Source organism: Microcebus murinus, chromosome X, assembly GCF_040939455.1.
Source record: "Microcebus murinus isolate Inina chromosome X, M.murinus_Inina_mat1.0, whole genome shotgun sequence".
Classification (NCBI taxonomy): Eukaryota; Metazoa; Chordata; class Mammalia; order Primates; family Cheirogaleidae; genus Microcebus; species Microcebus murinus.
The window spans coordinates 46,261,438-46,363,112 of record NC_134136.1 but is presented as its reverse complement, the minus strand read 5'-3'; the positions used below and the strand labels follow the sequence as shown (position 1 = coordinate 46,363,112).

The window sequence follows — 101,675 nt, the reverse complement described above, 5'->3', positions numbered from 1 at the left end:
CCTGCTTGCTTGCTTTCACAATTTGAGGTGGAATTCTTTATTTATTTAGAGACAGGGTCTCACTCTGTCACCCAGGCTGAAGTGCAGTGGTGAGATCATAGGTCACTGCAGCCTTGAACTCCTCGGCTCAAGCGATCCTCCTTCCTCAGCCTCCCAAATAGCTAGGATTATAGGCATGTGCCACCGTGCCTGGCTAATTTTTTTATTTTTTGTAAAGACAGAGTCTCACTATGTTGCCCTGGCTAGTCTAGAACTTCTGGGTTCAAGTGATCCTCCCACCTCAGCCTCCCGAGTAGCTGGTATTACAAACTCGAGCCACCTGCCTGGCTGTTTTTTTTATATTTTTAAATGGTTGGAAAAAATAAAAAGAAGTTTATTTGATAATATTTCATAACACATAAAAATTACATGACATTCAAATTTCAATGTGCATCAGTAAGGTTTCACTGGGACACAGCCATGCACTTTCATTTATGTACAGTCATCCATTGGTATCCAACGGGGATTGGTTCCAGGACCCCCCTTGGATACCAAAATGCATGGATGCTCAAGTCTTGCAGTCAGCCCTCTGTATCTGTGGGTGCTGCATCCGCAGATGTCGAGGGCCTACTATATGGTCTGTGTTGAGTAGTGTGACAGAGACTGTGTGTGGTGCTGTCATCATACTGCTGCTCTGTGCCTTACAAATTGCAGCAATGTAGCATAACTCACTGTGTTTTGAGTGCCACATGTATCTACTGTGGCATTTTTAAAAAATTACATACAAGTGAATATCTATCATGTCAAAACGAGAGGATAAAAGTGGAACTTTGAATATCGTGCTTTTAAGGCATGGTGGCGTGTGGATTACTTGGTGTCGAATCAGGTGTCAAAGCATTACACAATGACACTCTAGCATTGTTAAAAGATTACAATGTACAACATTACCAGACTAAGCACTCATTACAATACTCTCAACTCCTAGGAGAGCAATGGTTAGCAAAATTAGAAAATTTAAAATAGAATATCTTATCATAGCAGGAGTCTTCACAAAAATAAAAAATGAAAATGAGCCTGTAGCCAAAATAAGTTTCTAAGTGCCTCATTTGTTAGCCTATCAAGGAAAGCCATTCCTTGATGGTGTGTTAATTAATCGTGTTTGGTTGCAGAAGTTAAAAAAAAAAAAAACTCAAGAAAAATCAACTTGTTTAAGACCATTAGCCTTTCAGCAAGAACGGTGGCTCAGAGTTGAGGACATTGGAAGCAACATCACTAGCCAATTAAAAAACAAAGCAGGCCAGGTGCGGTGGCTCACGCCTGTAATTCTAGCACTCTGGGAGGCCGAGGCAGCGGATTGCTCGAGGTCAGGAGTTTAAAACCAGCTTGAGCAAGAGAGAGACCCCATCTCTACTATAAATAGAAAGAAATTAATTGGCCAACTAATAAATATGGAAAAAATTAGCTGGGCATGGTGGCGCATGCCTATAGTCCCAGCTAGTTGGGAGGCTGAAGCAGGAGGATCGCTTGAGCCCAGGAGTTTGAGGTTGCTGTGAGCTAGGCTGATGCCATGGCACTCACTCTAGCCTGGGCAACAAAGTGAGACTCTGTCTCAAAAAAAAAAAAAAAAAAAAAAAAAAAACCAACAACAAAGCAAATGATTTCACTGGTCTTCCTGGCTCGTCGTTGACTGATATTAACCAATACTGCTTAATTGTTGTTGTTTACTCAAGGAGTCTGTGCTGAATTTAAAGTGATTGAAGAATTAGCCTGTATGCATAGTCTGTGTGGAATAACTGCAGATGAGAATATTTTCAAAGAAATCAAGAAAACACTAATTAAATACATCCTTAAGTAGAGTCTGCTATGATGCACTATAAATACTTATGGAGTCGAAGGCTTAGTTATACAAATGTACAAAGTTTGTGAAAATGTAATTTGTTTAAATCCTATGGTTATTCATTGTGTTATATTAAACAGAAGGTACTTTGCAGGAAAATATTTGAATCTATCTTGTGTTATTGAACCAGTAGTGTCAACAGTGAACTTCATTCACTCTTGTGGACTAAAATATCATAAATTCCATGGATTTTTTTTCAGAAATAGAAATTGAATATTTATGACTTGTCCTACCAACAGCAATTTAATGGCTTAGCAGTGGTCGAATTTTATTGAGACTTTATTGAGTTCAGGGCTGAGATTGAAAATTTTCTAAATGAGAAGAACCACCCTCAACTACTATTATCGAACACTGAATGGTTTTTGAAATTAGCTTTTCCTATAGACTTGATAATGTCTCTTAATGAATTTAACCCAAAATTACAAGGCAAAACAGTGCCTGTATGTGAAACTTATACTACAGTGCAGTCACTAAATGACAACTAACATTGTTCAAATCACAAGCAATGTCAAGTTCTGTTAATCACTTCTTGTGGAGTCAAAAGTTAAAACAAAAATCAAGATTTGCATCCCCACACAAATTTGCAGTGGATATATTTCCTGAGCTCAAATTACCATTCTAGCAGCATTTTATGGACCTTGATGCAAGTGCAAAGGAAATGTCTATATTTCAAAATCACTACAAAAAATTAAAAATAAAAGGGGGCCAAGGCATGGTGGCTCATTCCTATAATCCTGGTATTTTGGGAGGCCAAGGTGGGAGGATTGCTTGAGGTCAGGAGTTTGAGACCAGCCTGAGCAAGAATGAGACCCTATCTCTACAAAAATATAAATAAATAAAAATAAGTAAATAAAATAAAATAAAATCAATTAACTGTGCAATTGAGGAACTTCCACCTAAACGTCAATTGGAAATGATTAATCTGCATTGTAATGACATGCTAAAAGGCAAATAGCAAGAGAAGAATATAATAGAATTCTATAAATGCCTTCTAAGAGATGAATATTCTCAATTAGAATCATAGGCTTGTTGATTGATATCAGTAAATGGTAGTACTTATCTGTGTGGAAAAAAATTTTTCAAAGATGGCCAGGCGCGGTGGCTCACGCCTGTAATCCTAGCACTCTGGGAGGCTGAGGCGGGTGGATTGCTTGAGGTTAGGAGTTCGAAACCAGCCTGAGCAAGAAAGACCCCGTCTCTACTAAAAATAGAAAGGAATTAATTGACCAACTAAAAATATATATACAAAAAATTAGCCGGGCATGGTGGTACATGCCTGTAGTCCCAGCTACTTGGGAGGCTGAGGCAGGAGGATCGCTTGAGCCCAGGAGTTTGAGGTTGCTGTGAGCTAGGCTGATGCCACGGCACTCAAGCCTGGGCAACAGAGTGAGACTCTGTCTCAAAAAAAAGAAAAAGATCAAATACATAAAATCTCATTAAAGATAAGCTTTAACAGATGAAATTTGCATCTCATTTTTTTTTTTTTTGAGACAGAGTCTCGCTTTGTTGCCCAGGCTAGAGTGAGTGCCGTGGCATCAGCCTAGCTCACAGCAACCTCAAACTCCTGGGCTCAAGCGATCCTGCTGCCTCAGTCTCCCGAGTAGCTAGGACTACAGGCATGTGCCACCATGCCCGGCTAATTTTTTCTATATATATATATTAGTTGGCCAATTAATTTCTTTCTATTTATGGTAGAGACAGGGTCTCGCTCTTCCTCAGGCTGGTTTTGAACTCCTGACCTTGAGCAATCCGCCCGCCTCGGCCTCGCAGAGTGTTAGGATTACAGGCGTGAGCCACCGCACCCGGCCTGCATCTCATTTTGACGATAGGGAACATTCCCTTTGAGCCCCAATTACATGAAATATTATCCCCCTCCATAAAAGAATGCCATTCTTCTCACTAGTAGACCTGTATTACAAAAAAAGTATAGTCAATTATTAATATTATGTTTTGAATTTTGTCAATAAAACATTTGTGGAAATATTTTTCTCTGTTATTATATAAGTACCTAAACAATATTCTTGATTTTGCGTGTTGGCTCTCATAACCTAAAATATTTATTCTCTAGCAATTTACAGAAAAAGTTTGCCCACCCTCATGCTAAACTAAGCCACATGAGGAGTAAGACTATGTATAATTGATCACTATATGACCAGTGTATAGCAAAATGCCTGACACATAATAGATCCATAAATATTGAATAACATATAATCATAGGGATGACATTGGACTAAGACCTAAGGAACAAACATTGTGATTCTCTAAGACTTAAATTTATATTTCTTTTATACTTTACTTAATTCATGTTTGTTCAAGAACTGGTAGACTGCTTTAAATGCTGATTGGTTTATGTCTTGTGTATCTTGAACACTACACTTCTTTCAGTGAAACTGTCAATTTTCTAGTCACAAGCTCCTGCTGGCTTCAGTAAGGTCTCTGGCAAAAATCTACTATTTTGGTCCCATCACTTGAATTATTGAAGTTGGCCAATGTAAACTGTCTCAAGGTCCTTATTCTGAATTATCCAGGCTCTTGTCCTCCACAAAGAGAATTCTGGCAGAATTTCTGAGTTGGGGAAGGAATGGCAAAAGATGTTCCCTTATACCTAGGGCGGACAGGATTATTAAGATTTCCATACTTGTAAGTCACTCACATGATTAGGGTCTAGTGTTCAGAATATATAAAAAACTTTTACAACTCAACAATAAAATGACAAATAACATAATTAAAAATGGGCAAAGGATTTGAATAACCATTCCTCCAAAGAAGATATATACATGGCGAATACACACATGAAAGGATGCTCAACATCTTTAGCCATCAGGGAAATGTAAATCAAAACTACAATGATACCTTCTTTTCTGTGATTTCAATAAAAAAGTTTTAAAAACCCACAATGAGATACCACTTCATACCCACTAAGTTGGCTATAATAAAAAAAGACAGACAAAAACAATTATTGGCAAGAATGTGGAGAAATCAGAACCCTCATACATTGCTGGTGGGAATGTAAAATTGTGCAGCCACTTTAAAAAACACTCTTGTAGTTCCTCAAAAGGTTAAACATAGACTTACCATATTACTCAGCAATTCCACTTCTAGGTATACATACAAGAGAATTGAAAATATATGTCCTCCCAAAAACTTGTACATGAACGTTCATAGCAGTATAATCTATAATAGCCAAAAAGTGGAAACAGGCTAAATGTCCATCAACTGATAAATGGCTAAACAAAATGTGGTATATCCATATTATTCAGCCATAAAAAGGAATAAAATATTACAACATGGATGAACCTTGAAGTCATTATGCTAAGTGAAAGAAGTCAGACAAGTGGCCACATAATTGTATGATTCCGTTTATATGAAATGTCCAGAATAGATAAATCCATAGAGACAAGAGGTAGATTAGTGGTTGCCAAGGGCTGGGAAGGAGGGTAAGTGTGACTACTAATGGATATAGGATTTCTTTTTGAGATGATGAAAATGTTCTGAAATTAGATAATGGTGATGGTTGCACAACTTTGTGAATATACTAAAAACCACCCAATTATACACTTTAAAAGGGTGAAGTTTACCTTATGTAAATTATATCAACTAAATAAAAAAAGGTTCCTCTACTTCATTAGGTACTCATTCTGAATACTGCCATTAAAATCAAGATCATATTTAGAGACACACCTGAAATCTGCATTATGTATATATAATATGCACAGTCTTTTGTTATATCTGCTTTTACATATTCATATATGTATATATATGCATGCATGTATAGAAATATAAATAAATAATTTAAATAATATTAAGGGTGTCACAACTAAATCAGTCCCAGCGAACTTGGCCTAGGCAAAGTTAAGTTTTGGGCGGCTCCAGACCGGCCCCCGCGCATCTTAGCCTGATGGGACCGCCCGGAAGTTTATATGACTGCTACCAACATGTGACCAGCGTTGCCGAAGAGAAAAGGCGCAAGACGCGGGTGTGACGTCATTTCGGCGCCATCTTCTTTCTTGGGTGGGGTTTTCAGGCTGTTGTTGTGAAAGATGCCGAAGGTAGTGTCGCGGTCGGTAGTCTGCTCCGATACCCGAGACCGGGAGGAATATGACGATGGCGAGAAGCCTCTCCACGTGTACTACTGTTTGTGCGGCCAGATGGTCCTGGTGCTGGGTGAGTAGTCGGGGTCTGGGGGACGTCTACAAAGAACGAGGCCTCGGCTTCCTAATGGCGACTTTCCTCTGGCTGTGACGTTGGAATCATTTCTCATTGAAGATTGATGGGCTTTCCCTTTTTGTCGAAATCCTCCCTACACATCTCCGCCTCTCTGCAGGGCTTTTTTTCCTTTACCCCCTGTTTTGTGTTTAACCGTTTTTTTTTTTTGTTGTTTTTTTTGTTTTTTGTTTTTTTTTTGATACTGCGTCTCACTGTGTTACCCGGGCTAAAGGGCCGTGGCATCAGCCTAGCTCACAACAGCCTCAAGCTCCTGGGCTCAAGCGATCCTTCTGCCTTAGCCTCCCGAAGAGCTGGGACCACAGGCATGCGCCACCATGCCCAGCTAATTTTTTATATATATTTTTAGTTAGCCAATTAATTTTTTTCTATTTTTAGTAGAGACGGGGTCTCGATCTTGCTCAGGCTGGTCTGGAACTCCTGACCTTGAGCCATCCGCCCCCCCCTCGGCCTCCCAGAATGCTAGGATTACAGGTGTGAGCCACGGGGCCCCGGCCCTGTTTAACCTTTTAATTATGCATGCAGACCTCCCTTCTGAAAAAATAAACTGTATCTCCCTCTCAACCCATTGTCTTCAGAAACTACCGTCTCTAGAAACTGTATAATTTTTCTGCTGGCTACGTGCTGTAATGGCTCTCATCTTAGAACAAGCGAAAATAAAACCCTCCCTTATTCTGTATTCCCCTCCAGCTGTAACCCCATTTCGTTGCTGCTTTTATAGCAAAACTTCTCAGTAGAAATGCCTGTATTGGCTGTCTCTGAATCCTCATTTCTCATTCCCTCTTTTTTTTTTTTCTTCATTTTTATTTCAGCATATTACCTCATTCCCTCTTCACCTCACTTCAGGCAGGCTTTACTTCTCACCTCATCATCTAAACAACATATTTGTTAAGGTTACTAACTGAACTCCATGTTACTAGTTCCAGTGACCAAGTATCAATGTTTATTTGAATCCTCCTCTCAGTGGTATATGAGATGATCACTCTATTCTTCTTGAAACACATTCTTCATTTGCCTCTGAGACTCCACACTCTTCTGATATTTCTCCTACCTCAGATTTTGCCCCTTCTTGCCTAGCTCCCTCTTCTCTTGGGCTTTTAGACATGCCAAGGCCCTGGAGCTCAGTACTCCTGCCTATTCTTATGCTATACTCACACTCCAGGTGATCTCGATCATTCTCAAGCTTTAAATACCACCTATATGCCGATTAATCTCACATGTTCATCTTTAACCTGCACCTCTCCTCAAACTCCAATTGCCTACTTACCGTGTTTCCCTGAAAATAAGACCTACCCATAAAATAATCCCTAGCAGGATTTCTAAGCATTTACACAATATAAGCCCTAGCCTGAAAATAAGACCTAGTGATGGGCGTGGCTGCGCAGCGTGTCTGCACAACCCATGCATTTCGTGGCAGAGCAGTAAAGAAGACCAGCAGCCCTTCTCATCTGCCCCATGAGAGCTCTGTTGCTCGACATGAGAGTTTGGGGCCAATGGTTCTAAAGGAAATAGAGTCGCAAGAAATTCAGGATGGAATTCGGGGTTTGGAAAGTTATGATGATGTTCCAGATGAAGATGACTTAACTATATTAGAATAAATGTAGATTGTTGTACTGTACTTAAAAAAAATAACACATCCCCTGGATTCAGTTAGCTAGGATTTTGTTGAAAATGTTTGAATCTATATTCATTAGGGAAATTGGTCTGTAGTTTTCTTTTTTTGTTGCATCCTTTCCTGGTTTTGGTATCAGAGTAATATTCGCTTCATAAAAGGTGTTGGGGAGGTTTCCATTCTTCTCGATATTGTGGAATACGCTGGAAACTCAGACTTGTGGGGGGAGGGGGAGAAAGGGCATTCTTTGAAACCTTAAAATTTGTACCCCCATAATATGCCGAAATAAAAAAAATAAATAACACATCCCCTGAAAATAAGCCCTAGGGTGTCATCTTGAGGAAAACTAAATATAAGACACTGTCTATACCTGCTGATTTTCTTCAGGAAAAAAAAAAAAAAAAAAAAGACACTCTTATTTTCAGGGAAACACAATAACATTCTCCACTTGACTGTCTAATGGGCCTCTCAAATGTTTCTTCTTCAAAATTGAGTTCATGATCTCCTACACCCTGCTTCCAACTGTTCCTCTTATAGTCTTCTGTTATAGTCAGTGGTACTGCTATTCATCCAATATTCAACCAAAACTCCAGAATCATTCTTGATTCTCTCTCACATACCTTACATCTATCTATCCAGTCCATCAACAAATCCTGCAGGTGCTTCCTTGAAAATCTGTCCAGGATCTAACTACTTTTTGCCACCTCCATTTCTGCTACTCTAATCCAAGCCACCACCATCTCATCTGGATTGGCACCATAATCTCTTGCTCTCCCTGCCTTCATTCTTTGTCCCTGCTGGTCTATTTTGCAGACAGCAGCCAGGGTCCTGTTCAAAACTGGTGGTTTTGTGTAACATTGAGAATAAAATAAAAATCCATACTAAGACCCTACATAATCCGGCCTCTAGCTACCTCTTAGACTTCATCTCCTAACAGTCTTCTCCTTGCTCACTGCACTCCAGCCACAGTGACCTTATTGCTTTTTGTCTCCATTATGTCAAAAATGTTCCTGCCCCCCAGGGCCTTTGGGATTGGTATTTCTTTTTTTTTTTAAGACTAGTCAAGTGCAGTAGTGAAAAGGGGGTGGAATTGGTATTTCTTCTGCCCCCAAAACTTTTCTCTCATTGTTTCATTACTTCATTCAGGTCTGCCATATTGTCACTTCTTAGAGAACTCTTCCCTGACTACCTTATCTAAAATAGCATCCCTGTTGCTCTTTGTCCTCTTACTCTGCCTAATTTTTCTTGGTAGCACTTATCACTACCTGAGATGACTGTTATCCTCTTATCCTGCCTAATTGTTTTTATTAGCATACATCATTTCCCAAGATCGTATTATATAAGTATTATTTTTTTTTTTTTTTTTTTTTTTTTTTGAGACAGAGTCTCGATTTGTTGCCCAGGCTAGAGTGAGTGCCGTGGCGTCAGCCTAGCTCACAGCAACCTCAAACTCCTGGGCTCGAGCGATCCTTCTGTCTCAGCCTCCCGAGTAGCTGGGACTACAGGCATGCGCCACTATGCCCGGCTAATTTTTTATATATATATCAGTTGGCCAATTAGTTTCTTTCTATTTATAGTAGAGACGGGGTCTCGCTCTTGCTCAGGCTGGTTTTGAACTCCTGACCTTGAGCAATCCGCCCGCCTCGGCCTCCCAGAGAGCTAGGATTACAGGCGTGAGCCACCGCGCCCGGCCGTATTATATAAGTATTATTTTAAAATATTCAGCCTCTTCTGCTAGAATGTAAGTTTCATCAGTGCAGGGACTTTGTCTGCTTTGTTCTTTGCTGAATTCCCAGCATAATGTTAGGACAGTGCCTTGTACATAGAGGGCCCTCACATATTTATTGAATAAATGACTTCTTAGTAAGAAGATGTGGTGGAAAGAGCGTGAGCTTTTGAATCACTTAGAGTTGGGTCTGAATTCTTGTTCTTCTGCTTATTAGGGGCATGGTAGATCTCTTGCCCTGTCTAAGCCTCAATTTTCCCATCTTTAAAATAGGAATAATAAATGTCTACTTTAGCCATTCATTATGAAGAGTAAATGAGCTAACTATCTAGTGTTCTCTAGTGTCTCTCTCCACCTCCTCTGTTAATCTCTAATCACTATGGCCACTTGACTTTTCTGTGATCCTTTAGGTACTTAATTTGCATCTTATGAATATTCAGTCTGCTTTATAGCTATACCTAATTTGTTTCCTGTATTATGTTTTCATTGTTTTCAGATTAAAACTCCTCCAACTAGGATGGGTCATTTGCATACTATATATCATATCGCCTACCTTCTCTCTCGTTTTCTTAGCACATATCCAGTTTCCCCAATGCCCTCCTCTTTCCAGGATGTTTGATTGTCTCTTCTGATTCTAATGCATTATAACACAAACCAAGTGTACTATAATCTCAGAAATACTTGTAGAAACTGAATTGCTGTGCTGGGAAGGACTTTTTTTTTTTTTTGACACAGAGTCTCGCATTGTTGCCCAGGCTAGAGTGAGTGCCATGGTGTCAGCCTAGCTCACAGCAACCTCAAACTCCTGGGCTCAAGCGATCCTTCTGCCTCAGCCTCCCGGGTAGCTGGGACCACAGCCATGCGCCACCAGGCCGGCTAATTTTTTTTCTCTATATATTAGTTGGCCAATTAATTTCTTTCTATTTATAGTAGAGACGGGGTCTCGCTCTTGCTCAGGCTGATTTCGAACTCCTGACCTCGAGCAATCCACCCGCCTTGGCTTCCCAGAGTGCTAGGATTACAGGCGTGAGCCACTGCACCCGGCCTGGGAAGGACTTTTGAAATAATATAATCCACACATCTTTCAAATACGGAAAAATTCCCTGAAAGAGGAAGTGATTTGCCAAATCACTAGGATATTGACAGTCTCTTGACACTGTGTCATTTTTAGTTGGAAAATTCAGTAATAGGTTTCAATAAGTATAGTAGTTGTAGTAGAAAATTATAGCACAAAGGGCCCCACGGAAAACTTCTGATTGGCTCAAGATATTTTGCAGTGACTCTAGTGACAATCTTTCTGCATTCCTTCAGACTGTCAGTTAGAGAAATTGCCCATGAGGCCCCGGGACCGGTCCCGTGTGATTGATGCTGCCAAACATGCCCACAAGTTTTGTAACACTGAAGATGAGGAGACCATTTATCTTCGGAGGTAAGAGGTTGATACTCACTGTCTAGGATTTCCCTATTGTGTTGGGGTCTATTTCTGAATAATATAAATATCCCATCTAGTGTTGAACACATCGTCTAGTTGGGCCCAGTACTTTGACATTTGTGGTGGTTTTCCACAATTAATGCAGCAGTATCTTTATTGTGCTTTGTTGAAATGGTGCTGAGATATGATTCCATTGCTCTTCGATAGCTGTAATTTGGTTACAAATTACAGATTTGAATGAGTTTATTCAACCTGTAATCTTCTGGAGCATACCAGGTGCCAGGCACTGAGCTAGGTACTGGATCTGTGAGGATGAATAAGCTATGATCTACCATTAAAGAGCTTGTGGCTCAGTGAGGAAATAGTCTACCATTGTGATAGGAAGAAATACTGGTGTTGTGAAGAAAAGGCTATGAGAAGACAGATGTGAGTGGGCCATTCTGCTTGAATAGTGGTCAGGAAAGGCACCACAAGATGATGGTTTTTGTGTTTGGCCTGAACTAGGATTTCACCAGTTAGATGAAGGGGATGAGGAGCATTCCAGGTGGAGGGAATATGGAAACATTAAAAGTATCAAATATGGTGTGCTTGAGAAATTTGAATAGTCCTTTTGTGGTTGGAGCACGGGCAACTTTACAAGAAGGCATTCATGCCTACTGGGGTGAGGACAGTAAAATGCTAAAGCAGACAAGTTTGGACTTTATCTGTAGGTAATGAAGAGCCATCTCCATTTTATAAGCAGGGGAGTGATATGGTTAGATCTGTTTTAGATTTGGGAGTCCTTGGTATATATTGGGAATTGAAACCTGAGAAGGGATAAAATTACATAGAGTGTGGAGCAAGAAGAGAGGACAGAAGATTTAAAAGGCAAACGAAAGAATTGGAATAGAACCAGAAGAACCAGTGATGTGGAAAACAAGAGGAGAGTTTCAAGAAGTATGTGTGGTGGTGAGGGGGGCACCAGTGGGTATCAGATGCCACAGAGAGGTCAATCCTGGGGAATCAAAAAGCCCAACCATTCATTCAGCAAATGTTTCATTTACTGAGCTCCTACTATGTGCCAAGTACTGTGCTAGAAACCTGGACTATACCAGTATATTAGTTTGCTAGAGCTGCCATAGTGAAAGAACAAACTGGGTGGCTTAAAACAGCAGAAATTAATTGCCTCATAGTTCTAGAGGCTAGAAGTTTGAAATCAGGGTGTTGGTAGGGCTATGCTCTCTCTGAAGGTTCTAGGGGAGGACCCTTCCTTGACCTTCACTTGCTTCTGGTGTTTGCCAGCAATTCCTGGTATTCCTTGGCTTGTAAATGTATCACTCCAATTGCTGCCTGTATCATCACATGGCATTCTCCCTGTGTCGCTACTCCTCCTCTTATAAAGACACCAGTCACATAGGATTAAGGGCCCATCCTACTCCAGTATGACCTCATCTTAACCAGTTATATATGCAACAACCCTGTTTCCAAATAAGGTCACATTCTGAAGTTCCTGGAAGGACATGAATTTTTAAGGGACGGTATACAACTCAGTATAACCAGTAAATAAGCAAAGATCCCTGCCCTTATGGAACTTATGTTCTAGCGTTGACCAGAAAAAGCTTACAGGCTGACATCTAGCTATGTTTAATTTAAGAAACCAAACTGTTGTTAGCCCACACTAATGGAAAAGAATTAGAAGCCACTGCTAGGTGACTTTCAGTAGCAGATCAGGCATCAAGCACCATTATGACAACTGGGCTTTTAAAATTGAGCAACTGAAGAGAAAATTGGTTATATATAAGGTACCACTGGGAGCACTTTATGAAATTTGCAAAGGAAAGCCCTCCAGGAAACATCCAGGGGAAAAATTCCATTATGATATATAGGAAGGTTTATAAATAACATGCCCTATCTAAGGCTAATTCATTCTTTTGTGTTTTGTCTCACCTCATTATTTAGGTTTCTGATTTTGAAAATTATCAACTGACAATCTTTAGGATCACTAAAATATTTATATATTGTATACATTTATGTATAAGTATATATATAATAGTATCTTATATATTAAGTTAATGTGTATTAATATTATTCAGTTAATATAGGAAATAATTTAACAACACAACTAGGCCAGGGGCTCCTATGGCACTGTAAGGCAGATGCTCTTACCTCTCGGCCAGAAAACTGCTGGGTGGCTCTAGACTGGAGTAGAAACCCCAAAATCCAACCAGCCTGATCCTGGAGGTGAGCCAGCTTTAGGCCTAGCCTTAGGGCTAGGTAGTTCCAGGCTGGTGGCCTCTGGCCAAGTGACTCTGTTGGGCCATAGCTCTTAGAGTTTACCAATAAGCCATGGTAAACTTCTCTCTTGGTTGTCATAGCCACTGCTGTAATCATGAACAGTCTTTCCAAGGGTCCACAGTGTGCTCCCTTGTTGGCCAGGGTTCATGTGTGGGAAACTTAATCCCTCTGCCCTCATGAATGGATTAATGGATTAATGAGGTCTCTGCTCTGGTGAATGGATTAATATCACTATCACAGGAGTGGGTTTGTTATTGTGGGAGTGGCTTTGTTATTATATAAAAGCACCCCCACAGGAACATTATTCAGCCTTAAAAAAGAATGAAATCCTGCCATATGTGATAACATGGGTGAACGTGGAGGACATTATGTTAAGTGAAATAAGCCAGACACAGAAAGACAAATATTTCATGATCTCACTTATTTGTGGAATCTAAAATAGTCAAATTCATAGAAGCAGAGAGTACAATGATGGTTGCCAAGGGCTGGGGGGGATGGGAAGTTGTTCAATGGATATAAAGTTTCTGTTCTGTAACATGAAAAAGTTTTAGAGATTTAACGTACAGCATGGTGAATATAGTTAACAATACTATATTGTACTCTTTAAATTTGTTAAAAGGGTAGATCTTAAGTGTTCTCACCGCATGGATGCATGTGGGCACACACCCACAAAGAAAATGGTAACTGTGAGGTGATGGATTTGTTATTTAGCTTAAATTGTGGTGATCATTTCACAATGTATATGTATATCAGAACATCAAGTTGTACACTTTTATCCATTTATCCACTGAGGGACATTTAGATTGTTTACATATCTTGGCTATTGTGAATAATGCTGCAATGAACATAGGAGTGCAGGTACTTCTTTGAGATACTGGTTTCATTTCCTTTGGATATATACTAAGAAGTGGGATTGCTGGATCGCACAGTAGTTTTATTTTTAATTTTTTGAGGAAACTCCATACTCTTTTCCATAATGGCTGTACTAATTTACATTCCCATGAGGAGTGCATAAAAGTTCCCTTTTCTTCACATCCTTGCCAATACTTTTGTCTTTTTAATAGCCATTTTAGCTGGAGTGAGGTTTTTTTTTTTTTTTTTTTTTTTTTTTTGAGACAGAGTCTCGCTTTGTTGCCCAGGCTAGAGTGAGTGCCATGGCGTCAGCCTAGCTCACAGCAACCTCAAACTCCTGGGCTCGAGCGATCCTTCTGCCTCAGCCTCCCGAGTAGCTGGGACTACAGGCATGCGCCACCATGCCCGGCTAATTTTTTATATATATATATCAGTTGGCCAATTAATTTCTTTCTATTTATATAGAGACGGGGTCTCGCTCTTGCTCAGGCTGGTTTTGAACTCCTGAACTTGAGCAATCCGCCCGCCTCGGCCTCCCAAGAGCTAGGATTACAGGCGTGAGCCACCGCGCCCGGCCTGGAGTGAGGTTTTGTTGTGGTTTTGATTTGCTTTTCCCTGAGGATTAGTGATGTTGAATACCTTTTCATATATACTTCTTGGTCATTTGTATGTCTTTTTTGGAGAAACGTCTATTCAGGTCCATTGCCCTTTATAAAATCAGGTTATTTATTTGTTAAGGAGTTTATACGTTATTACATACAAAAAAAAAAAAAAGATATCTTTGACCACAGAAAAATCTCAAATTTCCATGTGGTGGAAAAAGTCAAACTGGAAAAGAAATATTTCCAAGGCCCTTTAATATTTGTGGGTCATCTTAATATAAAATAAAAAGGTAACTTAGTAACCAAAGGATATGAACTAACAGTTAAAAAAAAGAAAATGCAAATGACTATTAAATTTATGAAAAGATTTATAACTGCACTGTTAAAAAAAGAAATACAAATTGTGAGATCCCATTTTTCACATGTGAAAATGATAGTGATGCAGTTGAATAACATTCGGTGTTGGTGAGACTGTAGGGAAACAGGAACTCTTAATATGTTGGTGGTAGGAGTACAAATTGGTTCAACTTCTATAGACAGAAATTTGACTGTATCTATAATACCAGGATTTAAATTGTACGCACTTCTAGGAATTTATCCAATAGGTAAAAGACATTTTGGTTCATCCATACAAAATACAATGCAGCCCTCGTAAAGAATGAAATCACTCTTTATCTATAGATACAGAAGGATCATATATATGTATATATATATACATGCATATATATATATATATATTCCAAGAAATATTTTTAAGTGAACAGAAAAATAGAGAACAATGTAAACAGTACATTTGTCTAAAAAAGGAAAAAAGTATCTTCTTTGTGTACCAATCAGAGTTCTTTGTATATGCGTCAGCTATCTCTAGGATGAACAATAGAAATCAGAAACAGTATTTACCTCTGGGGAAGGGAACTGGGTGGGTGGAAGACAAATGGTGAAGATATTTACTTTTCATTTTATACTCTTTTTTTTTTTTGAGACAGAGTCTCACTTTGTTGCCTAGGCTAGAGTGAGTGCCCTGACATCAGCCTAGCTCACAGCAACCTCAAACTCCTGGCTCAAGCAATCCTCCTGCCTCAGCCTCCCAAGTAGCTGGGACTACAGGCATGCGCCACCATGCCCAGCTAATTTTTTTCTATATATATTAGTTGGCCAATTAATTTCTTTCTATTTATAGTAGAGACGAGGTCTCGCTCTTGCTCAGGCTGGTTTCGAACTCCTGACCTCGAGCAATCTGCCCCCCTCAGCCTCCCAGAGAGCTAGGATTACAGGCGTGAGCCACCGCGCCCGGCCCATTTTATACTCTTACATATACTGTGTACATATGTTACCTACTAAAAAACTGAAATGCACAGAGGGAGGGGAAGTGAGACCAGTTAGGAAGCTGTTATTGTAATTCAGGGAGTTGATATTGATGGTTAGGCCAAGATGGTGACAGGAAAGTGGAGAAAAGAAGATGGGTTCAAGATCTTTTTTTGGAGATAAAATTCACAGGATTTGCTGAAGAAATAGATGTGAGAAAAAGAAGAATCGAAGATGAGTCCCAGGTTTTTGTTAGGCAAGTGGTAGAATTGAGTCATTGTCCCTATGAGTTGGTTATCTAAGGCAGTGTCATGTGGGCTCTTGAGCTTGGATTCGGCCTCCTCTGTTCCTAGCTCTGTGACCTTGGACACATGATGTAATTCTTTTTTTTTTTTTCTTTTTTTTTTTGTAACAACTTGGATGGAACACATGATGTAATTCTTTGTTCTTAGGTTCCCTTATCTGTAAAGTGGGAATAAGTAATATGACCTACCTCACAGGGTTGTTGTGAGAATTAAATGAGTTGATACATCTATACTTTAGAATAGCTCCTGGCACATAGTAAAAACTGTATAAGTGGTTGCTGCTGTTATTACTGCAACTACTATTGCTACTGTGTCTATAACTACTATACTGCTTCTCCTCTCCTTCTGTCAGGGAAATACCTGACCCATCTTAGGTAAGTGTTTGCTGAAGGAAGAAAAGAATGTTTAACCAGTTGATCTATGAAATGACAACTTTTGAAAGGCCCTTTCAGCATTTGAAGAAATGAGGTTGATAGGTTATGAGATTTGTTCGTATCTATTTTTTAACTTCCATTTTCTGTGCAGACCTGAAGGCATTGAACGACAGTACAGGAAGAAGTGTGCGAAGTAAGTATTAACAGTATGGGTTTCTCCAAGCATAGGCAAGTACAGGCACAATGTTAGAAAAATAATTATTTGGATACAACTCTCTGTTATGTCTTTATTCTTATAATGTCAGTTGCCTTCACACTTCAGCTATACAGAAATCCCAGTATGCTCCCTGAAGAGGTTAGTCAAAATTATATCCCTCACCAGTTGGCCACAAAAATGAGTTTTTAATATAGTATAATTTTTTAAAAATTGAGATGTAATTTATATATAATAAAATTTGCTCATTTTAAGTGTACAATTTGATGAGTTTTAGCAAAAGTATATAGTCATGTAACACCACCACCATCCTGATATAAAACATTTCCAGCACCCCGTGTACCCTTTGTAGTCAATCCCCTTCCTCCACTCCTTTCCCCTGGCAGGCACTGATCTGCTTTCTGCTTTCTGCGACTCTGGTTTTGCCTTTCTTAAAAATTTTTATAAATTCTACAATATGTGTTCTAAGTATTATATAAGATTTACTTTTTGCACCTCATTTCTTTCACTTAGTATAATATTTTGGGGATTCATCCAAATTATGTGTATCAACCAGTTGTTCCTCTTTATTGCTGAGTTGTAATTCCTTGTACAATTTGTTTACCCATTCACCTGCTGAGGGGCATTTGAGTTGTTTCTGGTTTGTGCTATTACCAAAAAAGCTGTTATGAACATTATAGTATAAATCTTGATGGAAACATGTGTTTTCTCTTGGAGAGGAATTGCTGGCTCATATGATAAATGTAACATAGTGTGATTTAATCCAGACCTATTTCTAAAGCCTTTTATAGTACCTTAGATCTATTGGACCTTAGTTTAGGGAGTGTTATTTAAAGCCAAAAAATTTTCCAACTTTAGGCTGTTAATAATGAGAATATGAACTATAGTAAGTTCAATCTCGATGAAACTACAGTTAAATCTTGGCTCGCAGAGGACTTATACTAGGAGAATCGAAGAGGGGAAAATGGGCAAGAAGGCATTTTAGCTCCTGGGCACACCTGATTGATAAAATTGGTTTTATCATATCTTATAGGTCTGCTTTGCTTAGCTCAAGAAGTATAATATGGCCAGCCAGAGAAAAATGGTGATTACTGCAGGGATTAGTTTACCAATCACTGCAGTGGAGCCTTTATGTTTCCTCTTGATACTGCAAAGGCAAAACAAAACAGAAAAGACTAGACAAAATGCCCAAACCCAGATGCCTGGGAAGAATGGCAGCAATTTTGACTAAACAGCAATCAGCATGAGCCAGCCTTTCCTAGGCTTGTCTAATGATAAGAATCGCTTGGGATGCTGATTAAAATGACAGATTCCCAGTTCTCACAACCCCTCTCCCCACCAATTGCCAAATCAGGGTTTTCTGGGGAGGGACCTAGGAATCTGATCAACAATTTTAACAAGCACCTACAGGATTCTTATTGAGTAGTTTTGGGAAACACTGGGAAGAGCTGATCATTAGTTTATGCCACAAACAAAAATATTCCCAGAGTCTAACCATACTTTTTGAGTTGTTATTTTGGGGATATGCATTCTGAAGCCTCCCAGAGATTCACTATGCTGTTTGCAGGTGTGGACTGCCACTTTTCTACCAGTCCCAGCCGAAGAATGCTCCCGTGACCTTCATTGTGGATGGAGCAGTAGTCAAGTTTGGCCAGGGTTTTGGGAAAACGAATATATATACTCAGAAACAAGAGCCCCCTAAGAAGGTAATTATCATTGAAGGAGACTGCTTAAGATAGCCACAGATTTAGACTAGATTTTTAAATAAGATTACACTGCATGAAAAACTGCCCTTTATGCATGCATGCTTGCTTGCTTTCTTTTTTTCTTTCTTTCTTTTCTCCCTAAGAGATAGATTCTTTATTAAGAAAATACCATTTTTGTGTATGAGCAGATGTTACAGAATTGTAACACCTATTTTTTTTTTTTCTTTCCTATAGTTGCCTTGTAAGGCTAGAAATTGTATGGTCTTTAGTCACATTTATTTCCTTCAAAATTTCTCGTTTTTCTAGTGTGAACAATTACATACTGAATGAACTAGGCTGATTTTTCAATATTTTTAAAAAATCCCTGGTGGCAAATGTTAGAAAACTGTAATGTAAATGAAAACATTGGCACTTTTAGATAGGTCAGCCTATCCCAAAGAGGTAAGTGTCCACCTTACAGCCCTGCACACAGGCACGTGTACATGCGTGTGCATGCACACACACACACACACACACACACACACACACACACACAGACACAATCTCCCCACTCATGGATCTTCTGGTGGTGAATTAGGCTAACTCCTGTTCCTGCCACTCCAGGTGATGATGACCAAACGGACTAAAGACATGGGCAAGTTCAGCTCTGTCACTGTGTCTACCATTGATGAAGAGGAAGAGGAGATTGAGGCTGTAAGTGCTTCTGTTCTCAGGAGATGGAATTTGGGGTGGAGGAGGAAAAGGGACTGTAGAGCTACAGCCTATGATTAGCAGACAAATTAGAGACTCTGCATTTAGACCCTGCTCTGCTGGTAAGAAACTCTATGACTGGGCTAGTTCCTATTTCCCTGGATCTCAGAGAGATCTGTAAAATGACATCAGTGGCTTATTTTTTTCATACGATTTTTTGAGATGCCTTAGAGGGCAAAGCCCTCATCCCTTTTCGTTTGAAAAACTGTTGGACTAAATTGCTGTAGGTCCCTTTTAGTTCAGTTCTGATGGCTTGTGAGTCTGCCCTTAGCAATAGCAGCAATTACCTTTATGGTACTTCAGTATAATGATGTTTACCGAGAGATGTTATGTGTTATTTTACAAATGGCTTTGGTTGAAACCTGAGCTCTCCTGGATTATTGAAAAGGTACAGATATGAAAGGGAACAGAGTCCTGCCATTTCAGTAATGATTTCATGATTTGAGTAGTATAATTTACTACTTATGGTCTTTGTTGTTATTCCTCGATGAGGCTGCTAGTGTAAGGACACTTTTTTCCTTCAGAGAGAAGTTGCCGACTCATATGCGCAGAATGCCAAAGTGATCGAAAAACAGCTGGAGCGCAAAGGCATGAGCAAGAGGCGACTGCAAGAGCTGGTGAGTAGCATGAGGGAGCAAGGTGATTGTTTTGATTTCTTGGTCTGAAAGACCTTCCAGCAGGCAGGCAAACCCTTAGAAAGTCTACTGGGAGTTATTAGGGCAGTTGGCTGCCAGCTTTCTAACCCCAATCTGTAGTAGTGACCACAGGATCAAGGCCCCAAGTCATGATACATGTTAGATAGCCCTAATTAGCATATTTTAATCTGCTATTTGTCTCAGGTCAGGGTTTTTGGCTGCTCTTCCAGGAAATGATGGCCTACAATAGTGCTACCTTGGTGATACCAAAATTGGGGTTAGTTGGTGCTTCTTAAAGCACTGGTGGTTTTCTGCATTAGTCATTGGATCATCTTAGAGCGTGTACATCTATACATGATGGTGCCTAGATTGTTGCTTTTTTGATAATAATTTACTCAAAATATTTCATTAAAATCAGACATCACTTCATTGGTGCCTAGTCAAAAGGTATACCAGTCTCTTATAATGAGTGGAGTTTTGGTGACAGTGGTGGTAGGTCCTGGGAATTGCTTTACCTTATTGCCATAGTGGTTTAGAGCAGTGCTTCTCAAACTTTCTAAGGTGAAAGATCGGTGCATTCTTTTTTTTAATTTCCAATTTGTCATGAACGGATTTGTAATTTATAAAATAAATTGGCCTCAATATTTATTAGATTATTATTACTCTGTCAAATTACTAAAAATGTTTCTGAATGCTTACTTTCAATTTTTATACATATCTTGCCTGGACTGATAACAAACAGTTCGCAGACTGCAGGACTTTAGCACTGTTCTAGAATGATGTTCTTCTTCCTGTTCTGCCAAGAATAGGATACTGGTATGCCATGATATTGATTCCCTCAGGCCTTGGGGGATGGGGTGCTGGGGCTGCTGGAATCCCTGTACTGACTTCCTTTGGCTGCAGCCTTGTCTATTTACCAGTTTTGCCTACAGATAGCATTTTCTGTGTGTACTGTGACATCAGAAAGGTTGGAAAGCAGTTGTTAGAGATGGATAATGATTTTAGAGCCACTATTCTAGTTTGTACAGTAAATGAACATTAAGGGAGAGTGTTTGGGAGTGGTTAGAATAAGAAAGGAAAATAAGAATTTTATGTTATGTATCAAGACATACACTTTTTTCCTTTCCAGGCTGAACTTGAAGCCAAGAAAGCAAAAATGAAGGGGACCTTGATTGACAACCAGTTCAAATGAACCATGACCTTTCTCTGAGTACAGACTGGAGGCAAGCATTTAGATTAGGAAGAAAAGTAACTTCTTTGCATGTACTAATTCCTATTTGTGTCCCAGCAGAAGGCTTTATGTTGTTTCTCATAGTTCTCCTACATTCAGTGAGATCTTTAACTGAGTCCATTTGACCTGCTTCCCAGGAGATAGATTTTTCTAAATCTCTTCTGTATGTAGGTTTTCTGTACTATTTTTTGTTCATTTGATGTAAACTTGAGCTGTGTAGAAACTTTGAATAGATCAGTGCTTGGGTGTCTCTAGTTACTAAAATAGCTGTTTTTATTCCTTCTTCAAAGTTAATGTTTAAAGATTTTTTGAAAAAATATTGTGGCATGTCATAGAGAAAAGCAGCATGAATTATAGTTTCAGCAAGTCAGATCCTTTTAAGTAACCCTGTCTTGGTTCTTAGAATTGGCTATGGGTTTGAATCTTTCTAGTGTCAGAGAAGAATCATTAAAAGCCAAAATCTGCATAAAGCTTCCTTTATTTCAAACATTGAAGCTGTAGGTGAGCCATTCCATATCAGACTTCATACTTAAGGAAAAGCTAGATTGCAGTGAGGGGGTAGGATAGCTCAGATCTGCATGAAAATAGGCTCTCAGTAAGTAAACCAAGGGAGATACCATCTAGTTAGATGTTGAGAAATATGATTGAGGAATTAATGTGATGTGGCTCATAAGATCATTATTTTATTGCATTACCCAATATTGCTATATTAAAGACAGAAATAGGAGTTTGCAGGTAAGGATGTTTTCCAAGAGGCTTCCTGGTTATCTCGTCTGTGAGGCTGTCCTGTTTCTTGAAAGGTAAGACAAGGTAAATATCTGGCTCAACTTAGAAGTTAGTCCTTAAAAGACTTTGTACCTGTTCACCTAGATAGATTAGAAATTGTTAGAAGCCCTTAAAAAAGACTTTTGACCCTAACTCACTACCTGTTACTATATAATCCTGTTCCCATAGCAGCTGCACTGATGTGTAAATGTGTTACCCTGGCAACTGGTAATTGATATCTGTGATTATAAAAACCTATGTGAATCTAACTTCAGTGCTGGACCATTCATGTAGATATGGTATAGACTCCTGAGTACCCCCACTGTTATTCTAATCTGCTTAAATAAAACTATAAACTACACCTCAGTCTCTGTGTATTCTTTTATTCTCTCTATTTCCTATCAATTTTCTTATTCTCTGTGGCGACCCTTATCTAAGCGACCTGGCTTCTCCAGGAGAAGTAGGTAATCTCCTCCCAGCCCTGCCTCCCCGCAGTTAGACAGCTAGCTAAGAGTACTGGTTCCCTGTGTGGGTACATGGGAGGGGGAGACATTAGAGATCAAGAAATGATACTGAGATAAACAAAATTATCTGTCAGGTATCTTTTATTTTACATTTGCTATTTGCAAAGGAGTGTTGTATGTATAGATATTATTTTATGTCACACTGCTTCAGTGATATCAATAGCCATGTATTTGTATCCATGTTTTTATCGGTTTGCTTGTATTACAAGGTATTGGGACAGGAGGTGTGTTAACCTACTTGTATTATCTACAATAAGTTGCACTTAGTAGGTGCAACTTCCAGGGCATGTTTGAGAAGTGCTGCTGTGAAATAGTGGGGTGGTCTTCTTTGCTGTTTTTCTGATTTCCTTATTTGCAAGGAAAAGTAGGTTGGATGTGAGCTAGCAAGAATTAGAAAAGAAAAGGGTGGGGTCTTGGGAAGGCCCAGGATGGAGCTATGTTACCATCTTCCCAGTTACTCTCCTGTATCCGATGAGGTCTTCCTCTCTACCTCATTTCCTGTCCTCATTCTGAGAAAGAATTAACCATCATGTTGATAACTAACCCTAACTTCCTCACAATTCTTTAACCTCAATTCCAGACAATGAATGACCTTTACCTTTACTTCATTTTAGCCACAAACTCCCATGACTGTGGCCTGGATATCATCTAAACCTGCAGTCCCAAGTCCCTGGGCTGCAGATCACTACTGGCCTGTGGCCTGTTAGGAACTGGGCCGCACAGCAGGAGATGAGCGAGAGGCTTCATCTGTATTTGCAGCCACTCCCCTCACATTGCTGCCCAAGCTCCGCCTCCTGTCAGATGGGGGGGGCATTAGATTCTCATAGGAGCATGAACCATGCTGTAAACTGCGCTTGCGCTTGCGAGGGATCTAGATTACACCCTCCTTATGAGAATCTAATGCCTGATGATCCGAGGTGGAGCTGAGGTGGTGATGTTAGCACTGGGGAGTGGCTGCAAATACAGATTATCATTAGCAGAGAGGTTTTACTGCACAGAGACCATAATATATCAGTTGCTTGCAGACTTATATCAAAACTCTATCAGTGAGTGACAAGTAACAATTAAGCTCCATCTGGTGGCAAGCTTTAAGCCAGAATCTAACACTTAATTCCACACATGGCCCACCCATTGTTTTATTTGCCACTCCCATCCACGCCTCTTTCCCACACTGAGCACTTGTCTCAGTCACAGTTTTGGTAAGTCCATGAACTAATCCTAGCAAATATGAGTAAAAAACAAACATTACTAGAGAGTGTCTTTGAAGAGGGAGAAAGACCCAGTGATGAGACAGCAGTAGACTCTAAAACTGCCAACAAGATGAAAGCTGCATTTAAAAGAAAATGCCAAGGCCAGGCACGGTGGCTCACACCTGTAATCCTAGCACTCTGGGAGGCCGAGGCGGGTGGATTGCTTAAGGTCAGGAGTTCCAAACCAGCCTGAGCAAGAGCGAGACCCTGTCTCTACTATAAATAGAAAGAAATTAATTGGCCAACTAATATATATAGAAAAAATTAGCCAGGCATTGTGGTGCATGCCTGTAGTCTCAGCTACTTGGGAGGCTGAGGCAGTAGGATTGCTTGAGTCCAGGAGTTTGAGGTTGCTGTGAGCTAGTCTGACACCATGGCACTCACTCTAGCCAGGGCAACAAAGCAGGACTCTGTCTCAAAAAAAAAAAATGCAAAGAGTCCTGCTTAAATTATGGGCTCATTGCAGCAGGTAATTCACATTCTCTAAGCCCACTTTGAATTAAATATAATATGTGGTGACAAGCTATCCAACAAAGCCATGAAACCTTCAAAATTTTCACCACATGGATACCAAGCACCCTGCATTAAAAGACAAGCCTTTGGAGTTTTTCAAAAGAAAAAAATCGTGAACATGAATAACAGAAGCGATTATCGAAGGCCACCACTTCATCTAATGTGCCTCCACTGAGAGCATCATTCTTAGTGGCTAACCACATTGCTAAAGCTAAGAAGCCCTTTACTGTTGGTGAGGAGTAGATCTTGCTTGCTGATAAGGACATTTGCTGTGAAATTTTAGGAGAGCCCGCAGTTCAAAAGGTGGCACGTGTTCCTCTTTAAGCTAGCACCATAACTAGGTGAATTGATGAAATAGCAGAGCATATTGATGCACAACTATTAGGATTAATAAGTCATTGTGGTATGTGATCCAGGTTGACAAGTCTACCGATGTTGACAACAAAGCAACAATGCTTGCTTTTGTGCAATATATTTTTCAAGAGGATGTGCATGAGGATATGTTATGTGCATGTTTGTTGCCAACCGACACCACAGCTGCAGGACTATTCAAGTCTTTGAATGATTACATATCAGCAAAACTGAATTGGTCATTTTGCGTCAGTATGTGCATGGATGGAGTGGCTGCCATGATTGGACAGCTTTCTGGTTTCATTGCTCAGGAATGAAAGGAGGTCACTTCTGAATGTGAGTCTATGTACTGTGTCATCCATAGAGAAATGCTGGCTAGCTGAAAAATGTCACCTGACTAAATGTTTCGCAGATGTGATTAAAATTATCAACCACATTAATGTACATGCCCTTAACTCATGTCTGTTCTCTCAGCTCTGTGAGGAGATGGATGCAGAGCACACACATCTTCTCTCTCTCTCTTTTTTTTTTTTTTTTTGAGATAGAGTCTCACTCTGTTGCCTGGGCTAAAATGCCATGACATCAGCCTAGCTCACAGCAACCTCAAACTCCTGGGCTCAAGTGATCCTCCTACCTCAGCCTCCCGAGAACCTGGGACTACAGGCATGTGCCACCATGCCCGGCTAATTTTTTTCTATATATTTTTAGTTGGCCAATTAATTTCTTTCTATTTTTAGTAGAGACGGGGGTCTTGCTCTTGCTCAGGCTGGTTTCGAACTCCTGACCTTGAGCGATCCTCCCACCTCAGCCTCCCAGAGTGCTAGGATTATAGGTGTGAGCCACCACGCCTGGCCCACATCTTCTCTTAAACACAGAAGATGGCTTTCTAAAGGTAAATCACTGGCCAGAGTTTTTGAATTATGAGAGGCACTTCAGAGATTTCTTTTAGAAAAACAGTCACTACTGACAGCACATTTCAGTGACACAGAATGGGTCACAAAACTTGCTTGTGTGACATATTCAACCTGCTCAACGAGCTCAAATCTGTCACTCAGGGGAGAATGACAACTGTGTTCGAGGCAACAGATAAAATGACTGCATTCAAAGCCAAACTAGAATTATGGGGGTGATGAGTGAACATTGGGATTTTTGACATGTTTCAAACATTAGCAGAGATTTTGAAAGAGACTGAGCCAGGGCCTTCTTTCTCCCAGCTGGTACATGATCACCTATCTCAGCTTTCAAAAGAGTTTGAGCATTACTTCCCAACTACAAAAGACTCCTGAACCAGGAAGGAATGGATCTGCAATCCATTTGTGAATAAGCCAGGTGAATCAACTTTGTCCATGTTAGAAGAGGATCAACTGCTTGAGATCACAAATGATGGTGGCCTTAAAAGTATGTTTGAGACAACTTCAGACCTCCATATGTACTGGATTAAAGCCAAGGTGGAATATCCTGAGGTTGCCACAAAAGCACTGAAAACCAATGAAAAGGCTGCTTCCATTGCCAACATCCTATCGTTTTTTTTTTTTTGTTTTTTTTTTTTTGGAGACAGAGTCTCACTTTGTTGCCCAGGCTAGAGTGAGTGCCATGGTGTCAGCCTAGCTCACAGCAACCTCAAACTCCTGGGCTCAAGCAATCCTCCTGCCTCAGCTTCCCGAGTAGCTGGGACTACAGGCATGCGCCACCATGCCCGGCTAATTTTTTATATATATATTAGTTGGCCAATTAATTTCTTTCTATTTATAGTAGAGACAGGGTCTCACTCTTGCTCAGGCTGGTTTCAAATTCCTGACCTTGAGCAATCCTCCTGCCTGGGCCTCCCAGAGTGCTAGGATTACAGGCGTGAGCCACTGCGCCCAGCCTAAAGTGTTTTAATGTTAGCATAAAGAGCCTTATTGAAATTTTGGAGAGTCTTATTCTATTTTTTGTTTTGTTTTTGTAAATTATCAGCTGTGACAAAAAATTTCTTTTTTGAGACAGTCTCACTCTGTTCCCCGGGCTAGAGTGCCATGGTGTCAGCCTAGCTCACAGCAACCTCAAACTCCTGGGCTCAAGTGATCCTTCTGCCTCAGCCTCCCAAGAAGCTGGGACTACAGGCATGTACCACCATGCTCGGCTAATTCTTTTTCTATATATTTTTAGTTGGCCAATTAATTTCTTTCTATTTTTAGTAGAGACGGGGTCTCACTCTTGCTCAGGCTGGTTTCGAACTCCTGACCTTCAGTGATCCTCCCGCCTGGGCCTCCCAGAGTGCTAGGATTACAGGCATGAGCCACCGCGCCCAGCCCAGTGACAAAATATTAAAATGTGAAATGTTCTCACTGTAATAACTGGTGACATTTGGAAGTGTAACTTTATTGTTTAAGAGAAACTGAAAAGCTTTTTAAAGCCTAGCTTGTCTCGACCATTTTAGGTTTCTTATCACTGTGGATCATTTCCCCTTTTCTCTGATTTGTCACAGTTTCTTAGTAGTATCTTGTGAGTTTAATTTGCATTTCCCTAATGACAGATGATGTTGAACATATTGTTTTTCTTTTTTTAACTGGTAAAAACCACTTAGCATAAAATTTACCATCTTAGTCATTTTTAATTGTGCAGTTCAATGGTGTTATATATATTCACATTGTTGCGATACAGATTTCCAGAACTTTTTTTTTTTTTTTTTGAGAGAGTCTTGCTTTGTTGCCCAGGCTAGAGTGAGTGCCGTGGCGTCAGCCTGGCTCACAGCAACCTCAAACTCCTGGGCTCAAGTGATCCTTCTGCCTCAGCCTCCGGAGTAGCTGGGACTGCAGGCATGCACCACCACGCCTGGATAATTTTTTTATATATATATTAGTTGGCCAACTAATTTCTTTCTATTTATAGTAGAGACGGGGTCTCGCTCTTGCTCAGGTTGGTTTCGAACTCCTGAGCTCAAACGATCCGCCCGCCTCGGCCTCCCAGAGAGCTAGGATTACAGGCGTGAGCCACCGCGCCCGGCCCTCCAGAACTTTTTCATCACATAAATCTGAAACTCTATATCCATTAGATAACAACAACTCCTTTTTCCCTCCCTGCAACCCTGCTAACTACCATTCTACTTTCTTTTTCTGTGTATTTGATTACTTCAGATATTTCACATGAGTGGAATTATACAGAATTTATCTTTTTGTGACTCACTTATTTCACTTAGCATAATGTCCTCGATGTTCATCCATGTTGTAGCATGTGACAAGATATCGTTCCTTTTTAAGGTCGAGTAATATTCCGTTGTATGTATATACCACATTTTATTTTATTTTATTTTATTTTTTATTTATTTATTTTTTTTGAGACAGAGTCTCGCTTTGTTGCCCAGGCTAGAGTGAGTGCCGTGGCGTCAGCCTAGCTCACAGCAACCTCAAACTCCTGGGCTCGAGCGATCCTTCTGCCTCAGCCTCCCAAGTAGCTGGGACTACAGGCATGCGCCACCATGCCCGGCTAATTTTTATATATATATATATCAGTTGGCCAATTAATTTCTTTGTATTTATAGTAGAGACGGGGTCTCACTCTTGCTCAGGCTGGTTTTGAACTCCTGACCTTGAGCAATCCGCCCGCCTCAGCCTCCCAAGAGCTAGGATTACAGGCGTGAGCCACCGCGCCCGGCTACCACATTTTATTTATCCATTCATCTGTCAATGGCCATTTGGGTTGCTTCTACCTCTTAATATTATGGAATAGGGGGGCTATGAACATGGAGTGCAGATACCTCTTTGAGAGCCTGTTTTCAATTCTGATATATACCCAGAAGTGGGATTGCTGGTAGTTCTATTTAAATTTCTTTAGGAGCCCTATATTGTTTTCCACAGTAGTCATACCATTTTGTAATCTTACGAGCAGTGCACAAGGGTTCCAATTTCTCCACATCCTCATCAACACTTACTATTTTCTGGTTTTATTAGTAACCATCCTAAGAGGTGTGGGATGATATCTCATTGTAGTTTTGATTTGCATTTATCTAATGATTAGTTATGTTGAGCATCTTTTCATATGCTTGATGGCCATTTGTATATTATCTGTAGAGAAATGTTATTCAAGTCCTTTGCCCATTTTTTTATTGGGTTATGTGATTTTTTTGTTGTGAACATACTTTTATATGCTAATTTAAAATGTATATCTTTGGTAAAGTATCTGTTAAGATCTTCTACCCATTTTTTAAACTGGGTTTTTTTTTTTTTTTTTTTTTTTTTTTTGAGACAGAGTCTCGCTTTGTTGCCCAGGCTAGAGTGAGTGCCGTGGCGTCAGCCTAGCTCACAGCAACCTCAAACTCCTGGGCTCGAGTGATCCTTCTGCCTCAGCCTCCCGGGTAGCTGGGACTACAGGCATGCGCCACCATGCCCGGCTAATTTTTTTTATATATATATATCAGTTGGCCAATTAATTTCTTTCTATTTATAGTAGAGACGGGGTCTCGCTCTTGCTCAGGCTGGTTTTGAACTCCTGACCTTGAGCAATCCGCCCGCCTCGGCCTCCCAAGAGCTAGGATTACAGGCGTGAGCCACAGCGCCCGGCTAAACTGGGTTTTTTTAATTTCGAGTTTTAAAAGTTCTTTATATAATCTGGATATAAGTCCTTTATCAGATAATATGTGATTTGCAGCATCTCCCAGTCTGTGGCTATCTTTTCATTCTCTTAATGGTGTAGTGCCTTTCATGACCCAAGGTCATGTAGATTTTCTTCTGTGTTTTCTCCTAGAAGTTTTATATTTTACATTTTAGTTTTATGACCTATTTTGAGTTAATTTTTGTATAAGGTATAAGTCATGTGTTGGTTCATTTTTTTTAACATACAGATGTCCAGTTCCAGCACCATTTGTTGAAAAGACTTTCCTTATTCCATTCATTTGCATTTGTACCTTTGTCAAAAATCAGTTCACCATATTTTTAGACTTTCTATTCAGTACATTGTCCATCTGTTTACCAATACCACACTATCTTGATTTGAGTATTGTAGCTTTTATAGTAAGAAAGTTTTGAAATTAGGTAGTGTGATTCTTCCAACTTTGTACTTTTGTAGAGTATTTTTTGGCCGTTTTAGTTCTTTTGCCTTTCCATTATAAATTTTCGAATCAGCTTGTTGGTATCTGTAATATTCTTTCTGGGATTTTGATTGGAATTGTGTAAAATCTAAAGATCATATTGGGGAGAAATGACATCTTAATAATGTTGTATCTTCCAACCCATGAGCATGATGTATCTCTCAATTTATTTAGGGCCTTGATTTCTTTCATTAGTGATTTATAGTTTTGTGTACAGATCCTACAGATATTTTGTTTAAATTCATACCTAAGTACTTCATTTCTCTGGTGCTGTTGTAAATCTTACCTTCTTTTAATACTATAACATCTGTCTTGCAAAGTCTCAATTTAGAATCAGTCCTGCAATCTGATCTTTTATCCAAGTAGTTAAATGTTCATGTCTTGTAAATGAGTGGATATTTGGCACGGTTAATTTATGGTTCCAATGTCAGATGCGTTCTCACCACAGCCAGTCAATCCTTTTATATGTATTGGGTCAGCAACTCTCTTGTTTCCCTCAGGAACAATTTAGAACCACTTTCCTCAAACCTCTTCCTACATGCTCTCCCTCTCAGCAGATAATTTCCTTCTCCAAAGCACCGGAGAACATACGGACACAATTATTAATAGTTCCATCTACCTCCATCCTTTTCTCTCTCCAATCTCAGAGGAAGAGATACCCCTATTCCTGCTCAAGGATAATTCACTAGTCTTTAGTCTTTCAACTATGATACATTGAGTATCTATTATGTACCAGATATTGCACTAGAAGCTGGGTTCACAGTGGAAAATAAAGCAGCTCATATTCTGAGGGCAGGGGTGACAAACAAGTGAACAAGGAACAAATCAACTAAAATAGTGGGATGTGATAGTAAATGACAAGTAGTTAGGGATGGGCTCTGAAGGCGAGGCCATTTGGGCCATATAAGAACTAAAGGATCTGAATGAGCCAGTCATGTATAGATCAGGGAGAATGCATTCCAGGTTATGGCATTAGAAAGTACAAAATCTCTACAGAGAGAATAAGCTTAGCATGTTGGAGGAACAGAAGGAAGGCTGATGTGACTAGATTGTGGTGAGTGAGAGAGAGCAAGTGGGTGGCAAGAGGTGAAGTTGGAGAAGTGACCAGAAACCATGCCATGTAGGGCCCTGCAGGCCCAAATAAGGATTTTGGATCTTAAAAAGTACAGTGGGATGTTATTGAAGGCTTTTACGCAGAGGAGTAACATGATATGATTTATGTTTTAAAGTCATTCTAGCTGCTACATGGAGAATGGCTTATTGGGAAGCAAGAATGGAAGCAGGGAGACCAATTGGGAGATGATTGTAGTAGTACAAGTAAGAAGTGAGAGTGGTTGGACCAGGGTAGTAAAGGAAGAGTCAGAGAAAGTGAATGGATTTGAGATGTGTTTTAGAGGGTGGGTTTTTTTTGTTTTCTTTTTTGGTAGAGATGGGGTCTTGCTATTGCCCAGGCTGGTTTGAATCTCCTACGCTCAAGCTATCCTCCCACCTTGGCCTCCCAAATAGCTGAAATTACAGGTGTGAGCCACCACACCCTGCCTTGGAGATTTTGTTATCAGGACTAGCTGATAGATAGAAGGTAGGAAGTGACGGGACTAGGGGAATCAATGGTAAATCCTTGATTTGAGGCTAGAATAACGTGAGTTTTTTGAAACAGAGTCTCATTCTTTTGCCCAAGTTAGAGTGCCGTGGTATCTACCTAGCTCACAGCAACCTCAAACTCTTGGGCTCAAGCGATCCTCCTGCCTCAGCCTCCAGAGTGGCTGGGAATACAGGTGCTCACCACCACAGCCAGTTAATTTTTTCTTCTTTTTTTCTCTTTCTTTTCTTTCCTTCCTTCCTTTCCTTTCTTTCCTCCCTTCCCTTCCCTGCCCTGCCCTGCCCTGCCCTTCCCTTCCCTTTCCCTTTCCTTCCTTTTTTTTTTTTTTTTTTGAGACAGAGTCTCGCTTTGTTGCCTAGGCTAGAGTGAGTGCCATGGCGTCAGCCTAGCTCACAGCAACCTCAAACTCCTGGCTCAAGCAATCCTTCTGCCTCAGCCTCCTGAGTAGCTGGGATTATAGGCATGCACCACCATGCCTGGCTAATTTTTTCTATATATATTAGTTGGCCAATTAATTTCTTTCTATTTATAGTAGAGACAGGGTCTCGCTCTTGCTCAGGCTGGTTTCGAACTCCTGACCTTGAGCAACCCGCCCGCCTCGGCCTCCCAGAGTGCTAGGATTATAGGCATGAGCCACCGCACCCCCGGCTTCTCTTCTTTTCTCTCCCTCTCCCTCTCCCTCTCCCTCTCCCCTCCCCTCCCCTCCCCTCCCCTCCCCTCCCCTCCTTTTCTTTTCTTTTCTTTTCTTTTCTTTTCTTTTCTTTTCTTTTCTTTTCTTTTCTTTTCTTTTCTTTTCTTTTCTTTTCTTTTCTTTTCTTTTCTTTTCTTTTCTTTTCTTTTCTTTTTTTTCTTTCTTGACAGAGTCTCACTCTGTTGCCCTGGGTAGAGTGCGGTGGCGTCATCATAGCTCACTGCAACCTCAAACTCCTGGCCTCAAGCAATCCTCCTGCCTCAGCCTCCTGAGTAGCTGGGACTATAAGCATGCACCACCATGCCTGGCTAATTTTTCTATTTTTAGTAGAGACAGGGTCTTGCTCTTGCTCAGGCTGGTCTTGAACTCCTGAGCTCAAGTGATCCTCCCATCTTGGCCTCCCAGAGTGCTAGGATTATAGGTGTGAGCCACCACACTCAGCCAGGAGAAACAGCTTTTGAGGGAAAACTAAGAGCTCTGTTTTGGTCAATTAATTTATTTCTGTTTTTGGTAGAGATGGGGTCTCGCTCAGGCTGGTTTCGAACTCCTGACCTTGAGCAATCCGCCCGCCTCGGCCTCCCAAAGTGCTAGGATTACAGGCGTGAGCCACCACGCCCGGCCAAGAGCTCTGTTTTGAACATGTTTTGCTTGAAATTCCTATTGGCTATCTAAGTGGAGATGTCAGGTAGGCAGTTGGATATGTAATAAGGAGCTCAATTGGAGAGATCTAGCTAGAAATCGAAATTTAGGAGTTACCAGTATATAGATGTTATTTAAAGCCATGAGACAGGATTGCCAAAGATAAAAATACAGACAGCAAATAGGTCCAAAGTTTGAGTCCTGAGGCACACCATCATTTAATGGTCAAGAGATGAGGAGAAATCAGGAAAGAAGATTGAAGCAATGGCTGTTAAGGTTGGAGGAAAATAGGGTGCAACTGAAACCTAAGAGAAGGAAGTATTTTGTATCAGTCAAAGTCCAGTTGAGGAAACAAAAACCACATTCAGAATTTTAAACAGAAAGAATTGAACATGAGGAACTGGTTACTCAGGTGATAGAAGAGCTGAGAATCCAAGGAAGGGATGGTGAATTCATCCAGAGATTTAGCAACATCAGGAAGCTGCTTCACCTCTAGGGCTGGAGGGACAAACATAGAAGGTGGTGTTATCCAAGTCCAGGATCAGGATCATCCCTGAGATGAATCTCACTTGATCATAATGAATTATCTCAGTGTATTGTTGAATTCAGTTTGATAGTGAAGAATTTTTGCATCTATGTTCATCAGGGATAATGGCTTGTAGGTTTTTTGTTGTGTCCTTGTCTGGTTTTGGTATAAAGGTAAAGATGGCCAAGTAGAATGAGTTTGGAAGTATTCCCTCCTCTTTAACTACCTGGAATAGTTTGAGAAGAACTGGTATTAGTTCTTCTTTAAATGTTCGGTGGAGGCCGGGCGCGGTGGCTCACGCCTGTAATCCTAGCTCTTGGGAGGCCGAGGCGGGCGGATTGCTCAAGGTCAGGAGTTCAAAACCAGCCTGAGCAAGAGCGAGACCCCGTCTCTACTATAAATAGAAAGAAATTAATTGGCCAACTGATATATATATAAAAAATTAGCCGGGCATGGTGGCTCATGCCTGTACTCCCAGCTACTCGGGAGGCTGAGGCAGAAGGATCGCTCGAACCCAGGAGTTTGAGGTTGCTGTGAGCTAGGCTGACGCCACGGCACTCACTCTAGCCTGGACAACAAAGCGAGACTCTGTCTCAAAAAAAAAAACAAAACAAAAAAAAAAAAATAAATGTTCGGTGGAATTCAACTGTGAGGCCATCAGGTACTGAGCTTTATTTGATGGGAGACTTTTTATGACTCATTCAATTTCTTCACTCACTATTGGTCTTTGCTGATTTTCTGTTTCTTTTTTTTTTTGAGACAGAGTCTTGCTTTGTTGTCCAGGCTAGAGTGAGTGCCGTGGCGTCAGCCTAGCTCACAGCAACCTCAAACTCCTGGGCTCGAGCGATCCTTCTGCCTCAGCCTCCCGAGTAGCTGGGACTACAGGCATGCGCCACCATGCCTGGCTAATTTTATATATATATATCAGTTGGCCAATTAATTTCTTTCTATTTATAGTAGAGACGGGGTCTCGCTCTTGCTCAGGCTGGTTTTGAACCTTGAGCAATCCGCCCGCCTCGGCCTCCCAGAGAGCTAGGATTACAGGCGTGAGCCACCGCGCCCGGCCTGATTTTCTGTTTCTTCATGAATTAGTCTTGGTAGGTTGTATTAAGGAATTTATTCATTTCTTCTATGTTATCCAGTTTGTTGTTATATAATTATTCACAATACTTGCCTATGATTCTTTGTATTTCCATGGTAACAGTTGTAATGTCTCCTTCTTCATCTCTGGTTTTATTTGAGTCTTCTCTCTTATTTCTTAGTTTAACTGATGGTTTGTTGATTTTATCTTTTCAAAAAACCAACTCTGTTTCATTGAGGTTTTAAAATTGTTCCTCTTATTTTTCTTATTTAATAAAGTAGAACTTTCAGAATAATGTTGAATAATAACAATGATGGCAAACATTATAGTCTTGTTCATTACATTGATGAAGGTACCTGTAGAATATCATCTGGATTGTATTTAAAACTTATGCATCTATATTTAGGATTTTAATATCTATATTTATTTGGTCCATATATTTCCTTTTCCTGCTATCACCATAAGGTTTTGGTATCAGTTATCCTATTTCATATAAAGAATTGGGGAAACTTACATTTTTCTATTCTCTGAAACAGTTTAAGAACTATCTGTCCATTAAAGTTCTGCTAAAACTCAATGCCACATTCTCACTACCCAGAGATCACTGTTTTTAACATCTTAATGCATATCTGTCTGATGTCTCTCCCTCTCCTCCCCACCCTCCATATTTGTCTGTATATTCACACACAAATAGATATATATCAAATAAGGTCACTCTACATACTGTCGTATAAACTTTTTTCCAGTCAACAATCTCTACCATTTTAATAAATTTTAATCTCTTCTAATACCCCATATCAATATTTTCCCAATTGACCCTAAAATGACCCTTACACTTGGTTTGTTTAAACCATAATCCCAGGCCGGGCACTGTGGCTCACGCCTGTAATCCTAGCTCTTGGGAGGCCGAGGCGGGCGGATTGCTCAAGGTCAGGAGTTCAAAACCAGCCTGAGCAAGAGCGAGACCCCGTCTCTACTATAAATAGAAAGAAATTAATTGGCCAACTGATATATATAAAAAACATTAGCCGGGCATGGTGGCGCATGCCTGTAGTCCCAGCTACCCAGGAGGCTGAGGCAGAAGGATCACTCGAGCCCAGGAGTTTGAGGTTGCTGTGAGCTAGGCTGATGCCACGGCACTCACTCTAGCCTGGGCAACAAAGCGAGACTCTGTCTCAAAAAAAAAAAAAAAAACATAATCCAATCCAAAACAAGGTACTGATTGCATCTGGTTGATTTTAAAATGAAAAATTAATTGTATCTGTCTTAAAATGGAAATGGCTGCTTTGGGAAATTCTAAGTTTATCATCACTGGAGACTTTCAGTCAAAGGCTGGACCAACATGTGTATAGGAGACTGCATAGGAAATTCATACACACAAGAGAAGGTTAGAGTGCATGACTTTAAGGTCTTTTTCAAACTTGAGTGAAGATTCTGTGACTCTGAGTTTCTGTAAATCCTGTTATTGTACCACTTCTGCACCAGATCCCATTCTCTCCTGCCTACTCAAGTACATTACTCCAGTAATTCTCTCTCTCCTGCATTATCAATTTTACTTTTCTCTTGGCTTTTTTCCTCATCAGCATTCTAATATGCTGTTATTTCTTCCATCTTGAAAATATCCACTGTCAATCTTACTTCATATGCAAGAACATATGCAAATCAATAAATGTGATACATTAACAGAAAGGACAAAAACCATATGCTCATTTCAATAAATACAGAAAAAGCATTTGACAAAATTCAACATCTCTTAATGATAAACTCTTCATAAATTAGGTATAGAAGGTATGTACCTCAACACAATAAAGGCCATATATGACAAATCCACAGCAAACATCATACTCAATGGTGACAAATTGAAAGCTTTTTTCCTAAGATCAGGAACAAGACAAGGATGCCCATTTTGCCACTTCTACTCAACATAATACTGGAAGTCCTATCCAGGGCAATTAGGCAAGAGAAAGAAATAAATGACATCCAAATTGGAGAGGAGGAAGTCAAATTGTCCCTGTTTGCATATAACATGATCTTATGTGTAGAAAACCCTAAAGACTCCACCCCAAAACTGTTAGAACTAATAAATGAATTCAGTAATGTTGCAGAACACAAAACAAAAATCCATAGTGTTTCCACATGCTAATAGTGAACTATCTGAAAAAGAAATCAAGAAAGCAATCCCAGGCTGGGCGCGATGGCTCACGCCTGTAATCCTAGCACTCTGGGAGGCCTATGCAGGTGGATCAGGTCAGGAGTTCCAAACCAGCCTGAGCAAGAGCAAGACCCCATCTCTACTATAAATAGAAACAAATTAATTGGCCAGCTAAAAATATATAGAAAAAATTAGCCTGGCATGGTGTCACATGCCTGTAGTCCCAGCTACTCAGGAGGCTGAGGCAGAAGGCTTGCTTGAGCCCAGGAGTGTGAGGTTGCTGTGAGCTAAGCTGATGCCATGGCACTCTAGTTTGGGCAACACAGTGGGACTCGGTCTCAAAAAATAAATAAATAAAAAGCAATCCCAGTTATAATAGCTACCGAAAAAAACCTAGGAATAAATTTAATGAGGTAAATGAGCTCTACACTGAAAACTATAAAACATTGATGAAAGAAATTGAAGAGGACACACAAAGAAAGGAAAGACATCTCATGTTCAGGAATTGGAAGAATCAATATTGTGGTTTTCTTAAAAAAATTTTTTTGAGACAGTTCTTGCTCTGTGGCCTGGACTAGCATGCAGTGGCATCATATCTCACTGCAGCCTCCAACTCCTGGGCTCAAAAAAATGTTTCTGATTTTTTTTAGAGACAGGGTCTTGCTCTGTCACCCAGGCTGGGGTGCAGTGGTGTGATCACACCTCACTGTAGCCTCAAACTTCTGGGCTCAAGCAATCCTCCTGCCTTAGCCTCCTGAATAGTCAGGACTGCAGACACATGCTACCATGCCCAGCTAATTTTTTTTTATTTTTTGTAGAGACAGGGTCTCACCATGTTACCCAGGCTGGTCTCCAACTCCGGGCTTCAAGTAATCCTCTTGCCTCAGCCTCCCAAGAGCAGGAATTACAGGCATGAGCCACTGTGCACAGCCCAATATTGTTAAAATGTCCATACTACCAAAAGCAATTTACAGATTCAATGCAATCCGTATCAAAATAACAATGACATTCTTTACAGAAATATAAAAAAGTCCTAAAATTTGTATGGAACCACAAAAGACCTTAAATAGCCCAAGTAATCCTGTGCAAAAAGGAAACAGCTGGAGGCATCACACTACCTGATTTCAAAGTAGACTAAAAAGCTCTAATAACCAAAACAGCATGATACTTGCATCAAAACTCATACACAGATCAATAGAACAGTGTAGAGAGCCCAAAAATAAACACATGCATCTATAGCCAACTGATTTTTGACAAATGTGCCAAAAACATATATTGGGGAAAGTATACCCTCTTCAATAAATGGTGCTGAAAAAATGGATATCTATATGCAGAAGAACGGAACTAGACCCCCACTATATACTAAAATAAATTCAAAGTAGATTAAATACTGAAATCCAAGACCCAAAACTATGAAACTACTTGAAAAAAACTTAGGGGGAAACACTTCATCATATAAGACTGGGCAAGGAATTTTTGGATATGACCTCAAAAGCACAGGGAAAAAAATCAAAAATAAATGGGATTACATCAAACTAGAAAGCTTCTGCATAGCAGAGGAGACAATTATCATATTGAAGAAACAACCTACAGAATGGGAGAAAATATTTGCAAACTATTCATCTGACAAAGGGTTAATATCCAGACTACATAAGGAATTCAAACAACTCTACAGCAAAAAACAAATAATCTGATTGTAAAATGGGCAAAAGACCTCAAGAGACATTTTTCAAAAGAAGACATACAATGACAAACAGGTATATGAAAAAATGTTCAACACTGCTAATTATCAGGGAAATGCAAATCAAAACCACAGTGAAATATCACCTCACTTCAGTTAGAATGGCTATTATCAAAAAGACAAAAGATAAGTGTTGGCAAGAATGTGGAGAAAGGGGAACACTTACATACTGCTGGTGGGAATGTAAATTAGTACACCCATTATGGATCATAGTATGGGCGTTCCTCAAAAAATTAAAAATAGAACTACCATATGATCAAGCAATCAATCCCACTTCTTAGTATATATCCAAAGGAAATGAAACTATTATGTTGAAGAGATAGCTGCACTCCCATGTTTAATGTAGCACTATTCACAATAATAAGATATGAAATCAACCTAAGTGTCCATCAAAGGATGAATGGATAAAGAAAATGTGGTATATATGCACAGTGGAATACTATTCAGCCACAAAAAGAATAAAATCTTGTCATTTGCGACAATATGGATGAATTTGGAAGATACTATGTTAAGTGAAATAAGGCCAGACTCAGAAGGATGAATACCACATGATCTCACTTGTATGCTGAATCTAAAAAACTTGATTTCATAGAAGTAGATAATAGAACAGTGGTTACAAGACACTAAGAAGGGGAGTTGGAAGGGGGGGATGGAGAGAGGTTGGTCAACAGGTTACAATCAGGTAGGAGGAATAAGTTCTGGTGTTCTATTGCACAGTAGGGTGATTATAGCAATAATATAAATTTCAAAACAGCTAGAAGAGAGGATTTTAAATGTTCTTACCACAAAGAAATGGTAAATGTTCAAGGTGATGGACATGCCAATTACCCTGATTTGATCATTACACAATGTATACATATAGCAAAACATCACATTGTATCCCATAATATGTATAATTATGCTTCAATTAAAAATTTACAAAAAAGAAAAATGGGAGGCATAAATATTTAAAAGAAAGTGACAAAATTATCATTGTTATAATTAGGCTATTTTGGGTGTTAGTAACAATACTGAAGTTATCTTAAATGATAGGGATTAATTATAATAAACACGGGAATAAGGAACTAGGAATAGAAGAAAAATTTTAAATTATGATAAAAGGTATCTATTTAAAAAATCCTACAGCAGGCCGGGCGCTGTGGCTCACGCCTGTAATCCTAGCTCTTGGGAGGCCGAGGCGGGCGGATTGCTCAAGGTCAGGAGTTCAAAACCAGCCTGAGCAAGAGCGAGACCCCGTCTCTACTATAAATAGAAAGAAATTAATTGGCCAACTGATATATATATAAAAAATTAGCCGGGCATGTTGGCGCATGCCTGTAGTCCCAGCTACCCGGGAGGCTGAGGCAGAAGGATCACTCGAGCCCAGGAGTTTGAGGTTGCTGTGAGCTAGGCTGATGCCACGGCACTCACTCTAGCCTGGGCAACAAAGCGAGACTCTGTCTCAAAAAAAAAAAAAAAAAAAAAAAAAAATCCTACAGCAAGCATACTTAAAAACTTGCCTCCTGAAATTGGAAATGAGACAAAGATTCCCTTTATTACCATTGTATTAGAAATCCTAGCCAGTGCAATAAGAGAAAAAAGGAAAACAAAAAGTTTAAAGATTTAAAGGAAAAAGGAAAAAAAAACTGACCATCTTTATTTTTAGAAAACATGATTGTGTATATAGTATATTTAAAATAATTGAAGAATAGATATTTGAATTGATAAATGAACTTAGAAAGGTTGCCGGACATGGGGTCAATATAGAAAACCAATTGTATTTCTGTACATAAGCAACAAGCAGTTGGAAACTTAAAATTTAAAAATAGAAATAGGCCGGGCGTGGTGGCTCACGCCTGTAATCCTAGCTCTCTGGGAGGCCGAGGCGGGCGGATTGCTCGAGGTCAGGAGTTCGAAACCAGCCTGAGCAAGAGCGAGACCCCGTCTCTACTATAAATAGAAAGAAATTAATTGGCCAACTAATATATATACAAAAAATTAGCCGGGCATGGTGGCGAATGCCTGTAGTCCCAGCTACTTGGGAGGGTGAGGCCGAAGGATTGCTTGAGCCCAGGAGTTTGAGGTTGCTGTGAGCTAGGCTGACGCCATGGCACTCACTCTAGCCTGGGCAACAAAGCGAGACTCTGTCTCAAAAAAATAAATAAATAAATAAAAATAAAAATAGAAATATTAAGTAATTACGATAGCATAAAAATACATAGGGATAAATCTAGGGAAACATATGCAAGGCCTTTACATAGAAAACTATAAAACATTATTGAAAAAAACTAAAACCTATATAAATGAAGTGATGTACTGTGTTCATGGATTGCAAGACTCAATAGTTTTAAAGTGTCAGTTCTCCACAAACTGATTTATAGATTGAACGAGACTCCAATCAAAATCCCAACAGGGGTGTGTGTGTGTGTGTGTGTGAGGCAGGGGGAGGGGGGATGCCAGGTGGGGGGCAGGGTAGACTTGAAAAGCTAATTTAAATTTTCGTGGAAATGAAAAGGTCCAAGTATAGCTAAGACACTCTTGAAGAACAAGAAAATAGGATTTGTTCTACTAGATATTGTCTTATATATTTAAAGTAATTAAAACAGTATAGTTGGACCATTGATAGACTAATAGACCAAGGAAACAAAATAGAGTTCAGAAACAGGCCCACGCATATGCAGTCACCAGATATACAGCAAAGGTGCCAGTGCTATTCAGTGAGGAAAGAATTTTTAAAAAATAAATTTTGCTAAGACAATTATCTATCCATATGGCCAAAAGAAAACTTGATCCCTACCTCACATCATCCGTAAAAGTCTATTCCAGTTAAACATAGGTCTAAATGTGAAAGGTAAAATGGTAAAACTTCTAGAAAATAATATAATAAAATATTTTCATTATCTTTGGGAAATGAAAGACCTTTTAATCAAAACACAAAGGCACTAACCAAAGAAGAAAAGATATATTTGACTACATGACAATTAAGAGCTTCTGTTCATCAAAAGATGCTATTAATAGGGTAAAAAGCAAACCACAGAGTGGTGAAGATATTTGTAATACAGAAAAGTAGTGAAGAGCTTGTATTATATCCAAAACATCTAAAGAACTCCTACAAATCATCTTCTAGACAATGAAGAGTTTAACTTTGGACTCTTTGGGGACAGTACAGGCCCTTGGACACAGGGATCCTGAAAAAAGGGCAATGCCAGTTATTCTTTTTGCCTCTGGTGGTAGGGCCAGAGTAAGAGAGAGAAGTGGAAAAGCGGGACTTTGAAAGAAATATACTGTCTGAAGACTCTAATTGAAAGTGAAATGTTTGTTTTTTTTTGTTTTGTTTTGTTTTTTCAGAAGGACCAGGGGGAATAGATGGCCGAAGCCCATCTTGCCAGCCATCATAGTATCACCAAGGACAAATGGAATACTCTTGAAGCAAGATAGAGTGTGTGAACTCTTACAGATCAATTCTCGATCTCAGCTTGTTCCTGCCATCTCCCAGTCCTAATTCCCAACTGAGGAGGAAGAAGAGATACAAAGAATACCTAGCCTTTCCTCCCAGGGGGCATGGGGTTGGGTATGAGGGGAGAGTGAAGTCAAGCCTTTGGAATAGAGCTAGAAAGCGTGTGAGTTACTAATAGGCACGTCTGGGGGGCCTCCCCTCTCCCTTCCCCTGTGGATCCTCATCAGGATTTAGAGGGCTTCTGGGCTTTGGCGCCAGTTTTGTTCCCCTGCTCCTAGGCACCAGACCCAATCTCCACTCGTTCATTCATTCTGACCTGCACTCTTGCTCCCATCCCCCTCAGCTCACTCCTCTCCCGCCACAGCTGTGTCCTCCCTGGCGCTCACACATGCCAGGCATGTTCCCATCTTGACACTCTTCCCTCAGGTGTCTGCCTGGCCCAATTTCTCACCCCTTTCAGGTCTTGACTTTTTCTGAGAAAGTGTCATTTTCTCACAGGATTTTGCTGACCATTGTATCTAAAATTTCATCATCTCCCCATACTTCCTTTCCCCCTTCCCTTCTTTCCTTTGCTCCTAAAACCCTATATATTTTTCTTGCTCATTTTGTTTATTGTCTGGCGCTCCCACTATAATGTAAGCTCAAAGTTTAAGAGAGCCGGGTCCAATGGCTCATGCCTGTAATCCTAGCACTCTGGGAGGCCGAGGTGGGTGGATCATTTGAGCTCAGGAGTTCGAGACCAGCCTGAGCAAGAGCGAGACCCCGTCTCTACTAAAAAATAGAAAGGAATTAGCTGGACAACTAAAAAAAAAAAAAAAAATATATATATATATATACACACACACACACACACACACACACACACACACATGTAAAATGAGCCGGGCATGGTGGCAGATGCCTGTAGTCCCAGCTGCTCAGGAGGCTGAGGTAGGAGGATCGCTTGAGCCCAGGAGTTGGAGGTTGCTGTGAGCTAGGCTGACGCCATGGCACTCTAGCCTGGGCAACAGAGTGAGACTCTGTCTCAAAAAAAAAAAAAAAAAAAAAGTAGGCCGGGTGTGGTGGCTCATGCCTGTAATCCTAGCACTCTGGGAGGCCGAGGCAGGCGGATTGCTCGAGGTCAGGAGTTCAAAACCAGCCTGAGCAAGAGCGAGACCCCCGTCTCTACTATAAATAGAAAGAAATGGCCAACTAATATATATAGAAAAAATTAGCCAGGCATGGTGGTGCATGCCTGTAGTCCCAGCTACTTGGGAGGCTGAGGCAGAAGGATTGCTTGAGCCCAGGAGTTTGAGGTTGCTGTGAGATAGGCTGACGCCACGGCACTCACTCTAGCCTGGGCAACAAAGTGAGACTCTGTCTCAAAAAAAAAAAAAAAAGTTTAATAAGGACAGGGATTTTTTTGTGTGTGTCACTGTTGTATCCCAGAGTCTAGTAGCGTTCTTGGTAACATAGTAGGCGCTCAACAAATATTAGTTTAATGAATGAATTAAATAAACATTTATTGAGCGTTGACTAGGTGCCAGCCTTGTGCTGGGCACTGAGGGTGTGATGGAGAAAGGTGCAGGCCTAGGTCTTACCTTCAGGGAGCTTGCAGTTTCTGCAAGAAGAGATGGATGAGGAAACAGTTTTGTGGAATCTGCTGTTCTGATGCCCCAGGTGGGAGTGACCACACTTGCTTGGTTCCTGTGCTCCTGCCATTCCTAATATGAGACTCACTCACAGCTGTCCGATTTCCAGGCTTCAGAGTGGGAGCTGAATGGTTCCAACCAGAAATGGTTCCCCTACTTCTGTTTTGCCTCTGATCCTGGCCCCAAGAAAAGAGTCCCTGCAACCTGTTGGCTTCTGCCCTGGAGCCCGGTCACAGCCTCCCAGACCCTAATAATGGAATTCATCATAACATGGTAGAATTGCCTGTTGACTACTCTGGGGTCACCGTAGAATGTAAGCACCTTGAAGGCAGGGACCAGGTCTGTCCTGGTCACTGCTCTATTGCCAGTAACTAGCTGAGTCCCTGGATCACACTAGCTGCGGAGCATGGTGGTTCACAGCATGTGTGCTGCAGGCCAGACCATCTGAGTTTGAATCCCAGCTCTGCCACTTACTAGCAGCGTAATGCTGGCCGAGTCACTGAATCTCTCTTGTGCTTTGGGTTCTTTGTGTGTAAAATGGAGATAAGAGTGGTACCTATCTCATTGTGGTTCCATGAGAAGTGAGTGAGTTAATATTTGTAAAGTGCTTAGAACAGTGCCTGGCATATAACTGCTTCATAAGGAAGCAAATGCTAAATACTATCTGTTGACTGAATGAATGAACCACAAATGTGGTTGCCCCCCGCCTGCTCTGAGCTCAAATGTGAATCTCACATCTCTTTGCTGCTGAGCACTCTGGAACTGCTCAAATTCTATTGAATTTCCGGTGGGGGAGGCCAAACCGCAGCACCCACCCTAGATGCCTAGAGTAAGTTTCCATTGTGTCCACTTAGATCCTTTCCTGACTGCATTTCCAGTTCTGGTTTGTGGCGGTGCTTGGAGAGCCTTTGGCATCACCAATTTTCATTTGCTCTGCTAGGGGACTTGATTTCCCTCCCTCTCTGTGTTTGGAGTTGACACACTTTGCCCTGCTCTCTTTGTGAACATTCTTCGAGCTTATCTTTTCTGGGCCAGGGCTGGGCTAGCCCAGTAGGAACCTCATCCTGGTGCAGGAGATGGCATGGGCATGGTATGCTGGGGCAAATATGAGGTCACAAATGTCAGGTTACAAAGCCCTAGAGCATTAGGTGTGAGAGTAGACCCAAAACAGAGGAGATGAGCTCTCCCAGAGGAAGCAAGGGTATGATGAGCTAGGTGGAGTTTTAGGCCAAACTCCTGCCTGGGAGTAGACTAGCCTACAATAGACCCTAGTCCATAGGCTTCCGGGATAAGCTTCCAGGAGTCCCTCAAGCCCTTGAAATTAAATGTGTTTTGTGCATATGTGGACAGATGGGCATTTTTCTGGGAGAAGATTCATTGATTTCACCCAATTTTCAGAGGAGCTCATGAAGAAAGAATGGTTAGGAATCACTGGTCTAGTTCTCAAAATGTAGATGGTATCAGAGCACATGGTAAATGCACAAGCTTATCATCAGATTGCCTGGGGTTATGTCCTGGCTTTGTCACGTACTGGCTGTGATCTCAGGCAAGTCACTTTAACTGTTTGTGCCTCCATGTCCTCATTTATAAAATGAGGATAATAAAAGTACCTGTTATAGGTTTCTTCAAAGGAAAAAATGAGGTAATGGGCACAAAGCCTTTAGTATGGAACATGGTAAGATAGATATTATCATCAGAGATTCTGGAACATGGTAAGATAGATATTATCATCAGAGATTCTGGAACATGGTAGAGTAGGTATTAATATTATCATTGGAGATTCAGAAGATCACCAAGATCACTGGTACTTTTTGCGTGCATGTGTACCGTGAAAGTTGTCAGAAACACAATGGAGTTACTTGTGTTTACAAAAAAAAAAACAACCCTGACAAATAAGAGCCAGGGAAGGCTATGAAGAGAGGGTTCTCATGCTTGTATGCCTGATAACAAAGCTATCACAAAAGACTTTGCAAAAACCACAACCTTGCACAACAGCCATTGCAACTTTACACAAAAAAGCACTTATGCAAGGACATCTGCCCAGCAACTGCTTGTATGACCTCAGACTGATGTCACCTTTGTTATTGATCTTTGTAGCCAAGGATAATTATTTCAAAATAATTATGTAATCCTCATCATTTTTTCTTTAAAAACATTTGTCTTTTATCTCTCTGACTGTGCACATAGTTTACTATGGCACGTGTATTCCCATTGCAATGCCCTACTCCCACATAAACATCATTTTCTCTTAGAGAACCTCTCTCTGTTATTTAGGTTAACTCTGTGTGTGTGTGTGTGTGTGTGTGTGTGTGTGCACATGCGCTCATGCGCTTGTGTGTGTGTCTTTATTTCTGAGATTAGAAGGTATGAGATGGGAAACAGTAGTTGGATCTCCTGGAATTAGTGCCTGGTGCTCTGGCAGGCTGGTGGGAACCCACTGTAAGATTATACTTGTTGGAAACAATCCACCCCTGGAAGCTGTGAGTATCCCCATTTCTCCTGTAAAGTTGGGCTGGAAACAGCACTGACTCCACTGTATCTTGTGCGATTTTAGGGTACAGTGAGGTAATGCCTTCTAAAGGGCTTCCCTGTAGGTCTTCCATCCTCTGTGTCCCAACATTTCTACAATTAGAGTTGCTAGTAGCTCGGGCAACAAAGCCTCTATTGAAATGTATGTTCATTGGCAAATCTGAGCAGGGAAGCAGTGTAAGGCTCCATCACAAATGTTGACTTTATTCTTGAATTGGACATTTCATTTTTTTTCCCTAAGAGCCATATTGCCACTGCCAGTTATGAAAATTGTTGCTACTTGCCCTTAGTTACTTATGAATGACAAGCTGGTTTTGTGAGCAAGGCATAGTTGGTCGCCTAGCCCACACTGTAAGTCCATTGAATCCTTTATAATTGCTCCCCTCGTGTGGGGACCCTTTCTTCTCAGAACAGCAGGGCATTGTTTTTGAATGATCATCCATATAATTCCTGTATGGATTTTAAAAGCCTATGTACTTGGGCAGTGCACTTGTCTATTGTCACTCTAGTACCTGGTGTGCTACCTGTTCTATGTTTCATCATTATAGCAGCGTTTTTTTCCTTTGTAGCTTCCTAAATTAGTTTCCTTTTGTCATTTTCTACATTTTGTATTTGCCTACTAATTAGATTTAACCCTGACTTCTGTAATTTGTTATTTATCTGCTTGTAGACAAGTGTTTACCTTCTTCATTGTCAAGCCTGAAATAGGTTTAATCGGTTGATAATATTTTAATATCCAGAGAGTTTTGATGGCCATTAGCAAGATTGTTGTCATTAGCATCAGCAACTAGTTTCGTAGCAAAAATAATTGTATGCTGAAGTCCTTCAACTTAGGTCTTGTTCAGGAAATAGTTTAGGTAAAGAGTTTGGGAATTTAGGAACACGGTCTCATAAAATGTTCTCTGAATAATATAGACGTTTCCTGGTACAAACTAACTAAATCAGAGGGAGGGAGGACAGATCCAAGTGACCAAGGATGAGGGAGCCTTGAAATATGAACACTGAGTCTGCTAAAATGGTTTGCTCTTGGAGACTGGTGCCTGCATCGCTGCCCAGCGACGACCACCGCCGCCCCCTGCCCTGCAGCTGCCACCACCGCCGCCGCCTGTGTCGCCGCCGCCTCGGGACTGGCTGTACGATTAGGCCACAATCTTCAATGAGTAAACATATTCCTCAGTTCTGTGGTGTTCTTGGTCACACATTTATGGAGTTTCTGAAGGGCAGTGGAGATTACTGCCAGGCACAGCACGACCTCTATGCAGACAAGTGAACTGTAGAAATTCATTACTACTCCACCAAGAAGCCTCCGTAAGAGTGGTTAACCTGGACACAGAAGTGTTGAATTGAAATCCGCAGAGCATTTTTACAAGAGTTCTGACCTGGATGGGGTAAACCTCAGTGCACTTTTCTGTTGCCTCAGTATTACTGGATTGAAGAATTGCTGCTTCTTGTTAGGAGGTTCATTTCATTTACCATTACTTCCAACTTCATACTCAAAGCACTGAGAATTTCAAGTGGAGTATATTGAAGTAGACTTCAGTTTCTTTGCATCATTTCTGTATTCAATTTTTTAAATTCTTTCATAACCCTATTGAGTGTTTTTTAACTAAATTAACATGGCTCGAATGAACTGCCCAACTCCTGTAGAAGTCACATACAAGAACATGAGATTTCTTATTACACACAATCCAACCAATGCGACCTTAAATAAATTTATAGAGGAACTTAAGAAATACGGAGTTACCACAATAGTAAGAGTATGTGAAGCAACTTATGACACTACTCTTGTGGAGAAAGAAGGCATCCATGTTCTTGACTGGCCTTTTGATGATGGTACACCACCGTCTAACCAGATTGTTGATGACTGGTTAAGTCTTGTAAAAATCAAGTTTCGTGAAGAACCTGGTTGTTGTATTGCTGTTCATTGTGTTGCAGGCCTTGGGAGAGCTCCAGTGCTTGTTGCTCTCGCATTAATCGAAGGTGGAATGAAATACGAAGATGCAGGACAATTCATAAGACAAAAGTGGCATGGAGCTTTTAGCAGCAAGCAACTTTTGTATTTGGAGCAGTATCGTCCTAAGATGCGGCTGCGCTTCAAAGACTCCAGTGGTCGTAGAAACAACTGTTGCATTCAATAAAACTGGGGTGCCTAATGTTACTGCCTTGGAAGGAAAATTTGACACAGGACCTAATATGTCATATATATTAGCCAACATGTTGGCTTGGTGAATAAGTCTAATGAAGCTTCCATAAGAGTATTGTAAAGCGGTTTTACCAGGCCACAACTTTAACAGAATTGCAACTTATGTGTCTGGGTTACGGTTAGCCTTTTTGGACACTTAGCAAAAGATTCTTGCTGTTCAGCATTTAAGATGTGCTTATCATTTGCACCAATTGACCTTTCCTGAAATCATGCGGTATTGAATTATGTCTTGTTTAAATCTATTCCCATGCCAGAATCTTATCAATATATAAGAAATTTAGAAAGATTAGGTGCCAAAATACCCAGCACAATACTTGTATGTTTTTAGTATCATACAGAACTAAAATCCCAGGAACTATGAACACTCTAGACCTTATATGGTTTATCCATTTCAGACATTGAAAGTAGGGCCTACATGGTTATTTGTCTGCTCACTTTGTTTACATCTCCCACATTTATACCAGTATACCATCAGGTTTGCTTAACCATTGATTTTTTTTTATTCTTTTTACCAAGTCTTTCAGTGATTATTTAATGTCTTTCTGTAAATCTCATTTTGTGCTGTTATGAAAAACCTCCATTTTAAAAATCAACATTGTACAGAAGCACATGTCTTTAATGTCTTCAGACGAAAACGCCTTACAGTTAATTTAATGTTTGCACTCTGAGGTGCAACTTAACAGGGAGGGCCTGAAAAAAGAATGGGAGGGAGCTATTCAATATTTTTAGCAAAATGTTGCCTTTGTCTTGTGCAGAACATGTAGAAATATGCTCTTTAATTTAGTAAATATTTTTTAAAAGGTAGAGATGCTTTGTTAATTGTAGCTAAAACAATTCTTAATCATAAAATTTCTGAAATTCTTGTAATTTTTTTCCATACTTATCAGAAGTTGTTTATCAACTTATTTTTGTTTGAAGTGTGATTTTTTTTTTCTGTTCCCAACCTCTCTTGCAAAAAAAAAAAGAAGTGGGTTTCTGCTAATGAATTGAGCAGACATCTAATATTTTATATGCCTTTTGAGCTATGTAACTTAATATTTGGATACTTGATAATTTGTTTTATTATGTAATTGATAAAATGGTGATGTGTATTAATGTTAGTTCAACCATATATTTATACTGTCTGGGAATGTGTGGTTATAGTTCTGTGGAGAAATAATTTGTCAGTGTTCACCAGCTTGTAAAAACTTAGAGTGAGAGCTTAAACATCTAAATAAATAATGAAATGCAAAAAAAAAAAATGGTTTGCTCTTTAGTTTCAACTAAGACCTCAACACTGCTTGGCAGTCCTATTTTGTGTGTCCCTGGTCAGCACCTCTTCAGTGTCCTGAAGCAGCCATTCCGCAGCCCTTTTACTCTCCTCCAACTCCAAACCCCACCTAGCCCTCTTTTCAACAGAAAGACTTTTTTCCGTTTTCACAGCAAAATCAGGCCAACAATGTGAACTCCTTTAGCCTCGCAAGTACTGGCCCACAGGTTCAACTCAAATGCAATAGCGCCCTCTTGCTTTCTGTAGTGAACACTGTAATGTGCTTCCCCCATATCCCTTCAGAGCTGAAGGGCTCAGTGCTTACAGCACAGTCTGACTGTCAGACCCCTTTGGGGACTCTCTCAGCTAAAAGAGCCACTTTGCCCTGCCTGTTTCCCAGGGCAGCCTGCATCCAATGAATGACTGATGCGGGGATATAAAGTCCCGGCCCCCGTGTTCCAACTTTTAACTTCCTTCAGAGCTTCTCACGGGGCAGGCTGAGGCCTTCGTTGAACCTGCATTGCAGCCCAACATCTCCTTCCTCCAATCCTGCTTTCATTCCTTCCTTTCCACACGGGGTGATCCCAAGAGCGCTCCCTAATAAGCCTCCTGCATGCTGATCTCCATCTTAGAGTCTGCTTCTCGGAGAACCCAACCTATGACACCCTCTCCCCTTCCCCCAACTCCCTCCTCCTGCCCCAAGCTGGCACCCACCTCCCTGTGCTCAGGTCCAGACTCTCTCACCTCCCCTTGGGCTTTTCTCTATCACTTATCTCCTCTCTTTCCTGCAGCTTGAATTTCTCCCTCTCCCTCCGTCTCTTCTCAGCATGTAAATTTGAATAAATACCTTCAACAAAAATCCCTTTTGACACAGAGCCCCCTTCTAGCTTATGCTGTTTCCTCCCCTTCACAGTGTAAGCTTCTGGAACCAGCCCATTGGTCTGGCTTCTGTATCTGTCACTGCTGAAGTGACTCACCTCTTTTCTCAGCCCTGTCTTGTTTGACCTCTCTGGTGCATCTGGCTCTGGTGGCTGTCCCTTCCTCCCTTCTGCTCTAGGCCACTTAGTTCTTTCCCACTTTCATTATATTTTTAAATGCCTGTGGTCTCCAGGGCTCCATTCTCAGCCCTCTTTTCTTCTTATTCATCATCTCACTCATGACCGTGGCTTCAACCACCCCCTGTACACCGAAGATGCTCAAATTCATACCTCCAGCTCAGACCTCTGCTGCTGAGCGAAGTGCTTTTACATCCGAGCGACTACTAGACATCCCCACCTCTGTACCCCACAGCTATCTCGAAGCCAACAATGGCTCTCATCTTCATGCCCCGCCCCTCCTGGATCTTCCATTTGTTCCCAGTGTTAGGGAATGCCACCACCATGTACCCACTTACTCAAGCCAGAAAACACACGCCCTCTCTCTCTCTCATCACCTACTTCCCAACAACCACAACATTCTGTCGACTCAACTTATTTAGGGGTTCTCAGATGGCTCCTTTACACCCTCCCTGACAATACCCTAGTTTGGGCTTTGAGCCTATACAACTCAAATGACTGCAACAGCCTCCTCAGCAGTTGCCCTGCCTCGACACCATGCCCTTCCCTCTGCTGCCAGAGCAGTGTTTCTTAAAAGGAATTTGGCTCATGGCACTGCTCTGTTCAAAATGCCTCAGTAGTCCCCTGTTGCCTTTAAAATGAAGTAAAAACTCCTTCAATTAGCACCTCTCTCATTGGGCTCTGACCTACCTGACTTTGTCTCCCTTGCCCCATCTGGCATATTCTAGAACAGTTGGGCTATTTGAAGAGCTTTGAACATGCTTCATTCTCCCATGTCGCAGGGCCTCCTTTGTACATGTCCTTCCCTCTGGAGAGCTGCAGTGTATTAATAACTCCCTGGTTACTCTTCCCTTCCCCACCCCTCACTTAATCTTCAAGTGTCTCAACAAACTTTCCTGACCCTCTGAGGCTGACTTAGGTCCTCACTTTCTCTCCTTTTTATAGACGTCTATTGGACCTCTTGCACCCTACCCAGTGCCTCTCTTTCTATGTCTTTCTTTCTACCAGACTGATTTCTCAAGCCAACAATCCCACCCTGTGATCCCATACCTGACACGGGGTTGGGCACTTGGTTGCTGCTCATTGAGTGCTTGTCGGAAGAATGAGTCAGTGAGGCACGAGTGAGGAGCAGCAGGATGAAAGGAAACGAGCAGCTTGAGGGGAGCCAGAAGGCAGATGCCCCTGTGTCACAATTTTGCTCTGCTAGACACTGTCTTTGATCTCTAACAGACCCAGATTATCCCCAAATGCAATCTGCTCTGATCTCTTAACTTCTCTGCATTAGGAGCACAAATGAACCAGAGCTTGTGGTGCTCTGCCTTGTGGCCAGGGCCATCAGGTGAGACCCTTGCCCAACTGCACAGTGACCATTCTGTGTCTATGGACACTGTGAGTCTCTAAGAGGCAGGGCCACCCACCCGAACCCTTTGTTGGCTGATTTAGATAGAAAGAGGGGAAAGAGAGCCCTGACAGTGGTCACCACTTCTTCTGCAACTGCTTTTATATTAATAATGCAGCTGCATCTGCTGCCCTCAGTGCTGCAGAAGGAGTCCAGGGATCCTGAGGTGTTTATACTCTTAGCCTCTGGGGTAGCTGGGCCCAGCCTGGGGCAGCTCTCATCACAAGAAGCCTCTTCCTTTTTATCCCAGTGTGCTAGACAAATATTTTCTCTGTGTGTGCTGTGACCTGAAAAAGGTTGATTAGCACAGTTGAATATCTAATAATTCTGGTTAGGAACCAAGAATTTTGTGAGCACCCACCTGGGGCCTGGCATCTTCAATTAACCCACACATCCCCCCGAATTAAAGCCTTCTCTTATGTTTTAAAGTAGGGCCAAGGCCGGGTGTGGTGGCTCACACTTGTAATCCTAGCACTCTGGGAGGCCGAGGTGGGCCGATGGCTCAAGGTTAGGAGTTCCAGACCAGCCTGAGCAAATTTGAGACTCCCATGTCTACTAAAAAAAATAGAAAGAAATTAATTTGCAATCTAAAAATATACATAGAAAACAATTAGCTGGGCATAATGACACATGCCTGTAGTCCCAGCTACTTGGGAGGCTGAGACAGGAGGATCGCTTGAGCCCAGGAGTTTGAGGTTGCTGTGAGCTAGGCTGACGCCATGGCACTCTAGCCTGGGCAACACAGTGAGACTCTGTCTCAAAAAATAAATAAATAAAAAAATGAAGTAGGGCCACAGTCTTTTTTTTTTATCACCGTTTTACAGGTGAGAAAACCAAGGCGCAGCAAGATCAAGAGACTGACACACTGCAAGCCTTGTCAGAGACAAATGAAACCTAGTGGGAGTAAGTGGCTGAGGCCCGAGCCCTCTGAGACTGTCGCTGCAGTGCATTAGCACTGTGCCCACAAGAGGTCAGTAGGTTCCACAGGAGCAAAGCTGGGGAGAGGGAGGCCGCATGATGGAAGGTGGAGCCATCGTCTGTAATGGCAGCCCTACTTTCTGGCTGCGCAGCAGTTCCAGAGAAGGAAATCCCTCTACCGCCAGGACTTCTGGGAAACGCCTCCTCCAGTGGCTTACCAGCCCTGTGGTTGGCCAGGGGAGTGCTTATCCCAGAAAGGCTGTGAAAGTTCCCAGGGGCAGCCACCTTATCACACTGCAATCCTCAGGTATGAAGAACCACATGTGAAGGCAGTGCCTGTAGACGGGTGGCTGGCATGCTTGCCCTCTGTCTGCAAAGCTGCAGCCATTTCCATGTGAATAACCAAAACACAAAATATCACAGGGCTGCGTCTGTTAGGCCAAACCTTCCTGGATGAGGGAGTCTGAGGGTGGGGGAGATTTGAAGAGCCATAGATATAGCATCTCCAGGATTTTTTGTTTTTTTGAGACAGAGTCTCACTCTGTTGCCCGGGCTAGAGTGAGTGCTGTGGCATCAGCCTAGCTCACAGCAACCTCAAACTCCTGGGCTCAAGCGATCCTGCTGCCTCAGCCTCCCGAGTAGCTGGGACTACAGGCATGCACCACCATGCCCGGCTAATTTTTTTCTATATATTTTTAGTTGGCAAATTAGTTTCTTTCTATTTTTAGTAGAGGCGGGTCTTGCTCTTGCTCAGGCTGGTTTCAAACTCCTGACCTTGAGCGATCCTCCCGCCTTGGCTTCCCAGAGTGCTAGGATTACAGGCATGAGCCACTGCGCCCGGCCCTAGCATCTCCAGGATTAAGACTCAGACAGCCCTAAGTTTGAATTCTGACTCTTCCTCTTATTAATTATGACCTCTAGTAAGTGACTTAACTTCCCTAAGCTTCAGTCTCCTAATTCGTAGAATGGGGAATAATAATGCTCACTTTTCAGATTATTCTAAGATTTGTTCACTCATTCATCTGAAAAATAGCGGAGTGCCCATCCTACACCTGATCCTGGGTTCAGGGGATATAGTAGATTCAATGCCTGGCACATAGTATGTGCTGAGTAAATGATAACTTCTCTTTGGAGGTCAGGCCATGAATTTGGACTCAACACAGCAGGCAGTTGGAAACCTCTGAGCAGGGGAGGTGGAGGAGGAAAACAGTATGAGGAGGCTCCATCCTTACCTGCAGCGTGGAGGCGGGATTGAAAAATGCCATCCTATCCTTGTTATAGGGTTGTTCTGAACATCATAGAATCCAGGAAGGGCAAGAGGCCTAGTGCTAACAACTCATCAGGAGTTGAGCCCACATTGCAGTTGGGGACAGGACTGCTCCTAAAATCCTAGGCTCTGTAGTCTGCCTCTCTCCTGTGAAGATGCAAATGTATGGAGGGGCTGAGAAGAAGCCTTCTGTCTGCTTTCTGGAAGCTGAGGGCCCTTCATTTTGCTGATCGCATTGCCTGTCTTTGGGCAGTGACTTTAGGATGTGGTAAGAAGGCGGGTGTGGGTGTGCATATGCAGCAGTGAGAACTCAAGCCAGGACACTGGAAGAACTTGAGGACACAAGAGCATAAAAATGGCACCCTGTACCCGAGCCCCTGATTCTTCTGACTCAGACAACGGCATCATGGGATGCAAAGACCTCAACATCATCCTTGAGTCCTTTAGTAAACTATCAGCCATGAATTTATCCAAAGCTTTCGGAAGCTACAGTATTTCTTTTCAGCCTGCCTAACCAATTAGGATGTTTTCCACACATTTTTGCTTCCTCTGAAAGAGAAATTCTTTCATACTAAAAACACACTTCAGGCTGGTCCGATGGTAGTGGGTTATCAGAACTTATTTACATTAGTGTCACTAAAGTTGGTATTCAACCCCCCACTGCTAAATTTGACTGGCTTTAAAAAAAAATAAAATAAAATAAAAAAAAAATAAAATAAAAACACACTTCTTAGCCAGGCATGGTGGCTCACGCCTGTAATCCTAGCACTCTGGGAGGCCAAGGTGGGAGGATTGCTCGAGGCCGGGAGTTGAAACCAGCCTGAGCAAGAGCAAGACCCTGTCTCTACTAAAAATAGAAAGAAATTAATTGGCCAACTAAAAATATATAGAAAAAAATTAACTGGGCATGGTGGTGCATGCTTGTAGAACCAGGTACTCGGGAGGCTGAGGCAGGAGGATTGCTTGAGCCCAGGAGTTGAGGTTGCTGTGAGCCAGACTGATCCACGGCACCCTAGCCAGGACAACACAGTGAGGCTCTGTCTCAAAAACAATAACAAAAACAAAAACACCACACACACACACACACACACTTCTCCCAAACATCAAGGGATGCCCTTCTGATGTATCAGAATTCCCTCCCCCCTCCTCTCAGATGACAGGTGTCAGTGTTAGCAGTACACCACCCAACACCAGCAAAGCTGGAGGGACCCGAGGACATCTTCTAGAGTAGCCCTCTTTTTGTAATTTTCTACATAAGCAAACTCAGGATGAGAGGCAAAGTGACTTTTCCAAGGTCTCACAGCTACTAAGGTAGATAGAACTGGAAATTCTCACAGGTTTCTAGTCAGGGAGACCAGTCTATGCTTTTCCCCCAAGCCAATGGCTTCCCATTTTGGTTGTATTTTTTTGGACTTCCCTCATTGCCTTTACTCTCCCTATACCCTCCCTCGATTTCTTTTAACTCTGTCCATACAGGTACATACAGGTAGAGTTGGCAGCTAGAACAAAGTGCTTTGTCAGACCCAGGGATAGGAGGTGGAGGCACCAAGCTAGCCTAGGCCTCCTTCTAGAGAACCAGCCAGGTTTCAGTTAGACAAAGTAGACCTTCCTGTCAGGCACCAACGAGATGTGCTGGAGCTGGGGTCCTTTCAGAGCTGGAGTAAGAGGGAGGCAAGGAACCTGTGAAAGGCAATTTCTAGGCTAAGGAGTTCAGGCCTGGCTGTCCAGTCAGGATCAGCTCCTGGTGGCATTAGAGGAAATTAGACCAAAGTCAGTTGACATAGAAGAGCCATTCATTTTTTTTTTTTTTTTTTTTTAGAAAAAGCGATTGAGCTCCTCCTCTATTCCAAGTGCTGACTAGGCACCAAGGATGCCACTATGAATCAGAGAGGCAAAGTCCCTACTTTCATGGAGTTTATGGCCTAGTGAGATCAAAAAAATATTTTTATTTATTTGCTTTTTTAAAAAAAAACACATGGATGTTTTCTAGTCACATGCATGTCCTCTATCAGGTTTTGGTCAGTGGGAGAGTACCTCTGGGACCTTTGAACTTCATGCTTCTGGTACCAAAGTCATTGTGAACCTTGGGTTTTACCAGTGGTGTGTTGGTAAATGTTTAACAACCGGCTCTCTGGGGGAAAGCTCTGTGTGTGTGTATGTGTGTGTGTGTGTGTGTGTACATAAGTTAATTATAAGTTCTACTGATCTGTGTAGTACACAAATTATCCACAATAATAAAATATATAGTATTATTTATTGTAAATTCCATACAGCCATCTGATTCTCACAGAATGCTTTCATTGATTTTTGCCCAACTCTCGTATCTATGGTTGCAACTGAATGAACAAGTGTAGTTCTGACATAAATGTTGGCTGATATTTTCATTTATGTGAAACAATGAAGATGTCAGAACTTCATTTGCCAACAATGTGAGTGATTTCTTTGCTAAATGGGTTAGGTTAATGATTTTCAAACACTGGAAGACGATTTCCTCATTTTTTGGTATTATTCACAATGTAACAGCCATAGTTACGACACACCTTTGAGCTTAATCTGCATTATTAACATTTTTTCTATCACTTTCTTAGATCTAGATAGTCAAATAAATCAAGCCCTGATTTATAAGCATTTGCTGATTTCTGAGCTGTGAATACTCCCACGATGGCTGATTTCAAGCTGCCAACTTCAATGTGATGTTGGGAAGAGATGCGATTGCACACCATTATACACTGTTTCAACTATTCAGATGCCATAGATGTAAATAACCCCAAGAGCACATGTAATAGTAAAATATAGTAAAATGATTAGGAAGTAGAGTTTTGGGGCATTTATTACCTCAGTTTTTCATAGAATTTATTTAGTTGTAATTTTATGTATTTTTAAATGATAGTTGTGTTTAACAACTGGCTCACATAATTTCTGAACATGTAGCTGCTTCTGGTTCTAATGGGCCAGAAGGAGCCAGCTCTAGCACACCCCGGGGCCCAGCTAGATTTCCAGGCTCTGAATGACACCCAGCCCTACTCCTGCTCCACTTTGCCATTCATCCATGACTCCTCAGCCCGCCACTTGGATGGGAACTCCTGGATTCTAAAGCAAACCCCAGCTGGCACCAAAGCCTCACTGCCACCTTGAACAAGGGCTATGAGGACAGATTGACAACAATGGCTTTTCCACAGGTGGGTGGCCTCTTTCTTCCCAGGAAGGGGTGAAAAAGAGCCAGGAACACTTGCAATGATTCTAGAAGGCATGTCTGGCATGCACGCAAACCTAAGGGGAAGAAAAAGGTGAAGGAGTGAGTGCAGAGGAGCTCTGGCTCAGCCCTCTCTCTGCTTGGCCCTGCCCCTGGCTGGGCTGTAATTGATTGTTGAAGGCTTTCCAGAAAGGCTGGTGATGCTGGAGACTGTAGATTCTAGGTGGTGAGGGGTGCCAGCTCTTCACTTCTGGCTCCAGGATGTCACCCAGAGCCCTGGAAGGTACTCCTGACAGTGATCCAATGTTTGCCCTTGGAGTCTACACTTTGGGCCCCATTTCCTTTTCGGCAGAAGTGGGTGGTGGTGGGACTTTTGGTCTGTGGCTGGGCTTGCTGACTGGCTCAGTCTCCTTTGGAATCTGACTCTCCCTGGTAGAAAGCTGGCCCAGCATTTTGAGCCATCCTCGGCATGCAGGCTGTGTATGAACTCTGTCCCCTTCCAGGCCACATGCACTTGTGTCTTTCCCTCAGGTAACCCCTGAGCACTTACTTATCAGGCCCAACTGTTCTGATGTAGTTGGGACCGTGTTGCAATGCACTGCCCTGATGTCATGGCATGAATGAGTGTTCTGCGTTTGCACCCAGGCTGGCAGCTCTCCAAGGGCACAGTCCCCAGCCTCACCCCACCCAGCACTCAGCACAAAGACCAGCCCTCAGTGACTGACTGAATGAATCAATGAGTACAAGCCTGGCTGACATTCAAGATTTCTTCCTGGTGAAACAGAAGCGCAGTGTGGAGTCCTATGTGGGAGCTCTCATCTTGACATCTTGTACAAAGAGTGTCCTTTATTATTGCTAACACTGAAGGGGAGGGGAGGTTTACTCACCACCCCCACGCACATGCACACACGCGCACACACGCTTTTACTGGCCAGATGCTCTGTAACCAGGAAGTTCAGATGCCAGTTGTATTTCTCCCAACCTATGAGAAAAGTCATCTCTGTCCCCCACCCCCCACGCACACCGCAACACCCCATGCCTGCTGAGGCTGGCAGAAGTGCTCACTGGGAGTGGTTTGCTCTTGGCATCAACCTGAGAACATCCTGTGCGGCTGAGAGGGCGGTGCTGCCCTCCCGCTAATACGGGGGATGGGAATTGACCGAGGTGAGGACACAGACACTAAGGGCTCAATGCACTCGGGAAGGGGAGGGTCCAAACCTCAACAGAATTACAAATGCTCTGCTCCCTGCCAAGTCCCCCGCCCCCGCACGGCACACGCACCAGCATTCTCACACATCCTCCGGCACATCCCTTCTGCCAACAGCATTCACAGGGGGTTGGAAAACAGGGGAGGCCTGCTATGAAGTTCGAGGAAAGGCATGACTCTGAAGTTTCAGTAGTAAAACGTCTCTGGGACCACAATTACTATTGTCCCTATGGTCATGGATAATGATTATTAAGGAGGCATCGTAAAGCCACTGTACAGGAACTCTCCATGCATATCTCCAAGGATGACATCCACCACACCTTCCTTTGTCAACATGTCCTGGGCTGAATGACCCTGTGAGTGCACCCAGCTGGTGTTCGTGTGTGTGTGTGTGCATGTGTGTGTGTGTGTGTATGTGTGTGTGTGCACAAATATTGATACTCTCTATTTCCAGGCCAGACTTTGCTCCTGTGCTGCAGACACCTCTCCCCCAATCCAAGGGCGTCCTGGACAGCCCCACTGGGATGTCCCACAGGCAACTGAAACTTATTATCCCCAACAAAACGTATCCATTCCTTCCCCCTCAAACCCATGGTTTGTCCTGCTTGATGATCCCTTTCTCAACAAATGGCACTGCCACTCACCTACCTGGCCAAGCGGGAAATCTGGGCATGCCCTCGTCTCACACCTCCATAGGTCCAGACACCAAGTCAGGCCTGTTCTGTCCCTCACATTTTTGCTTCATCGACCTAGTTCTGCATGCGTGGTCACTATGTTAGGTCAGGCCGCCATCTTCTTCAAGTGCAGCAACAGCAGCCTCTTGATGAGCTTCCTTGCCTCTAGTGCCCCCATCATCCCTACTCCACCCCCAATCCATTTTCAACCCTGTTGACAAACCAGCCCCAAATGATGTGCCCAGGGAAATAGGAAGAAGGCCTGCCTGACAAGTATGTCTTTCTCCCCATGTTGTAGGTGCCTGAAGTTCCCCCTTATTTTGGCGAATTCTGGGGACATGTTCTGCCATATTAGCTAGCTCACAACCCCAGCTTATCTGATTTACCCTACTGGGATTGAATTTTCCTTGGCAGAAAGGAAGGAATATGGAGTGAGAAACAAGTTTTGACACCAATGAGGAAGGCAGGGAAGGCCCAGAGCAGGGTAATGTGCATGTCCACAGGGCCAGAGGGGATTTGGGGAAGTGGTTTTCAGAAAAGGGATGGGCTGGGTCCTGAATGGGCCACCCAGGAGGAAACACTGCCTGTGGAAGGCAGCACCCTGAGGGAGGAAGAGGTCTCAGCCTGTCGGCTCCTGCCTGACTGCAACTGCACCTCCTCCTGGAGTCTCTGCGGTGGAGCCCGTTTTACAGGGCAGTGTTATTAATAAGATCTCCCAGAATGTGCTTGGGGCTTCCTTCCAGGATAGAAGGAGAAACTGGGGAGAGGAAATCTGGGGATATGGCTGGAGAAGTGGCTTGCATTCTCCCACCCAAGACCTCTGACCTGAAAAGGTGACAGGGCCACACATTTCTTCTCTGGCTGGATGGGTCCTGAGCCCCCTCAGAGCCTGAAGGAGGCTTTCCCCCTCATTTGGTAAGGCTTTGCAAAACTCAGCTCTTTCTTCCCAACCCACATCCTCTAGGCCAGCTGGAGAGACAGCCTCTATAGCTACAGTCCCCCAGCCCCGCCACAATCCTGCAAGGTGAAGCGAGGTTGAAGGTCGAGCCTTCTTGTGGCTGCCTCTGTCATCTCTGGAACACTACCCCAATCAGTCCTTCAGGATGCTGACACCACTGGACTTCTTGGGCAGAGCCCACCGTGCCTCATTCATCTTTGTATCTGTAGTGTAAATTGTCCCCCAGTGCTCAGAAAATGACCACTTTGCATCACTCCGCTCAGCCTGCAACATGCTCATCTTTCCTCCATCCTTGTGCTTCCTCCAAGGCCATCCCCTTTCCCTGCACCCTTTTGAGAATACACCTTTCACCGCCCTAAAGTCCACATTCTGCCCATGCTGCATAGATTTCTTCAAGACCTGGCTGCTGGCTTCATTTCTCACCACTCCCCTCCAGCCCCTCAATCTTTTGTATGGCCCTATGTCTGGCCTTATTTTGACAACTTTTTATTTAGAAATAATTTCAAATTTACAAAATGTGCAAAAATAAAAATAGTATAAAGGCCAGGTGTGGTGGCTCACGCCTGTAATCCTAGCACTCTGGGAGGCTGAGGGGGGCGGATTGCTCGAGGTCAGGAGTTCCAAACCAGCCTGAGCAAGAGTGAGACCCAGTCTCTACTAAAAATAGAAAGAAATTAATTGGCCAACTAAAAATATATAGAAAAAATTAGCTGGGGCCAGGCGCAGTGGCTCACGCCTGTAATCCTAGCACTCTGTGAGGCCGAAGCGGAAGGATTGCTCGAGGTCAGGAGTTCCAAACCAGCCTGAACAAGAGCGAGACCCCGTCTCTACTATAAATAGAAAGAAATTAATTGGCCAACTAATATATAGAGAAAAAATTAGCTGGGCATATTGGCACATGCCCATAGTCCCAGCTACTCGGGAGGCTGGGGCAGTAGTATCTCTTGAACCCAGGAGATTGAGGTTGCTGTGAGCTAGGCTAACACCATGGCACTCACTCTAGCCTGGGCAACAAAGTGAGACTCAGTCTCAAAAAAAAATGAAAAAAGAAAAAAATAGCCAGTCATGGTGGCGCATGCCCATAGTCCCAGCTACTCGGGAGGCTGAGGCAGAAGGATCGCTTGAGACCAGGAGTTTGACGTTGCTGTGAGCTAGGCTGATGCCATGGCACTCTAGCCTAAGCAACAGAGTGAGACTCTGTCTCAAAAAAAAAAAAAAATAGTATAAGCAACACTTGTGTACTCTTTACCCAGATTCACCTAGTATTAACATTTTATCCCATTTCCTTTATCATTTGAGATCTCTCTCTCACTCTCTGCATATACATTTTAGAGATAATATAGATATACACACATAATATATACACATTATGTATATGCATTTTATATACACACACTATATACATACACAGGTACACATACATACACACATACACATATTATGTGTATACTTTTTATATGTATACTACACACGCATTTTTTTTTCTGAACCATTTGAGAGTAAGTTGTATGCATCATGGTCCTTTACCTCTACAGTTCAGTGTGTATTCCCTAAGAATAAAGATATCCTCTTACCTAGCCATAATACAGCCCCCAAATACATAAATCTAACACCATTACACTACTTTACTGTCCCTATTGTAATTTTGTCAGTTGACACAATCATGTCCATTTATTTATTTTAGAGACAGAGTCTTGCTCTGTTGCCCAGGCTGGAGTGCAGTGGTGCCATCTTAGCTCACTGCAGCCTCAAACTCCTGGGCTCAAGCAGCAATCATGTCCTTTAAGAACATTTTCTTCCCTTCAGTACAGGAGCTAGTCTAGGGTCAGATATTGCATTTAGTTGTTTTTACTATTTAGCTTTCTTTAATCTGGAGCATTCCCACAGCATTTTCTTTTTGTCTTTTATGATTTCAATATTTTTGAAGAATATAGTTCCCCCTCCTGCTAGCATTTTTGAACAGAATGTTCTTCATGCTGTGTTTGCCTGATGTTTCCTTACGATTAGATTGGGGATATGCATCTCCGGTGGCACGTGTCTCCGGTGGCACACTGCGTAGATAATATGGTGTCTTCTCTGTAGGCACTTGATATGCAGCTGTGTTTCATCAGTGATGTTAATTTCGATCACCAATTAAAAGTGGTGATCAAATTTTTCTACTTTTCTTCTTTCCCTCCCTTGCACATAATAGGCAGTCCGTGGGAGACACTTTAAAGCCATGCAAATATCCTGCTTCTCATTAAAATCCCTCCTAGATCTCGCATCCATTGAAAATTCTTGTCTCATATAATCTTTTTCTGAAACAACAATGGCAGGGCCGGGCGCGGTGGCTCAGGCCTGTAATCCTAGCTCTCTGGGAGGCCGAGGCGGGCGGATCGTTTGCGCTCCGGAGTTCAAAACCAGCCTGAGCAAGAGCAAGACCCCATATCTACTATAAATAGAAAGACATTAATTGGCCAACTAATATATATAGAAAAAATTAGCTGGGCATGGTGGCACATGCCTGTAGTCCCAGCTGCTTGGGAGGCTGAGGCAGGAGGATTGCTTGAGCCCAGGAGATTGAGGTTGCTGTGAGCTAGGCTGACGCCACAGCACTCACTCTAGCCTGGGCAACAAAGTGAGACTCTGTCTCAAAAAAAATAAAAGTAAATAAATAAATAAAACAAGAATGGCTATTTATTTAGAACAAGGAAATACATCAAAACAAATCGCAACATGAAAAAACTGACGTAGATCACAAACATCTCAAAAATCTACACATGTAAGATTTTTATCAATTGACTGCCTGATACACCTCTATGTTTTTCCAATTTCTTGCTGTCCTTTATTCTTTTGAAGCCTCTTCATGTGATAATGATTTGTTAACCATTTTCTACAGAAAGAATAGCAAGATGGTTTAGTAAGTATTTCCTTTAGCATAATCTGTATTGGAAAGGTTAGTTGTGTGGTAAGTTAGTTTCATTCTTAGGAGGTAAGTTAGTTTCATTCACTTCTGGGAATCTTTCTTTATCTGCAGCCATTGTAGTTTACTTATATTAGCCCTACTGAGCCCACCTGTCCGGCAGGAGTAAATGCATGTCATAAGGGACTCATTCATTATTCCTAGGGATTTAATATGTGTATCCCAGGTAAAGTTCTGAGCTTCCTTAGTAGATGTCTATATGTGTTTCTTTGCCATGTCCTCCATGTGTACTTCAGTCTCTCAGAGGTTTTAGGGTCTCCCAGAAGGAAAGAGATTTCATAAAAGCCTTTCATGTTAAGTTCAAAGTTACCATAAAAATCATTCAGTCCAGGATATTTTAAATTTCAGTCATCTAAGATCCACCCTCCCAATTTTGCCATTTCCATATACCACTTTTTTTTTTTTTTTGAGACAGAGTCTCACTTTGTTGCCCAGGCTAGAGTGAGTGCCGTGGTGTCAGCCTAGCTCACAGCAACCTCAAACTCCTGGGCTCAAGCAATCCTGCTGCCTCAGCCTCCGGAGTAGCTGGGACTACAGGCATGTGCCACCATGCCCGGCTAATTTTTTCTATATATATTAGTTGGCCAATTAATTTCTTTCTATTTATAGTAGAGACGGGGGTCTTGCTCTTGCTCAGGCTGGTTTCAAACTCCAGACCTCGAGCAATCTGCCCACCTCGGCCTCCCAGAGAGCTAGGATTACAGGCGTGAGCCACCGCGCCCGGCCCCATATACCACTTTTGCTGTTATTCCCTTACCATTTATTATCTGATTGTTTACTCTGTTGAAAAAGTGAAAGTACTTTAATCTGGCTTACCACAATTCTATTCATAAAATTGCATGTTTGAATTGCAACTTATATATTTTTTTCTGATGCACATTAAAATACATTTAGAACTAAAAAAAAGAAAATATAAAAAGCCCCTCTGGGTCCAGCTACAACTGCCTCATGTCTTGAGTGCTATTGCAGTAGATGCTGAAACAAAATAAGTTACAGGGCTGGAGAAGACTTTTATTGGGGGAGTTAATGATATAGGAATAAGAAATCTCGGTGATGAAAACTCCATGGAGATCTTGTTATTTTCAAAGGCCAAAGTAATTATTTTTATTAAAGTGAAGTAGTGAAAATAGCTACAAATTGTTTGTTTTCTTTTTTTCTCTAGAATTTTTTAAAACAGGAATGATGTTGCTCATTAGAATATAGCAATGATTAGTGCACTTAAAAGCCATTTTAATCAAGTGAAAAAAAAGGAGTAAAATTGAATAATAAATAACGTGAGTGAGGGAGCCAGGCCCAGGGTTAATGGAATACAGAAAAAAAAATCTTGTTTTGGTCACTTCCTCTATGATTTTATAAAAACTTTACCTCTCATTTCCCTAATCAATCTCTACTCACGGAAGCAACCACCCAATACTTCATGCACTATCCTACCTACATAGCTTTTTGCACATTGTTGGGTCTTTTTTTTTTTTTTTGAGACAGAATCTCACTCTGTTGCCCAGGCAACCTCAAAGTCCTGGGCTGAGGCGATTCTCCTGCCTCAGCCTCCTAGGTAGCTGGGACTACAGGCACGAACCACGGTGCCCAGCTAATTTTTTCTATTTTAGTTATTTGGCTAATTTTTTTTCTTTCTTTCTTTTCTTTTCTTTTTTTTTTTTTTTTGAGACAAAGGCTCATTTTGTTGCCCAGGCTAGAGCTATGGCATCAGCTTAGCTCACAGCAACCTCAAACTCCTAGGCTCAAGCAATCCTACTGCCTCAGCCTCCCGAGTAGCTGGGACTGGAGGCACACACCACCATGCCTGGCTAATTTTTTCTATATGTGTTTAGTTGGCCAATTAATTTCTTTCTATTTTTAGTAGAGACAGGGTCTCACTCTTGCTCAGGCTGGTTTTGAACTCCTGACCTTGAGTGATCCTCCCGCCTCAAGCCTCCCAGAGTGCTAGGATTACAGGTGTGAGCCACCTCACCGGCCTAAAATGCCTATCTTGATAAGGTTTGCATTGAATCTGAATTGTATAGTATGGTCATTTTAACAATATTAATTCTTCCAATCCATGAGCGTGGAATGTCTTTCGATTTGTTTTTGTCTTCTTCAATTTCTTTCATCAGTGTTTTATAGTTTTCATTGTAGTTTTATAGTTTTCATCTTTCACCTCTTTGGTTAAATTTATTTCTAGGTTATTTTTTGTAGCTATTATAAATGGAATTGCTTTCTTGATTTCTTTTTCAGCTAGCTCATTATTGGTGTATAGAAATGCTACCGATTTTTGTATATTGATTTTGTATACTGCAGTTTCGCTAAATTTGTTTTTCAATTCTAAGAGTTTTTTGCTGGTGTCTTTAGATTTTTTGATATATAAGATCATGTTGTCTGCAACCAGGGACAATTTGACTTCTTCTTTTCCAATTTGGATGACTTTCTTTCTTTCTTTCTTTTTTTTTTCTCTTGCTTATTTGCCCTGGCTAGGATTTCCAGCAGTATATTGAATAGAAGTGGCAAAAATGGGCATGCTTGTCTTATTCCTGATCTTAGAGGAAAAGATTTCAGCTATTCACCATTGAGCATGATGTTTGCTGTGGGTTTGTCATATATGGCCTTTATTGTGTTGAAGTACATTGCTTCTCTACCAAATTTGTTGAGAGTTTATTGGCCTATAGTTTTCTTTTTTTGTTGTGTCCTTGCTTAGTTTTGGAATCAGGGTAATGTTGGCTTTGTAGAATGAGTTAGGAAACATTCCCTTCCTTCAATTTTTTTGAAAATAATTGGTGTTAGTTCTTCTTCATAAGTTTGGTAGAATTCAACAGTGAAGCCATCCTGTCTTGTGCTTTTCTTTGTTGAGAGACTTTTTATAATATTATTGATTCAATTTCATTACTTATTATTGGTTTGCTCAAGTTTCCTATTTCTTCCTGGTTCAGTCTTGGTAGATGATATGTGTCCAGGAATTTATCCATTTCCTCTAGGTTTTCTAATTTGTTAGCATATAATATTCATAATAGTCTCTAATGATCCTTTGTATTTCTGTAGTATTATTTGTAATGTCTCCTTTGTCATTTTTCATTTTATTTATTTCTCACTGTTTTCTTAGCTTAACTAATGGTTTATCAATTTTGTTATCTTTTTTACAAAACAACTTTTCATTTTGTTTGTATTGTTGTTTTAGTCTCTATTTCATTTATTTCTACTCTGATCTTTATTATTTATTTCCTTCTACTAATTTTGGATTTGGTTTATTCTTGCTTTTCTAGTTTTCTGATGTGAATCATTAGGTTGTTTATTTGAAATCTTTCTACTTTTTTTGATGTAGGTGTTTATTACTGTAAATGTCACTTTTAGTACTGCTCTTGCTATATCCCATAGGTCTTGATATGTTGTGTTTGATCTGATCTTTACAATGTTATTTGCAAAATGATGCGTTTCCAACCCCCATGCTCCCTCCATCCACATTTGCCAGTTGGACCTTGCACTCTAGTCGTTTTGAACCACTTTTTGTTCTCCACACCTGCTAAGTACTCTTGGTTATCTCCTATTCATCCTTCAGCCTAGGCTGCCAGAAATGGCACTACACGACTCCAGGGGGTGCCATTCCCATTATAACCATGCCACATAGTGGCCATGGGTCTTGATTTAGATGGAACTTCCACTTGGAAGCTTTCCCAGAATCCTCGAATGACAGTTAGGCATTCCTCCCTCTTTGCTCCACAAACTTGGTCTGTTAACCTCTATCGTCACCTTATCACACTATATTGTAATTATTACTTCTCTGCCTCCCGCATTGGGATATAAACTTCATAAGGGTAGGACTTTTGCTCTCTTCTCTACTGTGTAACCCCAGCACCTAGCACAGTGCCTGGCCCACAGTATGTGCTCAGCAAATGTCAAATCAATGAATGAGTTGGGTCTCATATTCTAGCTAGTTATATATGTAACTTCTCTGGTAGGGGACAAAGTCCATAAGGGCAAGGACTACACTTAGTTTATCTTTGTATCCTCTTCCCCTCCCCTCAGTACTTGGCACAGGACCTTGTTCATAATAGGCACTCAACAAATGTTTGCTGAAGGAGTCTATATGTGTATATTGGTTGTTAAGGACACACTATTTTTCCCTTTCTACAGAACTGCACTAAACTGTGTGTGGCAAGATCTAAGAACCCAGGTGATGTGCTCTTTGAACCCTTGCTGTCCTGGCACACATGGGCCCAGCCATGACTGAGCTGGAGGCATGGGGAATGCAGTTGAATATGATCAGAGTCTGGCCAGGCGCGGTGGCTCACGCCTGTAATCCTAGCACCCTAGTAGGCCAAGGAGGGCAGATTGCTCAAGGTCAGGAGTTCGAAACCAGCCTGAGCAAGAGCAAGACCTCGTCTCTACTACAAATAGAAATAAATTAATTGGCCAACTAATATATATAGAAAAAATTAGCCAGGCATGGTGGTGCATACCTGTAGTCCCAGCTACTTGGGATGCTGAGGCAGGAGGATCACTTGAGCCTAGGAGTTTGAGGTTGCTGTGAGCTAGGCTGACGCCACAGCACTTACTTTAGCCTGGGCAACAAAGTGAGACTCTGTCTCAAAAAAAAAAAAAAAAAAAAAGAATATGATCAGAGTCATTAGGATTCCCATAATTAAGGGATGCCAAACCCTGAGTGAGTCTCTGAGGGCATTCAAGACCTATCTAAGACCCATCCTGAAACTCTGCCACCTTCCTAGATGACAGTCTCTGGCTCCTCCCATGGAACCTCTCACAGGAGCCCCTAGCAGGACTAGATACCTAGACTAGGCGAGCTGACAGTAGAAGTCTTTCTGGTACTATGTCATTTGGAAGGCAACCTGTTTGTGTTGGGATAATGTGGAAAGGAGAGGCCTGGAAAGAAGGCCTAGGAGGGGCTAGGCTGACAATCCAGTTCTTTGAAGGGCACAGGGCACCTCTGTGGCCTGGAGCACAGCCTGCCATCTTGCTGAATGACCTCTGATGACGGCTGAGACAAACAGCTGGATTCCAGGTTGTTGTCTTAGCTCTGCAACCCCACAGGGCCATAGCAGCACACGCACCTTTGGGGAGGCTGAGACCTTTGACTAGCTCAGTAGCCAGAGCAACTCTTCCCAGAAGGCATTGGCTGGGGACCCTCTCCTAGGACTCTTCTCAGCCCTTGAGAGGCAAAGTAGAGCCCCAAGAGCAGCCACAAGAAAAAGTCAATAGAGTAAGACCTTTAATTGACACAATCCTGCCTTTATACAGGAATTTTAGCCTAGAACAGCCTGAAGGCTATTCTTTAGTTTTTCCTCTCTGTGTAAGAAATGCACAATAAAACACCCACATTCAGCTTTTTCCCAATAGGAAAAGAATGCACCAAGGAGCCCAAGATCAGTAAGTGAAAGCCTTGAAACCTACAACCAGTGAATAGGGGGAAATGGATCTAACTCAGGAACCACTAACATGAAAATTTTTGTTTTTATTTAAAAAGCACTTATATGGCACTTACCCTGTGCCAGGCACTATTCTAAGTGTCTTATGATCTGTTAACTCATTAAATTTTCATAACAACCCTTTACAGTAGGTACAGTTATCATCTCCATTTTACAGTGGAATCAATGGAAGCACAGAATAACTTGCCTAAGGTCGCACAGCCAATAAAGGGCAGAATCAGGATTCCAGCCCAGGCAGACTCCATTCTATTTACCACTCTGCGCTGCCACCACCCTGAGTTTGCAAGGCTTCTGATGATAGAACAGCACGGAGAGCAGCCCTCTTACTCCTCCTTTTTCCTTTCTTCCTTGGGCCCTTTTGTATAGATCAAGTGGAGGAGTCCAGCCTGTCCCCTAGTCTGATCAGGGAGGGAAGGAGAGGGAGAGAGAGAGAGAATATATGAGGGTGGCTCTGTCTAGATGCTTCCAGAAAGGCGAGCTCTGGCAAGGACTGAGAAATATTTGAGGGGAAACTCCTGCATTTGATTTTCTGAGCCAGATTTCTGAGATGAGTGTGCTTAGAGACTCTGCAAAGGCAAGAGCAGGCATCAAAATCCATTTAACCTTAACCTCAGGGAACAATCACCTAAGAGACAGGAGCTAGAGCTACACTTGGCCTTACACTGCACACTGCAGGCAGGAAAACGTGTGCATCAGAGTGCTCTTAGAGTTCTATTGTGAAAGATAATGACTTGTTTATATTAAGCAAGGCCCCGGTGGCCTCTGTAAATCTCAGTCCTGAGAAAATACAGCCAGAGCTGCAAGCCCAAAGAGGTAACATTTTGATAAGCTTGTGGAAATTTCAACTAGAAAGTTCAGGCACCCCAGAGGAGGGGGGAAAGGGCATTTATTGAAACCTTAAAATCTGTACCCCCATCATATGCCGCAATAAAAAAAAAAAAAAGAAAGAAAGTTCAGGCACCCATGGCTGGGATGAGGGCAGAAAACTCAGAGCAAGGCACATTTAACCAACAAACTCTTTTGAAGGCACACTTGGTTTGCACACTGCTAGGCATTAGGAATAAAATATGAGTAATAATGCTACCATTTGTGCTAAAACAATATATGCTTGCCGTATGCATACATTATCCATGTAAGGGAGCAACAGAATGTGGTAATAAGATTACCTGTGGGTGGTTAGGGAACAGAGGTGGGAGGGAGACTAACTAGTCACCGTAAGCCCTTTATGCTTTGTGAATTTGGTATCAGAGGCCTATACTACCTACATATTACCTGTTCAAAAAATAAATGAGGCAGGAGGGAGATACAAATATGTAAATGTGTAAATGGAGAAGTAAACAGCAGCATAAGAGCTCTAAAAGTCAAGTCTAAAGTGCTAAGGTTGTTGACAGCAATGGAGGAAATCACGACGTAAAGACCAAATTTACCAATTTGTCTTCCTGGCTTCAGGCTTTAACCATGACAATTATTTATAAGAAGTCTTTCTACCATGTCCTAGCTTTTTTTCCCCTAAAGGTGGGTTTTCTAGTCATTTTCCAAACACATCACAAGAGCAGAGGCAGGTGAGACCTGCCTGAGGCAGAAGGGATTTTGTCCTCCCATAGGCTTTGGCCTCCTCCTCCCGTCATGGACAAAGGTGACGGTGTCAGTAACAACCACTCACCTTGTAAACACGCACCAGTGCCTAGCCGGGCCTGCCCCCTGGCACAGGGAAGTGTTTCCCAACAGGCTGTGCGCCTAGCTGGTCCCGGGCCAACGCCACCTGCTCACTGTAGCCTAAACCTGCTGAGGAACTAGCACAACCCTGAGAACAAGGGTGAAGAAATCAAGTTCTGGTGGTTTTCAGGGTAATAAGTGGATAACTCAATTTTCTAGTGTGGATTGTTTTTTCCAGGTTATATTCTGACAGTTTTTAATCTTACCCTGACTTTCCCTGGCATACCCCTCCCACCGGGCTACCTTTAGGCTTCCTTTCTCCAAAGCCCAGTGGGTCTGCTGGGGAAATAATAATGTAATGATAACTATGATCACCTCCCTTTATTGAATGCTTCCAGGGGCCAGACATCAGGCTGAGTGAGTTACATGCATTAGTCTTGATGAAGTACCCTCAAAGTCCCAGTGAGGAAGGCACTCTGGCTTTCTGCGTTGTTTTTTTGTTTGTTTGTTTGTTTCTTGAGACAGAGTCTTGCTCTGTTGCCTGGGCTAGAGTACCCTTGCATCAGGCTAGCTCACAGCAACCTCAAATTCCTGGGCTTGAGCAATCCTCCTGCCTCAGCCTCCCGAGTAGCTGGGACTACAGGCATGCACCACCATGCCCAGCTAATGTATCTATTTTTAGTAGTCTGGCTACTTTCTTTCTACTTTTAGTAAATATAGAGTCTCACTCTTGCTCAGGCTGGTCTTGAACTCCTGAACTGAGCAATCCTCCTGCCTCCACCTCCCAAAGTGCTAGGATTATAGGCATGAGCCACAACGTCCAGCCTGTTTTGGTTTTTGAAACAGAGTTTCACTCTGTTGCCTGGGTAGAGTTCCGTGGCATCCGACTAGCTCACAGCAACCTCAAATTCCTGGGCAACAGTGATCCTCTTGCCTCAGCCTCCCGAGAAGCTGGGACTACAGGCACGCACTACCATGCCCAGCTAATTGTTTCTATTTTTAGTAGAGACAGGGTCTCACTCTTGCTCAGGCTGGTCTCGAACTCCTGAGCTCAAGAGATCGTCCCACCTCGGCCTCTCTGAGTGCTAGGATGACAGACATGAGCCACCGCACCCAGCCAGGCTGTCTGTGTCTTGCCAATGAAGAAACTCAGAGAGATAAGGAGCTAGTGAGTGGTGACTGGATTGAAAATCCAACTGTGTGGTTATGAGCTCATAATGCAGGGCTATAAAGGCTCTTAACCACTTTGCTATACTGCTTCCCATAAAGTTTATTTTAATATTAGCCTAATCCAACCTTATTTAGGAAGGGAGATACACTGCCAAAAAATCACTTATGATATATCCTAAAGCTAAATATAAAAGGCTTTTCTATTATTGCTTGTTTGGGGCAATTCAGGCCAAGGCTTCCCTCCAAAGGCCTGTGCAAGCAAGGGTTATGAGGGAGCATAGCATTTGGGCAGACAGGAAATGAGCCCAGCTCCACTGGCTCTGAGTCAGGGCCCTTAAAAGATCCACTAACAAGGAAAGTTAAGCTTATAAAATCAGCATGGAAAACCTTAGACCAGGCCCTGGGATCAAAAATATTAAGACTCTGCTTCCAGTTGACTGCCTCGAGTTTGGGGTGGGGAGCAGGCCTGGGGATGAGCATTTTGCAGCTGATAGCTGAGGGGTTTGAGGGCTGGCTTCTGGGTCCCATTGGAGCATCTTCTTGGAATTCTAGATATATGTTCAGGGCCCAGAACAAAGAAACTTCCAGACTCCCTTATTCCATACTCGTGGCTTCTTCCCCCAGGGTCACACTTGCAGAGGGAGCATTGGGACTCGCCTTCCCTAGCTTGCTGTCATGGATTTCATGCTGTCATGCCTCCTGGCCTCAAATGCTGGTGCTGGAGACCTGGGTGTTGTCTAACAATCACCCGAGACATTCTTTCCCTATCAATTCCCTGGCTTCTTAATGCTGCCATGGGGAGCTCAGCAGCCACCTGTGCCTGGCCCGGCTGGGCCCACTGCCACTCAGACCCATCACAGCAGCCTCTGTCCTTGCCCATGCAGACCATAAGGGCCAGCCCTGAAGACACCCCCGCTAGCCCTCTGCCTGGAGTGCCCTCCCCCTCTGCCCTTTCACCTTCAACCACTCAGGGTAAAACCCACCTCCTGCTCACCTGCCACTTGTGTCTTGCAAGTTTTTTCTATGCTCAACGTAACGTACTCAGTGACACCACATTGCCTTATTGTTACTACTAACAATAACAAGAATCTCAGCTATTACTTATTGAGTACTAACTAAATGCCAGGCACCATCTCATTTATGCATCATTTCTTTGAAACCTCACAACCATTCTGTGAAGGGGGTACTATTTCTTACCCTCCCCATGTTACAGATGAGGAAACTGAGGCTCAGGAGATTAAGCAACTTGCCCTATGACACAGAGCTAAAAACTGGTGGAGCTGACATCTGAACCCAGGTCTTTCTGATCCCAGAGCCACTCTCTGAACTAACGTGGATGTGTTCACCTTTCTCTTCCAGCAGATTCAATTCGTTAACGGAGACTTTAATTTCTTCTGGATTTCTCCTTCCACACACCCAATCCTGGGCTCTGCTGGCAGCGGGCAGTTGCCCAACTGATCCTCAGTTTGCAGGAACTTTGCTAGCACCCTCAAGCCCACTGGGCATCACACTCTGCTCCTCCCTGGCAAGGTGGCCAGGAGCTAGAAGCAAGAGGAGGTGCGAAGTTTGGGTAATAATCGACGTCCCCTGTAGTCAGGCAAGGGCTCTGTGGCTTCCCAGAACTCTCCTCATTGCCACATCACAACTCACAAGCCTCTGGCATTGCGGCTCCTGCTAATCGGGCAGGGAAATGAGTGACACCTCTTTGTGCTTGTCAGATAGCTGGAGCACCTTTGAGAGAAGATTGCCTTTTGTATCACCGCATTGCCATGGAAATTGGACTCTGCCGGGTATCATCTGCCCCCTTGTGGACTGTGCTGCCCTGACATTTTGAGGGAAGAGAAGGAGAAGAAAATACAGGCAGTCTCTAAAATTCCTGGAAAAATACCATTGCCTGAAAATCTTGCAGGGTCAGGGAACTGGCCATTCTGACTTTCACTGACCAGGGACAGAAGAACGCCTTGGAAGTTTTCTGGGTTCATTTACTCTGTGACGGGGTTGCCGACAGGCTCGGCTCTGTGCTTTGTGGCAGTAAAACACACGTAGCAGGTCTCTGCATCTTCCTGAGCTCATAGCTATCTCCTGTTTCTAATTTGCAGTCATCTCCCAGCAGTCTCCTCTCAAAAACTGCAAGTCCTATTGATTCTGCTTTCCTTGCCATGCCTTTTTCCCCCTGCCTATTGCCATCACCTTAGCCTGTCCCTAGTCCCCTCAGTGTTGCAACAACTTCCTCAACTGCGTCTCCTCCTCTTCAACCCAGCCTCACACCACACCCATGTTAATCATCTGACACTTGGCATATGAGGCTCCTGCTGCCTACAGGGGGGGAAAGTTTCAATGTCCCAACCTTCCTGTCAGTCAACAAACATCAGCTGACAGCCTACTGTATACAAAGTACATCTACTCTAGCCAAAGGGGTGTGATTACAATGGCTACCAACTGTCCTGGAGGGTTGCTGCTTTATACACATTCTGTCATTATTTTTCACAAAGGAAAATGAGTGGCAGAGATGTGAAGCAACTTGCCTGAGGTCACCCAGGCAATAACTGGCAGAGCAGGGACTCCAATTCAGAGTCCCCTCAACTCCACAGTCCCTGCCTTTTCCACCAACTGCCACATTCATGCACTCACTTCTTCAGTGAATCTTCACAGAGCTTTTTCTTTCTTTCTTTTTTTTTTTTTTGAGACAGAGTCTCGCTTGTTGCCCAGGCTAGAGTGAGTGCCGTGACGTCAGCCTAGCTCACAGCAACCTCAAACTCCTGGGCTCAACTGATCCTTCTGCCTCAGCCTCCCGAGTAGTTGGGACTACAGGCATGTGCCACCATGCCCGGCTAATTTATATATATATATAAGTTGGCCAATTCATTTCTTTCTATTTATAGTAGAGACAGGGTCTCGCTCTTGCTCTGGCTGGTTTCGAACTCCTGACCTAGAGCAATCCACCCGCCTCAGCCTCCCAGAGTGCTAGGATTACAGGCATGAGCCACCGCGCCCGGCCTCACAGAGCTTTTTCTATAGGCCGGTTACTGTTCTTGGTGCTAAGGATACAGGGAAGAACAAGGCATGGCTCTGGTCCTCCCTTCTTGGAGCTTCCAATCTCGTGGGAGAGCCAATGTTTTTTTTTGTTTTTTTTATTTATTTTTGAGACAAAGTCTCGCTTTGTTGCCCAGGCTAGAGTGAGTGTCATGGCGTCAGCCTAGCTCACAGCAACCTCAAACTCCTGGGCTCAAGCAATCCTACTGCCTCAGCCTCCCAAGTAGCTGGGACTACAGGCATGTGCCACCATGCCCGGCTAATTTTTTCTATGTATATATTAGCTGGCCAATTAATTTCTTTCTATTTATAGTAGAGACAGGGTCTCGCTCTTGCTCAGGCTGGTTTCGAACTCCTGACCTCGAGCAATCCGCCTGCCTCGGCCTCCCAGAGTGCTAGGATTACAGGCGTGAGCCACCATACCCGGCCAGAGACAATGTTCTTGCTGCAAGCACCTGTATCCATCTAGTTTCTGTGGGTCTGCTTGTCCTGACTCTCACAAATTATGGAAAGCTTTGCTTTCAACTTGGCCAAATGCATTCCTTCCCTCCCTTCCTCCCTCCTTCTTTTCATCCTTCCACAAACACTTATTGAGAGCCTGCTATGTGCCAAGGACTGTGCTAGGTGCTGAGGATAGAGCAGAAGCAGAGGTCCATGCCCCCCAGCACTTGGCATCCCAGCCATTTCTACCTGGCTGTCTCTGCACCTTTACTCATGCCACGCCCCGTCTGGATTGTCTTCCCCATGCCTCTCTACTGAAGTTCAATCTAATCAGCACGGCTCATCTCAAATCTCACCTCCACTGACCACCCGCCCACAGTCATTGCTCTCTTCTCTAAATTCATTCAACACTTATACTCTGGACAACTCAAGTGTCTAGACAACTCGTTTGGCTGATGTTCTTGCATCCTTAACTCTCACATTTACATATGGATCCTATCATCTTAACTGGACTGTTGGTCTCATCACCCCAGAAACATTTTCATTCTCCTCAAGAAACATTAACTGAGCACCTACTATGTGTTTTAGCAGTGGAAAACATGATGAACCTCTGTGGAGTCTCTCTCAGTAAACAAAAAGCTTTCATAACCAGTTTATCATTTGACTGTCACAAAACACTACCACTTCCATTTTGTTTCCACTTTAAAAAATGTAATTTATACCCCCAGGCTAATATCAAAAAAATTTAAAAAATAACAAATACTGGTGAAGATTTGGAGAGAAGGGAACTCATACACTGTTGTTGGGAATGTAAATTAGTACAGCCATTATGGAAAACAGTGTGGAAGTTTCCCAAAAAACTAAAAATGGAGTTACTATACGATCCACCAATCCTGTTATACTGGGTATTTATCCAAAGAAAAGGAAATCAGTATATTGAAGAGATACTCCCCCATGTTTATTGCAGCATTATTCACAATAGCCAAGATATACAATCAACCCAAATGTCTGTAAATGGATGAATTGATGGAGAAAATGTGGTACACATACACAATGGAATACTATTCAGCTATAAAAGAGTGAAATGCTGTCATTTGTGGCAACATGAATGAGCCTGGAGGACATTATGTTAAGGGAAATAAGTTAGGCACAGAAAGATAGATACAGCAGACCTTACTCAGAAGTGGGAGCTAAAAAAAAATCAAGCTCATAGAAGTAGAGACTAGAATTGTGGTTCATAGAGGTTGGGAAGGGGAGGTGGAGGCGGGGACAGGGAGAGGTTGGTTAAACGATACAAATTTACAGCTAGATGGGAGGAAAACATTCTAGTATGATGTAGCACCATCCAGTGACTACAGTTAACAATGTATCATATCTTTCAAAATAGCTAGAAGATTTGAAATGTTCCCAACACAAATAAATGATAAATGTTTGAGGTGACGGATATCCTAAAAACCCTCATTTGGGCCGGGCGCGGTGGCTCACGCCTGTAATCCTAGCTCTCTGGGAGGCCGAGGCAGGCGGATTGCTCGAGGTGAGGAGTTCGAAACCAGCCTGAGCAAGAGCAAGACCCTGTCTCTACTATAAATAGAAAGAAATTAATTGGCCAAGTAATATATACACAAAAAAAAAATTAGCCGGGCATGGTGGCGAATGCCTGTAGTCCCAGCTACTTGGGAGGCTGAGGCAGGAGGATTGCTTGAGCCAGGAGTTTGAGGTTGCTGTGAGCTAGGCTGACGCCACGGCACTCACTCTAGCCTGGGCAACAAAGTGAGACTCTGTCTCAAAAAAAAAAAAATAAATAAAAATAAAAAAATAAAAACCCTCATTTGATCATTACATATTGTGTGTATCGAAATATCACATGTGCCCCATAAATATGTACAAATACGTATCAAAACAAAAAGGAAAAAAAATAAATGTGTAGAGTTAAGAAAAATGTAGATTACTTCATAGATAAATATTATTCTTCTCATAAAAGTGAAAACATTATAGATCTGGCTAACATATTCTATGGCCCCCTCTACTCCACTCCTGAGTCCCTCAGATATAGAGGAGGAAACTGAGGCTCATAGAAGTGACATCGTGTGCCCAAACTAGTGCATTTGGGGGATTTTCTGACTCTAAACGTCTTGCTGTTCCTATTTTTCCATACTACCTCCCATGAGGGCAAGGGCCCTGTTTATACCTTGCTGCGTTCCTGATGCGCAGCACAGAGTCGCCAGGGCTCGGCAAATGTTTCCAGATCAATGGATCCCCCTGCAGATGCATTTCCTTTGCATGAAGGCATTGCCTTATGAAGTGGGCTATACCCACCCCATCTGGTCACTGAAAGCTCAAAGTGGCAACTGAGGCTAGGCAGGCATCCTCCTAGGTGTCCCATCTGCCACCCCTAGGTTCAGTGACATTAGACACCCCAAGAGTCTCCTTTGGGCACTGCTACAGTGAGACCTAGTAGAGGCACATCAAGTGTTTTGCTGGGTACTCACTATGTGACTACTAGTGTGTCAGGGGCCATATGTGTGCGGGTGGGGGGAGGGAGAAACACAATGTATGATATTGTTGAGGTGCAGTGACTTGTCCAATACATCTGACACACTTAGAGACCAGGCAGCACATATCCAAGTTCTCAATTATGCAGTGGCTCATGCCTATAATCCTAGCACTTTGGGAGACTGAGGCAGGAGGATTTCTTGGGGCCAGGAGTTCAAGACCAGCTTGGGCAACATAACGAGACCCCATCTTAAAAAAAAAAGAATGGAAAAATTAGTTGTGCATGGTGGAAGGCGCCTGTAGTCCCAGCTACTCAGGAGGCTGAGACAGGAGGATCGCTTGAGCCCAGGAGTTTGAGGTTGCAGTGAGCTATGATGATGCCACTGCTCTCTAGCCCGGGGAACAGAGCAAACCCTGTCTCAGAAATTAATAAATGGACAAATGAATGAATAAATAAATGAGTGATGCAGTGTTAATGATGCTTTGTAGGTCCAGGTTACAGGCCAAAACCCTGTCTCATAAAAAAATGAATGAATGAATAAGTAAGTAATGCAGTGCTGATGAAGCTTTGTGGGTCCAGGCAACAGAGCATGACCCTGTCTTATAAATAAATGAGTGAATGAATGAATGAATGAATGAATGAATAAATAAATAAATAAATAAATAAATAAATAAATAAATAAATAAATAATGCCGTGCTGATGATGCTTGGAGGGTCTAGGGGAGAGAGAGCATGGCTAAAGCAGTCAGGGGAGGCTTCTCGGAGGAGGTGGGTTGAGCTGAGAACGGTGGAAAGCGCGCAGCTCTGAGGCCGAGGCGAGGGGCAGCGCGCCCTCTACAGGCGGCAGCGGGAAGGCGCCCAGAGACCCGGCGGCGCGCGGCAGAGGGGAGGAGGAGGGGGTTCGCCCTGGGCGGCTGCGCTGCGGTTTTCTCAGGCTGTACCTTCAATTCAGCCTCGCACTTCCGGGGTTTTCAGTCGCCTTCAGCCCGGTAACAGCCGCATTTTCCTCTAAAGGGGTGCCCAGCTGTCGTCTCTCCTAGTTGGCCTCAGTCCCCCGCTTGGCGGGCGCGAGCATTTCCTTCTGCTACTCGCCACATTCCCAGCAGACTATTTTAGCCGACACGCTGAGAGCGCTCCCTACAAAGTTCCCCGAGGGAAAATAACCCGGCACCTGAAGGGAGGAGGCAGGCCTCTGAGAGAGCCCCCGTGGTTATTTAGCAAACAAACGCGTATTCTGTGCCAAGCTGCATGCCAAGTGCCTCTTAAATAGTAACTCATTTAATCCGCACTACAGTGACAGGCAGGTGCTGTTCTTGACTCCATTTCCCCGCTGAACAAGCTGGGGCACTGAGTGCTTAGTGCCTTGCTCACAGTTTCATAGCTGGAAAGGGGCAGAGCCATGCTCTTAACCATCGTACCCTATGGGCCAAGGGTTCCCAGCCTGAGCCACTCCCTTTCCTCTGGGTCTCCGCGGTCATTTTCTAGGCACCACACCATCCCGTGCTGCTTCCTGACCCTCTTTAACTGGGTGTCCTCTGCTTTCAGGATTTTCAGCTGCAAGTGCTCTATAATGGCTTGCTAGGTGCCTCAGTTTCCTCATCTGGAAAATGGTAACCATAGCCCCAGAATCACAAGGCTGCTGAAAGGATTACATGAGGGAATCAATACACAATTAGAAGAGGGCCTTGACCCACGGTCAAAGCTCAAAAAATGACAACGGGGCCAGGCATGGTGGCTCACGCCTGTAATCCTACCACTCTGGGAAACCTACGAGGGAGGATCCCTTGAGCTCAGGAGTTCGAGAGCAGCCTGAGCAAGAGCGACATCCTGTCTGTACTAAAAATAAAAAATAAATAAAAAAATTAGGCCGGGCGCGGTGGCTCACGCCTGTAATCCTAGCTCTCTGGGAGGCCGAGGCGGGTGGATCGTTGGAGCTCAGAAGTTCAAGACCAGCCTGAGCAAGAGCGAGACCCCGTCTCTACTAAAAATAAAAAAAAATAAAAAAAAGTTAGGCCGGGCGCGGTGGCTCACGCCTGTAATCCTAGCTCTCTGGGAGGCCGAGGCGGGCGGATTGCTCGAGGTCGGGAGTTCGAAACCAGCCTGAGCAAGAGCGAGACCCCGTCTCTACTATAAATAGAAAGAAACTAATTGGCCAACTAATATATATAGAAAAAATTAGCCGGGCATGGTGGCTCATGCCTGTAAGTCCCAGCTACTTGGGAGGCTGAGACAGAAGGATCGCTTGAGCCCAGGAGTTTGAGGTTGCTGTGAGCTAGGCTGACGCCAAGGCACTCACTCTAGCCTAGGCAACAAAGTGAGACTCTGTCTCAAAAAAAAAAAAAAAAAAAAAAGTTAATTGGCCAACTGAAAATGGAAAAAAAAAATTAAAAAAAAATTAGCTGAGCATGGTGGCGCATGCCTGTAGTCCCAGCTACTCGGGAGGCTGAAGCAGGAGGATCACTTGAACCCAGGAGTTTGAGGTTGCTGTGAGTTAGGCTGACGCCACAGCACTCTAGCCCGGTCAACAGAGTGAGACTCTGTCTCAAAAAAAAAAAAAAAAAAGAAAGAAAGAAAGAAAAAAGAAAAAGAAAAAGAATAAAAAAGGAAATAGCAATGGGTGTTATTACTGAGCAGTAATAGACCAAGTCTCCTGGTGTGCCCTCAGGAGCTTCCCCACCATGGGGCGAAACAACAAACCCCACTTGCTTTCTGAGCAGGTCAAAGAGAGTCACATTCGCTGTAGTGTTTTCATTGGCATTGTTTTTCAGTGGCTGGGATTGTCAGGAGCTAGGAACATTTGGCCCAGGCCCGGGAGCATGTCTAGCCTAATCAGCCCTAATCAGTCACATGGTTGTGCAGTTGGTACAGCTCTGATGGCAGCGTCCTCAGGTGCCCCGGCAACATGTTCCTCTCCCCTTGGAGTGGCCTGAGTCATCTCGTGTAGCAGACAGTGTTCATTATTGTCACCATCACAACCAGACACCCATCAAGCACTTACTACTTGGTTGGCTCTGTGTTATGGGTTCATGACCAAGTAGCCAGCATAGGCCAACATCGTGTGAACACAGGACGGTAGAAGCACTTGACATGGAGACATACATGTTTTTCACACAGATTTGGGGAGGTGGGTGTCCCAAGGCCCTGGCTCTTTAGTTCTCTAGCATGGACAATACAGCAGCAACACAGGTACCAGGTGATTTCCAAACGCCTGCTGTATCCAGATCTTCCCTCTGAGGAAAGGGCAAACAGTAGCCGCAAGTCAGAAAGCCCCTGTCCAATTTATTACTGAAGGATCAGAATTGTTCCCAGGTATTGAGGGGCTGGATCCAGCCAAAATTCATTCATGCCAATCAATAGCCAAAGGAACAAATCTTACAACATGTCCCTTCCTTCCTTCCTTCCTTCCTTCCTTCCTTCCTTCCTTCCTTCCTTCCTTCCTTCCTTCCTTCCTTCCTTCCTTCCTTCCTTCCTTCCTTCCTTCCTTCCTTCCTTCTCTCATTTATTTCTCCCTCCAGCGAACATTTCCCACACATCCACTATGTGTTATGTTCCACGCTTGGTGTTCGGAATATAAAGAAAACAAGACATAGCCCCTAATGGAGACAGACAAGTAAACACTTGGTTGCCATACCATGAAATAAACAACACAATTCATTTATTTAACAAATATTTCTTGAACATCTACCATGTGCCAGGCACTGTTCTAGGCACTGGGGTTACAACCATGCATGAAAAAGACAAATGCCTGCCCTTGTGGGGCTGGCAGACATAGACTACTTTAGAAGTCCAGAGGAGAGAGCAATGAATACTGGCTGGTGGAGTCTGGGAAGGCTTGCAGAGGAGGGGTGATCTGAGCTGGGTCTTGAAGGACTATGCCCGGACAGAGAGGCAGGGAAGGGCATTCCGGGAAAAGCCATAGTACAACCAAGCTTGGAAATATGAAAGTGAACAGCAGAGTTAGGGAATAGTCACTGGGACTGCAGAGCATGTGCAGGAGGAGGAACAGAACATGAGGCGTGTGGAGCTGTCTCCCTATATAAGGTGCAATCAGATAAAATAGCCCAAAGCCCAGGTCTCTGCATTTTTCTGAGAGCCAACCCTGGCTAGAGTTGAAAGGGTGCCCAACACCACCTGCTCCTGCGGTTGTCAGTCCGTTTGGGCCTTACCCAATGGTCCAATGACCCCAGCCTCAGGCTTGTAACCTTAGAGTGAGCTCAGCATTCCTTTCTAACAGCCTTCATTTAAAAGGAAGGTCAGGCAGGGCGCGGTGGCTCATGCCTGTAATCCGAGCACTCTGGAAGGCCCAGGCGGGCGGATAGCTTGAGGTCAGGAGTTTGAAACCAGCCTGAGCAAGAGTTGAGACCCCGTCTCTACTATAATTAGAAAGAAATTAATTGGCCAACTAATATATATAGAAAAAATTAGCTGGGCATGGTGGCACATGCCTGTAGTCCCAGCTACTCGGGAGGCTGAGGCAGAAGGATCGCTTGAGCCCAGGAGTTTGAGGTTGCTATGAGCTAGGCTGACGCCATGGCACTCACTCTAGCCTGGGCAACAAAGCAAGACTCTGTCTCAAAAATAAATAAATAAAAGGAAGGTCTTTCCCTGAAAAGCCAAAGAAACTTGAATAAAATCAAATTTAACTCTAGACCTTTAGGGTCAAGTCTTTTTTTAATGACAATAATTTTTTTTTTTTTTTGAGACAGAGTCTCGCTTTGTTGCACAGGCTAGAGTGAGTGCCGTGGCGTCAGCCTAGCTCACAGCAACCTCAAACTCCTGGGCTCAAGCAATCCTGCTGCCTCAGCCTCCCGAGTAGCTGGGACTACAGGCATGTGCCACCACGCCTGGCTAATTTTATATATATATATTAGTTGGCCAATTAATTTCTTTCTATTTATAGTAGAGACGGGGTCTTGCTCTTGCTCAGGCTGGTTTCGAACTCCTGACCTCGAGCAATCCGCCCGCCTCGGCCTCCCAGAGTGCTAGGATTACAGGCTTGAGCCACCGCGCCCGGCCAATGACAATAATTTTTAAATTGACTGAAAATAGAAAATAGCCTGTACTCTAAAAATGGACTCTGTAAACAGTACTTTGGTTATTATAATTCCTGTTTAATACTTATCAAATGGATTTTGTTGGTTGGTATAGAAACTAGCCAGCTTTTATATTTTAATATATTTCATACCCCAGATAAATAGTTGGACAGGAAAATCTTAGAGTTCTCTTTAAAACCTTCTGGCAAGTCAGGTAGCTTGGAGCACATTACCTCACCTTTCCAAGCCTCAGTTTCACCAGCTGTGAAATAGAGTGAATAATAATGCCTACCTCTTAGGGCTGTTGAGAAGATCAGGAAGGTTCCTCCATGTAAAGTGCTTAGCACAGCATCTGGCATATCAGAAGTCAAAATAATGAGCTATGATCCTGATTATGTAGTTTTAGAGAAATTACTGGTACCTGGTTGTATTGATTATTTAATCAGCTGAAGCATGCTTAACTTAATTCAATCTGACTAGCTCTAGAAACTCCGAAAAGAACCATAGCCCCTAGAAGGTTTGAGAAGTGGCATTGTAGTTCAACCAAGAAAAGATGATTTCCAAGTTTCCTGATGGACCAACTGAGGCACTAACCAGTGATGGGGTGTGATATAATCCAAGACAGAGAAGCACGAGGCTGAAGTGGGATTACAATTTCAATGGCCAAACTCCCAACTTTCTCTCCTAATTGGCAAATCACGTGCTTTCACCCAGAAGCCCAAGTGCCTTACCCCTGCTCCGCCCCCCCCATTTCTAGGGTAAAGCCATTACAAAGCTCAATTTTTATAATAAATGGGCTCCTGAACACTGAGTTTGATTGCAAAAGTGAAAGGAGATCTTTTGCTTTTAAAGGTCTCAGTAAATTGTCTCTTCTCAGCAGCTTCTTCCCTAGAAAGTGAAGCCACAGGGTTGGGTAATCAGGCTGGGACCTCACAGATTCCTTGAAATACTATAAGAGCAAAGGAAGCTGTGAGAAGAACCCTGGTGATCATACAGTGTCCCCTGGGTCAGCTGAGTGGTGTGGTCCAGTTGTGAGGCAAGACAGATTTACTTTCGGTCTTTGATCCCTTTTATAATCGGTGTTGTAAAATAAGTATTCTGAGTTAGAGCTCAGGATTATTGCTGTAACCACATGTTCCTAGTCCATTCCAAAAGTGTCCTTTTCTTTCTTTATAACCTTTTCTTTGTTTGTGTGTGTGTGTATATGATTTACATTTTATAGTACATGTGGCATTTTCTGGAGACTGTTTTAGAAAATCCGTAGGTCAAGGACAAATCCATTACACCAGTTTCCCATGAATGAAATGAATATAATTTCAAGCATGTTGATGAAACAATAACAGTCATAATAATAGCAAAATTGGGTAAAGCAGGTGCACCGGCATTGTCCTAAGCACTTTACACCTATTAACCCTTTACATTTTTTTTTAAATTTTATTTTCCTTTTGCTTCCATTTCCTGGCGATGAGACTATTAACCCTTTAATCTTCACACTATTCCTATGAGGTAGGTACTATTTTTATCCTCATATTCCAGATAGAAAAACGGAGGGACAAAGCTGTTAAGTAACTTGGATTGTTGTCAAGTTGAAAATGAGACCTATAGCCCCAAAGCTTCTATGAGCGGGTCCTGAGCAGGAAGACAGGAACAGGGTGCTCCGCTCTGGGTGAGATCAGGTGATCAGGGAGCTCTAGACCTCAGTTGGCCTCTGCCCGATGCACAGGGCTGGCTTCATCTACTCCAGCTCCATGAGCAGGAGTAAGTCCAGGTTTTGTGAAGGTATCAGCTTTTATAATTTTGGTGCCCTCTTTTAAAAAAAAACACACAAAAAATATCTTTTGAAAAATTATACAAAACCCATAGGATCCAATGAATACGTTGCTAGGGCCCCTGCTAGCACTTGGAAGGGTCCCCCGGAAGGGGTGGCTCCGCAGGGGAAGTGTCATTAGCTTCACGGGTCATCTGCCTCTGCCTCTGCCTGTGAGATATTTCTGCTTGTCGCCAAGCCAAGCATTGGAGCTCATTTAGACAGAAGAGTTTTCCTTTTCACCCCCAAACACGAGGCCTTTGGAAGTTGATCGATCAACAGCTATTTAGCTGAGACTTCGCTCTGGTTATGTCTTTGCAGCCACAACCATCTACGTTCTGGGAGTGAAAACATTAGAGACGGTGAAACGTGTCATGTGATCAGATTCGGCATGTTCTCTTAAATCTGGACAGTGCTACATTTCCTCCCTGTGTTACCAAAGTTGCTCAAAGAAATGAAATCCCAGGATGGATGTTCGACATCAAAATAAGACCCCTTTTCCACTAGTCCACTTCTCTGAAAGGCATGGAAAAGCCATGCATTAATAGGCTCCTTTTATTTTACTCAGTTTTGTCTCCGAAAGAGGTCCAGTGAAAGCAACCGCCCAATCTGTGCCTTGAACACTGTTTATATTTGTTGCTGGGATACTAAAGGCTCTTTTAAGCCTTTGGCTAAGAAGAGCACCATGCATCTGACCTTGTTCACCTGCACATAAAGCAAATAATGGCTGAAATGATAGGAAAGCTCCTCCAAACATTTTGAGTGAGACACAAAGCATTTTTGTGTCCAAAATTTGTGGCGTCCAATATTTGTTGTTCAAATAAATCTCAATCTTCATACCAAATTGCACATTACACATAATAAGATGAGGCTTTGAGAAGACAGATGTTAATTATTTTGAGGTAAATCAGATCACCTTTGACCTAAACCCTGAGCTGTAATTTTGTTGCTGAGCTTCTTGGTCCTGAAATTAATGTAAATCTTTACATTTGTAATTTTACTTGCCAACGCCAACCCACCCACACAGTCTGTAAATGACTGCTCTGAGTCAGAGACTATTCACTTACAATTGTGTTAGGTATTTTAAAATGTTCCCTGGAAAAATTTAATCACTTAATCCTACTCCTTTAACTGATTCTGCTTTATGTAAAAATGATGGAGCCAGAGAACATCTAAATTGGAAGGGACTGTAGAGTTTGTCTTTCCGGCAAATTCCTCCTTTCTCGGATGAGAAACTAAGGCTCTGATGTTAGAAGTGACTTGCCCACAGGTCATTCAGTGACCAAAGCTAAAACCCAAATGGAAAGTACTGGGTTAAGGTTTTAATAAAGGGCCACACTTAGAAATCTGAGAGTCCAAAAGCTACCCCTCTCCTGCCCTCCTGCCTCCAACAGCTTCTATCAATCATGGTACTCCACAGGTTGACACTGTTCTAAAAAAACCATGCCATTTTGAATCCAAGTGGTCAGAATATGATTTGGAGAAAACAAATCAGTGACTGTTATAACATGCATTAATTTGTGGGGGATGGATATACAATAAACTGTTAATAATAATGACTTGATGAGGGGGACTAGGAATGAGAGAGGCAGGATAGGGAGATGTTTCCTTTTCCTTTTTAATTTTTTCTTTACTATTTGACTTTTATTGCCATGTACAGATGTTAACTGTATTAAAAACCTAAAGAACAAATCAGAAATACTATGCTCACAAACTTCAAAGGAGAAATAGAATTTACCCCAGTAACACTGATGTTTGAAAATCTAGTATACAGCAGAGCAATACTTTTACAAATTTTTTTTTCTCCTAAAGTATCCGTAACGGCAGAGGAAATTGAATGGGTTCCCCCAGGAGTCTGAGGGCCAGCAATGGTCCTTGTGTACACAAACTCCCTTTGCGGTTTATGGTTTTTCAATGCCTTTAAATTAATAGACTCTCTAGCGTCTCTACGTCTCTTTTAATACAAAAATAATGGCTTAAATGACTCACCATCCACGAAAACTGCCCCTCTGGGAAGACACCCCTCGTTTCTGTCTCCGGCAGTCGGGAGAGCACCCGCAACACTCTGCCTCCTGTGCCTGAGTGGAGAGGCCCCCTGGAATAGGAAGCGCGGCTGTGCACGAGCTGACCTGTATCCGGCTCCCTCACCTGGAATCGGGCTTCACGGATCTCGTTATGCATCGAATAGTAACAAAACAACGGCATAAATTAGGGGGTTGCTAAGATTGTGTACCATCAATGTTCGCATGAGCATAATGGACATAATGAATTCTATAGCACTATCCTGCACAGCTTGGAGAGATTAAAACCACTTTGTCTTTAAATTAAATTTCAAAAAGCATTGAACAACAAGAATAGAAAGAACACACACACACACATAAAAACCCACCTCATCGATGTCAGCCACCCAATTGTAGGAGGCACCATTTCTTGCTTTCTGATCATTAATGCCGGTTCCTAGGTTTATTTTAATAGCTGCCAGCTCAGTGAGTCCACATCTATTGTAATAACCATAAAGGGGGCTGGGGTCCTCATGTGTTGTGTATGCAGCCCTAAGTGGAGAGCCTCTTACGCCCTTTCAGAACAAAATCTATAACTGAAAAAGACCTTAGCTGAAGTTTATTTTGTATAAAAATTTACATAATATCATCTAGGCTGTTGCAGAAAAGGAAAAGTGGGTTTGAATTCATTCTTAAGCAGCTCTCAACTTGGGTAAATCTTCATTCAACAAACTGGGTGACTAAGGATGAGCTCACATTGGAATACTCGCTAGATGCCAGTTATCATACTCACTGCTCTACATGCTTTATAGTATTCAACCCTCGCTCACAGCACCTCTAAGAAATGTGGCTAGGACCATTATAGCCCCATTTCACAGATGAGGAAACTGAGGCTCCAGAAGATTAAATGACTTGCCCAAGGTCATACTGCTAAATAACCAGAAGAGCCAATTAAAATCCAGGTAATTCTGATCCTACAGCCCCTGAAATCCAAACTTGCCTCTTAATAATTATCATAGTTACCATATATGGAGTGCTCATTATGTTCTACGGTAGATGCTTTGCATAAATTATTTCATCTTTGCAACAACTCTCTGAGGCAGGCATTATTTATTTATTTATTTTTTTTTGAGACAGAGTCTCACTTGTTGCCCAGGCTAGAGTGAGTGCTGTGGCGTCAGCCTAGCTCACAGCAACCTCAAACTCCTGGGCTCAAGCAATCCTGCTGCCTCAGCCTCCCACGTAACTGGGACTACAGGCATGCGCCATCATGCCTGGCTAATTTTTTCTATATATATTAGTTGGCCAATTAATTTCCTTCTATTTATAGTAGAGACGGGGTCTTGCTCTTGCTCAGGCTGGTTTCGAACTCCTGACCTCGAGCAATCCGCCCGTCTCAGCCTCCCAGAGAGCTAGGAAGGCATTATTAAGAACCTCATTTTAGAGGTAAGTAAAACCAAGGCTTAGAGAAATTAAGTAACTTGCCTAAAAGCACAATTAATTGCGAGAGTCCAGATTTTGAGCCCAGGCCTCTCTGATACCAGAAGAGTTCTTAACAATTAAGCTATACTACAATTTAGGTGCTTTGCCAGGGGCACGCAACAAAAACCCTAGGCTCTCCTGGGCATGAATGTATGCCATGCAGACCTTGTCTATGATTAGCCTTTATACACGCCAGTGTGGGATGCATGTCCCAGGAAGAGTTTTACCTGTGCACGTGGCTCACCTATCTTTTTCTACTTTTAATGTCGTGGCTTGACAGACATGGTGCTTTATTCCTCATACATATATTATAGGCAAAATCCACTGGATTTCTGATCCTTAATCAAGAGCTACAGAAATTGCACTCTCATGTGGATCCCAAGGGCTTATCCAAGAGAAACATAAATATCCTACATTGACTGGGCTTATTAGTGCATTAGGCAAAATGCAGATGCTCCATTTCCTCCTTGTAAAATAAGTTTTAAGGCCGTGGCCCATGTCTAACTCTCCGTAATCTTTAAAAGCGCTGCAATCCCAGCACAACATAACTGTGCCAGCTCTAATCCTCTGCTTGGAATGGGATTAAACCGAAATGGCTTGAGCCAGGTGAAGATGAAGGTAACTGCCCGAAAATTTTAATGATTAAAACTATTTTAAAAATCATCTAAATGAAGTGGCATTCACACAACAAACTTTACCATTTTATGGTGAACAATTCAGCTCATAGTTCTTGATTAATAACTGCCAGACTAGGAAAGGTGAGTCCATAGGACATTTTGGAGAAAGGTGATTCAGCTATGACAGTCCACAGGCAATGGGCCAATGGTTTTTGGATATGCTGGACCTGATTTTCATTTTGCTAATGTGTTGGGAATGTTGATGGTCCCACAACCAAGTTCATTGTTCATAAGTTGATGGCTGACAATTGGTTTTAAAAAGAAAGTTCTTCATCTCAGGAGATACTGTAACATTTACTAAAAATGTAGCATTAAAAAGGTTAACATTTATTCAAATATAGCATTTACGTAAATATACTTTATATGCAAATAAACTACAAACAAACAAAACTGCATTTCAGATGTTTTTATTTCTTCAAATTTGTTATTCATCAGGAGTGACTGAAATAAAAAATATAATTGAGTCCCATCATGATCATGGAAATGGCTTTAAGAGAAAACTGGTCAGATGAATATTATTGCTTCCCATTTTCAACCAGTACATAGTTGCCATTGATAAATAGACAGCCAGGAGTCTGTCAAGAATGATCAAGATATGTTATATAATACAACATGCCTGTTCACAGGGAGAAACTAGGAAATAACTTATGTGTACTTCTTGATTTCATCGTACAAGACAAGCACAAAAGCACCACCCATGCCTCTGAGAACATTGGACCATGCACCCTTGAAAAAAGCTTTGCCTCCTTCATCACGAGCGATCTTCCTCCAGCAGTCAACTGTGCCCGTGTACATGATGTCAGCTGCAAAGAATAAAGACACAGACTTGGTGACCAATGGCCAATAAAAGCCCTAAGATTCACTAGACTAAATAAAGCAGAGCCCCACCTCTAAGAACTAACGTCAGCTCTAAACCCAACATTTACACATTAGCATGGGCAATACTGAAATATTAATGCTGTGACTAAAGAACAGGTAACTGCAGACTAACCACTGGTCTTAACCTGTAATACCATTTAAGCACCCTCATTCACAGGCATCAGAAGGGCCCGTTTAAAGACAGCTGTGTAGCAGACAGCGATGCTATCAACCCTAGCCCTCAACCTGAACAGACAGCCATTTTTAAAGGCAGGCATCACTACAGTTTGTGGCCACAGCTTGTCCCGTGCCCATGGCTTTATCTTCTGCTCAAGTGGAACTTACCTCCTTTGCGCCCTGACTGCATCATCATACGGCGACGAACAGTGTCAAATGGGTAGGAAGTCAACCCAGCAACAGCAGTGACAGACTGTGCGATCATCCAACTGACAATGATGTGAGTATTCTTGGGATCTGGAAGCATTCCTGGGAAGAGTAAAAAAGAGACACTTTTACCAAAAAAGCAAAGTTTTACTGACTTCTTGATTTTCACATCCCCTAAACATTCCATTTGTACATGAGGGTTGTATTGGATGACTGTGGCTTTCTTTAGCAATTGAAAAACAAATCTCTGGCTCCTGGAATACTAGGTTGGCATAATGATCTTTTAAACTGTCTCATAAGAACACAAATTTAAAGCAAACTTACCCTTTGCAGTGTCATAGATACCAAAGTAGGCAGCACGGTAGATGATAATACCCTGCACAGACACGTTAAAGCCTTGGTACAGGCCCCTAATCCCATCAGATTTGTAGATCTTAACCAGGCAGTCACCGAGGCCTCTGAATTCCCTTTCAGCTCCGGCTTTACCCACATCAGCTGCTAGACGGGTACGGGCAAAATCAAGAGGGTACACAAAGCACAAGGATGTGGCCCCAGCGGCACCACCTGATGCCAGATTCCCTGCAAAGTAGCGCCAAAACTGGGTCCTCTTGTCTACACCACCCAGGAAGATCTGCTTGTATTTATCTTTGAAGGCAAAGTTGAGAGCCTGGGTGGGGAAGTATCTGATGACATTGGCCAGGTTACCACGCCAGAAGGACAGGACTCCCTGCTCCTTGGGGATACGGACCACGCAGTCCATAATGCCCTTGTATTGCTTATCTGCAGTGATTTGCTTGCTGGCATGCTGCACCTGCCAGACAGAAAGGAGGCCAACAGGAACAGTTATGACCATGGGGAAGGGGAAGGGGCAGAGCACACATCATTTCGATTTCCTTAAGTTTGGTTCCCTTTTATCCTAATCTTGTCTTCTATATCACACAGGTTGGACCTCCTAACCCTCTGACGCTGTCACAGGGGGAAGCAGTGATCCGCTTCATCAGAGAGGCATGAAGCTGCCACCTCTCTGGCTGGGAAGGGGACACCCTTAAGCGGACCCATGACCTCTAGACTTGGGAGAAAGGTCACTACCTCAGACCCAGGTTCTGAGGCATTAGGGCGAGTCCCACGTAGGGCGCAGTCCCGTTGGTGACCGCAGCCTACACCTCAGGTCTCCTGAGCTGCTTCCCTCCCGCTCCGCCCCTACTCCGCTCCCAGAGGTGACCTGAGCGCCACCACCCCCACGCTCGCCCGTGCGCGCCCTCTAGAGCCGGAGCCGGAGAGCGCGCGGCGCAGGAAGGCAGGCGGAGGGGACCCGGCGGCGGCTGCGCGGGGGCGGACGTAGAAGGACACACGCGCTTCCCGGCGCCCGCTTCCGGCCCGGCGAGCTTTGAGCGCGTCCGCGGGCTGGGCGGCCGCTGGACCCGGACGCATGGCCTCCCCTAGGCTGTTATCTCCTTGCCGCGACCTTGAGGTCCTCGGTACGGGCTACTGTTTCTCTTTCTACCGCCGGCTTTGAGGCTTAGCCCTTGACTCCGAGGCCCGGGGAGACAAGTCTCCCGGTACTGGCCCATCTGAGTCCGCTGCCTCGGGGATGCCGAGCCCCCGGTCTCCCTCACCTCCCTCGGCCCCCGACCCCTTCCTGGACTCCTGACTTCAGGTCTCTGAAGGCACCTTCCTGGAGTGTGCCTTTGGGTCGGTCTGAGGAGTTAACTCTTCTCGACTCCTCGGGGAACCCGCTTTCTGTGTGCCTCCCCCCCCACTTCCTGGTTGGGCTCCACGGTCCCAGGACGTACCTGCAGCAGCAGCTTGACCCGCTCGATGGGCGCTACCGCGGTCTTGGAGATGGCCGCGGCCACTCCACCTGCCAGAAAGTCCTTGAGGAAGGACACAGCGGCATCTGTCATGTTGAAGCGAAAGAGGAGGCCGGCGACTGCGGGACAAGACTGAGCCGGGAACCGGCTTTGACTCCGCGGCTGTGGGGCGGAGCGGAGCAAATGGCCGATTTATATACGGGGAGCCGGCGTCGGAGCGGGCGGCGTCGGGGGCCGGGCCGAGGGCGGGCGCTGAGCCCTGGCGCGCGGGGCGGCCGAGCTGCTGAGTGGCCCGGCGCGCCGAGGGAGGAGCCGGGGAGGCCGAGCCGGGGGCCGCCCTGCCCGCCGCCGGGCTCGCCCGCAGCACCTGACCGCGCGGGGGGGAAGGGGCGGGCCCGGGGGATACCCGGGACCTGAGCACTGGACCCTGAGAGAGGCCTCGGAGTGGGGAGGAAGGGTGAGGTCACGGCGACCCTGGACAAAAACCCCTGGAGCAGGGCCGGGATTGGGGTCAGGCACAATTGTTACCTGATTTACCCCCCCCCCCAAAAAAACCCTCAGTATTCAAGCTACATAGTATTTAATGCAGTATTTTTTTTTGGGGGGGGACAGTCACGTTCTTGTCGCCCAAAGTACAGTGCAGTGACGTCATTATAGCTCACAGCAACCTCAAACTTCTGGGTTCAAGTGATTCTCATGCCTCAGCCTCCCGAGTTGCTTGGACTGCAGCAGCTAATTTTTCTATTTTTGGTAGAGATGAGGTCTGGCCACCAGCTTACGCTGATCTCAAACTCCTGAGCTCAAGCGATCTTCCCAACTCGGCCTCCCAGAGTGTTAGGATTCCAGGCGTGAGCCACCGCGCCTCGCCTTTAATGCAGTATTTTAAAAACTTCATGTAGGCAAACTGCAGTTTACTGGCCCGTCGCCTGTGTTTTGTAAATAAAGTTTAACTGGAGTCCCAGGACTGGGGAGGCAAGTGAGTGGGGCAAAGTCATGCAAGTGCAGGTTGGCATCCTGTCTTTATTTTAGATTTTAATCATTTCTTCATCACGGATTTTTGCGTTGCTTTTGTGAAGGAAAATAAAAATCTCAGGACCCTCCTCCCCCCCATGCCCCTTATGTAAAAGAGAAGATGAAGCCAGGAGGCTGAGTCATGCAACACCCCCTTCCAAATGAATGGCTGTTTCTAACAAGCATCAGCCCATCCGCTTGGAAAGGTAAAAGGCCTCAGGCACCTGCAAAGGATAGTCCCCACAAATCATTCATAAGGAAATTCTTTGCTGACTTCCCATAAACAAGGACATGCAAATTGTAACTTTGACTAAGTCTAGCTCCCAAAAACTAAAGTCTGTTGTTTCCACACTAACAAACGTTGATTACAAGTTTATCTCCCCACATGCAGAACAAAGACAAGATCAAACATTCTTCCACCTACCCAGGGGCATTTACATAATTGATGCTTCCTTCACTCCCTTTTTCCCTGGGAACATTCACCTTATTTTATGTAAAATATAGATTTCGTGGGCCTCACAAGAATGTAACTATTTACCTCCCCCCCCTTTTTTTTATCCTCTAAGCCCGAGTTCTCAAATTCCCCTTTGGAAAAACAGTCTCAGACTTGTCTGTGGTTTGTGTTTTTCCTGGGTGCGTCCTCAAACTTTGGCTTCATAAACCTCTATTGATTGAGACCTTTGCCTCAGTCACTTGTATTGGGTTGTCACTTTTGAGTTTTTAGAATAGTGCATCAAAAATCATTTATCTTGATTACTGAGTTGTTTGGAGCCAAGGCGAGTGCCTCACTCTCCTCACCCCAGCCTCCACTGCCCTGGAGCTTTGCCAGTGGAGCCAGAGGAAATTGGGGGAAAAACAGAGCCAGGGCACTGCCAACATGCCCAGACTCTTGTTTGCAAATACAGTTTAACAAAGATCGTGCTAGGAATTGGCCTGGGAGAGTCCAAAGGACTGGGCTGGGGGGTGGGGAAATGATTTTAGTCCAAAGGCAAATATAGAGGTTGTACCCAGAAGGTTAAAAGGCTTAAGAAGAACTAGGTTGATATTTGACTCCCTGAACCCCAAGTAAAATGCTCTTGGATTGAATAGATTTCTGAGCTCCAGAAACATTTAGAGGAATCAACATAATTATTACTAGATTGGCAGCCATTGTGTCAATGGACAGTTGTTTACTGAGCCACGTTCTCTCTGCGCACTGGGTAAGCATTTGCCATACATGTCCTTAAAAACCTTCTTGTTAGCTTGGGTGCACTCCCTCCGGTTCAGAACAGGAACAGATAGTGCAATCGCAAATCTCCTGTCTAAGTAATCGTAGCAGTGTTTACAAAAATAAAGATAACTGTTGAAATCTGCAACTGCAGCTGAACCTTAGGTTCCCAGACTTCAGAATTCCCAAAAGGGAAATGTCCACACCTGTCTTTTGTACGCTGAAGGCATAGTGGACATTATCCCTCACTTTCCTTGTCTGCCCTCATCCCACCTTCTCTAGATCTGCCTGGTAAAGGACCCAATTCTAGGGTTCTTCTAGGATTATTAGGCCCTTTCTCTACAAATACGCATTGCAATTTTTTTGTCTTCCCAAGAACCCCAGCAATCCAAAGTGATGCACCCAAACTGTAGGTGTTCCAAGGAGACGTTTTGAATCTGGCTTTGTTGATCCTGGGGGAAATCTCTGACCTGTGCTAGTCTGATTATAACAGTGAGGCAGCTAGATACAGAAATGACCTTGCTGCACAGTTTCAGAGAATGGTAGAGTACATACTCTGAAGGTAATAGTCACTTATCTACTTCTGGTGAGTAGAAACAACAGCTAAAACAATATTCGACAGAGGGTTTTATTTGTAGGAAGGTGGTTTTTATAATGCATTTCAAATTAAAACTCTTTTTTTTCTAGTTTAAACTCCTGACATTCTGATTAAGGTATTTCTTTTTTTTTTTTTTTTTTTTTGAGACAGAGTCTTGCTTTGTTGCCCAGGCTAGAGTGAGTGCCATGGCGTCAGCCTAGCTCACAGCAACCTCAAACTCCTGGGCTCAAGCGATCCTCCTGCCTCAGCCTCCCGAGTAGCTGGGACTACAGGCACGTGCCATCATGCCCAGCTGATTTTTTGTATATATATTTTTAGTTTGCCAATTAATTTCTTTCTATTTTTAATAGAGACGGGGTCTCGCTCAGGCTGGTTTCGAACTCCTGACCTGGAGCAATCCACCCGCCTCGGCCTCCCAGAGTGCTAGGATTACAGGAGTGAGCCACCATGCACGACTGATTAATGCATTTCTATTCAAATGTTAATCACTCCTCATTACACCTCCCTGTCTCACTCATGTACCCCTTTTCTACATGTGACCTTTCCCTGGCCATATCTGCTACTTCACGTGAGCATGATGCCCCTACTGTATTCTATTCCAGAGTTCTTTTACCGTTTCAAGCACTTCCACATTTATTGTGTTGTCAGATTTTTTTCTTGCCACAAAAAAAAGATGATCAAATAATTACATAGAATTTGTCCCTTCTCAGTCTCTGGGTGACCAAGTGTACGTTTATTGAAGATGAATTACAAGGTGAGTCATTTAAAAGCAACTTCACGCCACCACTTGGTATTTTGTTGAATCCACTGTGGGCTGGAGCTCCCCTAGTTGCCTGTTACTATGTGTACTTCAAGGAGTCAGATGTTCTCAAAAGTGTCAAGGTAATGAAAGACAAAGAAAGACTGAGAAACTGTCATAGATTAAAGGAGACTAAAGAGACATGACAACTTAAAGCAATGTGTGATCCTCAGTTGGATCCTGGACCAGAAAAAGGACATTGGTGACAACTATTGGTGAAATTCAAATGTCCATAGATTAGTTAATAGTATGTACCAATACTCTTCTTGGTTATGGTGCTTATGTAAGATGTTACCATTTCGAGAAGCTGAGTAGAGAGGATATACGGAAATTCTTTGTATCATTTTTGCAATATTTTAAAAAGTCTCAAAGTTCAAAAAATGTTAGAAGAAAAAGGAAGAAGGAAAAAAAAAGAATCTAGGAGCAAGAGCACAGGAACATAGAGGATAACATTAATAATGAGATGATGTTGACAATGATATGTGGCTGGTCAATTCATCACATAGAGCTGCGTTAGTAATTACTGCATTTCTGGAGCTATGTAGAATACAAGTCTAATAAAGAAAAAGGAACTAACGCTAAGGCTGTGCCTAGTAATTCTCAAGAAAAAAACAAGGAAGAGGGTCAGAAATGATACGTAAGTACTCAAATATCTTTGTACCAACACCCAGAATATGGGTAATAAAGTGAATGTAAAATTTTAATACAAGGAGGAACATGCAATTTTATAGGTTCAGACTTGGTAGGATGGGACTTCTAGCTGGTGTCTGGAAAAGCAAAGGTAAACTTGGTTCCGAGACGTACCATATAGGAGGAGAGAGGAGCAGTAATATATCAAGAAGATATAACCCGTAGTACATTGACTAGAGGGTGAAAAGCATTAAGTGAGAATGAAAGAAAAAAATTAAAGTGATTGTAGTTGTGGAAGTATACGAGAGACTGCTCAGATAGATAAAAGATATGAATAGTACTTCATAAAACTGTCACATAGATGATAAAGGGTGATCAGAGACATAGACCATCTGACTACCTGCTGGAAATTTCATTATTCTGATAGCAGCACATCTGACAAGTTCTCAACTCTCATACTGATACGGTGTAATTACAGTTCTCACAAGAATGAAGAAGCAATGAAGTAAATTGCTAAACTGGGTTTAATCCTGACAATAAATAAGGAAGATCTGGTTAGCAAAATGAAAGTGACATGAATCTTGGGGAAAGTCACCATCTGGACCATCCATTAAGCTAAAAAAAAAAAAAAAGCTGGGCATGGTTGTGTGTGCACACACACGTGTGAGTGTGTATGTGTGTGTGTGTGTGTGTGTGGTCAGAACTGTACAATTTGGAAAAGTTCCAATGAGAAATTAAAAAGGGAGAGATAGCTAACAAATTCATGTCCTTTCTTTTTGAGACAGAATCTCACTCTGTTGCCCTGGCTAGAGTGCGGTGGAGTCAGTGTAGCTCACAGCAACCTCAAACTCCTGGGCTCAAGCAATCCTTCTGGCTCAGTCTCCCGAGTAGCTGGGACTACAGGTATGTACCACCATGCCTGGCTAATTTTTCTATATATTTTTTTAATTGGCCAATTAATTTATTTCTATTATGGTAGAGACGGGGTCTCACTCTTGCTCAGGCTGGTTTCAAACTCCTGACCTTGAGCGATCCTCCCGCCTTGGCCTCCTAGAGTGCTAGGATTACAGGTATGGGCCACTGTGCCGGGCCTTGGCCTTGTGTTCTTATAGATTATTCTTTAATGAGCTCAGATTTTAAAAAGTACACATATAGATGACGGAAGGCTAATTGTTGAATCCACTGTGGGCTGGAGCTCCCCTAGTTGCCTGTTACTATGTGTACTTCAAGGAGTCAGATGTTCTCAAAAGTGTGAGGACAAAGACTAGAGGAAGGACAAATACTGGAGTATCACAAACCACTAGGGACTGAATCATAAAGGCTAAAGTCCAGAATAAACTCAGGCTTATAAAATGGGAAGTACCCCAATAAAGGGTTCTAATGCTGTATTTAGTGCAAGGCATTTAAGGATGAGGACATACAGCTTAATGGCAGCACGTGTGAAAAAAGAGAACCAGGGGTCTTAGTTGACTGTGAGTTGACTATGCCAAAAAATACCAATGAGTCTTGAGTTGGACCAAGAGAATAGTAGTGAACAGATCAGAGGGACTTCCACTTCCACTTGGGTCTCTGCTGGCTGGCCTGTAGAGTTGTATGTTCAATTCTGGATACCACATTTAAGAGGACATTAACAAACTGGAACATATTCAAACAAGGGAATCGGGAAAGTGAAGTGTCTATAAATCATGTCCTATAGGAAATGGCTGAGTGAATGAGAGACATTTAACTGGGAAAGAGGTTTGGGTAAGGGTGGCTGTCTTCATAATTGAAGGACTGTCTGGTAGAAGAGAAATAGACATTCTATATGGAATTAACACCAGCTTGTAGAAGTTTCATGAAGATAGAATTCAGCTCAACAAGAAATTACTTTCTAAGAATGATCTACTTAAAGGTGGAATGGGTTCCTGTATGATGTGGTGAACTTATTGTTCCTGGAAATGCTAAAAGTTGAGGCCGAATAGCCACTTGCTAGGGATGCTGTAGAGGAGATTGCTGTGTTGGTTGGGAAGAGAGTTCCACACCTTTTCCGTTTCTAAGATTGTATGGCTCTACACTTTTGTAACCATAAGATTGAATGGAGTTGAGCATCTAGGTTTGGGAATCTGGGGCAAAATAGGAAGAGAGAGGTAATTTAGCCTAGTGGTTAAGAGGGTGGGCTCTGGAGTCAGACTGCTTGAGTTCAAATACTGGCTCTGTCACTTTCTAGCTGCCAGGTCTTGGGTAAGTTGCTTAACCTCTCCAAACTTCGATTTCTTCAGGTGTAAAATGGGAATGATAGTTGTACCCATACCCCAAAGGACTTTAGGGACAAGTAAATGAGATGATGTATGCATAGAACAGCATTTGATACATTTGATTTTATTTATATTGAGAAAAATACTAACATAGGTTGATCAACTCTGAATTTAGTGAACAGTTAGTTCACTCCAACCCTGCTTAAGTATGGTGGTAAGCCAGTTCTCTGTTCCACAAGGGCCCTATCTGTAATTTGGTGACCACGTCAGAGAGTATTTGAGCAGAATTTGTTTCCCTAAGAGGCACCCAGAAAAAGCACTCTCGGTTTTCAGACCTGGCTTACATTTCCAATATGGAAGATATAACATCACAGTTGTGTTTGTAGTATAATTACTGAGGAGAAAACAATGCTCCTCATTTGTGGGCCAATCTTCCTGTGTCTAGTCTCTCACTGCTCCAGCTCCTGGAACAGTGTTGTTCGTGTTCAGTTTTCATCACATCCTCTAGGTTGCACAAGAAACTTTGCTTATTGGATCAAACCTGAACTCCTCAGCTTAGCATTTGAAGCCCCCTTTTCTTCCCCTCCCCTCAATACTTGGAAGGATTTTGTTAATATTTCTGGCAGGCTTAGAATGCAGTTGATGGATTCCAGCCCTGGGGTAACTGCTTCAAATGAAACAGTCTTATTGAGGTATAATTATCATACAATAAAACTGTATATAGAGTATATAGTTTGATATGCTTTTTTCATGTGTATACACCTGTGAAACCATCATCGCAATTAAGATAATGAATGTATCCATCATCATCCTAGATTTTCTTATGTCCCTTTTTTGTCATCTCTCCATCCCCAAGCAACCTTTGATCTACTTTCTGTCACTATAGATTAGTTTGCATTTCCTAGAATTTTCTACAAATGGAATCGTACAGTATGCACCCCCCCTCCCTTTTTTTGGTCGGTTTCTGTCACTTGGCATATTATTTTTTTGAGATTCATACATGTTGCTGTATATATCAATAGTTAATTCCTTTATATTGCTAAGTAGTATTTCATTGTATAGATATGCCACATTTCATTTATCTACTCATCAGTGGGTGGACATTTGGATCATTTCCACTCTTTGCCTATTATGAACGATAGTATACAAGTTTTTGTGTGGACATATGTTTTCATTTCTGGGGTATATACTTAGGAGTGGAATTGTTGGGGCAGATGGTAACTCTATGTTGAACCATTTGAAGAAGTGCCAACGTTTTTTCCAGAGTGATTGCACCATTTTATGTTCCCGACAGCAGGCTATGAGAGTTCTAGTTCATCCACATCTTGAGACTTTGCTTTTTTTTTTTTTTTTTAGATCTAATGTTTTTATTTTTATATACACATGTAGGAGGGAAAATGGAAGTGGTTTCTTACCATTTCATTGCAATTATACATATATAAATTTAACTCCATTTTAAAAAGCCATATTAGAAATATTTGATATACTTTAATAAATTTTCCAAGCTATGACTATCTTCAAAACCTGTACATATATATTTTGCTCTGTTGATCTCGAACTTTAATCCATATAAGACTAAATCACTTTATGGGAAAAAATTTATATATATGTGTGTGTATACATATATTTTTTTCAGGAAGTGTGGCATAACACCCAGGATCCCAAGGTGAGTCTATGAAGATGGATCAGAGATTCATATTTGATAAAGATATATAACAACTTCTGATTTCAAAGGAAACATAACATATACCTGAAATTTTATTTCAGGGTTCCTTTTAGAAATGTGAGCAAAAAATATTTATTTCAGAACCTAATGTCATATTCTTTATCTGATGACTACTCCAGCTGTATGTACTTTCCTTTTTGTCAAACACACACCCCTGTGTTTCTGTCATCCGATTGCAATATTTTAGTGCATAAGTAACAGCTGTCAAATGCACCTATTATATCAACTAGTTTTTTTTTTTTTTTTCTTCTGTTAACCAGAACATGTGGATATCAACTAGTTTTGGATGTTATTTTTATTTTCAGCTAGCAACAACAAAAGGGAGAGGTGCAAATTACTAAAGAATGTATTTTTGGTTTCTACTACTAGACTACTTTCCTATTTCTAGCCCTTCTTTCTCCAATCTTATATTGTTGTTACACTTGTTTTTTCCCTCCTTAGTGTGTTTGTGATTAGATTAGAGGCACCCGTATTATAGTGGCTTGTACCAGGGCTTCAAGTCAGCATGCCTGGGTTCAAGTCCCATCTTGAGGCCTTTCTTTTTTTTTTTTTTTTTTTTTTTTTTTTGAGACAGAGTCTCGCTTTGTTGCCCAGGCTAGAGTGAGTGCCATGGCGTCAGCCTAGCTCACAGCAACCTCAATCTCCTGGGCTCAAGTGATCCTTCTGCCTCAGCCTCCCGGGTAGCTGGGACTACAGGCATGCGCCACCATGCCCGGCTAATTTTTTCTATATATATCAGTTGACCAATTAATTTCTTTCTATTTATAGTAGAGACGGGGTCTCACTCTTGCTCAGGCTGGTTTTGAACTCCTGACCTTGAGCAATCCGCCCGCCTCGGCCTCCCAAGAGCTAGGATTACAGGCGTGAGCCACAGCGCCCGGCCTTGAGGCCTTTCTTTAGCCACCATCTCCTCAATGTTATTTTTGTTGCTTCCCCCACCCCCCAAGAAGTTTCTTGCCATCCATTCCTTTGGTGGTCTTATTCAGTCCCTTGGCTTTAAATGCCATCTCTCTGCTGATGACACCCAAATTTCTATCTCTAGTCATCACTCTTCCCTGAACTCCAGACTTGTCCCTATTATCCAGAAATAATTATCAATGGTGTTCTGGTATATTAATGTCCCATTGCTGCTATAACAAATTACCACAAACTCAGTGGCTTAAATAATAATGAAAATTTATCATCTTATAGTTCTGTAGGTCACATGTTGCATGTGGGGCTCACTGGGCCAAAATCAAGGTGTTGGCAGGGCCACGTTCCTTCCTGGAGGCTCTAGGGGAGACTCGGTTTCCTTGCTCATTCAGGTTGTTGGCTAAATCCAGTTCCTTGTAGTATAAGACTGAGGCCCCCTTTCCTTGCTGGCTGTCAGCTGAGGCTCATTCTCAGCTTCTAGAGGCCATCCCCATTCTTTGGCCCCTGGGCACCTTTGACTTCAGAGCCAGCAATGGCAAATCAGGTCCTTCTCAGGCCTCATTTCTCCTGCCCCTTCTTCCACCCTTGCATCTCTCTGACCTACTCTTCTGCCTTCCTTTTCCACTTTTAATGACTCCTGTGATTAGAATGGGCCTACCTGGATAATCCAGGATAATCTCTCCATCTCAACGTCTGTAACAGTAATCACATCTGCAAAGTCTCTTTTGTCATGTAAGGCAATGTATTCACAGGTTCTGGGGACTAGTGTGTGGACACCTTTGAGGTGCCATTATTCTGCCTTCCACGACTGGTTTGGACAATCACAGGGACAGCCTGTGCTCCAGCCAACTGTCTACTTGACTTCTTTACTTGGATGTCTCATGAGTGGTTGGAATTGAACATGTCCAAATCAGAATCTTAATTCCTTCCCCCACAACACCCTGGCCCTCTCCAGTCTACCCCACATCAGCAACATCACCTACCTTATTACTCAAGTCAAAAGCCAAAAACTTAGATGCCATCCTTGGTTTCTTCCTTTTACTCCCTACATTCAATTGGTCAGCAAATCCTGAATCTACCTCCAAAATGTCTTGATGTCCTCTCCATCTTTATTGCCACCATTCTAGTCAATGCCATCCTTTCTTGCTTAGATTTCTGGCATTCCTCTTAACTGGTTTTCCCACTCACAGTCTTACTTCCCTCCAATCCATTCTCCACACAGCAACCACAGTAATCTTTTAAAAATGAAAAGTCAGAGTTCATCATCTTTTTTGCTTCAAAACTTTCAATACCTTCCCATTGCATTTAGAATAAAATCTAACTTCTTGTTCTGGCCCACAAGGCCACGTAAGATCTGGCTCTCTCCAACCTCATCTCATCCCACTTGCTCACTCGCTACCAGACTTCTGCACTTGTTCTTCCCCCTAGCTCTTTGCATGGCTTGGCTCATTATGTTCTTCCTTCAGGTTTCATCTCAAGTGTCACCTCTCAGAGTGGCCTTCCCTGGCTCCCTGATCTAAAATATTCCTCTCACCCCCACGTAATTCTCTAATGAAGCACACTGTTTATAAGCACCCTTACAACAT

The 101,675-nt window shown here is 42.6% G+C and overlaps 2 protein-coding genes, 1 long non-coding RNA gene and 1 pseudogene across 4 annotated transcripts; 3 read left to right on the top strand and 1 right to left on the bottom strand.

Annotated features, from left to right (window-relative positions):
- Nucleotides 1-5,842: 5,842 nt before the first annotated feature.
- Nucleotides 5,843-22,244, top strand: STEEP1 (STING1 ER exit protein 1). Its single transcript, XM_012739337.3, has 7 exons — nucleotides 5,843-6,040; nucleotides 10,750-10,867; nucleotides 16,734-16,775; nucleotides 18,364-18,502; nucleotides 19,106-19,195; nucleotides 19,777-19,869; nucleotides 21,017-22,244. The coding sequence occupies exons 1-7, from the start codon at nucleotides 5,917-5,919 to the stop codon at nucleotides 21,077-21,079; spliced, it is 669 nt and encodes a 222-aa protein (XP_012594791.1). The 5' UTR covers nucleotides 5,843-5,916; the 3' UTR covers nucleotides 21,080-22,244.
- Nucleotides 22,245-46,627: 24,383 nt separating this feature from the next.
- On the top strand, nucleotides 46,628-48,237 carry LOC105857167 (uncharacterized). Its single transcript, XR_001147522.2, has one exon. It is a non-coding gene; the product is annotated as an uncharacterized LOC105857167 (long non-coding RNA).
- On the top strand, nucleotides 47,229-48,237 carry LOC142865823 (protein tyrosine phosphatase type IVA 1 pseudogene; annotated as a pseudogene). Its single transcript, XR_012915925.1, has one exon. The product of XR_012915925.1 is annotated as a protein tyrosine phosphatase type IVA 1 pseudogene (transcript).
- Nucleotides 48,238-88,310: 40,073 nt separating this feature from the next.
- On the bottom strand, nucleotides 88,311-91,177 carry SLC25A5 (solute carrier family 25 member 5). Its single transcript, XM_075999419.1, has 4 exons — nucleotides 90,955-91,177; nucleotides 89,486-89,972; nucleotides 89,123-89,263; nucleotides 88,311-88,722 (listed from the first exon to the last, which is right to left on the bottom strand). The coding sequence occupies exons 1-4, from the start codon at nucleotides 91,063-91,065 to the stop codon at nucleotides 88,565-88,567; spliced, it is 897 nt and encodes a 298-aa protein (XP_075855534.1). The 5' UTR covers nucleotides 91,066-91,177; the 3' UTR covers nucleotides 88,311-88,564.
- Nucleotides 91,178-101,675: the final 10,498 nt, after the last annotated feature.

What these genes read in the sequence shown, in the direction of transcription:
- SLC25A5 (XM_075999419.1), bottom strand. Translation starts at nt 91,065, where the DNA reads ATGACAGATGCCGCTGTGTCCTTCCTCAAGGACTTTCTGGCAGGTGGA. An exon ending in TATCTATGACACTGCAAAGG is followed by an intron (nt 89,264 to 89,485) that starts GTAAGTTTGCTT and finishes TACTCTTCCCAG; the next exon opens with GAATGCTTCCAGATCCCAAG. An exon ending in GCAGTCAGGGCGCAAAGGAG is followed by an intron (nt 88,723 to 89,122) that starts GTAAGTTCCACT and finishes TATTCTTTGCAG; the next exon opens with CTGACATCATGTACACGGGC.
- STEEP1 (XM_012739337.3), top strand. Translation starts at nt 5,917, where the DNA reads ATGCCGAAGGTAGTGTCGCGGTCGGTAGTCTGCTCCGATACCCGAGAC. An exon ending in AACAAGAGCCCCCTAAGAAG is followed by an intron (nt 18,503 to 19,105) that starts GTAATTATCATT and finishes CTGCCACTCCAG; the next exon opens with GTGATGATGACCAAACGGAC. An exon ending in AGGAAGAGGAGATTGAGGCT is followed by an intron (nt 19,196 to 19,776) that starts GTAAGTGCTTCT and finishes TTTTTCCTTCAG; the next exon opens with AGAGAAGTTGCCGACTCATA.